General features: G+C 41.5%; 3 protein-coding genes across 11 annotated transcripts in view; 1 reads left to right on the plus strand and 2 right to left on the minus strand.

Moving 5' to 3' along the window:
- Positions 1-622: 622 nt before the first annotated feature.
- On the minus strand, positions 623-27,480 carry rhoh (ras homolog family member H). Of its 4 annotated transcripts, none has more exons than XM_078410676.1 (2): positions 27,364-27,480; positions 623-2,117 (listed from the first exon to the last, which is right to left on the minus strand). In XM_078410676.1, the coding sequence occupies exon 2, from the start codon at positions 1,973-1,975 to the stop codon at positions 1,409-1,411; it is 567 nt and encodes a 188-aa protein (XP_078266802.1). In that variant the 5' UTR covers positions 1,976-2,117; positions 27,364-27,480; the 3' UTR covers positions 623-1,408. The 4 variants fall into 4 exon arrangements, with proteins under 4 accessions (XP_078266802.1, XP_078266793.1, XP_078266811.1 ...); XM_078410667.1 differs by lacking the exon at positions 27,364-27,480 and adding an exon at positions 27,107-27,278; XM_078410685.1 differs by lacking the exon at positions 27,364-27,480 and adding an exon at positions 26,657-26,772.
- Positions 27,481-47,282: 19,802 nt separating this feature from the next.
- On the minus strand, positions 47,283-113,856 carry n4bp2 (NEDD4 binding protein 2). The gene is made up of 16 exons (XM_078399634.1): positions 113,499-113,856; positions 101,921-103,430; positions 89,247-89,371; positions 87,401-87,489; positions 81,592-81,668; positions 79,987-80,142; positions 75,748-78,026; positions 74,335-74,420; positions 72,866-72,911; positions 70,875-71,149; positions 69,709-69,830; positions 67,888-68,017; positions 66,290-66,478; positions 59,035-59,203; positions 55,902-56,025; positions 47,283-52,502 (listed from the first exon to the last, which is right to left on the minus strand). Exons 1-16 carry the CDS (start codon positions 113,776-113,778, stop codon positions 52,457-52,459), a joined length of 5,703 nt encoding a protein of 1,900 aa, XP_078255760.1. The 5' UTR covers positions 113,779-113,856; the 3' UTR covers positions 47,283-52,456.
- Positions 113,857-120,075: 6,219 nt separating this feature from the next.
- The window catches only part of pds5a (PDS5 cohesin associated factor A), a 163,786-nt gene continuing 139,682 nt past the window's right edge, over positions 120,076-144,179 (plus strand). For 3 of the 6 annotated variants that reach the window (XM_078399706.1, XM_078399733.1, XM_078399723.1), the window contains exons 1-2: positions 120,077-120,247; positions 120,942-121,090. In XM_078399706.1, coding sequence (XP_078255832.1) covers positions 120,980-121,090 — 111 coding nt within the window. In that variant the 5' untranslated portion in view covers positions 120,077-120,247; positions 120,942-120,979. Of the gene's footprint in view, positions 120,248-120,938; positions 121,091-144,179 lie in introns of all 6 variants that reach the window. The other 3 variants (XM_078399742.1, XM_078399715.1, XM_078399752.1) reach the window with 3 other exon arrangements.

The raw sequence follows: 144,179 nt of genomic DNA on the forward strand, positions 1-144,179 counted from the left end.
ATTTATATAGCGCTTTTCATACACTCAAAGATGCTTTACAGGGATTTAAAGAACATAGGGAAGTGAATAAATAGATAAATAAGTAAACGAACAGAGAAAGGAGACAGAAGGTGAGGTGACCTTCAGTGGTTGGCTGGTCTAAGTCTGTGACGCTGTTGAAAGCAAGATTTTCATTGTACCTGTACCCGTGCATACAAGAACATACTCTCTTGACTTGATCCCTGATGCCCACCCAAGATGGTTCTAAAGAAAACATCAATAACATTTGTTTGCCTTGTCGGACATGACAACCAAACAGGCCTCTGTCGTGACCTGAAACCTACACAGAAGCATTTATGGGCATGAGCCATTTAAAAACTGATCCAGAGTCAATTCCGGTCTAATTTTCCCAGATCTAATGGAACAGCTCCTAAAGGAAATCAACTCACTCATTACAACCATGGAATCCAAATTTCATCCTTCTTAGTTTGCATTACGCAGTATCATCTGTCACTAAATCAAACTTTCTAATATGGAAAACAGTGGAACAATCTGTTTGCCAAAATCAATTAGTTTATTCATGCTTGTTCTGTAAACCGATAGAATATTACAGAAATATATGTTAAATCAGTAAGTGTATGTTTTTCAAAGATCAGCGACATAAGATGAAAATAATTATAAACTTATTAAATATTACAGTCAATAACAAAAAAGTAGCTGTTAACAAGTATAGTAAATACAGAGTATAGTTTTATGTAAAATGATTTTTGTAGGTAATTGTTCACAAGTTGCGAATATCACTGACAGTTCTGACATGTATTGTCCATCCCGTATAGTCCTTGAACCAAAGCCACCACGTTGATAGGTCTGGATGGCAGATTCCCATCCCTGATAGGCATTAGTGAACCAGATGAGTTTTTAATGACAATCCAGTAATTTTACTGTCACCGTTATTAAGACTATTTCCAGAGTTTTACTTTGTAACTTGAATTTAAATTCTCCACGTGGCGTAGTGAAATTTGAGATCAATCCCTTGGATCAATGGTTCAGAAATTTGACTGCTGGCATGCAACTTAACAGTACACTCCTTTCAACCTTAACGGATGATGCGGTGTCCATTTAATTGATAGCACAAAACAAAATTGGCAGCCGCCTTTCCATAGTGATTAAACACAAAATTGTCAGTCAAACCTGAATTTAGTTCCTCTCAGATATGTTTTTGTTAGCGTTGCTAGTGGACTCCGTTACTCCAGTAGAAATGAACCAGAGGCACACTGATAAGGATCCAACAGCACTCGGTATACAAAGGTCCAGATGCCATGACCAACATAGTCATCTTCAATGTATTTAGATGATACCTTCTTTAGCAATTGTTGGAAGATTGCACAGTGAAATGATTTAAATTTTTGAACCAGTCAAACAGAAGACATCAAGTTATCACACAGTTATTAAGGTCTATGAGCTTCTTCCTGCTTTGTTTTTTTATGTATCTAACGGCAGTCCTCACTCCGCATTCAAACACTTCTTGCACCCCTCTATTCAAAATTGCAGAACACTCCAGGTAATGTTGTGCTCTAATCTCTTTTGCCAGTCTCTTCCCATCAACAGCTGTGATGGTGCGAAAAGTACCCGCGCTTCGTTGATCTATTTGCGTGGCAACCACCACAATCGGAGTCTTTGGCAAAAAGTTTCTGACTTCTGGCAGCCATTTATTCCTAACGTTTATGTATGACAACGGGTTTGCCACAGAATAGCAAATTAACACCACGTCAGCCTGCTGGTAAGAAAGAGGGCGAATCCCTTGAAACGAATCATTTCCTGAGGTGTCCCAGAGTCCCAGGCTGATCTGAGTACCATCCATAAACACATCTACTCCGGTGTTATCATAAACCGTGGGCTTGTACATGTCTGGATAAGTCTCTGAGGTAAACCTCACCAGCAATGATGTCTTTCCCACCTTTACATCGCCAACAAGAACGCATTTTATGGAGCTCATTGTGTCTTCAATGCAAAACAGATCATATGCAAAGTTGCACGAGTCTTCACAATCTTTCACTGAAAAACTATAGACTCTTCAAATATCTCCAATTCCGCAGCTAATGTTGGTATCCAAATGGAATGATCAAGCCTTCCTTCACCTGTGGAATAAGGAAGAACATAGTGATAAAACGTTCTGATAAATTATTATACTTTTTATAACTTAGAACATAATTATAATAGTTATAATTATAACTCCGCCGTTTATTTGCATCTTTTTCACTGTAGAAGTAGCAGATGACTGTTCCAAAAGTTTAGTATTAAACATCAGTTGGTGCAGGGGAAAGGAGGAAGATTTGAAAAAATAGTTCAGTGACGGAGAAATAGAACTTTTAACACAATGTGAAGATGGTGAAGTATTAAATCCAAATACTTCGTGAAAAATTTAATGTGAAAACTCGGTATAGAGAGGACAGTTTAAAATATAATTTGCCATAGAAGAAAGCTTCCCATTCAAAATGTTTTACAGCAATCTAAAATTTAGCTAAATATTTGATTATTTAACATGCATAAATTATGAATGTTCAACTTTACCTCTAATAAGTTACTCCACATGAATCTTCACTACAAGCTTCGCGATTAGAGGTACATGTAGCATGCTCCTCTGTCAACGTACTGAAGTTTTCACAATTTAATTATCCTGCTTGTCCCTTCTATATATACACTGCTCTTCCTTCCTGGTAACCTTAGTAACAGACTACCCAGAATATTATATTGACGCAACAGGGTCTGTGGAAACAGGCTTCCACGGTTACTTCTGTAGTCGGGTTATATTGCTCCATTTTGAAATTTTTACTTTTCACAGAAAGTCGCATCATGAGCAGGAGCTTCTGTTGATTTCTGAAAACTTAGCATAAGGAATTAAATCTTGGGTGAAGTCCTATTCCACTGGAAATGGTTTAGACCAAGGAGGTGGCACTAGAAATCGTGGACGCATTGGTGATCATTCTCCAATGTTCTATAGATTCAGGATCAGTTCATGTGCATTGGAGGGTCGCTAACGTTATCCCACTTTTCAAGAAAGGAGCGAGAGAGCAAACGGGGAATTATAGACCAGTTAGCCTGACATATAAAGCCCTAAATGGACATTCCCCACCCTACATCAAAAATCTTCTAACCCACCTCTCTAACTCCAGGTCCCTCAGGTCGGCCGACTTGGGGCTACTCACTATCCCGCGGTCTAGGCTTAAGCTCAGGGGTGACCGCGCTTTTGCGGTTGCAGCTCCTAGACTGTGGAACAGCATCCCTCTCCCCATCAGAACTGCCCCCTCCATCGACTCCTTTAAGTCCAGGCTCAAAACCTATTTCTACTCCCTAGCGTTTGAGGCTCATTGAGGAGGCGTTGTGAACTGTTTTGTATGTGCTGTTATGTTTGCGTGCTACTGTATGTTTCATTTTTTCCTTAGTACCTAATCAGATGTACAGCACTTTGGTCAACGTGGGTTGTTTTTAAATGTGCTATACAAATAAAATTGACTTGACTTGACTTGACTTGACATCGGTGATGGGGAAGATGCTGGAGTCAATTATTAAAGAAGTAATGCCGGCGCCTTTGGATAACAGTAAAAGGATTGGTCCAAGTCAGCATGTATTTATGAAGGGGAAATCCTGCATGACTAATCTTCTGCAATTTTTTGAGGATGAGTCAAGTAAAATGGATGAAGGAGATCCAGTGGATATAGTGTATCTGGACTTTCAGAAAGCCTTTGATAAGGTCTCACACAGGGAATTGGTGGGCAAAATTAGAACACATGGTATTGGGGGTAGGGTATTGACATGGATAGAGAATTGGTTGGCAGACAGGAAACAAAGAGTAGGAATAAACGGGTCCTTTTCAGAATGGCAGGCAGTGGCGAATGGAACGCCGCAAGGCTCGGTGCTGGGGCCGTAACTATTTAAAATATATATGTTAATGATTTGGATGATGGAATTAAAAGTAACACTAGCAAATTTGCAGATGACACAAAGCTGGGTGGCAGTGTGAACTGCGAAGAGGATGCTAGGAGGTTGCAGGTTGACTTGGACAGGTTGAGTGAGTGGGCAGATGCATGGCAGATGCAGTATAATGTTGATAAATGTAAGGTTATCCATGGCGGCAAGAACAAGGAGGCAGATTATTATCTCAATGGTGTCAGATTAGGAAAAAGGGAAGTCCTTGTACACCAGTCACTGAAAGTAAGCATGCAGGTACACAGGCAGTGAAGAAAGCTAATGGCATGTTGGCCATCATTACGTGAGAATAGGAGTAAAGAGGCCCTTCTGCAGTTGTACAGGGTCCTGGTGAGACCACATCTGGAGTATTGTGTGCAGTTTAGGTCTCCTAATTTGAGGAAGGACATCCTTGCTATTGAGGCAGTGCAGCGTAGGTTCACGAGGTTAATCCCCGGGATGGCGGGACTGTCATATGAGGAAAGATTGGAAAGACTGGGCTTGTATTCACTGGAATTTGGAAGGATGAGAGGGGATCTTATAGAAACATATGAAATTATAAAAGGACTGTACAAGCTAGATTTAGGAAAAATGTTCCAAATGTTGGGGGAGTTCAGAACCAGGGGCTATAGTCTAAGAATAAAGGGATGGCTATTTAAAACTGAGATGAGAAAAACTTTTTCACCCAGAGAGTTGTGATTTTGTGGAATTCTCTGCCCAGAAGGCAGTAGAGACCAATTCACTGGATGAATTTAAAAGAGAGTTAGATAGAGCTCTAGGGGCTAGTGGAATCAAAGGATATGGGGAGAAGGCAGGCATAGGTTACTGATTGTGGATGATCAGCCATGATCACAATGAATGGCAGTGCTGGCTCAAAGGGCCAAATGGCCTCCTCCTCCACCTATTTTCTATGTTTTCTAAATAAGTATAAAGAAGAACATTGCGATTATTTATCTAAAATAACCGCGATCAGGGACTCCTGGAAGAAGAAAATACAAGGGGTACACACACAAGATAAGCTGGGCAAAGGATGGTCTCTGCCCTTCCTTCCTCATATACCCTGACATTGAGGTCATGTGTTAGAGATGAAATATTTACTGAAGATAGACACAGAGTGTTGGAGTAACTCAGCAAGTCAGGCAGCATTTCTGGAGAAAAGGAATAAGGTGACATTTCGGTTCGGAACCCTTCTTCAGGCTGAAAGCCGTCTGTCTGTCTAACTGAAAGATTTACTGTTGATTAGAAGCAATCCAACAAGCTGCGTTTTCCATGGCATTCCGTGAAAAATATAGGTGATTAGTAATTCATATTTTCTGGCTGCTGCTACCAAGATGGTATAATTATTTCTGCAGACCCTAACAAACATAGTTGGCAAAAGACATAGAAACATAGAAAATGGGTGCAGGAGGAGGCCATTCGGCCCTTCGAGCCTGCACCGCCATTCAATATGATCATGGCTGATCATCCAGCTCAGTAACCTGTACCTGCCTTCTCTCCATACCCCCTGATCCCTTTAGCCACAAGGGCCACATCTAACTCCCTCTTAAATATAGCCAATGAACTGGCCTCAACTACCTTCTGTGGCAGAGAATTCCACAGACTCACCACTCTCTGTGTGAATTCCACAGACTCACCACTCTCTGTGTGAAAGACATAGGAACCTCTCCTATCTAAGCTAAATGAGAAACAGATTCAAAGTATTTTCTAACTCCATGTTGTAACATTAACCTTTTACATTTAACAACCCTTCATCTGATTTACTCAGTGTTCTCTTATCAAGAATCCTTAAATTAAGGTAAATAGCTGTTGGAAGTTACACTAACGTGTTGAAAATTGAATTAGATACAATTTACATACACCTCCCCCTAATAAATCTTTCAAGAGTAAGTTATAACAAAAGAAGAAAGTCTAAAAATCTTGCAAGTCTACTGAAATGTAATCTGTGGTTGCATTTTCCCCCGTGGATAGTTGTTTATTTTGCTGGGGTTCTCTAGAAAAAAAGGCAGCAGAGGAATTCCAGATTTATTTCTAAACTGCTACCAGGATTAATTTTGTGCATTAAAAAATCACCTATCATTATACATCACATATCCATGTTCTCCAGTAATGCTGCCTGACCCGTTGAGTTACTCCAGCACTTTTTGTCTTTTTTTTCTGATTTTGTGGAGTGTTTAAAATATGTTTTAGGATGATTTATTCACTTGTCAATCTCTGAGCATTCTAAACCAGCAAACATTCTAAAATTCTTTTTATTGTTCCAATAAATCTAATTTCTGTAAAGTGTATAAAATATATTAACAACTAGAAAAGTGCTACAAGTATCTGGCAAAAATATATAAAACACAAATGCAATATCATTATTGTTTAATGGTTGCATCGAGATCTGGTGAAAAACAGATTTTCATGCTATCCAGGTAAAACATCCATTCATGAATACAATCAAACTGCAATTAATATGGTACTGCTACACAGTAAATACAGATAAAAGGAAGATTGCCAGGGCTGCAATGAGATAGAATCGGGAATCAGAATTGCAAACACAGCTGTAATGGACACATTAGAGGCAGGAAACATGTTCCCAATGTTGGGGGAGCCCAGAATCAGGGGCCACAGTTTAAGAATAAGGGGTAGGCCATTTAGAACAGAGATGAGGAAAAACTTTTTCAGTCAGAGAGTTGTGAATCTGTGGAATTCTCTGCCTCAGAGGGCAATGGAGGCCAATTCTCTGAATACATTCAAGAGAGAGCTAGATAGAGCTCTTAAGGATAGCGGAGTCAGGGGGTATGGGGAGAAAGCAGGAACGGGGTACTGATTGAGAATGATCAGCCATGATCACATTGAATGGCGGTGCTGGCTCGAAGGGCCGAATGGCCTACTCCTGCACCTATTGTCTATTGTCTATTGTCTAATAGGTCCATTCAAGAGTCTAATAACAGCAGTGAAGAGGGTGTCTGTGAATCTGGTGGCATGTGGTTTCAAGGACACAGGACAATAACCGCATAAAGCAAGGCTCCTGCCATTTTAGAGAAGTGCAACAGTCATTGATTAGCTCTGAGCAGAAAGCAGTGTTGAACTACCATCTATCTCTTTGGAGACCCTCGGACAATCCTTGATCAGACTTTGCTGGCTTTACCTTGCACTAAACGTTATTCCCTTCTCATGTATCTATACATTGTAAATAGCTCGATTGTAATTATGTATTGTCTTTCTGCTGATTAGATAGTAGCTTTTCTCTGTACCTCGGTACACGTGACAATAAACTAAACTAAAATAAGCAGGGGATATGGGAACTGGATATGTCAGCCTGAATGAAGCTCAGGACCCGTTGTGAATTGATGCTCAGAAGGTGTCACTGACTTTATCTGCCTGAGCCACAGAGCAAGAAAAGGGGAAGTGCCTGTCAAGGCATGGATAGTAAAACAACCCAGGCCACCCTCGTTCAATGTGGGTGCAGCTCAAGATCTTTTTTGTAAAGGCAACCCTGACCAAATAGAAACAGGATGTTCACCCCACATCACCCCAAAGGAAGTAACCTCACAAAGGTGGCTATACTGCTCTAGCCCTGGAGAGCTGCTCGAATTTGTAATAGCAGTCTTCTGAACTGACTGATTCACAAAAGCAGAAGCAGCCACAGCAAGAAACGTGGATATAACAATATAATCTTCCTGCCTTCAGAATATGCGATCGTTGGAAAAATATCCAAATGAATGTCTTTGAGAAAAAAGGAAATATGTTACTCAAATCCAGGTTTGTTGAAAGTGGTTACATTTTCTGTAAAGTTGTGGTTTGCACTGCACGTCAGACCGCTGTTCATGAGAATCAAACGTCAGTGTGAGCCTTCAGAATAGAAATTAATTCCAATTTTCAGGCAGTAAAATGATATTCTGTATTTTACAGCCAGGAAAATAGGGAGAAAGTCTTTCCTACTCAAGGAGAAATAGCTAAAACTATCCATCACCCATGCTGCTTCGGCAGGCCTGTTGTGCATGACAAACACACAATCTGCACACAGACCGTGCCTACACATGATTAAGTGCTTTCCAATTATAATAAAAGGCTGAGCAGTGTGGCATGTCTGATCTGCAGCTGCCGTTACTGATACAAATATTTTCAGGAAACAGGTGATATCCGGTGATACAAGAACGGAGCCACCTTTATAATGCTCTCTCCTTTTTGAAGGAATAACCGGTGCAACTTAGTGTTTGTCCACTTTACACCATTCACCACGGCTCCAATTAATTCACCTTAAGTGAAGCACAATGAGACATTGGTGACATGTATGTGTTTGTCCAATCCACGTCTTTTAGGTTTTCTTTCAAGACAGTTAACCTATTGTTGAAATATTTTTCTGCAGCAACAACTTTTTCATATGTCCACTGTGTTGTGGAGGGGTTGCATTCTTAGAGCGAATTGTCTCCAGCACGATTTTCCATAACGTGAAACCCTTTGTTCCATTGACTCCCATGTTACTAGTGATGATCCCTCAGGATGTTTTCGTGTCAACCATAGCGACGAGTACTGCAGCTGCTGGTTTGTGGCGGTGGGAAGTGAGGGGAGGGGATTGCCTTGTCAGTTGCCAAAGAAAATCTCTTATGTAGCCAACAGCTGGGGTTGGGGCCACAAGGAACTGAAGATGTAATCTCATCGTCCAGCCTTCACTTTCCAGACAGCAAAATGAACCTACCCTGCTGGGAAAAAAAGCCATATTATCTGTGTGTGCGTCAAGAAATGAGTTAGAAAAATTAAAATGGGCAAAAATTGATACTTTTGCATTTTGTGTTTATTTAATTTTCCTCCCCAACATAAATTCTGTAAGAGCAAATCTTATTCTAAATCTTGGATTTTTGGGAAGTGATTTATGAATACCACAAGAGTGAATTTCTGTGACCCAAACGGCTGGAACGCAGAGATCCCTGGAGCTAATCTAACCCATGTATTTAATCAGTCCCCAACAAAACTTCAAAGATGCAACGTTATCAAACATAATTTGTCACTGTTATATTTCAGGAAATACCATGAAGTCCAAAGGAACAAATTTACAGGAATATATTGGGATGCATCACATCTTGGTTTGGCAATTGCTCTGCCCAAGAAACTACAAAGAGTTGTGGAAGGTATCACAAAATGCTGGAGTAACTCAGTGGGTCAGGCAGCATCTCAGGAGAGAAGGAATGGGTGACATTTCGGGTCGAGACCCTTCTTCAGACTGATTCAGTCTGTCTGAAGGGTCTCGACCCAAAACGTCACCCATTTCTTCTCTTCTGAGATGCTGCCTGACCCGCTGAGTTACTCCAGCATTTTGTGATACCTTCGATTTGTACCAGCATCTGCAGTTATTTTCCTACACAAAGAGTGGTGGATGTAATCTATCTAAATTTCATCATGGCTTGGGAAATAACATAATGAAGGATTCATTATATTCCTTCTTTCCCAGTGAGCAGAAGAAAAAGCTTGAAAGTATGCGGCAGCTTATTCAGGAACAACTTCTTCTCCACTGTTATCAGACGATTGAATGGTCGTCTCATAAACTATGGGTATAGTCCCAATCTCCAAAACTACATCGTTGCGGCCCTGGCAACTTTTTGTATCTGCATTTTCTCTGTATGTGTAATACTTTTCTTCACTCTAATTATTTTTCTCTTTGCATAATCCGTTATACTTCTGAATAGTTTGATTGTATTCATGTATGAAATGATTTAATGAATAGCATGAAAAACAATGTATTTCATTGAATCTCGGTGCATGTGACAATAATAAACCACTACCAATAGTTTACTTGGACTAAGGATCTCATCGGTGAATTGTATGATCCCAAGTTTGGAGAGGTAAAATGGCCAGTCAGGAAAGGGCTAATGTAGTTATGCTTTTCAGTTATCTACAACCAAAATGAATCAAAGCAGGCAGTTTGTTGGTGAAGTGGAAAGCTGACTTCAAAGGAGCCTAGGCTATGAATGGAATTTATGGACTTTGGCATCCTTAACGGTTTAATGAGCAAGAACATGTAGGTTAGCAAAGAAAAAATGATAAGGTTTGATCCTCATTTACAGTTGAATTATTTGATATTTTCCATGACAGCAATGCTATCAGGCAACTGAACTATCCTACCACAACTAGAGAGCAGTCCTGAACTAGTATCTACCTCATCGGGGACCCTCCGAATATCCTATGATCGGACTTTATTGGCTTTACCTTGCACTAAATGTGATTCCCTTATCATGTATCTGTACACTGTGAATGGCTCAATTGTAATCATGTATTGTCTTTCCACTGACTGGTTAGCAGGCAACAAAAGATTTTCACTTTACCTCGGTACATGACAATAAACTAAAACTAAACTCATCTATTCACCATTTTGGACGCAGCTCTTCTGAACTAGAGAAGAGAACAAGAGTTATCACCTACAAAATGGATTGCATGTATTTTTTGTTCATGGAAATGTATTAAATCAGGCTCCATATTTCACACAGGGTACTAATTTAAGTACATTCAATTAGACAAAACTAGTCAGTGAAACAGCATTAGGGTGTTTACACCAAGCAGTTACTATAACCAGCTTGCATGAGTCCCCACAGGATGTCACTCAATTAAATGCACCTCCCAACAGTTTGCAGCATAGCTCTTGAAAGCACACTCCCATTATAGCCACACAGCCGCAGTGCACATGGACTGCCATGGAGGAGAGAGTGGGTGACAGCTCTCTCACCCTCTAAAAGGATCACAATCAAAAGATGAATGCCAAAAGGAAGATCCCCCCCACGCTGGGGGAACAGCCCATACTAAAATAACTGCAGTGACTAACAATAATAGTGCCAGTGGTTGCAACAGAATGACATTTCATGATTCACACAGCCTGGTGAAACGGGATCCCCCAGGCAGTGCATCATTTGCAGAGGTCTGTCTTAATTAAGTGATGTTGGTCATCAGGAATTGGAGGTGGTGTTGTAGCAAACTATTTTAATTAAGGATTCATTTTGCCATGATAAGATTGGTCTGCTAAACCTGCATAAACATTGGGGACAATGATTTTGGCTTCTTAGTCAAAGCGTATCTCAACAGGCTACTTCGATCCTATTCTGCCCAGTGTATTTGAGGCGGAGAATGCAGACCAGGAATATACCCCAGCGGTCACCCTCTTCCTCATAGCCCTCTTGCTGTTCTTCAAGTGCCATTTCATGGCCATTGGTTTTAGCTGCTCTTCCTCCGCCACTAGCATGCAACCTTTGATATGCAAGATTGTCTTGAATACTGCACACAAATAAGAAGTCTTCACATTTGTTTGGTATGTACTGCTGTGTGGCTCCAGACTTATGCAAGTAATGGAATCTCATCTTCAATCATTTGCAGTTTCAACTACTGACCATTCTGGTACTGGAACAGCTCTTGTTATATTTATTTTCAGCTGTTATGTTTGGGGAGTAATGGTATGAATTGCCAGGGATATAGAAGGTGTTAAAGTTGGGTTCTTAAAACAGACAACAACACAAACAGTTAAAGGTAAACCAAGCAAAGCTTTAATTATCGTCAGATGGGTTTGGGGGGACCAGTGCTAAGGGTGTATGACCATACTCAGCACTCCCCTTGCTTCCACTCAAAGATACAGCATTTTTGCAACATTTTTATACAGAATTTGCAGCCAGGATATTTAACACAACATTTCCTTCCAATCAATCACATTGTATTGGAACACAATATACATGTCACCCGACAGTAATAGACTATTCCACACAATAAGTCATTAGTCGAAGGTAAGGATCCTTATCACACCACAGAAGGTCCTGTTTTACACACTCCCACAAATAATCAACAGTTAACCACATCCTAATCTTAACGAGAGTATTGTCCATCGTCTTTCCCAGACATCCTTCCCAGGAATTACAGGATATACCGCTCTACAGGCTTTAGGAATCACATAGTTGTATCCTGCCTGGTGCAATTTTGCAAACATTAGCTATTCAGAACCCAAAGTTCAGGCTCATCCTGTTAATTCATTCTACCATTTTACTATTTCTGTGGTTTCCAGGGATTGTAAGTTTCAGCTACCAGACACATCCTTATGAGCAATTAGCATTCCTCCACTTTCAACAGTATAGAAGCCCCAAAAGCATACAAGCAGGTTTGCAGACAATGGCCAAGTATCCCATCATGCAAAGTTAATAGCCATTAACTCTTTCAAAGGTAGCCCTTGTCAATATGGACTCCGACAGAATGAAGGTAGTGTGCTAAGTACGGCAGAACTCAAAAAAGATGAACCGAAAGATCTTCTTTAAACCCATTACTCAAAATAACAGAAAGTTCAAGTTTATTAGAAACCAAGAGGAAGCTTTCACATAGAAACAGTGGACAGAGCTGAGGCACCAAATGAGTGCTCTGTGCCCATCTATTCTAGAGGGGATGATATTGCTAACATAACTTTAAATTTGGAGGTAGATGTGATAAAGGATATTGTAAAAATAAAGACTGGTAGTCCTCAAGGTTAAAGAAATAAACAGGCTAGCTCAGACAACATGGAAATATTTCTTGCAGGTTTAGCAAATATTAACATGGCAAGATTAATCCTTTCTCCTGTTACTTGGAGAGGTTGCTACAACATCTTCTCCAATTCCTGTCGACGAACATCACTTAAATAAGACAGACTCGTGCAAAAGATGCACTATCTGGGGGAATCCCGTTTCACGAGGTTGTGTGAATCATGAAATGCCATTCTGTAGTAATCACTGGGTCCATTATTGACTAATATCAATTATTATAGATGAAAACTCTTTGGCCATAGCCTTCCAAATGTCCTTGGATATGCAAATGTTACAACCACATTGGAGATGGATAAATTTGGCAACCACAAGCCATTTAATTTGTTTTTACTAGTGATGATGAGATTTCTGGAGGCAACAATTTGGAGCTGGAAGCTATGGTGAATACTAAATGTTTTATGCACCAGGCCTTACCAAGGAAGACCATGCTGCTGGACTGTCAGCAAAAATATACAAGATATAATCCCGACCCGATACATCACTTATCCATGTCCTCCAGAGATCCTACCTGCCCCACTGAGTTACTCCTGCACTTTGTGTCTTTTAAAGATATAGCTGAAGTTTTGTTTAATCCAAAAAATATTCATGTGGGGTGGGACTGAAAAGACTAGCTGCACTCAAAGTGGATAAATGACCTGATGCAGGTCACTGTAAGAATGCAGTCTGAGAGAGGAGATTACAGTTTGGACATAATCTTCCAAACCTCTACAGATTCAGGATATATGGGTAAATACACTACCTATATATCATTCGGTGGTGGGGGAAAGTTCTAGAAACAATAATTAGTGACGGAATTGGCAATCATTTGCTCGGCCGAGGGGACTTCCATCTCCTTGCGGGGGCTGTGCGGGTTGGTCGCCTCGGTAGGGGTCGAGCTGTCTGTCCGTGGGCGTGGGGGAAGAGGGGGGAAGTTTTGTTGCCTCCATCACAGTGAGGGGGTGTTTGGAGTCACTGTGATGGATGTTTGTGTTGGGGTCGTGTGTCTTGTGTTCTTTTCTTTTTTTGTTGTGTTTTGTAACAGCTGGAAATGTAATTTCGTTCGGTATCTCGGTACCGAATGACAAATAAAGTTCTTTATAATGTAGATTAAATACAGAATACCAGGCCTGGATTTGATAAAATGCTCTGATGCAGCAGCAAAAGGTGACAAAGGAGGGAATGCAGTGGATATCATAAATACTAACTTTCAAAATGTTTGATAATATGATCAATTATTAAACTTTTCATCAAGATTTAAAGCTCATGAGGGGGGAGGGGGGAGAGAAAGAGTGGCCATGGGTGCATGGGTAGAAAATTAGTTCAGTAACAAGATACAAGTAATATTGAGATACTCATGTTTAGACCAGGGAAGCGAACAGTAATGTTTCCCACAGGGTAGTACTAGGATTGTCCTAACGCATCCAAATGAGTTGAACTTGGGTGCACAGGACAAAATTTCTAAATTTGCCGATGACACAAATTTGGTTGTATAATGAATGACGAGAAAGCCAGAGAAACGATATGGAAGCAGAAGATGCCCCGACCGTGGGAGAAAAGAATGAAAGAAGGTACAAGTTATTTGCCTTCCATCTCGTGGGGAATGTGAGGTCGCCGGAAAAACAAGATGGACGTGCTGCCTGCACTGGTGAGGACTCGGAGGGACTGTCGTGAGTGCAGTGATCTCGGTGCTTTGCAGGAACACCCAGTGCGAGTGTGGACAGAAGTGTTGCCTGCACTGGTGAGGACTCAGAGGGAGTGCCGTTAGTGCAGTGATCTTGGTGCTTTGCGGGAACATCCAGTGCGAGTGTGGACGGCTTTCTGACTGTTTGAACAGACAGGGACTGGAGAGAGTGACAGGGCTCGGTACAACTCTGGTCACATCACGGTGAAGGAGCCTGTGTGTGGCCCGGACATTGAACTGATGTATGTAGGTTAATTAGCTGGGTAAATGTTAAAATTGTCCCTAGTGGGTGTAGGATAGTGTTAATGTGCGGGGATCGCTGGGCGGCACGGACTTGGTGGGCCGAAAAGGCCTGTTTCCGGCTGTATATATATGATATGATATGATATGATGCTGTGGGTCTCTGCTTTTGCTGTGTGCCCTGGGGATTCTCACACGCCATTGTGGTGGCTGTTTAAATATATGTTTAATTTTTATGTGGTTATGTATCTTGTTGCTTTTTTATATGACTTGACAAATCAAATTCATTGTAAGTTTACATACTTGGCTAATAAATTAACTACAATTTAAATTAATTACAATTTAATGCTGACAATAATGAAATTTTACATTTTCGTGGGGTGAATAAGAAGAGGCAATATAAACAGAGTGAACAATACTAAAATGGGTACAAGAACAGAGAGGTAGGCACGCATGTATGGTTGATTGAACTTGGTTGGATAGGTTGAAAGCATATTTTAAAGGGTGGCACATTGACACAGCTAGTAGAGCTGCTACCTCTTGGTGCCAGGTGTGATCCTGACTTTGGGTGTGTCTATGTGATTATGTTCATTCTTCCTGTGGCCGCATGGGTTTCCTCCAGGTGCACCAGTTTCCTCCCACATTGCAAAGATGTGCGGGTTTGTAGGTTAATTGGTCACTGTAAGTTGCCAATTATGTGTGAAGAATGGATGCGAAAGTGTGATAACTGAACTAGTGTGAATGGGTGATCGATAGCTTGCATTGACTTGGTGAGATATAAGGCTGATTCCATGCTGTAAATTTCACTAAACTAAAAAGTATACAATATCCTGCATTTTATCAATAGAAGCAGAGAGTGGAGGGGTTATGGCAAATCATTATGAAACACTGGCTTGGATGTGACTAGAGTTTTCGGCAACAAACCAGTATCGAGAAAATACAGAAGAGATTTACATTAATGATCCTGGTTACTAGATAAACTGGAGAAGCTCAGTTTGTTCTCCTTGGAACAGGGGGAAGACAGAGAAATTTTAAATCACGGAGGGTATGGACAGAAATAGTTCACATTGCATGCATAACATTCTATATCTTGCTCAAAGAAATCAGACAGGGCAATCAAAAACAGTTTTTAAATTGAAAAATACTTTCAGGCAAATAAATGCCAAGAATAAGTAACAAGGTTCATTAAGCAATATGAAATGTCCATTTACTTTTCCAAAGCATTCTCACAATCCATATCCCAAAATGCACAATCTCCCAGAGTTGTATCCTTGCCTTACACTCCCAGGATGGATGTAGCACAATAATTGTTCGGATGAAATAAAATTTCAGTTCAATTTTATTGAATCATTCCCTGGCTAGAAGCAAAATTGGTATAAAGATTTACAATGTCAGGCTTATGCGGTTTTTAAAACAATTATATGAAATGCAAAATATTTCTAAATTTGAAAACAAGAAAAGAGTCAATGTATTTTTTTCAATATGCTCACATCTTTTGTGAAGCTGGTCTGAACTCAACTCTAACTTGTTTTTGTGTATGGAGACACAAGAAACTGCAAATGCTGGAATCTTGAGCAAAAAAAAATGAAGTGCTGGATTAACTCAGCAGGCTAGGCAGCATCTGGGGAGGAGAATGGACAGACAATATTTTGGGTCGAGAACCTTCGTCAGACTAATGTAAATGACAATTAAATCCGCCTCCATCTCAACATGTTTCAGAAACAGCATCTATTTAAATTCTGCTTTTCACTATTGGAGGTTTAGGTGGAGGCGGATTAAACTATATTTTTCATCAGAGATATTCACATATTCACACAATATGTGTGCAGAAGGGTCCTAACCCGAAACATCATCTGTCCAGTCCCTCCACAGATGTAGCCAGCTCTGCTGATTTCCTCCATCACTGTTTTTGTTTTTGATTACACTTTGTTCAAATGTATCATGAAGTGTTTTTGTGGTAATCGTCTCACTAATGTTGATTGTGGTTAACTCAGAAATAATCTTACATTATTCTAATGTTCATGGCCCTCAACATCTTTTCATTCGTCTCTTCCTACTTTCAACAAATAAAAGGCATAGCTATGGGCACTCACATGGGCCCAGTTGGACCAGCCTCTTCGTTGGTTATATGGAGCATTCTTTGTTCCTATTTTACTCTGTCACCGCTCTCCAATCTTTCTCCGCTACATCAACAACTGCACCGATGCTGCCTCTTACACTTGTGCAGAACTCATCAATTTCATCAACTTCACCAGTCCTGAGGCAGAGTCTTGACCCAAAACTTTGATTGTCCATTTCCCTCCACAGATGCTGCCTAACCCACTGACAAGGGTGTTGTGTTAGTTACACAAAACTTTGATGAAATCACACTTGGAGTACTGTCATTAAGCCGTACACCATAGAAATAGGCCCTGTGGACCACCAAGACCAAATTCACCATCAAACACTCATTTGTATCAGTTCCAGTCAACCCCTCCGGAAATGCTAGCACGCACCTACACAATGGGGGCAATTTACCGACTATTCTGCATGTTCTTGCTATGTGGCAAGAAGCCGGAGCACCCGTAGAATTGTAAAGAAGGCGTATGGAATGCTCGTCTTCATTGATCAGGATATTTGAGTACAACAGTCAGGAAATCATAACGCACTTTTGGTTAGGCCGCATTTATAGTATTGTGTGCAGTTCTGGTCGCCCCATTACAGGAAGGATGTGGAGGCTTTGGAGAGTGTGCAGAATAGGTTTAACGGAATGCTGCCTAGAATAGATGGTATTAGATAGACACAGAGGTTAGTCAAATGTAGATTGTTTTCTCTCGAATGCCAGAGGTTAGGGGGAGACCTGATAGAAACATAGAAAATAGGTGCAGGAATAGGCCATTCGGCCTTCGTGCTAGCTCCGCCATTCAATATGATCATGGCTGATCATCCAAAATCAGTACCTTTTTCCGGCTTTTTCCCCATGACCCTTGATTCCTTTAGCCCTAAGAGGTAAATCTAACTCTCTCTTGAAAACATCCAGTGAATTGGCCTCCACTGCCTTCTGTGGCAGAGAATTCCACAGATTCACAACTTTCTGGGCGAAAAAGTTTTTCCTCATCTCAGTCCTACATGGCCTACACCTTATAGTTAAACTGTAACCCCTGGTTCTGGACTCCCCAACATCGGGAACATTTTTCCTGCACCTACCCTGTCCAATCCTCTAAGATTTTTATATGTTTTTATAAGATCCCCTCTCATCCTTCTAAATTCCAGCAAATACTAGCCCAGTCGACCCATTCGTTCATCATACGTCAGTCCAGCCATCCCGGGAATTAACCTGGTGAAGAATCTATGCTGCACTCACTCAATAGTAATAATGTCCTTCCTCAAATTAGGAGACCAAAATTGCACACAATACTCCAGGTGTGGTCTCACCAGGGCCTGTCTAAAATGATGTACTAAACTACATAAAATTATGAGAGGCATAGATAAGGTATACAGTCAGAACCTTTTCCCCCCAAAATGGAAATATCAAAGACTAGTGGGCTTTAAGCTGAGAGGGACGTTTAAAGGAGATGTGCAGGCAGGTTTTTGGTGGTTTTTGATCACCAAGGATGGTGAGTACCTGTTACCGCTGCCAGGAGTGGTGATGGAGGCTGATACGATAGTAGAGTTTTTAGACAGGCACAAGGAAATGCAGGGAATGGAGGAATGTAGATCATGCGCAGCAGAACAGATTCTTTTTTTTTTGGCATCTGTTCAGTGCAGACATTGCAGGCCGAAGTACCTGTTCTTTTGCTATGTTCACCCATTGGAAACCCAGAGTCACAGCAAGAATGTGCAAACACACAGACAGCACAATAAGTCAGGATTGAACATGTGTGCCTGAAGCTGCAAGACAGCAGCTCTATAGGTGCACCACTATGTCACCCCTACTATGTGCAGTTATAGTTCCTTACCCAAAGATATAGCTAACATCGGGTAAGTGCAGCGTACAGTCACAAGACTAATTCTACAGTGACAGGATCATCATGAGATGAGAATTGGGTCAATTCGGCCTGCATTCACTGGGGTTCTGATGAATGAATAGGATTTTTCATTGAAATGAGTAAAATTCTGCCAAGACTCGACTGGCTGGATGCAGGGAGGATGCTTCTCACACTTTAAACAAGAGTCGCAGTCTCTCTATATGTGAAAGACATTGGGACTGAGATGAAGAGAAATTTCTTCACTCAGGGGTTGGCGAAACTGTGGAATTCCCTAACACAGATCACAGTGGATGCCAAGTTTATTTTAGACTTGAGATAGAGCGGAAACAGGCCCACCAAATCCGCGCCAACCGACAATCAGTGCACACTTGCACTATCCTACACTCTAGGGACAATTTACAATTTTACTGAAGCCAATTTATCTACAAATCTGTATGTCTTTGGAGTGTTGGGGGAAACCGGAGCACCTGGAGAAAGCCCACACGGTCACAGCGAGAACGTAGAAACTCCGTACTGACAGCCCTGTAGTCAGGATGGAACCCGGGTCTCTGGTGCTGTAAGGAGGCAACGCTATTGTTGTACCATAGTTGCACCTCCTGTTATTGAATGTATTTAAAGGGTAGATAGATATCAAGAAACTAAATGTTGTAAGTGGCATGGAGAGAGAACAGAACTATGGTTTGGAGATAAAGCATATCCGTGATCTTACTGAATGGCAGCGCAGAGCAAAGAGTGAAATGTCCACTCCTCTGATGTGTTTCATGTTTTTACGTACAGATAGAAAGTTGAACGTATATGTGTCAACCAGTTGTTTGGATAGGAGGATTAACTCATTATTTTTGTGCATTTTATATTTTCTGATCACTGGTAGGGTAATTGGCTGCTATAAATGTCCCTAGTAGAGGTTTAGTTCAGTTTAGAGATACAGTGCTGAAACAGGCCCTTCGGCCCACAGAGCCCACGCCAACAGGCGATCCCCGCACATTAACACCATCCTACACATTTGGTGTTGTGTCCATGTCACCTCTCAGCAATCCCATCCGTCCTATACCAATTATTTCCTAATACCTACTCTTTTTTACATGCCCTTCAATCCACTCCTATTCGCTGACCACCCGCCTACACCAGGGGAATTTATAGTAGCCAATTACCCTCCCAACGATCTCATCTTCTAGAAGTGGGAGGAAACTGGAGCATCTGGAGGAAATGTTTTTAAGATGTGATGATATGTGAACATAAAAAGCACAATCTTAAAATTTGCTCATTACAAAATAATAAGACTCGGCAAACGATAAGGATTATGAAAATTTTCAGGAAAGCATAAATCCCTTAACAGATCGTGCAATTTATTTGATGGAGTGAGCAATTTAACATGTGATACATATTCTGATTGAAGCAAAGAATGGATTATATACTAAATAGAAACATTGCGGATTATGGATCAATCGATGTAGTATGTCAAATATTACAGTTTACCTTTCGTTGAACACTTGTACTCGCCCGCCAAGGCTTCTCTCGGATCTCTTGGTTGCTAACCATTTTAACTCCCCTTCCCATTCCCACACTGAGCTTTCTGTCCTGGGCCTCCTCCATTGTCATAATGAGGCCACATGTAAACAGGAGGAACAGCACATCATATTCCACTTGGTAGCTTACAATTCAACCGTATGAAAGATGAATCTCAAAATTCCGATAATCTCTCACTAACTCTCCTTGCACCTTTCTCTCCCACACCTCCTCTTCTCTTTCCCCCCACCCATTCCTCCCCTGGGCCCCACCTATTTCTCCCCTGCATCCCAACCATTGCTACTTTCCTCCCCAAGGCTTCACAACCTGCAACTCTTCAAACCTGTCGCACACCTATTGTTTGTATCTCTGGCCTTTGCTTCAACTATCTGCCCGTCAAATAATCACCCTTGCCTGTCAACCTATTACCTGCCATGTTTTTGACCTGCATCGCCCTTTTTCTAGTTTTCTTCTCTCTCTCCCCCCCAATCCCCTCCACACAATCAGTCTGAAGAAGGGTCTCTAACCGTAACATCACCCATCCATGTTCTCCAGAGATGCTGCCTGACCTGCTGAGTTACTCCAGCACTTTATGTCCTTTTGTGTATTAACCAGCAAGTGCAGTTCTTTGTTTCTATATTACAACACTACAAAAAGCTTTAGAAAGACTATAGAGTAATGGTTCATAGTGGTTATCTCGTACAAACGTACAACAGGAGCACATGGGCACAGCAAGTAGAGTTGCTGTTCAAGATTCCATCATCTGCATTTCCTTGTGTTTCTATATTGTTATATCAGGTCTGGATTTAAACACTGGTACGGCACAATTCAGCATTAATACTGAGCTAAATGAACATAACAGCCGAAAGAAATAACAGATTTTGTTCCTTTGAAATTACAATCCGAAGTGAATTTCCAAGTACGTGGACTGCAATGAGAATGGGCTAATATGGGACAGTCACTATGGTTTTGCACACGGTAAGGTCACACCTTACTTCTTCTTAGGCCCCCTCGGTCATGGCTGACCATGGGTGATGCATCCTAGTTGGCTGCTTGCTTCACACCTTGGCTAGAGCAGCGTTGCTTGTGGCTGAAGAGACCAATGCGGGAGTGACAGTCTCTGTCGCAAAGGTCACATTTGTGTGTTGGTCTATGGTCTGTTGAAGTTGCTGCGCTCCTTTCTGTGTGCCCGCTTGTCTGCCGCTGCATTTATCAGTTTCTCTTCCCCGTTTTGAGATGTTGGTTCAGGGTACCTCTCCACCTTGTACGATCAGCTGCAAGGCTCTCCCAGGACTCCACATCGATGTCGAGCGCCTTCAAATCTCTCTTGCAGACATCCTTGTAACGTAGCTGGGGGCGGCCGATGGTTCTCCTCCCAGATGTTAGCTCTCCATAGAGGATGTATTTTGGAATACAGCCATCCTCCATGCGGTGGACATGGCCCAGCCACAGCAACCTGCGCTGCCTGAGTAGAGTGTACATACTCGGAAGGCCAGCACGAGACAGAATCTCGGCGTTGGACACTCTGTCTTGCCAGGATATACCCAGGATACGGCGGATGCTTCTAATGAGAGAAGACTCAACACCTTCCACCTAAGAAGCATCTGCCGTATCCTGGGTATTTCCTGGCAAGACAGAGGAGCAGAGCAACTTCAACAGACCAGAGGCCACACACAAATGTGACCTTTGCGACAGAGACTGTCATTCCCACATTGATCTCTTCAGACACCTTACTAACTTTAAATTTTGTTTAGTTTAAAGATACAGCACCGAAACAGGCCCTTTGGCCCACCGAGTCAGCACCGACCAGCGATCCCCACACATTAACACTATCCTACACACACGAGGAACAGTTTTTACATTTAGACCAAGCTAATTAATTTACAAACATGTACGTCTTTGGAGTGTGGGAGGAAACCGAAAATCTCAGAGAAAACTCACGCAGGTCACGGGGAGAACGTACAAACTCCGTACAGACAAGCTCCCATAGTGTGGATCGAACCCGGGTCTCAGGCGCTGTAAGGCAGTGGCTCTACCGCTATGCCACCGTGTCGCCCATGTTGATCAAATGTTTTGAGATTACCGATGAGGGTAAGACAGTGAATGTTGCCTGCATGGATTTCATTAAGGCACTTGATAAAGTTCCCGCACGGTAGGCTGATCCAGAAGGTCAAGATGCACTGGATTAATTGTGACTTGGCTGGATGGATTCAGCACTGGCTCACTCATAGGAGAGAGGGGGTTGTGGTGGAAGGGCGTTATTCTGACGGGAGGCCTGTGATCACTGGAGTTCCGCAGGGATCTGTGCTGGGACATCTCTTGTTTGTGATATACAGATTTAAAAAGCATAAACACCATAGCAGGGTGAATAACATTTGCTGGAGTGAGAAATTTAATGTGTGATAGTGTCACGCAATACACATTCAGATTAACGCGAAGAATGAATTATATACTCAATAGAAATACAAGCAGATTGTGGTTGCACAACGTGATATTGAAGGACACAGAGTGCTGGAGCAACTCAGCAGGTCAGGCAGCATCTTTTGAGAACATGAACTAGATGGTTTTGGCTCAGTACCCTTGTCAACTATTCATGTAAGGGTCCCGACCCAAAATATCACCTATTCATGCTCTCCTGAGATGCTGCATGAGTTACTTCAGCACTTGTGTCCTTTTGTGTAAACTAGCATCTGTCGTTCTTTGTTTCTACAGCATGATGTCGATCTACAGAAATGGATGGAAAATTGGCAGATGGAGTTTAATCCAAGCAAGTGTGAGGTGCTGCACTTTGGGAGGTTGGATATAAGGGGACAGTATTCCCGTCCAAGTCCACAGCTCCTTGAAAGTGATAAACAGAAGTAGATAGAATGGTAAAGGCAGCTTATGGTACAATTGCCTTCATTGGTTCGGGAATTGAGTATTAGGGTCACAAATTCATGTTGCATCTTTATCGGGCTTTAGTTAGCCCACATTTGGATGACTATGTGCAGATCTGGTTGCCCCATTATGGAAAGATTGTGGAGTTTTCTTTTTACACACACGAGTGGTGGATACCTGGAATTCTCCTTCAGGGGTGGAGGTGAAAGCACATGGATATGCAGGGAATGGAGGAATATGGATCATGAGCAGGCAGATGTGATTAGTTTATTTCGGCATTATGTTTGGCACAGACATTGTGGGCCGAAGTGCCTGTTCCTGTGCTATACTGTTCTATGTTTTATGTCAACTTCCATGGATAAGAACCTTGGTATATTGATGGCTATTGCCTGCTGTATAGGTGGCTCACATCTCCGGTTATCTGGGTTTGATCCTGACTTACAGTGCTGGCTTTGTAGAATTAGCTCATTCTCCCTGCGGGTTTCCTTCAGTTTCCTCCCTCATCACAAAGATATGTCGGTTTGGAAGTTAAATGGCCGCTGTAAATGTTTCTTGGTGTGTAAATGAGTGCTAGAATCTAGGAGTGTTGATGGGAATGTGGGGAGAATAAAATGGGATTAATGTACAGGAGGTGCTTGATCGTCAGTATGGTCTTGGTGGATCAAATAGCCTGGTTGCATGCTATATCACTGGCTCAATAAAAAGCAAACTAGTATTTATGTACAGGTTTGTCAACATGCAGTAGAGTTTTGTAAGAACATAAACTCCCCGAGAGTAGCCCAAAGACCATGAGAACGGTTGTGTATAGTGACAACAAAAGTGCAGATTGAGTTACAGAATTCCATTTACATCTCGACTTCAGGTGGTAAATATAAATGATCAAATAATAAAGCAATATGTCAATATCTTTTCTAATTAATCTTGATTGCTTTTCATATGTCATTATAATCAGCGTGGAAACAGTCCCTTCGGCCCAACTTGCCCACACCGGCCAACATATCCCAGATTTACTCATTCCCACCTGCCTGCGTTTGGTCAATATCCCTCCAAACCTGTCCTATCCATGTACCTGACTGACTGTCTCTTAAACGTTGAGATAGTTCCGGCCTCAGCTACCTCCTCTGGCAGTTTGCTTCATACACCCAACATCCTTTTTTTGAAAATGTTGCTCCTCAGATTCCTATTAAATCTTTTCCCCTTCACCTTAAACCAATGTCCTCTGGTCCTCGATTCACCTACTCTGGGCAAGAGACTCTGTGCATCTAATGCTGGTGCATTATATTATCATAGTCCGTAAATAAAAAATATGTTGCGGTGTGAGACTTTGCTGTAGAATTTCTGATTGCGTACTTATAAGCCCAAGATCTTTGTCCGTCAATTGATGGGATCTGGGTCTGATCTAAGTGCATAATGATCACAAGATCTGAGTGCTTAATGAAAATTGATTTTCTTTACATTGGAGATTACTATAATTCAAATAGTATGATTAATTATATTGTGCTAAATAATAAGATGTGATAGTGGGACACAAATGAATCACTGGTCAGTAGCATGAAATGTGTGATGTGACATTAATACTCCTTTCCAGATAGGGTCATACAGAGTGGAAACAGGCCCTTCGGCCCAACTTGCCTAAGCCGACCAATACAGATTGGCCTCCTTTATACTATATACAGATACCCTGTATTAATTCATTCAAATCATTTACCAAAAAGATAGCTGATACTACAATATATTTATACTCCAATTCATTTTAAGACTTAAATAATGGGCATGTAATAAAATCATGATCTACAAACATTTACTTTAAATATATCGTAAATAGTTCCATTAACTGGAAATGCAGTTGAGGGCAGTGAAGCTCTTCAAATCATTCTCTGCATGAAGTAACTCAGAATTTTTTTAACATTCAATCCTACATTAGACCAAATGATACTGTCATTTGACACGATATACAATCAATAGAAAGCAATTTTTGCAAGCCCAGATCAGAAGCCATTCAATTTGCTTCAGGCAATAATAGTTCTACGCTGAAGAAACATACTACACTAGAACTAAGTTTTCACAGACACATTTTTTAAACACAGCTGGAGGCCTCTAACAAGATAGTTTTTCGAATGGATGTCTGCTCCATCAGTTACTACCAAAAAAAATGAATGTCCTGTCATGTATCAATGCATCCACAACTAAATTTCTTTATCCTTTGTGTAAACCAAAATATCAATCCCATTTTATACATGTTCACCCATTTTTTTCTTCTTGCTGCATGGAAAATGCATTTATGTAAGACAACAGAATATTGCGAGCCACCTACGTCTTTGCATCTGTGGTGACCATGGAATATTATACGCGTCAAACCTCCGCCATTACTGTCAAGTTAACAACAAATGAGACAAACATTTCAAATTTCCTTGCACCACCCAATTCATTCTCCAATGTATGATCTTTAAGTGATGCAAGCAAGACAAAATTAATTAAAATGATTCGGTAAAATAGCAATTCCACAAAATATATATATTTGAAAGCTTTAATTCCTCTTCTCTGCTCTTAATTTCTTTACGTTATTTTCTTTTTGGTCTCACAAGGTCTTAAATTCAGTTTATGTTATCAATATTCTTGATAAATTATTGAAAATAATTTCTTTCAGAATAAATTCCAAAATGTAAGATAGATCAATTTATATTGTTCATTACCACAAAAACTATGCTTACAAGATATTATTTTACATACATTTACTAAAGTGAGGTTTATCCATGTGCGTCAAGGCCGACCAGCACCAAATCTATGTTGCTACGCCGTATGCATAAGATTGCCCAGGCATTAAACCAACATTAGTACATAAAAGTCCAAATAAGATAAACAAGGCAAAGATCCTGCCTTATCTCCACAAAGGAGGATTGGCACCCATTTATTTAACAGTACATCGACATTGCTGGCAAGGTCAGCATTCGTTGCCATATCTAATTGCCCTTCAGAAGGTGGTTGCTTGTCATCTTTTTAAATGCTCAAGACCTTCTGAAGGTGCACTTACATTGCTGTTGGGTAAGGAGTTGCAGAATCTACACCCAGGAATGGTGAAACAGCAGCACTATCTTTCCAGGTCAGGATAATATGTGACAGAGAGGAAGGTGGTGGTGTACCTTTGACCTTCTTGGTGTTAGTGTTTTTTTGAGTGATTGTTGGAGTAACCTGGATCAGCATCTACAATATTTTATCAATGGTGTACATGCTACATGTGTGGCGAAGAGTATGAATATTTAGGGTGTTGGGATTAATGAACATATATTTTTCTGACTAAGTTGGACTATTTTGTCACAGTATTGGTGAACAGCACCATTGGAAAGCTTTACCCAATATTCACAGGCCTCTTCACAATTATGAAGAGATGTTAGTGGAAACTACAAGCTTAATGGATATTATAGAAACCATGAAAATGATATACAATATGAATGGGCTTATTGGTGTTACTATTGCGAAATATCCCATCTGTGATGGTTGTGACCACATTCATCTTACCTGGCGGTCATTTTTGCAGAACTTGCTTTGGTCAGTTTTTGAACACACGTCGGCTCTATCTGACATTTTGGAAGTGTTAAAACTGCCCTGGGCATCGTCTTCCCTCCAACTTGAAGGGAGGCGCTACCTTCTTCAACAGGAGATTATGACTACTTGCCCCTGGAGGCAGGCGACGCTCGGTCCCCTCCAGAACCTGACCGGCTGCCTCCCGATGTGACTTGTCATTGAGACAAAACGAGGTAAAAGAGCGGCAGAATCTTCCCAACCAAACCACCCGCTGGCACGACACATCGTGTAGCAAATGCACCCCTCCAACCACGGCTAAATCTGTAGTTTCCACTCGGATCTTTTTTTAATCCAATAATTCAGAGAAGTAATTTACTTTCAGCCACTCATCTTCAATGCGCGTGTCTCACCCGTTCCTTCTCTCCTGAGATGCTGCCTGACCTGCTGAGTTAGACAATAGACAATAGGTGCAGGAGGAGGCTATTCGGTCCTTCGAGCCAGCACCGCCATTCAATGTGATCATGGCTGATCATTCTCAATCAGTACCCCGTGCATACCCCCTGACTCCGCTATCCTTAAGAGCTCTATCTAGCTCTCTCTTGAATGCATTCAGAGAATTGGCCTCCACTGCCTTCTGAGGCAGAGAATTCCACAGATTCACAACTCTCTGACTGAAACATTTTTTCCTCATCTCTGTTCTCCAGCATTTTGTGAATAAATACCTTCGATTTGTACCAGCATCTGCAGTTATTTTCTCATTAACGTGGGTGTCGGTTCCCGCTAAAAAAATCACTGGAGCCCGGGTATGGGCTCGGTTATTTATAAACTCTCCCCCTCTGTCTCACTTGCCGCCGACTTACCCCGGCCTCCGCTCTCCGAACAGCCAAATCCCCACTCGCAGGCGCCAAATCAAGGCACCTCAATCCTCTCCAGCCGGCCAAACTAGCCTCAGTTTGCAACTTCTCGTTCAGATGGGAAGTTGGTCCATCCTTCGCGCGGGACAACACCTGTGCTCGCTCTCACAGACCACCTCGCATCTCAGCAGCCAACACGTCTGGGGCGTCCGAGGGGCAACTGGAGTCTGGGCTGTGCGGCGGGGTGGGAACCAGAGACTCACCGGCTCTTCTGCAAGACTCCTCCACTCTAGCTCAGCAGCACATCCTGTGTTGCAAGCGGCAGAGCTGCAGGCAGAGGCCTCGCATAACCTTTTGTGGTTTTGTTCTTCGCAGCAAAGCTAAAGGACAACACAGCTGGAAAGTGGGTGTCAGTTCGCAGCCAACTCGCCTTGGCGCCAGCGTGTGTCAAATGCTGACACCAAAGTGTTCTGTCGGTCCTCGCAATAAGGGAACTCGTAAATCTCAACACTTCTTCATCATTCAATTGGGACCCAGGCAGGAAGCTCACAATGGAAAACATCTTCAATGAAAATGCGGGAAGTACTCGACGGGACCCGACCACACTCCACAAATAAGGTAACTGTGGACAGGCATTCAAATAAACAAAAACAGAAAATGCTGGAAACACTCAGGTGGCATCTGTGGATCGGGAAACAACTTTAACATTTCAAGTCAAAAACTTCGTCAGAAATTAGTTTTGACCCGAAACATTGTAGAATGCACTTGCTAAATGATATCATTCATACTCCATAAGTGTCGAGCAACCAGCACCCCAATAAAGGGAAAACACAACCGTTTCCTCTTGACCTACAATAACATAATCGTCGCGATCAGTATCTTGGGGATCACCACTGACCACAAGCAGATCTCGACCATCCCTAATGTGATGCTAAATGCTAGGTATTTCCGGTTGAATGTTTCACACCCTGACCCCTTCAATCCTCGTTGCCATCTCCAACGGGGGTTGTAAAAGTTGCACTATAAAGCAGCTTTAAAGTGGTGAAACATCCCAAAGTGCATCTTTGGAGGGTGGTCAAATAAAATCGTGAAGGCTCAATGCATGAGGACACAACCACATTTACCATTCATTTGGATAGTTGCAGCTATAATGGCAGACAACATCAACGCATTTACACCAGACTAGTTCATTATGATTTCCAGCTCTGTCTCCAACCTCAATATCTGCCTCCTCACTCACAAGAATAATTTAATGCATTTGCACCCATGTTCACAACATGCCCAATTAAAATGAAAAAGTATGGCAGAAAGGACCCGGTATGATTTATGGCCTATTTCGAATTCTGAGCCTGGGAAACCAACAAAGCAATCATTAATATATTTGCTTTCTGGCAATTGTTCTGTTTTGTCCTCCAGTGTCATTTCAATGACAGCTTTAAGATAGGAGTTTTGGAACAGTTATTTGTCTACCCCTGTTAATAAAAAAGCTAAGAACTTTAAATGTAAAATGAATAATTTACCTTGCATTCAATCCTGTACCTATTGTGACATGTATGATTCTCAACTGAAAGTTTCTTCCTGGACTATGCCAAAGTTACATGATATGACAAAAACCAGAAATATACCAGCCCAAACATTGAAACACCAATCTTTATTATAACTGCCCCCCCCTTTAGTCTTGAATTTCAACCGTATAATATTTACATGAATAAATAAATTACCAAAAGTAATACTCTGAATCTAATGTCAGCGGTAGGGAAGTCATTCGATGGACAAGCTTAATCTGCACTTGAAAAGACAAAAAATAGTCAAAGATAGTAAGCATAGTTTTGTGAAGGGGAGATGCCATCCAACTAATTTGATTGAACTTTTCAAAGAGATCACAAAATGCATTGCATACTCAATGTAAACGGTATGAATTTCAGTCAGGCCATTGATAGGTTCCACATGGGAGACCGTCCATGATTTTAGAGCCAACGAGATGCAGGGCAAGTTGGGAAATTGGCTTGGTTAGAGGAGGCAGAGGCTGATGGTTGAGGGTTGATTTTATGATTGGAACCCTGTGGTGGGTCCCTTTCTGTTTGCATAAAAATGTAGGAGGTATGATTCATAAGTTTAGATTTGAAATGAAAATTGATGGTATAATGATGGTGTCCTCACATATATGACTCAGGATATAACGATCATCACAGTCACAGGATATTATGACTATCCTCACACAGGATAGTCATAGTCAAGATAGTCATGAGCTACTCAGTGGTGTTGATCAATTAGTAAGATGGGCAGAGCAACAGCAGATGGATTTTAATCCTGATAAATGTGAGATGATGCACTATGGGAGGGCTAATGAGGATAAGACATACACAATGAATGGTAGGACCGTACGGAGCATTGATATACAGGAGAACCTTGGTTTATCAGTGCAAGGATCACTGAATGTGGCAACACAGGTAAATAAAGTGACGATGAAGGCCTACATAATATTTGCCTTCATTAACTAAGATATATAATATAAGAGGGAGGAATTGTGGTACATTTCATTAAAAAATGATTAGATCATGATTGGAATACAGTGTGTAGTTCTTGTCACCACACTATTGGAAGGGTGTGATTATGGTGGAAAGGGTGCAGAGAAGGTTCACTAGAATGGTGCCCATGAAGGAGAATTTCAGATACAAACAAATATTGGATAGGTTGGCTTTGTTTTCCTTGGAGTGTAAGAGAATGAGAATGACCTGATAAAAGCATAGGGGAGATAATAGTAAACATTTCCCCATAACAGAGTGTTTATAATAAGAAGACAGAGGAAATTTTCACCCTGTTGGACAATGGAATCTGAAATGCACTGCCTAAGTGGAGAATATTTAAGAAGTATTCAGATGAAAACTTGAATTCCCAATACACAGGTTACAGACCAAGTGTTGGTAAATGAGATGAATGTAGATAGGCTCTTTGTGGTTGTCAGTAACAGGGTGGTTCAAGGCCCCTGTTTCTCAGCTGCCTGGCTCAATGACTCAATAGATAAACCTTTGCTTACACCTATTCAGCATAAGGATTTGCATTTACCTGCAACATTAACAGCACAATTAAAACGTGACTCATTTTAATTAAGCAGGGAAACATTTTGCTTTTTATAGTCCCAGCAACCTTAACGCACATGGATAATTTCAAACATTGACACCTATTTGGCCTTACAGATAGACAATAGACAATAGGTGCAGGAGTAGGCCATTCAGCCCTTCATGGCTGATCACTCTCAATCAGTACCCCGTTCCTGCCTTCTCCCCATACCCCCTCACTCCGCTATCCTTAAGAGCTCTATCCAGCTCTCTCTTGAAAGCATCCAACGAACTGGCCTCCACTGCCTTCTGAGGCAGAGAATTCCACACCTTCACCACTCTCTGACTGAAAAAGTTCTTCCTCATCTCCGTTCTAAATAGCCTACCCCTTATTCTTAAACTGTGGCCCCTTGTTCTGGACTCCCCCAACATTGGGAACATGTTTCCTGCCTCTAATGTGTCCAATCCCCTAATTATCTTATATGTTTCAATAAGATCCCCCCTCATCCTTCTAAATTCCAGTGTATACAAGCCTAATTGCTCCAGCCTTTCAACATACGACAGTCCCGCCGTTCCGGGAATTAACCTAGTGAACCTACGCTGCACGCCCTCAATAGCATGCATTGCTGAGAATTGCATTGCTGAGAATTAAAATATTTCTGAATGTTTTGGGAAACTGTCTAGCCTTTATGCTTGTTTTATCCTGATCAGCAAACAGTGTGCCTCAAGAGTAACGACATTACTTTATTCACAAAATGCTGGAGTAACGTTTCGGGTCGAGACCCTTCTTCAGACTGATGTCAAGGGGGCGGGACAAAGGAAGGATATAGGTGGAGACAGGAAGATAGAGGGAGATCTGGGAAGGAGGAGGGGAAGGGAGGGACAGAGAAACTATCTAAAGTTGGAGAAGTCGATGTCACATCTGCTAACGACATTACTTTGCTGGCATTGCAGTTGAGATTTTCTTTTATTGCTCAATGCTTCCAGAATTGTTTTCTCTGGAACTGGTGACTGAAAAAAGTTTCACCGACCACTACTTGAACTGTTTCTTACATTGTTTTTAGCCTTATATTTTCTTATCTGGTTTCCATAAGATTGCAATGAGAAAACAAGCCTTGCTATCAAGTTTTGTCATCGTTGCCAGAATTGTATACATCAGAGATTGAAACCACATACTTCAGGCAGCTGACCATATCTAAATTAAACCTTTTACATTCTGTTCAGTTCAGGAAATTGATTCATTATCATTGACCATGGAAATTGCTTGATACCTTTAATACTGATTCTCCAAGGGTGCATACAGTTTACATGTCACTAAAGAAATCAGTTGTTCATAGAATTTGCAATATCAATCTGCACCTTGAAAGTCTTGTTTTAACACATAACTTTACATAAAGCTTAGCCTGCATAAATCACCACGTATTAACAATGCTGACTCCGCACACAATCCACACCTGGCTGTTGCAGCTGCTTTTCAGTGGACGGGTTTAGACTACAGATGTCATGCTCGGAGGCGGCCTTGACATGTGAAAAGGGCTGGCCAGACCTTGCTGTCCTCATGGTCAGGTGTGCATTTCCCCAACAAACAACACAGCAGTAAAACTCAGTATATCTTTTTAGTAGTGTCTGTCTATGTGTGAGCTTTGGCTTTTAATAAACATCGTGAAATGCCTGTGTCTGTGTTTGCCTCATTGATCTAAATGAATGAATGAAAAGAGTTCTCATAGCGCAGCGTGTGTGTCAGCGTTTGATTTTAATGGTCAAAATGAATGCTAATAGAATCTATGAATGACATGTCATGAAAAAGTACAGGTGACAACCTTGCATACCTGGGGACAGCATGGGACAATGCCCGCAATAAGCTATGGCACCGGGCGACAAGCCAGCTGTCGCCGAGAAATTTCAAACCGGTTGAAATCTTCGCGACGCGCCGAGATCCACTACGATTCTTTGAAGACTCCCCACGATCATGCCAGCAACACCCCGGCGAACTGTGGGGACAGCCTAGTCGCCTAAGTGGGACAGGCCCTTGAGTCGCCGGTTTTCGGCAGCTTGCCGTCGCCTATGTGGTAGGTTGTCTTAGCTTGTCGCGGGCATTATCGTGGACATTGTTGTACGGATATTTTTTTCGGCGATCTGCTTCGACTTTGACAGTCGCCGGCAGTCGCCTAAAAAATCGCCAAAGTGGGACAGGCCCTTTACAGTGAAGCTTGGTTTTTAAGTAACCCATACAAGATGTCATAGTTCAAAACTCTCAAGTACTTACCGATTTGTCAGTGATTTCAGCGAACATTAGGACGCCGGAGAAGCATTGACAGCATGGGAATTTTGCGATGTTTCCGAAGACGGTGTAATCTTGACCTGACTTGGCATTGTCATGGTCATTGTCATCAGGTAAAAGAAAATTTTGGCGATCTGCTACGACTTTGACAGTCGCCAGCAGTCATCAAAAAAATTGCCTAAGTGGGACAGGCCCTTAAGTATAGATGGTTGAAGGCTTCCAGTTCCTACGAATAATATCATCGCTAATTTGTCCTGGACCAGCCACATTGAAGCTGGGGCCAAGAAAGCACACCGATGCCTGTACTTCCTAGAAGGCTTCAGAAGTTTGGCGTGTCTCCAACAACCCTCACCAACTTCTACAGATGTGCCATAGAATGCATCTTATCAGGATACATTACAGCCTAGTTTGTGAACAGCTCCATCCAAAACCGCAGTAAATTGCAGAATTTATTGCAGAATAAAAGTCTGAAGAAGGGTCTCGACCCGAAATGTCACCCATTCCTGTGGACAGAATATCACACAAACCAACCTCACTTCCATTGACCATCTAGACTCGAGGCTGCCTCAGCAAGGCCATCAGCATACAAAGATACAAAGAATTGAAAGCATGTACCACCACATTCAAGAACCACTTCTTCCCCCATTGATATTAAACTCGTAAATGGACCTCTCATATGCCAACGTTGTTTGTCCAATCTTCTCAACTACTCAGTACTGAGATTAGGGGTAATTTGCTGGGACAAATTGATTGATGGACAGAAAAAAATAATAGGAATAAACTAGTCATTTTCAATTTGGGAAACTATAGGTCGTGTTAGTGCTTCTGGAATTAGTGCCAGAGGCCCAGATGTTCACAATCTTTAGCCAAGTATGATAGATTCAAGTCTGCTAATGATACAGTGCATTCAGAAAGTATTCAGACCCCTTCACTTTTTTGACATTTTGTGACATTACAGCCTTATTTTAAAATGGATTAAATTCTTTTTTTTTATCATCAAACTACACACAATACCCCATAATAAAAAAGCAAAAACAGGTGTTTAGAAATTTTTGCAAAGTAATTACAAATAAATCAGGCATGTGAATTTTCTGCGTTTCCGTGGATTTCCGCGTTTTTTAAATAAATGTTCCGCGCTTTTTGCATGATTTCTGCGTTTTTCACTTTGCCAAAATCGCGTTTACCTACGGAGAAATCGGATCAAAAAAAAGAAAGAAAAAAGAAGAAAATAAACGATGTACAGCAGCGTTTCTCAACCGGGGTTCCCCGGAGGGTTCCGCTAGGCGTGATCGTGATGGAGGCGCAGGCAAGTCCCGACAAAACAGACTCAGTAACAGGGTTTCACTCGAGGTCGCTAAGGGTCCTTGAGAAATAGCCGCTAATCATTGAAATCTGGACAAAATTACGAGAGCCCACTTGAAATCTCCCCGCCCTGGAAGTCTCCATGAAAATGTGGCACCTAGGCTGGGCAAGGCAGCCAATCTCTACCTCATTGGGACTTCCACGGCCGATCGTTGGGTTGAATTTGCAATCTGCGGCCGGGGCTCTGGAACTCCAGCCCAGCTGGAGCCAGCACATCTATCCCCGTAGCCGATTTCCTTGGCCGGTTGGATAAACCTAGCAAAGCTCTGGAACCAAGAGTGCCAGAAAATCAGTTGTGGAACTGTAATGAGTAAATATTAAATTTAAGTGCAAAATTATATAACTAAATTAATTAAAATAATAAAAATGTTATTAGTATACAGTGACATATTGACATTATTTTGTAATGTCCGTTTTTACTATGAAATGCACTAAAAGAGGCTTGAAATTGGTAATTTTGTGTATAAGATGCACCACCATCTCCCAGGACCACCAGGACCTCTCCTGGACTGCAAATACTACAGCGGTAGTTAAAAAGTCACAGCAGATACTGCCCTTTTAAGACTGCTCTGGAAAAACAAATTGAAGGAGAATCTGCTGGTGACCTTCTACCACTCCACCATTGAGAGCGTACTGGCACACTGCACCATAGTGTGGTATGCTGGCTGCTCAGTTGCAGACCAGAAAGACCTCCAGAAGGTTATTAAGACAGCAGGGGAAATTATCGGCTGTCCACTACCTTCTCTGAAGGACATCTCCAGCTCGCGTTGTCTAAACAGGGCCAGAAATATAATTAAGGACAGCTCACACCCAGGATATGAACTGTTTGCTCTCCTGCCCTCTGGGAGGCGCTACAGGAGCCTAAGGGCCAGAACAAACCGACTTAAAAACAGTTTATTTCCCTGGGCCATAAGAACTGTGAATGGAAATACTTGACTTGATGTGACTCTCACTTTCGTTGCACTTTTTAAAATATTTTCAGCATTTTAGGTGTAAAACTCATTTATTATTTATTAGGTTTTTTATTGGTTTTTATTGATATTGGTATTTGTTGTGTTGGTTCCTATGTTTGTGCGATTGTCTTTGAAAGATTTGCACTGTCGCACTGTTTCAGATGCAGCACTTCTAATTTTGTTGTACTGTTCGTACAATGACAATAAAGGCATATTATTATTATTATTATTATTATTATTATTATTATTATTATTATTATTATTATTATTATTATTATTATTATTATTATTATTATTATTATTATTATTATTATTATTATTATTATTATTATTACATTTTCAAAAAAAATCCGATTTTTTGACCCCCACTGTATGCCTCGTGCAAGCACTTGGCTCTTTTCCTTTTTTTACCTCACTCATATGCCTGAGAAATAACTGAAATATCACATTTACATAAGTACTTAGACCCTTTACTCAATACTTTGTTGAGGCACCTTTGGCAGCGATTACAGCATCAAATCTTCTGGGGTCTGATGCTACAAGCTTGGCACACCTGTATTTCGGTAATTTCTCCCATTCTCTGCAGATCCTCCAAGCCCTGTCAGGTTGGATGGGGAGCTTCGATGTACAGCTATTTTCAGGTCCCTCCAGAGATGTTCGATCGGGTTCAAGTCCAGGCTCTGGCTGGGCCACTCAAGGACATTCATAGACTTGTCACAAAGCCACTTCTGCATTGTCTTGGCTGTGTGCTTTGGATCGTTGTCCTGTTGGAACAATATAAATGATTTGGATGATGGAATTAGAAGTAACACTAGCAAGTTTGCAGATGACACAAAGCTGGGTGTCAACGTGAACTGCGAAGAGAATGGTAGGAGATTGCAGGGTGACTTGGACAGGTTGAGTGAGTGGGCAGATGCATGGCAGATGCAGTATAATGTAGATAAATGTGAGGGTATCCTCTTTGGCGGCAAAAACAAGGAGGCAGATTATTATCTCAATGGTGTCAGATTAGGTAAAGGGGAAGTGCAATGAAACCTCGGTGTCGTTGTACTCCAGTCACTGAAAGTAAGAGTGCAGGTACAGGAGGCAGTGAAGGAAGCTAATGGCATGTTGCCCTTCATAACGAGAGGATTTGAGTATAGGAGCAAAGAGGTCCTTCTGCAGTTGTATAAGGCCCTGGTGAGACCACATCTGGAGTATTGTGTGCAGTTTTGGTCTCCTAATTTGAGGAAGGACGTCCTTGCTATTGAGGCAGTGCAGCGTAGGTTCATGAGGTTAATCCCTGGGATGGCAGGACTCTCATATAAGGAAAGATTGCAAAGAGCTTGTATTCACTGGAGTTTAGAAGGATGAGAGGGGATCTTATAGAGACGTATACAATTATAAAAGGACTGGACAAGCTAGATGCAGGAAAAATGTTCCCTATGTTGGGGGAGTCCAGAACCAGGGGCTACAGTCTAAGAATAAAGGGGAGGCCATTTAAAACTGAGGTGAGAAGAAACTTTTTCACCCAGAGAGTTGTGAATTTGTGGAATTCTCTGCCACAGAAGGCAATGGAGGCCAATTCACTGGATGATTTAAAAAGAGAGTTAGATGGAGCTCATGGGGCTAGTGAAATCAAGGGATATGGGGAGATGGCAGGCACAGGTTACTGATTGTGGATGATCAGACCTGATCACAATGAATGGCAGTGCTGGCTCGAAGGGCCAAATGGTCTCCTCCTGCACCTATTTTCTATGTTTCTATGTCCAGAACGCTCTGGAGCAGGTTTTCATCAAGGATCTCTCTGTACTTTGCTCCGTTCATCTTTCCTTCGATCCTGACTAGTCTCCCATTTCCTGCTGCTGAAAAACATCCTCACAGCATGATGCTGCCACCACCATGCTTCACTATAGGTATGGCATTGGCCAGGTGATGAGCAGTGCCTGGTTTCCTCCAGACGTGACACTTGGCATTCAGGCCAAAGAGTTCAATCTTGGTTTCATCAGACCAGAGAATCTTGTTTCTGTCATGTGCCTTTTACTGAGAAGTGGCTTCCGTCTGGCCACTCTACCATAAAGGCCTGATTGGTGGACTGCTGCAGATATAGTTGTCCTTCTGGAAGGTTCTCCCATCTTCACAGAAGAACTCTGGAGCTCTGTCAGAGTGACCATCAGGTTCTTGGTCACTTCCTTGATTAAGACCCTTCTCCCCCGATTGCTCAGTTTGGCTGGGCGGCCTGTTCTATGAAGAGTCCTGGTGGTTCCAAAGTTCTTCCATTTAAGAATGACAGATGCCACTGTGCTCTTTGGGACCTGCAATGCTGCAGAATTTGTTTTATACCCTTCCCCTGATCTGTGTCTCGACATAATCCTGTCTCGGAGGTCTACGGACAATTCCTTCGTCTTCATGGCTTGGTTTTTGCTCTGTCATGCACTGTCAACTGTGGGACCTTATATAGACAAGTGTGTGCCTTTCCAAATCATGTCCAATCAATTTAATTTACCACTGGTGGACTCCAATCAAGTTGCAGAAACATCTCAAGGATAATCAATGGAAACAGGATGAACCTAAGCTCAATTTTGAGTTTCATAGCAAAAGGTCTGAATGTATGTAAATGTGATATTTCAGTTATTTCTTTTTAATTACTTTGCAAAAACACCTGTTTCCGCTTCTTCATTCTGGGTTATTATGTGTAGATTGATGATAAAAAAATGAATTTAATCTATTTTAAAATAAGGCTGTAACGTAACAAAATATGGAAAAAGTGAAGGGGTCTGAATACTTTCTGAATGCACTGTATGATGTTGAAAGCATGTATCACCAGATTCAAGAACAGCTTCTTCGGTATTATTAGACTACAGAACGGTCCTTTCATAAGCTACTTATGTAGTCCCGCTGCCCCAACCTACTTTGTGGCTCTTACACTTTTCTTTTAATCTGCATTTTCTCTTTAGTTGAAACGTCATAAAACATGGAACAATATATTTTGTACCATGGTATTTTTCTCTTTGCACTGCCTGTTGTACTCGTATATGGCTTGATTGTTTTTCACTGTATCTGGGCACATGTGACACTGATAAACCAATATCAAGCTGGATAACAGTGTCCATCATGAGGAGTAGCAAGGCATATTAAGACAGGCCAGGTGGATGTTAGATTGAATAAAATGTCAGAAAATGTGAATTCATCCACTTTGACAGAAAATTTTAAAGTGAACTTTTTTTTTAATAAGAGTGATTGCAGGGTACTGTTGTTCTGAGGGACATGGCATGTTTGTACACAAATCAATAAACATAAAATGCAGGGACAGATAACAATTAGGAAGGTACATTTGCCTTTATTGCAAGAGGATTTCTGTTCAAGAGAAAATATTTCTTACTGAGATTATATCAGGTCCTGGTGATAGTAAACTTGGAATAGCATGAACAGGTCTGGTTTTCATACTTTGGGGAAGTTATACTTATGTTAGAAGTACAATGATGATTCACCAAATTGGTTCCTGGGAGTTGAGGATTGTCCTACAGTATAAGGTACATATGGAATAGGCAGACTGGTCCTGCATTCATGAGTTTAGGCAAATGAGAGGTGCTCATTCATGGAAGCTCTCAACAGCACAGGCACAGTCCTCTTAATCTTATAGTGTTTGATAGAGTAGAGCAGGAATGATGTAACCCCTGATCTGGAGTATTTAGAAACAAAGACCGAAGTATTGATCTAAGGTGTCAGCCATTCAGGATTGAGCTGAAAAGGGTGGCACAATGGTACAGTAATTAGTATGGCTACTGCTGCACAACTCCAGTAAACCACATTTGATTCTGATCTCAAGTGCCGTCTGTGTGAAGTTCAAATGCTCTACATGTGACCTCATGGGTTTCCTCCAGTGCTTCAGTTTCCTCCCACGTGCTCATGGTGTGCTGGTAGGTTAATTGATTACTGTAAATTGTTCATAGTGCAGGTGGGTAGCAGGAGAGACAGAGGGCAGTTGGCAGGTATGCGAGAGAGAAAGTCTGACAAGGAAATATGTGGGAATGGGATTGATCTGAGAGCTAGCAGAGACTGGATGGGCTTCTATGTCATGAAAATCTGAAAAAGTACCTTTGCTCAAAGACTAGCAAATCTTTTAATTCAAGGTTCAATGTTTTTTATTGTCACGTGTACCAATTAAAGTACAGTGATATTCGATTTACCATACAGACATACTAAGAAAAGCAACAAGACACACAACTACATAAAAGTTAACATAAATATCCACCACAGCAGATTCCCCACATTCCTCACTGTAATGGAAGGCAATAAAATCCAATCTCCTTCCTTCTTTATTCTCCCGCAGTCAGGGCGATCGAAGCCCCCGCGTCAGGGCGATTGAGGCTCCTGCGTCAGGGCAGTCTAAGCTCCTGCGGTCTGGAGCCCCTGAAGTCAGTCTCTCACCGGGAACTGTGAGCTCCACGATGTTAAAGCCCGCAGGCTCCTGCGGTTGGAGCTCTGAGTCCACAGGCTCTCGCGGCTGGAACTCCCGAAGTCGGTCTCCGCAGTGCGGACGTACAATATGTAAAAATTTCTCATCTCCGTCAAGGTAAGAGATTTAAAAAAGTTTCCCCCAACCCCCCCCCCCCGAGTCTGATTAAAGATAGTCCGAAGCTTTCAGTATACCTCGATTTACATGACAATAAACTAAACTAAATTGATAGGTTGAATGTCCTACTTCTGGATCTAAACCCTAATGGTCTTGTTTCTGGTTTGACTCGGTGTGCAAAGGGAAGCAGTGAAACAGCAGAAAGGATAGTCCAATTTTTTTGCTGAAGAAAGCATGAGGTTATTGAATTTGTTGTTATGATTATGGATGGAATGGAATACTTTGTCACATGTGACAAGGCACAGTGAAATTCTTTGCTTACATACCCGAGGTACGCAGTGGTCGCCACATAAACAGCGCTGAAAAAGTTACAAAGGTCCTCGATTGTTCTTCCTCCCCCTCCCTCTCCTCCTCCTCCTCCCGGCGGTCACCCCATGCTGGGCCCTCCATTGTTCATTGTTCCTCCCCCTCCCTCATGGTGGTCCCCCACTTCGGGTCCTCCATTGTTCATTGTTCTGCCCCTTCCTTTACGATGGTCCCCCCACACTGGGTCATCCCTTGCTCTTCTCCCTCCCCCCTCACAGTGGTTCTCCCACACCCTCGTCGATCGCTGACCGTGAGTCGACCCGCGAGGCTCCCACCGATGAGATGTTTATGGATGTAGCTAATGGTGTAGAAAAGAATCCTTGGTTATTAACATCTCCCACAATGATCAGACAGAAATGAATGGTCTGGCAAAAGAAAAAGGGGTCTGTGGTGAGTAACCCCTAAACATTCCTGCACAAAGAAAGATGGTTGTGGTCAATAGTCCTTGCCCTGAAATAGCACTTTGGTTTCCCAGGACAATGTCCTCGGCCCAACCATCTTCAGGTAAGTTATCAAAAACAATCCTTCCTGCATTAGGTCAGAAGTTGGGAAGTTTGTAGATGGTTGCACAATGTTCAATTCCATTCACAGCTTTTCAACCAAAGAAATCAGTCCATGCCAACACAAGGAAAATCCTAGACAACATTTTGACATGACATAAAGTTCTGGAGTCGCTTAGAAGGCCATGCAGTGAGTAGAGATTCAGGCAGCATCTCTGGAGAACATGGATAGGTGGTGTTTTGGGTCAGAACCCTTCTTCAAATCTGACCTGAAACCTTGCCAATCCATGTTCTCTGGAGATGTTGCCTGACCTGCTGAGTTACTCCAGCACCCTCTGTCTTTTTTTTGTAAACCAGCATCTGCAGGTCCTTGTGTCAATGTTTTGGCATTTACTGGAATGTGGCAAGTAATATATACACAACAAAAGTGCCAGGCAAAGACCATTTCCATCAGCAGAGAATAGAACTACCTATCCTTGATAGTCAGTTGGATTAGCATTAGTGATTTCCCCATCATCAACATTCTATTGGGCACTATCACCACATGATCTCTATGGTTATGAGAGCAGGTGAGAGACTGGGATGCATGACATCTCACCCTTCTAAAGGTAAAACAATTCTGATTTGGAAATATTCATTCATTCTGAGTCTAACTGCTTCCAAACAGCATTTTGGCAGAAGCTCGACTAGCTGCACAACTGTACCAAACTTGAGTCGGTGACATCAAAGGCAATGCTATAGGCCAGGCTGCAGCCCCAAACAACAGATAGGTTGACTGCCTACAACTGAAGCATTGCAGATGTTCAAGGTGCTTAACGACCAGCTTCTCAAGGCCAATTAATGCTTGCCCATGCCTTGTATGTTTGTGTTTGAGCTCTTTGGAAGAGAAGGTTATGAAAACCAAAGGCAAGGCAATGATTGAGGAAATTAACAGCAACAGATGTAATGTGCTGAATGCGAGATCAAGAGTATTGTATGTTTGTAACTGAAACTGTTTGAGGAAAAATACTGAGAGTAACGACATTTAATGGGAACCTGAAGGGCAATTTGGTCACTCAAGAGGGTGGTGTGTATACGGAACAGGTTGCCAGAGGAGGTAGATGAGGCAGGTACAATGAGAGCATTTAAAAGACACCTGGACAGGTACATGGACAGTAAGGATTTAGAGGGATATTGGTCAAACATAGGTAGAAACGTAGCTTAGATAGGACATCTTGGTCGGCATGAGTTGAGCCAAAGGGTCCGTTTCCTTGTTGTGATGGTTCTATCTCTATAACATGTATTCAGATATTTAGGGTAGAGAAGAAGGCTTTTAGAACATTGACATTCATCAATCAAGGAATTGAATATAAAAGTTGCACATTACAGTTGTCCAATGTGCTGGTGAGTTTGCACTTGGAGTATTGTGTTTAGTTTTGGTCACCTTGCTCTTGAAAAGGTACCATTAAGTTGGAAAAAGTACAAAGAAAATTTACGAGGATGTTCCCAGGACTCAAGTGCCTGAGTTACAGGGAGAGGTTGGGCAGGCCATGACTTTATTCCTTGGAACATAGGAGGGTGAGGGGTGATATTATGGAAATGTATAAAATCATATGGGGAATAGATAGGGTGAATGCACAATCTTTTTTGAGAGTAGGGAATCAAGAAGTCAAGGGCATAGATTTAAGGTGAGATGGGAAAGATTTATTAGGAACCTGAGGGGCAGCTTTTTCCTCACAGAGATTAGTGGGCATATGGCCAGAGGATGTTGCAGAATTAGTTGCCAGAGGAAGTAGTTGAGGCAGGTACAATAACAACATCTATATACTAAAACTCTTGTTTGTTTGTTTGTTCCTGAACTACGGCCAAAACGGTACATGGTAGCGCGACAATTTTAGGCCCACCTTATTCACCGTCATCCCTTTGGTGCTAATGGAAGATGTTTAATTGAAATCGGTGTTATATTTTTAAAGTTATTCACATTTTAAAGTTTAAATCTATCTCCTAGGGAGGGAGGGGTGGAGGGAGGATAAGGGGGTTGAGGGGGATGGAGTGGGGGGGAGGGGAAGGGGGAGGGAAGGAGGAGGGGAGGAGAGGGTGCTGCACCAATGCAGGAGAGGTTTGGGCCCAACGGGTCCATTTGGTCTAGTTTAAAATATATTTGGACAGGTACATGGATAGGAAAGGTTTATAGGAATATGGGCCAAAAGAAGGCAACTGGGAGTACCGTAGATGGGGCATCTTTGTCAGCATGGATGAGTAGTGTGAAAGGGGCTATTTCTGTGCTCTATGACTCTATTTATACGATTTTTGCACGTACATAGATAGGAAAGGGTTATGGGCCAAATGTGGACAAATGGGACTAGCTTAGAAGGGGCATCTTGGTTGTGCTATATTACTCTATGACTCAATGATTAAATGGAGTTGAGAAAGATAGATAGAAGATGTAAGTGAAGTTGCCAGCCCCAGTTATTCATAACACATTACAGCCAAAATATTTGTCTTGACTACAGATCCTTCCATGACCTTGTTCATCCATCACATCCTATTTTGATTTAAATTCTCTGTTCATCTCTCCTCCCATCTCAGGTAACTAAGCACACAACCACATTAGTCATAGTGAGCATAATCTTCATATGTGAAGATTAATGAAATTGTTACTAATGGTGTTCACTATACTGACAGGGGAAAAGAACAATAAAATCAATTAGATTTACCAGGTGTTTTCCATCAATAACCATAAACTTGCTATTCAGTTTCAGTACATATCCACTTAATGTTGGAATTATATTGTTAAAGAGAATTTTGCTCCATTGTCTGGCAAAATATGGACAAAAAAACATTAGTTATATTTTGGCATATAGTGTAGCACCATCTGGTGTACAAACAAACATAAGGTTCATTGTGAGATTGTTTTTTTTAAAATTTAACAATTTGTACAAATGGTTCAGAATCCCCACTTTTAAAACACTGGTACCATAATAGATCTGAAGAAGGGTCTCAATGCAAAACGTCACTAATTCCTGCTCTCCAGAGATGCTGCCTGTCCCGCTGAGTTACTCCAGCATTTTGTGTCTACCATAATAGACCGTTACTAATAAGGGATTACCAAATATAGCTTCCATATCATATTGTAATCTAATGCGTTTTGGTAGAGTGGAAATGCACCTGCAATCTACCGTTTCTAATAGTTTAATTCAGTGCCTCTTGAGTGCTCATATTTTATAACCTCTTCTAAACCGTTATTGTGCAAGAAGCAGGTGCTATTATTGACAAGAATCAGCATGCTTAGCAGCTTGAGGTTTGGCATAAATGGAAAAATGTACATAAAATAGTCTCCTATAAATTATGTTATTGTAAGTAGATTCTCTGCTTAATGAGCAAACCAATCTGTTCACCTTTGCTTGTTCAGATACTTTTACACTCAAGTTTGCACATCATTTTCCATATTTGTTGAACTGCAGGCATAATATTGAACTGTAACCAGTTTAAAATACAGTGACCCCCCCCCCCCCCCTCGCTCAAGATCCCCACGATTCACAAAACAGAGGAAATAAAGGGGTATTGGTTCTCTGAGGGCTGACCAACGCTGCTGTATGCATTTTGGGGTTTTTTCTCATCAGAAATTCTGAGAGTGAATTATTATTCTAGATATCAGCTTTATTGGTAGTGATTTGTGGATTCTGCAAAGGATATTTCTGTTACCCAAACTGCCGGGAAGCTAAACTATAAGCTGAACTATAAGCTGAACTGCCGGAACATTGAACTACAAGCTAATATGATTTACATTCAGAAAGATTATTTCGGTACATTCTCCAGAACTATTAACAATGCTTATACTATAACGTTCATTATATGAAAGTATGTGATTTAAAAAAAACGGAATAATTATTCCATGCACATAGATGAACGGTTATTCATTCATATTTTCTTGTGATAAATGAATGCCAAGATCACAACAAAATTGATGCAAAAATAACATGAACATTCTGAATTGCACCAGTACAATGAAACGTTAAGGTATTTTAAGTAAGCAAGTCAGGCAACATCTGTGGAAGGATGGACAGAATTAATATTTTGGGTCCAAGGTCCTTTGTCGGACCTGATGTGTAAACACTGTCGTATGTTCCACAGATGGCTAAATTGCTGAATGTTTTCTGCATTAAGATTTTATTTCAGATTTCTGGTATTTACAGTTTTCCTTTTGTAAAGAGCTGAGGAGTTGGTCTAATTGGATGGCTCTTCCAGAAAGAGAGAATCCACAGTCTGGTCCATGGTCGACTGGTCCATGCAAACTTTAGGTGTAGAGGGAAGTATGCCAGACTGAAGGCCTATGTTTATTCATTTTGTAAAAATTGTGATTTCTATTTGGCATTGGAGGATGCCAACCTATACACCTGAACCTCAACAAGTGACAAACCTGAAGGTAGGAAAGCAAGGAAAGACACAACATTTTGCAGTTATGTAGCAGGTCAGGCAGCATCCCTGGAGAATATGGATAGGTGATGTTTCAGGTAGAGTATTATCTGAATGGTGTCAAGTTAGGAACAGGGGACGTACAACGAGATCTGGGTGTCCGAGTGCATCAGTCACTGAAAGGAAGCATGCAGGTACAGCAGGCAGTGAAGAAAGCCAATGGAATGTTGGCCTTCATAACAAGAGGAGTTGAGTATAGGAGCAAAGAGGTCCTTCTGCAGTTGTACAGGGCCCTAGTGAGACCGCACCTGGAGTACTGTGTGCAGTTTTGGTCTCCAAATTTGAGGAAGGATATTCTTGCTATTGAGGGCGTGCAGCGTAGGTTTACTAGGTTAATTCCCGGAATGGCGGTACTATCATATGTTGAAAGACTGGAGCGACTAGGCTTGTATACACTGGAATTTAGAAGGATGAGGGGAGATCTTATCGAAACGTGTAAGATTATTAAGGGGTTGGACACGTTAGAGGCAGGAAACATGTTCCCAATGTTGGGGGAGTCCAGAACAAGGGGCTAGTTTAAGAATAAGGGGTAGGCCATTTGGAACTGAGATGAGGAAAAACTTTTGCTCTGCCTCAGAAGGCAGTGGAGGCCAATTCTCTGAATGCATTCAAGAGAGAACTGGATAGAGCTCTTAAGGATAGCGGAGTCGGGGGGAAGGCAGGAACGGGGTACTGATTGAGAACGATCAGCCATGATGACATTGAATGGCGGTGCTGGCTCGAAGGGCCGAATGGCCTCCTCCTGCACCTATTGTCTATTGTTGAGACCCTTCTTCAGACTCTTCACGAAAGCAAACTGGAAAAAGTTATGATTCTTTATTCAAAATGAGACAAAGTCATGAAAAGTTCTTTACTCATGTTAATGATCAAGTTCATGGATCATAAGGCGCAGAATTAGGCCATTCGGCCCATCAGGTCTACTCCGCCATTCAATCATGGCTGATCTATCTCTCTCTCTTAACCCCGTTCTCGTGCCTTCTCCCCATAACCTCTGACACCTGTACTAATCAGGAATCCTCTGACTAAGGAAATTACTCCTCATCTCCTTCCCAAAGAAACATCCTTTAATTCTGAGGCTATTACCTCTGATCCTAGACTGTCCAACTAGTGGAAACATCCTCTACACATCCACTCGATCCAGGCCATTCACTATTCGGCAAGTTTCAATGAGGTCCCCCCTCATCCTTCTAAACTCCAGTGAGTAGAGGCCCAGTGCCTTCAAACACATATGTTAACCCACGCATTCCTGGGATCATTCTCTTAAATCTCCTCTGGACCCTCTCCAGCGCCAGCACATCCTTCCTCAGATAAGGGGCCCAAAAATGCTCACAATACTCCAAATGCGGTCTGACCAGCGTCTTATAGAACCTGAGCATTACATTCCTGTTTTTGTACTCTTGAAATAAATGCTCGCATTGCATTTGCTTTCCTTACTACTGATTCGACTTGCAAATTAACTTTTAGGGAATCCTGCACCAGGACTCTGATTTCTGCACTTCTGATTTCAGAATTCTCTCCCCATTTAGAAAATAGTCTGCAGGCAATGTTCCGGACCAATGGTCTATAGACGTGAGTTTGAAACCCACCTATAAATTTTAAATGCAAGTAATTAAGGGGTTAAAACAAAACCTAGGCTCAAAAATGTTAACCATGAAACTACCAAATTGCCAAAACAAAATTGATTCACTAATTGCCCTTCAGAAGAAGAATCCTGACATGCTTAGCCTAGCCTACATGCAACACAAGGGGCACTTAGGCAGTTGACCTTTAACTACCTCCTCAGTTCAGGACAATTGTGTGTAGAGAGTAATATCATAATGGACAATGTGCCGGCAATGGCCACATTCTATGAACAAATAAAGAGTAATCAATAGAGCAAAAACCTTCAGATTCTGGAAATGCAAATTAAACAGAACATGCTGGAAGTAGATGAGGGAGTATGCATAAAAAGAGAGACAAAATTAAAGTCCCCAAGACAGAATTAGTTTCAGATCATTGACATTTAATCAGGAATAAAAAGCAACCAGTTTTTCTTCTCGTACTTCATCAAATGCTTTTAGAAAATTAAGATATACCACATCCATCGGTTCCCCTTTATACATCCCATGTTACATTCTCAAAAAGGCATTTAGATTTAACAGGATTGTCCCTCATAAAACCATATTGATTCTATTCAATCTTATGATTTTTAAGTGCCTTGCTACCATAGTTCAACATTATCCTGACAAATAATTTCTCTTATTCCATTTTCTCACTCCTTTCTTTATTGAGTAACATGTTATATTTGCATGTTACACCGATTAACCTTTTGATAGTTTCAAAATTTTGTTATGAAAATTTTGTTTCAATCATGCATAAACTATTGCCAAAATTATCATAAAACTTTTTTTGAGTGTGGTGACAAAGTGAGAATCAAACCTTAAATGTTAAAAGATTGTTCCAGGATCCACCATTTGCAATTTGTTGAAATAATTCAGTGGGTCAGGCTGCATCTGTGAAGGGAAATGAATAATTTACGCTCCAGTCCAGATAAAGGGCCCTGACATGGAATGTTGACTGCCATTTCCTCCAGGTGCTGCCTGACTTGCCACGTTTCTCTAGCAGATTGTTTAATTAACTGGTATTGTATGCAACCTTACAGGTAAGCTAAAGTATTTAATGCCAAGTATTAAAAACTCAAACATTAAATGTAACAATTTTATTTGAAAAAATCTTGTAAAATACAACTTACTGAAAAAATAAAATACAATTGTTTGATTGATCCAACCACAAAATTTCAAATCATTCAAAATCATAAAACATTTACATTTACAAACTTTCAGTATTTATTACATCTCTTTGAAAAATAGATATAAATGTGTAAATACTGAATATTTTGGTCCTTATGGCTGATGCGAAGGGCGAAAGTAGCATGAAGATTGCAACCTGTGTTTCTAGTTAGGAAAAATAATGCAATTTTCAAACTCAAATAAATTGAAAATAAACCTTTCAATGGCAAACAGCACATAACATTAATTTCAAAAGTACCTTACCCATCAGTTTCAATTTACAATTGATTAATAATTGACAAAATTTGAACCTCTGAAGTCAGCAACTATGTTGATTTATTTACTATCGCGGAAACAATGAATAATTGTGTTTGTATTACAGTATCACATTTCAAATGCAACAGTATTATTTGCTTTTAAAAAAAATACTATTAGAATTAAATTCAATATGTTTCAGGATATAAAGGTATTATCACTTTTGCTAGTACATAAATCTGTCTGCAGCCACAGCAAGGCAATGATACAGTAAGAGTTGCATTGCAGATCCTGCTGATTCTTGAACATTAAAGTATAGCTATCTGACCAAACTATTACATCTGAATGTGCATTGGGTGTGGTATTATTTATTCCAAGTGCAAGCCATGTTTTATTAGAGCTTTGGCCACTTCAAAAGTATCTTTTTAATGTTTTTTATCTTTCACTAGTTTTAATGTTAGATAATCTTTCCATGGTAGAAAAACCAGCCTCACAAGTAGATCACCATTCCAGAATCCATGTTCCCTTGTTGCTGATCTCTGCAATGCACAAATACTAGCAGTTATAACATAGGTGCACTTTTACTAATCTGTATGGTTGTCTTCTCTGGTTAACCCGCCAAAAATGAACCAAAACTAAATTCTACAATTAGATGGGGCAGGACGTGGCAAAATTAAATTTTGAAGTTAAACTCAGAACTACATTTACAGTTTACAAAGGCAACTAAACAAAAATCACAAGCAACTTGTTTTACATATTTATCTTTAAAGAAAATGTAAAAATGGAGAAAAAGTATCGAGTTGAAATAAAGATGTAACTGCAGGTTTATCAGCAATCATTCTTAGTTACAGTAATAAGACTTTGAAAATTATTAATCCATTAAGTCAGATTCAGAAAACATTTTAAACAAAAATAAATTGCTATTATCAAAAGAATAAAACTCTGCATTCTTTTCTCCGCTGATGATGCTCGAGTGTTTCTTGCTTTTTTCTTTTCTATGTTAGTAAAATAGTCAATTTAAGAAATACAATTTATAATTAAAGGAGAAAATACCTCTGAAAGAAAATAAACCAATGGCTAATACACCATTCCTTTAAAGTTAATTCTCTTCCCCATGAGCACACAGACATGGAAAAAGTGCTTTACAATAAATACGCAGAGGGTTTCTTCCAACATACTCCATACAGCGATGAAGAAAATGAATACTTAATTGAACACCATTTATGTAGACCAGGAGACAAATGCATGTGTAAATGAACAAATATAAGAACTCTAAAAATATATATTCTTGTGTCTGTATTTAGTTCTGTCATGGGATTTTAAAAACTGTGGCGACGTATTATTTTTTCAGATGCTAGAAGCATAAACACACACGCACAATAACATTCTACTACTATAAACAGATTCTGGTACTTTAGTGCTCTGCTAAATAATATATATTTTTTAGCGTTTAAAATACCAAATTGGGAAAATGCCAACATCCACACTTCCCATAATCATCCATGTGCCTCTCTAATTAACCATCTCGGATAAAATAATCCTTTCAATGCTATCTAGTTTTACTACCAAACAACCAAGTATTTTAAAGTGCTGAAAATTTAGTATGTGATTTTTTTTGTACAAATTGTTAATTGCACAAATCCAATACTCTTCTAAGGCCCATTCTTGAAATTTTGGTTAAAAGAGAAGGGGGGATAAGTGTTTGCAACCTCATTTTCATGTCTTCAATGTGGAGAACATGGCATTGGATCACAGAGATGTTGTTTTTGTAACCATCTTCAATAAGGGAAATAGGCCAGATTTCAGTTACAACAGATGTCTGCCAAAGGAAAGTAATCAACAGGGTCCCCTTCAGCCATTTCCTCTCTGGGCCTGAAGAACTGTTGCATCTACCACAGTTGGATTCCACCCATCTAGAAGGTACAATGGACATGATCTTCAACTCCAAGAGAAATGAATGGAGCAGTATCATTCACTAAAAAAATGGTCTTCTTTTAACTTCACACAGGCTTCAACACCATCAATCTAGTGGGATTAAGGGGCATTCTTTACAAATGTGGCTGCCTATAGAAATTTGGCTGCTTATATTTACTTTATAATGGCAAACAAATGTGACCTGAACAAACAGTACCACACAGAACCAATTGCCATGCAGATTTGTATCAAGCAAGGCCGCACCATTGTACCAACACTTCTCTCAATCTTTTAAACCTCAAGGCTGTACCTCATTCCAACCAGCAAGTGAGAAACTCTTCAACATACAGTATGACCTCTCCAAAATCAAGGTCACCCAATTTCAGCCATCAACCTGTAGTCTGGAGATCAAGTTCCAAATTATCCATTTATTCACCAAAGCTTGCAAAAGAATGATTCTTGCCTTTCCTATCTGCAAAATAGGAATTCCTCTGTCAGATCCATCCCCACTGTATAAATCATTCTTCAACAACGAAAGTCCACAATGAGACCCTAGGAAATGTGGACCATTTCTTATAACTTGGGAACTCCCTTTCAATTACGGCAAAATGATGAAATCCACCATCGCCACCAGTGCACCAACACAGACTTTAAAGAAAGCACATTTAAAAATCAATTCCTCAACACCAGCACAAAGTTCTTCGTTTAATTTGCAGCAGTAACCCCTGCCCTTTGGCAAAATTAATTACCTACAGCATCACCTCAAAGCACTGGAGAAAAATCATCATCTCTGTAAAATCCTCTAAATTAAGTGTCAGTGTGGGCAAACCAATATCAGTGAATTCTGCCACCATTTCCAGCATTGAGGCTGTAATTATTCCAATGGATAAGCCACATTATTCACAAGCACAACATCATAATCACAAACAGACACCTAATTACACACTCTGTCATGGTACGGGGTCACCGAGTGAACAGTGGAAAGACTCAAAGGATGTTATCAAAGTCTCTCTGAAAAAGTGAACATTTCAGTGATTCATCAAAATCATAATGATCATGATCACTCAAAATGAAGGAGTGATATTAAGAACACAGAACTGAAATGGAAGCAATTCATTCCTGAAATCAAAGGACTGCTTGTGAAAATATTATATTGCAACTTCAATGTGCTGAAATGTGGAATTTGCGTCTGTGCTCAATTTCCCAAATGATTCCTTTATTTGCTCTGTAGGAGGTTGAAATAAAAGAGAAAATGGAACAGGTTACTCCTATGCAAAATATAAAAATGTACTGTATTTAATATATAATTTGAGAAATAGAGGATAATGTGTACCTTGGAAAGAAGCAAATTTGATTTTAAAATGTTATTTATTTCAAATGGGCATATGCACATTCTGGTTCTAGACTGCTGAACAGTGAATGTTATGTATTCCACCAGTTTTCATTTAATCACTTTGAGGTTATGTAATTCTGGAAAAAACTTTCCTTTGTATTAAAAAAATATTGAATGAAGCAAATCAATGGTCTATTTGAGCTGGTGAGCATCCGATTATGACACATTGTATAAGAGATAATATTAATTGCACAATTCTTCTCATTCATAAATTGTGGGGATATGAAGAAAGGAATCACGGCTGGAAACAAAGACACATTTCGCACGTATTTGTGAGCTTCTTAAAATGTGCAAAAACAGGATGAACCTAATTTCCTTGTTACATTATCTGAATCTAGTTATTGAGCAGCTTTGTAGCTTTAAATTAAGTAGCCATTGTGGTGTAAACCTACAAAATATCCACGCTAAAACAATTGCAACCGCAACCCATTATTACAGCACAAGACTTCAGTACACTAGCCAAATTAAAAATCAATCTTTAATTAGCTTATTTAATGGCTAAAATGAAAGGTTTTCATAAATACTGCCATTAACAGGTATTTTGTAGTTTACAATAATAATTCATAGATATGTACTGCTGACCCCAGTAGCGCTCGTCCCAGAGGTATTTAAAAAAAAACTGTTTTGGAACTTTATAGCCTCCAAAACTAAATAATGAAAACAAGTCCAAGCAAATTCCTTTTCTTGACTAAACAGTTTATCATAAATCGACCCCTCCCCCACCTTTGCTAATACTGCATCAGACATAAAACTAAACATGTTTTTTTATTGCTTTAAAACAGTAATAAATAGCAAATATCAGCAAAGTGAAGAATTTTCCAGTTAAATCTTGGGAGTCACATTTACAAATTTACTCTTTGTTCAAAGTCTATGAAAGATTAAAACTTAGGTTTTTGATTCTTTTTAAAAAATGCTCTAAATTTGCGCACAATCAGACACATTTTTGATCCAAACCAGCAAAAGATATTTTGCAATTGGCTAATTTCACAAATGGTAGGGGAGGCTCAAGGGCCAGAAGCCTATTCCTGCTCGTATTCCTTACACAATTCATTTCTAATTATGGCATGCAAATTAAAGCAATTAACAGTAGGGTAAATTGCCCTCAGTTTTACAACCTCAAAATATTTCAGAATGGGTAGCTCCTATCCTTGTATGCGGACATTTTAAAGCACCACAAACAGAAATTGAAATTAAAACTTTTGAAAAAATTGTATTGAATATGATCAGTACATTTATCAGAACTTCAGTGTAAACGCTTCATTACTCCAGGAGTCAGATTGATATGCTTAAGAAGAATGCAATAATTACAAAGATTTTGCTGTGTTGATTTAAAAAGTCTTCCATCTTCAGTCTTCTATGACCTCCCTGAGTGACGCCATGTTTTTAAAAAAACACTATATCGTTAAATGTTAGAAACACTCTCACCAGTGCTGCAAGATTAAGTGAGACAGTTGCATACTCTCAGAATTAGAAAATAATCTTCTTGTCAAATCCTTCACTTCAACTTGATTTTCACAACACCTGGCTGTGGTTCTGTAAACCTAAAATAAACCAAGCATGGAATTAAAAAGTAAATAGTTACCAACTGTATACTGTTGCATTTATTATGTAAAATCAGTTAAATTCTAACAAGAAAATTTGTGAACAGGATCAAATAATCGATGTATATTAACACAAATAATAAAAAAGGACAATATTTTGGAATTACTTAATTTTGTTGAATGCTCAGTTTCCTTTTGTAATTGGTATGGTTATCTAGAAATATTAACACCCATACCCCTGAGATCTGACTCATGTACCAACAAATTTTACTGTGAGGCAAAAATCGATCAATAAGAATGGTGTTGAAGCACTTTCAGGGTTTGCAACAAGCATTTACAAGGAGACTAATGTCAAAGCTCCAAAACACACATCAAGTGGAAAAGTTTGGTAATAGTCACTGAGTGAAAGAACAAGATTAGAATGACTAGTTTTGGTAAGGCAAACCTGGGCAGGATTTATGCAGTAAATGGTAGGGAGCGGGGAGTGTTGGAGAAGAGAGAGATCTTGTGGTGCAGATACATAGTTCCATAAAAGTGGCAACACAAGTAGACAGTGTGGTGAAGGCGCTGTTTGACACACATGTTTGACAGGATTTGGGACATCATGTGACAGCTGTCCAAGACATTGATATGGCCTCATTTAGAGTAATGTGTACAGTTCTGGTTGCCCTGCTGTTGGAAGGGGTACAAAAAAAGAGTTACAAGGTTCTTACTCTGGAAGGTTTGAATTATAAAGAGAGGATGGATCTTTTTTCCCTTGAGCATAGCAGGCTGAGGCAAGACCTTATAGTGGTTTATTAAATCATGAGAGCATAGACAAAGTGAATAACCACAGTCTATTCCCCCAGGCAGGGGGGTCTAAAACAAGGTTCAAAGTGAAAAGGGAAAGATGTAAAAGGGACCTGATGGGAACTATTTCCACATAAAGAGTGATGAATGAATGAATGAACTGCCAGAGGAAATGGTAGAGGCAGGTATAATGAAGACATTTAAAAAATCACTTGGAAGGAACACGAATAGGAGCAGTTTGCAGGCATATGGGCCAGGTGCATACAGGTGGGACTAGCTCCATCAGGCAACTTGATTGACATGTTGGGCCAAAAGGCCAGGCTGTATAAGCTCTGCGATTCTAAAAGTTTGGATTTTGAATTCCAAAGTGTAAGAATGAGCACTGGTATGTTACCATTAGACTCACTGTACAACCCCAACCATAACCCCACCTTCACAACAAACTATTATGGACTTTTGGTAGGTTGCACAATACAATACAATACAATATATCTTTATTGTCATTGTACCCAGGGGTACAACGAGATTGGGAATGCGCCTCCCATACGATGCAATAATTTAAGTAATTAACAGCAACCCAACGAAACGAAACAATTGTAACAGTTTTTAGACAGGGTAAAGTGCAAGTTGATCTATGCGTTGTGGCCATCCGGCTCAGCAGGACCGGTTCATAGCAGCTATGGCCCTGGGGATGAAGCTGTTCCTGAGTCTGGAGGTGCGGGCGTAGAAGGCCTTGTATCGTCTGCCCGATGGAAGGAGTTCGAACAGACTGTTGCAGGGGTGTGAAGAGTCTTTGTGGATGCTGGTGGCTTTTCTGAGGCATCGTGTGTTGTAGATGCCCTCCAAGTCTGGTAGCTGTGTTCCGATGGCCCTCTGAGCTCTATGGACTACCCGCTGTAGAGCTTTCCTTTCTGCCTCCGTGCAGCTGAGGTACCACACAGGGATGCCATGCGTTAGGATGCTCTCTATGGTGCAGCGGTAGAAGGTCGTCAGCAGCTGTTGGGGTAGACCAGACTTTTTCAGTGTTCTTAAGTAGAACAGTCTTTGTTGTGCCTTCTTGACCAGCGCAGCAGTGTTATTGGACCATGTTAGGTCCTCCGAAATGTGAGTGCCCAGAAACTTGAAGCTGGACACTCTCTCCACACTGTCCCCGTTGATAGAGATCGGGGCATATTCCCCGTTATGTGACCTACGGAAGTTGATGATCAGCTCCTTGGTCTTGGTGGTATTTAGGGACAGGTTGTTATCCGAGCACCAGTCCGCCAGGTTCTGCACCTCCGCTCTATAGTTTGTTTCATCCCCGTTGGTGATAAGCCCGATCGCCGTTGTGTCGTCTGCAAACTTGACAATGGTGTTGGTGTCGAATGCAGGAACACAGTCGTGTGTGAAGAGGGAGTAGAGCATGGGGCTCAGAACACAGCCCTGTGGTGTGCCGGTACTCAGGGTGATAGTGGAGGACAGGTGCGGGCCCATTCTCACTGCCTGCGGTCGTTCCAGCAGGAAGTCCAGGATCCAATCACATAATGATGAGCTGAGGCCTAGCTGGTGGAGTTTGGTGATGAGCTTGGTGGGGATGACCGTGTTGAAGGCGGAGCTATAGTCTATGAATAGCATCCTCACGTACGTGCCCTGTCTCTCTAGGTGAGTCAGGACAGTGTGAAGAGCCAGAGAGATGGTGTCCTCTGTGGATCTATTTGCCCTGTATGCAAATTGATGTGGGTCCAGTGAGTCAGGGATGCTGGATTTGATGTGTGAGAGGACCAGCCTCTCAAAGCACTTCATGACTATCGGCGTTAGGGCAACCGGGCGGTAGTCGTTCAGGTTGGAGATCTTTGCTTTTTTCGGCACCGGAACTATGATAGCTGACTTCAGGCACTTGGGGACCGTAGCTAGAGATAATGACAGGTTAAAGATCCTGGTGAATACCTCAGCCAGCTGTTCAGCACAGTCCTTCAGTACCCTTCCTTGAACTCCATCCGACCCTTTGCAGAGCGCGTTGTACCTCCTGTGTGTTCAGTTGCAAGACCTGTCCCACCGCCTCGGCTGGGGTTCTTTCACTCAAGGTGGTTTTGCCAGTTTCAAAGCGGGCAAAGAAGGTGTTAAGCTCGTTGGTCAGTGCCATATCGCTGTGCATCAGTTTGTATTATTCTGCACCCAGATAGCTGGATCTCTCTGGATTCCATGCAATTTAACCTTCCAGAATAGCCTGTCATGCAGAACCTTACAAAAGCCCTTGTTGAAGTCCATATAGACAATGTCTACGGCCTTGCACTCTTCAACCTTGTACTTTAGACAAATATATTCAGATTTAATCCATGTTGGGTTGGCATTTGATGTTTTACTTTTAAACAAGCAAAAAGCATGTTTGAGATTGTAATATCTACAGCGATGGGTGGGTTTGGTATGGGGAAAAAAATATTCAGGCCACAGTCGGTTCAAAGTGGTCATGGTCAGATCAGGTTTTAATTTGATATCTTAGAAGACTATATGGATCTCCTATTCTTATCATCATGACAAATTGCAGGAAATAAAGATTTAAAAGTGAATTAACTAAAACAATACTTTTGATTGCCAAGAAAAATGTTGGAAATGTATGCACAGTTCCCGTACCTGAAATTCTGGCGTTTGAGGTAGTCAATAACAACTGGTTTTATACGTGCTATTCCTCCTTGGCTGTGCCGTCCCCTCCCAGTTATGACAGACAGGTAAGATTTACCACCTTTTTGCTGGTGTTCTGAAAATAAAATTTTAATGGTTAAAGGAAATTCTTCAATTAGCAGGAACTAAAAGTCCAGTCAAAAAGTGAACAAACAGTTTTAATGGTCCACTAATTGTTTAAAATGTTATTATAAGAAAGCAATTATTTCTTTAAATTCCTAATTTGATAAATTCAACAGTCATTTAATATCAACTGTTAAAAACTTCAGCTTATGTAGCATTATGTAGGGGTCACCAAGGGCAGCACGATGGCGCAGCAGTTGAGTTGCTGCCTTACAAAGCTAACAGTGCCACAGACCCGGGTTCGAACCTGGCCACGGGTTCTTGTCTCTACGGAATTTGTACGTTCTCCCCATGCCCAACATGGGTTTTCTCAGATAACTTTTTTTTCCTCCCACATTAATTGGCTTGGTATAAATGTAAAAATTGTTCCTGGTGTAGGATAGCTGGGATTGCTGGTCAGTGCAGACTCGGTGGGCCAAAGGGCCTGATTCCGCACTGTATCTCTAAACTAAACTTCAATAGAAATCATAATGAAAATACAAAAATGAGGAAATTCTAACTTTTCACAGAGGTGATAATGCTTAAACGTTATCATTTTTTTTTTCTCTCATTGCAGCCCTGTCCAAACTGTTGCACTCGTCTTACAGCCAACATTATAACACAACGTAACCCCTTCCTATACTGGCATATTCAACTCCTGTAAGACTCTTGGTTGGTTTATTTCAAATCCTAGTTTTCTATCGCAAAACGATTGGCTAAAAATCTTCACACATGTACCTTCATTGCACTGAACAACTCTGCACAGTCAGCAATTTCAGCATTGATACTAATTCACCATTTCTTTCTTCCATGTTCATTGGCCTCCTTTCCTGCTTTAAATTTCTCTTTCCAAATATAAACCCACTCATCCACCTTCACAAATGATTTTTTTTGTCCTTGTCATCTCACATAGCCTTGAACTTTCACTATCTTACTTACAGACAAGGCTAGTTCTGTTCACTTCCTATTCGTATATGCTTTCATTGGTGACACTGGTACTGAGGTCGTGAAAAACACAATAAACTACAAATCATCTCTACCAATTTCTTCCACAATGAGACGGAGACGGAGTTTCTTCCCACAGGCCATCAGGACTGTTAACTATTATAACTCCAGCGACTAAATTTTCTTTTCTGTATTAATTTTAATTTATATGCTGTAATCGTAATTTTTTTTGTTGCACAATCCACATTCATTGCCACTTTCATTTCACTGCACATCGTGTATGTGTATGTGACAAATAAACTTGACTTGACTTGATCTGGCTCTGGAGAAAAACTCAGTCCAATTTCACTTACAACAAAATTACACTTGACCAGCTTTTGCCCCCACCCTTTCTACCCCCCATGCACAACTTCTGCATTAACTGATTTGCTCAACTCCATCCAGAATTCCACTTTAGAAGAAGGGTCCTGAGCCAAAACGTCACCTATCCATGATCTCCAGAAATGATGCCTGACCCACTGAGACACATGAACACTGTGTTCTTTTGTGTGAACCAACATCCGCAGTTTCTTGTTCCTCCACTTTTTATTGCCTAGATCACATTAAAGCTTTACACTCTTTCATTCTGGAAACTTTTCCTGTATGGCCCTATGCTCTGCTCTTAACTCCTGTGGACAGATATGGGATAAAATCAGTTTTAGCCTTTCAACACCTGATTCAACTGGACCACATGAAACAAAATTGGGCTCTATCCTCATCAATTTCTTATTTTTCCAGCATCACCCTAGAATGCAAATATAATTATTATCTTATCTCAAATGCAAGCCTCTCCTCTGCAAATTCATAGTCATAGAGACTTATAGAAATACAGCACTAAAACAGACCCTTCTGTCAACAGATTTCCCACTGACCATCAACCATTTGCACTAATCCTACATTAACCCTATTTTTACTTTCCTCACCTTCTCATAATCTAAACAAGACTTTACCTACATACATAGTGGAATCTACGGTGATCAATTAATCTACCAGCCTGCACATCTTTGGGATATGCAAGGAATCCAAATCTCTCAAAAGAAACCAAAGTGTACAAAGGGCGAACGTGCGAACACCACGGAGATGGTACCCAAGGTCAGGATTGAACTCGGGTCTCTAGCAACGTGAGGTTGTGGCTCGACTATTTACAGCACTGTGCCAGATTCAGTTTCATCTAATTCCTCATGTGATAATGTTGAAGTTTAATCAGTTCAACCTCCAAATTCAATTTGTATTCATTTATTCACTTTTCAGATTGTAGGTTTCAGGGTCAAAGTAATTGGGCTTGAAAAGGTAGTAGGACTGTGGAGAATCCTTCTCAAGTTTGGCTACAAACTTCAGTATTGGACAAGGGAATATTTACAAATGGTAGATTTCCCCAAAGACATTTTGACCTCAGAAAACTCAAGTAACAAATCTTAAAAGCTGGCAGGGGGTATGGAAAATTAGCATTTTTTCAAATGAGCAATTGTGTTTGCGAGTGGTGTCTCTCCGAGATCTGGTTTTCAGGTTTCAACTAATCATTGTATTTATACATACCCAGGTTTGTCACTAGAATGAAGAAATCTATCATAGGAACCAATATTGATCGATACATTAACCTGAAAATGATTTATTAAGAAAATGGATAAAACTGGATTTAAATGCAGCCACATATGAGATAATCCTCTTTGGCTATAAGCATGACAGTAGTTCTCATGGCTTTGTTCTATTTATATAAAGCTTTTAACAAAGCAAAAACATTCCAAAATGGTTTTGAACAATTTGTTTTCTAATCTGTCCACCACAGGCCTGTGAACAACCTTAAATGAGGTGGACACACGAGTAAACGTTGTTGTTTGTGGGTATACCTATGTTTACTGTTTACACCTGGAAGCTTTATATGACAACGGCAAAGATAAATGAAGCAAAGAAAAGAGAGGGAGAAGTTCAGAGTTTTGTTCTGTCATTTCAAGTTGATTAACAGTTATACTGCTAACCATACATGTTACGAGTAACCTACCGTTAATCTTCTGGAATAGCACTTCCTCCAGGCAATGCAGGGCTTCATCCACATGAAGGCCATGAAGATCTAAGACATTTTGCGGAAGTAAGGACGTGTTCACTTGTTTAAAAATTTTTATAGCAGCCCTGTGGTTGGCTTCTTTCATCTTTTCACCATGAAGATGACCCTTAAAATATTGGATAAAACTCAGTCAAAACACTACAAATCCAGTTCCTGATCAAGTAAAATGATATTTTCAATATAAAATGCCAGGTGTAATTGCAGTAAATGCAACTTGGTTTCTCAAAGCAAGCATACGTTCAGTACAAAACTTTGATACTCACCAAAATTATGTATTTAGCACACCTAGTGTGAACATTAATTTCAATTCCAAGCAAATTGATCCTGATAAATTTATACTCAGATACATTTCATCCAACAAATGCATGGATTATTTTGCGATGGCTCAGTGGTTAAATGCACTTGGTAAGTGCACTAAGGATTTTGACCAGGAATACCCCTTGCTTCATGTTTTAGTCTCTACTGAGATAGCTGATTCAGCCATAACTGGTAGAGGGATTGGGGAAGTATACCTGACATGTATACAATGAATGATGTTGACATTGCCAAGGGAAAAATTGAAAGTGGTCAACCAAAGCAAGAGCAATTAATCTGGGTGTTTTAAACAGATTTGAATGGAAATCAGAGGACATCGCACATTTCTATCCTGAATCTAGAATACCATGTGTCATTCTGCTTGGCAAGAAACAAAGAAACATTAATGTTCTAGAGGCAGTCTAGAAAGACCCCAAAATGTGATCCCCAATGTAAAAGGAAATGAGAGAATCTGACTATTGAGCCCAAACAGCTGGTAGCTCAGGAGTTACCTTATAGAAGTATACTAGAGTAAATGTACAGGAAAGGAAATCCAGAATATTACAATTTAAATTGAACGAGGCAAGATAAGCTCCACTAAAATAAGGTATGACTCAAAGTCACTAAGCTCAAGTCCACTTTAGCCACTCAAGCACATTATATTTCAAACACAAGAATGCCAATTTGTCTAAAAACACAAGAATGGCTATTTGTCTAAAAACAATTACGGAAAAAGTTTCTGCTGCAAGGAAAGGCATGCAAGATTTTGAGTTGAGTAGAGATGGATCTAATAGATATTGCAAATTTTCTTGTGACTTAACTATTGCCGGTGGGTGGCATGGTGGTGAAGCGGTTAGTACTGCTGCTTAGGGGTATTCCTGGTCTGTACCCATTCTCAGATGCTACTTTGCAAATGTTTATTTGTTCTCTGTGTAACCGCATGAATTTCGTCTGGTGCACCGATTTCCACTGATGTTCCAAAGATGCATTGGCATGTAATTTGGCTACTGTAATTTAGCTCTTTGTGTAGGAAAACGGCATAAAGAACAAATGGGAGTCGATGGGCATATCCAAGAGATAATAAGTTGCAGGGGTACCAGGAAATATGTAGAAGGGAAATGGGAGGATTGGGATTACCCTTCTGGGAACTGGCAGGTACCTGATGGGTCATTGGCCTCGGTCAATGTTTAACATAACTTGAATGACAAAATATAAAATGAGAACTTGATCAAGTTCAGAAACATTGGCAAGTCTGCAATCTCAGAACATAGAACTTGCACATGTTTTCCTCTACAGAATAAGAAAGGGAAAGCATCCTACTTCATTTCAGAAAATTTAATGCGGTTTCAGGACATAAATATTTAAGAGTAATATTTTTCAAATGTTAGCATGTTTTGTTAACATACTCCCAATGTTCTATGGAAAAGATCCAGTTCATCTGGTTATTATCATGTTCAAATTTTTTTAAAGAATGTTTGAAGTTAAAGAAAATACTTTTTATAAATTACAACTAATGTCCTTGATATTGAGGGCAAATGACATGTTAATTTCACTGCTTGAAATTGCTGTTGTTGCAACAGTGAAAAGTTTTCAAAATCACTGCATTTTACATGCATAAGACTAGTGATGCAGGAAAATCTTGAACTAAACTTCCAAAATGAAATTAACCCTTTTTTTTAGTTCTGCTCAGTTTGCTCAAAAGATCCAGTTCCAATTTCACCTGTAATCATCTTACTGGATCTCCATTTTCTTTTCAAACAGATCCACTATATCAGGTAGACACAAAATGCTGGAGTAACTCAGCAGGACAGGCAGCCTCTCAGGAGAGAAGCAAAGGTTGACTTTTCGGGTCGAGACCCTTCTTCAGACTGATGTCAGGGGAGGGGGCGGGACAGAGATAGAATGTAGTCGGAGACAGTAAGACTGGTGGAAGAACTGGGAAGGGGGGGGGAATGGAGAGAGAGCGAAAGCAAGGGCTATTTGAAGTTAGAGAAGTCAATGTTCATACCGCTGGGGTGTAAGCTAACCAAGCGAAATATGAGGTGCTGCTCCTCCAATTTGACCTGGACCTCCCTCTGACAATGGAGGAGGCCCTGGACAGAAAGGTCAGATTAGGAATGGGAGGGGGAGTTAAAGTGCTGAGCAACTGGGAGATCAGGTAGGTTAAGGCGGACTGAGCGGAGGTTTTCGCCGAGCCTGCGCTTGGTCTCGCCGATGTACAGAAGTTGACACCTGGAACAGCAGATACAGTAGATGAGGTTGGAGGAGGTGCAAGTGAATCTCTACCTCACCTGGAAAGACTGTTGGGGTCCTTGGATTGAGTTGAGGGGGGTGGTAAAGGGGCAGATGTTGCATCTCTTGCGGTTGCAGGGGAAAGTACCTGGGGAGGGGGTGGTTTGGGTGGGAAGGGTTGACCATGGAGTTGACCATGGAGTTGCGGAGGGAACGGTCTCTGCGGAAAGCAGAAAGGGGTGGAGATGGGAAGATGTGGCCAGAAGTGGGATCCCGTTGGAAGTGGCGAAAATGTTTGAGGATTATATGCACATTGTCTGCTGTATCAGGTTACTCTCACCCCAAAGGTTCTCCAATAGGATGGCACTTGTTGTGATATTGTAGGGACTACTTTGTTGTATCCCAAGGACTACTTTGTTTGCCTGTGTAGTAATGTGTATATAAGGTAATGATGTGATTAGGTGGCCACTCTGGTTCCAGGTGGGCACGGAATAAACAGCTTGGAGTTGAGCTCCAGCAATGTAACCTTTTACACACGTGTACTTGTGGTCCGTCCAGAGTCACTAAAGGTACCACAGGTACCGGACCACGAAGTACACCTACGGAGGTGTGCGTCGACCGGAGGAGACCCGGAGGAGACCGACACCCACGGAGGTGTGCGGCGACCGGGGGAGACCGACACCCACGGAGGTGTGCGGTGACCGGGAGAGACCGACACCCGCGGAGGTGTGCGGCGACCAGGGGAGACCGACACCCGCGGAGGTGTGCGGCGACCGGGGGAGACCGACACCCACGGAGGTGTGCGGCGACCGGCGGCGACCGGAGGGACCGACCACCCGCGGTGGTGCGGCGGCGAGTAAGGCCGAGGCACTGCATACTCACCCAGGCGCAGCGACCGGAGAGTCGGGACGGCCCTGGGCCCGAGGCAGCGGCAGCGCGTTCGAATGTGAGCGGCAGCAGCCGGGAGCACCTGTGGGCGGGGCCAGCACGCACCGCAGCCAAGGCCCGATCGCACTGCGATTACAGCAGTGGGAGCCCAGCAGTGGGAGCTGCATAGTGAGCCCAGCAGCGGGAGCTTTATAGTGAGAGCCCAGCAGTGAGAGCTCAGCAGTGGGAGTCCAGCAGTGCCAGCCCAGCAGTGGGAGCTGCATAGTGAGAGCCCAGCAGTGGGAGCCCAGCAGTGCCAGCCCAGCAGTGGGGGCCAGCAGTAGGAGGCCAGCAGTGGGAGGCCAGCAGTGCCAGCCAAATCATGGTGGTGGAGCATCTAGAGCCTACACTACGTTTGATCTCCACAGCAAGTCTTCTGGAGGGGAAGATATGGAACAAAATGAATATTTTGTGTTAATGATCTGTGTAATGATCTGTGTACTGAAAACTTAATGTATTATATTTGATGCTCTGGTATATATATGTATATATCTGTGGAGTGACCACCCGGAGATGAGTGACCACCCGGAGATGAGTGACCACCCGGAGATGAATGACCACCCGGAGATGAGTGGATAGAAATGAGAAATTGTACGGGTAAAAAGACCCTAATGGGAGTTATCTATAGGCCCCCAAACAGTAGCCTCGACATAGGGTGCAAGTTGAATCAGGAGATAAAATTGGCGTGTCAAAAATGTAATGCTACGGTGGTTATGGGAGATTTCAACATGCAGGTAGACTGGGAAAATCAGGTTGGAAATGGACCCCAGGAAAGAGAGTTTGTAGAGTGCCTTCGAGATGGATTCTTAGAACAGCTTGTACTGGAGCCTACCAGGGAGAAGGCAATTCTGGATTTAGTGTTGTGTAATGATCCTGATCTGATAAGGGGACTAGAGGTAAAAGAGCCATTAGGAGGCAGTGATCACAACATGATAAGTTTTACTCTGCAAATGGAAAGGCAGAAGGGAAAATCGGAAGTGTCGGTATTACAGTATAGCAAAGGGGATTACAGAGGCATGAGGCGGGAGCTGGCCAAAATTGATTGGAAGGAGGCCCTAGCAGGGAAGACGGTAGAACAGCAATGGCAGGTATTCCTGGGAATAATGCAGAGGTTGCAGGATCAATTTATTCCAAAGAGGTGGAAAGACTCTAAGGGGAGTAAGAGACACCTGTGGCTGACAAGGGAAGTCAGGGACAGCATAAAAATTAAGGAGAGGAAGTATAACATAGCAAAGAAGAGTGGGAAGACAGAGGATTGGGACTCTTTTAAAGAGCAACAAAAGTTAACTAAAAAGGCAATACGGGGAGAAAAGATGAGGTACGAGGGTAAACTAGCCAATAATATAAAGGAGGATAGCAAAAGTTTTTTTAGGTACGTGAAGAGGAAAAAAATAGTCAAGGCAAATGTGGGTCCCTTGAAGACAGAAGCAGGGGAATTTATTATGGGGAACAAAGAAATGGCAGACGAGTTAAACCGTTACTTTGGATCTGTCTTCACTGAGGAAGATACACACAATCTCCCAAATGTTCTAGGGGCCGGAGAACCTAGGGTGATGGAGGAACTGAAGGAAATCCACATTAGGCAGGAAATGGTTTTGGGTAGACTGATGGGACTGAAGGCTGATAAATCCCCAGGGCCTGATGGTCTGCATCCCAGAGTACTGAAGGAGGTGGCTCTAGAAATAGTGGAAGCATTGGAGATCATTTTTCAATGTTCTATAGATTCAGGATCAGTTCCTGTGGATTGGAGGATAGCAAATGTTATCCCACTTTTTAAGAAAGGAGGGAGAGAGAAAACGGGTAATTATAGACCAGTTAGTCTGACATCAGTGGTGGGGAAGATGCTGGAGTCAATTATAAAAGACGAAATTGCTGAGCATTTGGATAGCAGTAACGGGATCATTCCGAGTCAGCATGGATTTACGAAGGGGAAATCATGCTTGACAAATCTACTGGAATTTTTTGAGGATGTAACTAGGAAAATTGACAAGGGAGAGTCAGTGGATGTGGTGTACCTCGACTTTCAGAAAGCCTTCGACAAGGTCCCACATAGGAGATTAGTGGGCAAAATTAGGGCACATGGTATTGGGGGTAGGGTACTGACATGGATAGAAAATTGGTTGACAGACAGAAAGCAAAGAGTGGGGATAAATGGGTCCCTTTCGGAATGGCAGGCAGTGACCAGTGGGGTACCGCAAGGTTCGGTGCTGGGACCCCAGCTATTTACGATATACATTAATGACTTAGACGAAGGGATTAAAAGTACCATTAGCAAATTTGCAGATGATACTAAGTTGGGGGGTAGTGTGAATTGTGAGGAAGATGCAATAAGGCTGCAGGGTGACTTGGACAGGTTGTGTGAGTGGGCGGATACATGGCAGATGCAGTTTAATGTAGATAAGTGTGAGGTTATTCACTTTGGAAGTAAGAATAGAAAGGCAGATTATTATCTGAATGGTGTCAAGTTAGGAGGAGGGGGAGTTCAACGAGATCTGGGTGTCCTAGTGCATCAGTCAATGAAAGGAAGCATGCAGGTTCAGCAGGCAGTGAAGAAAGCCAATGGAATGTTGGCCTTCGTAACAAGAGGAGTTGAGTATAGGAGCAAAGAGGTCCTTCTACAGTTGTACCGGGCCCTGGTGAGACCGCACCTGGAGTACTGTGTGCAGTTTTGGTCTCCAAATTTGAGGAAGGATGTTCTTGCTATGGAGGGCGTGCAGCGTAGGTTCACTAGGTTAATTCCCGGAATGGCGGGACTGTCGTATGTTGAAAGGCTGGAGCGATTGGGCTTGTATACACTGGAATTTAGAAGGATGAGGGGGGATCTTATTGAAACATATAAGATAATTAGGGGATTGGACACATTAGAGGCAGATAACATGTTCCCAATGTTGGGGGAGTCCAGAACAAGGGGCCACAGTTTGAGAATAAGGGGTAGGCCATTTAGAACGGAGATGAGGAAGAACTTTTTCAGTCAGAGGGTGGTGAAGGTGTGGAATTCTCTGCCTCAGAAGGCAGTGGAGGCCAGTTCGTTGGATGCTTTCAAGAGAGAGCTGGATAGAGCTCTTAAGGATAGCGGAGTGAGGGGGTATGGGGAGAAGGCAGGAACGGGGTACTGATTGAGAGTGATCAGCCATGATCGCATTGAATGGCGGTGCTGGCTCGAAGGGCTGAATGGCCTCCTCCTGCACCTATTGTCTATTGTCTATTGTCTATTGACCACCCGGAGATGAGTGAACTCCCACAGAGGAGTGACCACCATGATGGCGAAAAAAGCAATTGTGTTTTTGTTGTGTTTAATAAATGTATTTTAGCCCTAGAAAGATAAAGGAAAAGCCCAAGCAAACAAAAGTAGAACAAAGATTTTATATAAGACAAGGAGGATGTTGTGATATTGTAGGGACTACTTTGTTGTATCCCAAGGACTACTTTGTTTGCCTGTGTAGTAATGTGTATATAAGATAATGATGTGATTAGGTGGCCACTCTGGTTCCAGGTGGCCACGGAATAAACAGCTTGGAGTTGAGCTCCAGCAATGTAACCTTTTACACACGTGTACTTGTGGTCCGTCCAGAGTCACTAAAGGTACAACAGGTACCGGACCACGAAGTACAACAGCACTTGGCTCAAACAGTTCAATTTATTTGCACAGAAGTTGCACTTTCAGTTTGGTTAATTTTTAGGAGCCCATACCAGAATAAGTCAACTATTTGACCTTCATTCCCTTTAAGTGCGTACTCACCTGTTGTGCATAATATGTGGCAACTGTTTTCATATCCCTTCTATGAGCTTCTGCAGCTTTACTGAAGCAATCTTGCTGCTTGCAACGATGCAGTGCTGCTTCAACCCGATAATCTTCATAATCAGGGTATTCTACATCCTGGAAAACGCGCTCACTTCGAAATTCTTTTATGTCTTTGGTCATAATTGCCTAAAGCAAACAAAAGCACAAGATTTTATTGGACCCGAGGTAAATTTGACAGAACCCAATGCTAACCCAATGTATTGCTATACATTCTTAGCGAGATGTACAGATCATGATAATAAAACTTAGCAATGATCACTAATAGAACCAATCCTGGTCCCAAACCAAGAACTTGTCAATTTTGATATTGACCTATAACCCGGGATATACATTTGGGTTTATTAATCAAGACCGACTGGTAAGAGGTGTTATTTCAATACAGGGCTCAAACAGACCTGCAGCTTTCAATGGACTTTGTTGTGGGAATAAAAATGTCTTCACTCAGATGGTGAGGAACCAGTGGAATTCTTTGCTACCGAAGGTTATGGAGGACAAACTGCTAAATGAATTTCAGGAGGTAGATTTATTTCTAGCTGCAAAAGGCAAGAAGGAATATGGGAGAGATTTGGAACATGGTACTGACATTGAGGATATGCCATGATCATATTAAATGAAGAATTAAAGGACCTACTGCTTCCCCTAGTTTTCTGCTTTTAATGCCTTCAGTTTGCTCCAGCACTGGGTTGGAATGGTAACCCACTGTCTACTGGGCTCAAGGCCACAATTAAGCTTTAGTTCGATGTGCTCCCTCACAGCTCACCAGTGCAAGGGCCACCTTAAACATTGAATATGCCATAAATATCTCTACCCAGCAATAAAACTGAAGAGCACTGATTATTTGTATTTATTTAAAAAGTTCCAGTCCTGCCTGATCAAAGTTGAGCTTAGAAAAATAGAGATGTAAACATCATCATAAACTCAACTCAGTATTTGAAATAAAGCATTTGACATAAACACTAATTTTGTGTCAGAATTGATTAGTTCTGTGCAAGATCATCTGTAACATTAACTCCGTTTTTTTGTCTCTGCATAGATGCTGCCTAATCTGCAGGGTGTTTTAAAACTTTTTTTAAATTTTAGATTTCCAGCAGCTGCTGTGTTCTGCATCTCAAGGTTCCAACATTTTATTTTTCTACTGACTACTTTCATTTCCTTCAGTTTACACTCTTCCACAAAGATCAGCAGTGATTAATTAAGTATTCACTGCCTCTCTTGGATGGTATTTTGTGTCACCCGGGAACATTTTAATCTCCACCATACTGTATCACAGACATTTTCTCTGCCCTCCCTTCTTCTACCCCACACTGTGACTTAAAACATCCAAAACACAAACTGTTTCTCGATCCACAGATGCTGCTTGATCTGATCAAGTATTCCACTATTTTATTCGTGAAGATTTACAGCATCTGAAGGTATTTTGTTTTTTGTAATGATTCCAAGCCCTTTTATTTCTCTGAAGGCACCAAACAAATAAATTACAGGGATTACATACACTGGGCACTTCAAATTCTAAACAATTTTAATCCACAATATACCTTATCTTTATGCTGGCTCACAGTCAATTCAGTTGGATGAGTACCATCATGAACTGTTATGCCTTTTGTTGTCTCTAGATCACAGTCGAATACTGACTTCAAAAACTGTTCTGTCTGTTCAAAGGAATAGCTAAAGTAAAACAAAATTAATTGAAGCAAATCATGAAAGAATCATGAGCAATAATCAATTCATGAAAATGCATTTATCCTGCACCTTTAATACTGACATGCATCCCAATAATCATCACAGAGGCAAAACGGACAATTAAAACTGGCTGCATGATCATCAAGACATGTGAACAGGACATGGTGTTGGTCAGTAAGAGGTCAATTTTGTATAATGATAGAAAATTCAAATAATTGACCATGGAGGCAAAAACACCAAACAAAGACAATGGAAATGAATAACGTTAAAGATAGAATTACACAGACGTTTTGCAGGATAAAGACAAGGACAAACTCAGCTCACAATCAAAATACAATGGAGAGTATTCTGAATATTGTGTTGGGGGAAATATCCCTTCTCCAGGATGGAATATTGAACAAGTTTCCCAGAATACAGAGGCAGTGACGAATTGAAATAGAACAGGGCATGATCAGTCCACAAATGATTCCATTCTTGCAAGTGATGCTGCCATTGGTGACCTGTTTAATGGAAATGGTGTCAATAAGAACCACATGTGCATAAGTTGAGGCTATGCAGGGTATTAAGGGAGAGAAGCAATGGCGGTAGCAGAGAATGAACAAATGTGTGAAGTGATTCAACAACACCAGAAGTACCACAACAAACAGAGAGCCAACTGCAAGAATGTCAGGACTGAAGAATACAGTAGATAGTAACTTGGAGATGATTTTCTTCCTCCTCAGTGACAAAAGGAGAGGAAATGATTTTCAGGTTGTAGCTACTCAACAACTCCAGAATCATGTATATGTATGATCAGAATCAGAGGCAAGCTGGAAATGGTGAGAAGATTAGGAAGGGGTGTGATGGCTGGAGAAGGCTTTATTCAATAGGCAATAATCAATAGACAATAGGTGCAGGATTAGGCCATTTGGCCCTTCGAGCCAGCACCACCATTCAATGTGATCATGGCTGATCATTCTCAATCGGTACCCCATTCCTGCCTTCTCCCCATACCCCCTGACTCCGCTATCCTTAAGAGCTCTATCTAGCTCTCTCTTGAAAGCTCTCTCTTCAAGGGAAACAGAGCATTGCAATGGGGGAGGCGAGGGTTGGTTCTCAAAATCACACTGTTCAAACTATGATCATTATTATTGTTTCATATATGATAAAATTCAGATGAAGTATTTTTCTGTTGAAAAGTATAGAAAAGTAAGCTACAATTTATACAGTAAAAAAAAGTAACAGATTACTGGAAAAAAGAGGCAATTAAAGAGCTTTGCGCTCTATTTCAGTTATTGTCTAAAATGACCCTTATGAGTACTTTTAAGCTGAATTATATAATATATGCAAAAAATCATGCTTCATAAGGATTTTTGTTTAAATGAGAACTGTGAATTCTAATTGTTCTATTTAGAGTGCTCCATAAGATATGTGAGTAAATTCTTATAATAGATTTGACATTTGCAACAATTAGGCATCAAACATTAGGCTTCAAAGTTCTAGGTTATTTATGCTTTTGGCAAAGAAAGCAGCTGAAATAACAGAAGGTCGAAACAAGAATGAAGAACAAATCACTGAAGATTTGAATGGTTACGAGTCAAGATTGAGCATATCCTGAATATATGATTTAAGACTGTGGGAACACATTATATCAAAAATAACAATTACAGTAGCATTAAATTTCAATTGAAGCTCACTTGTTGTCTTTATACATATCCATAATGAAGTGCTTATCAATGCCTGGGAACATCTCCAGGAGGCGTTTCTCCTTTAGTTTAGTTGCACAATCCTTTGTTGACAAGACTGAATTCATAAAGCACTACATAAGATAAAGAAAATCAGATGTGAAAGTTAATTATTAAATAATTTAAGATTCATTTGATAAATGATGCAAGTACTGCAACTTTAGTGAAGCATGTTAATTCCATTATATTGAATATGTTGTCAGTACAATTTGCGATCAATAGCAATTCTTCTTACACCACAATATGAGTCTCAATTCCATTCTCTTCCCTCTTAAAAATGTAGACAAGAAAGGTTACTGAGAATAAAGTCTCTTTGAACCTTTGACTATATTGACCAGAGTAGCTCAAATGACCTCACATGAAATAATCTACAGTAATATTTAAATAACTCAAAATATGTTTAAATATATTCTCTCAGCAACAGAAAATAAACCACCACTATCATTTGAGAGGTCCATCAACGGCATGGAATTCTAACCCACAACTGTAATATTCATTATGATAAAGTGGCAGTTACCATTTCCATCACTTGCAGCTGACTTAACACATCTCTACAGTTTTCTAAGCAAGCATATACATGTGATACCCTTATTACTGAAGGCTGAAAAAGCTGTTCTGACAATATCATATCATATCATATCATATATATACAGCCGGAAACAGGCCTTTTCGGCCCTCCAAGTCCATGCCGCCCAGTGATCCCCGTACATTAACACTATCCTACACCCACTAGGGACAATTTTTACATTTACCCAGCCAATTAACCTACATACCTGTACGTCTTTGGAGTGTGGGAGGAAACCGAAGATCTCGGAGAAAACCCACGCAGGTCACGGGGAGAACGTACAAACTCCTTACAGTGCAGCACCCGTAGTCAGGATCGAACCTGAGTCTCCGGCGCTGCATTCGCTGTAAAGCAGCAACTCTACCGCTGCGCTACCGTGCCGCCCTACTCAATCTAAAAGTGTAGATAATGACAATCCTGGGTATTGTTTTGTTTCATATTCCCAAACAAATATAATGAATGAAAATTACAAATATCTACCACCTCTTCTATTTGACATCTGCAGTTTCAGATTTGGATAGTGAGGGCAATAAATCTGGAGCCGTATGCATACCTGATGTTGTTTTATCTGAAAATCCATTTCCTCAGTCATGATATCTCGTAATGACACACTAGGAACCCGAGCACTCCAATGATCCATGAATGGAAAGCATTCCGTCCCATCAGTCGCAGTAGCCGAGGAAAGGGATAAAGGGACAACCTTCCTTCCAGTCTTTCTCTTTGGCTGTTTGTTATCATATGTTTGAATCGTAGAAGGAACAGGAGTCTCTTCTTCCAGTTCAGCCTCAGGATCAGGATCCCATGTTAAATTTTCAGATAAACTGCCACCTAAAAAAGAAACATTATAAGTTTTTAGCAGCTACTTTATCTATGACCCCAAATGACAGCACAATCCAATGAAATTCAAATGTATATATTACATGATTGAAAGTGAATGCAGTCCATAGCAAACGTTTATTAAGTTTGGGTAACACAACAAATTCACGCCCATGATAAACCAAAACAAGTTCCTGACCTTTATATGTTATTTTAAGAACAGCAAATTTGAGTTCAAGCTCTCATATCACGAAGGAATATAAACCAGTTTCACTTCTATCCATTGTTGGATTTATATTTCCTTTAAATCACTTTCACAGCAAAGGCACAGCAATAGTTTCTCCTCAAATCACTGGTGGAGGAATACTCGAGAATAAAATATAATATCTTAATAAAAAAATTATTAGCTGCAGTCTTACTTAGGGTTAAATATTCTGGAAACAGCAGCAAATCTCACCCTCAACTTTTTGATGCAAGAATTATAATTCAAGAAACAACTAAAGATAGTTGGGCCACAGTTCGTTTCTTGTCAAGTGCCTTCAGTGATATTGCAGAGTTGGTCTCAAACACATCGTCATTGCAGAAATTTCTCTTCGACTCCCACTGCACACGGTTTTCGACAGGACTACTTGATACTGACACATAAAAATACCATTCTCATCTTTCATTCACAATCAAAACCTGTATCCATACATGTAATCAAATAATTTATAAGTACCTGGAGTAACTAGTTTAGGACTGAGATGAGGAAAAACTTTTTCAGCTCGAGAGTTGTGAATCTGTGGAATTCTCTGCCACAGAAGGCAGTGGAGGGCAATTCACTGGATGCTTTCAAGAGAGAGTTAGATTTAGCTCTTAGGGCTAACAGAATCAAGGGATATGGGGAAAAAGCAAGAATAGGGTACTGATTTTGGATGAGCAGCCATGATCATATTGAATGGCGGTACGGGCTCGAAGGGCCGAATAGCCTACTCCTGCAATTATTTTCTATGTTTCCTGTTTTCTAGTTGAACAAGTTTAATAATGTTCTGAAACTTCTATTTGCCAGATGATCCAGTGTTGAGAGCAGTGAGTTTGAGACATATGCTATACATGTCACAAATATATGCATAGTTCTGCACCATATGATTTAAGGTAACTGAGTGTTCAATGCTTTAATTGTGTTTTGGGTAATTAGATTATCCTTCATGTCTGCTAAGTGGAAAAGGCACTCTGTGCCACCGTACAGATTTCACACATAATGTCTGTAGTGTGTTTTTCTCTCCCTAATTTACATAATGGAAGAGTCAAGAGGATAGTTACTGTGTAAAACGTGTGCAGTCTTGAGCTAGTGTTAAGGGGTCCCAGGACATTCTTGTTTGACTGTAAACCTTGCAACTCCATATGTGGTGGATATGTATTCCTAATGGTGCAGGCATAAACCTTGACAACATAAGTCAGGAGTTGAAGACTCCCTTTCATGAAGGAATTAACAAATTACGTTTTGCACTAATTCTGCATTATATTTCTTCTGTTATCAGAAACATTATCAATTTGCTGAATTAAACATTACAAGTTGTAATGACAAGATTGAAAGCTTCTGCCTGCATTTCCATTACAACACTATAACCTCAAGGTAACTCTTTCTCCTTTTCTTCAATTTTATTTGTGTACACTTCCCTTTCATGATATCATAAGAAAGACAATCACTTCTACATAATTAGTGAAGTAATAAATAATATTTATTACCTTCCGACAGGAGTTGATAAGACAGAGATTCTTGTTTTTGTCGCTTCTAGTAAAGAGAATAAGTGGCATCCAAATAAGATACACCAATCAAACAATTTAACTACATACGAAGTAAATTCATAGTTGTTAAATTCAACAAACATAAAGCCACATATGGGACCGGAAGTTTCAGTGGAAAAAGTTACAAGATCACAGCTTGGCATTGCAGTTGTATAAACTGACAGAATAGACATGCTTTATTAAATATGGAAATCTGGAAGTTCTGGTCAGTGAAACCCAGCTCCACTAGAGGCTTCACTGCTACTGCCTTTAACAGAATTCACATACAAATCAAGTTAAAATGTGGAGTTAGTAGCTGACTATTAATGGGCAAAAACTGCTGAAAATTATAAACAGTTAAGAATAACTGAACTTCAACTTCACAACTCAACAACTTCCATTTATACAAAATCATTAACAAGGTAGAACTTCCCACCACTAAAGTACTGTGGATCAAGAAATACTGATGGAAAACTTCAATGGGAGACACTGCGCCAGATGACCAAATGCTTTAAAGAGGCCAGTAGTAGTGCCCTATTGGAAGGGAAAAGACAGTAGAGAAATAGTGGGACATTTCAACATTTAGGTCTTTGGCAGATGAAGAAACAGCCTTCAATGGCGGGGACTAAAACAGAAAATGCTGGAAATACTCAGCAATAGACAGTAGACAATAGGTGCAGGAGTAGGCCATTTGACCCTTCGAGCCAGCACCACCATCAAATGTGATCATGGCTGATCATTCTCAATCAATACCCCGTTCCTGCCTTCTCCCCCATACACCCATATCGGCAGGCAGACAGCGCCTGAGGATGGAGAAGCAAAGTTAACATTTCCATTCAATTACCTCTCATCAGAGCACGACCTGAAACATTGGCTCTTTAAGAAAGATTTAGACACGTACATGGACGATTAGAGGGATATGGGCCAAAGGCAGGCTGGTGGGACTAGTGTAGATGTAGCATGTTGGTCGGCGTGGGCAAGATGGGACAGAGGGCCTTTTTCCACACTGTATGATTCTATGACTAACTCCCCACAAATGCTGCTAGGCCCGCTGAGTGAACATTTTCTGGTTTTACTTGAGATTTTCAGTTTTTAGTTTTTCAATCTTTATGGAATAATTACATTTTGGGGATAAGGGAGAGGCCTTACAAAGATAAATAAAAGTACCTTGAGGTTCATTTGGCCAGACATGATTGAAGCATGATATAGATAGGCGAGGCCACAGAAGATTTGAAAAGATGAAAATCTTAAAATTGAATTGCTGCTTAACTGTAGCCAACATTAGCAAACAAAGAACATATCTTGCTGAACATTAGAATCTTTGCAACACAGCTCTGAATAACCTTGTATAAAATGAGTAGAATTGAGATGAGCCAGCATAAGGTCTGAAGCCCAGATAAGAATATAAACCGAATAAAAGTTCTACTAACCAATACGGTCTCCTTCCATTTCTGATGAATAATTTTTGCCAAATTCAGATCTATTTGTACAACACATTCTTCTGGAGTCAAAGAATCTAAGAAGCAATAATGGTCATAGTTGAAAAAAAGTCATAATTTAACAAGTGCACATTATTACAAATGGTGGATAAAATAAATGTAACTTTAAAACAGGAAAGTAACTGCATTATTTGTTTAAAAAAAAAAAAGCATTTTAAAGATTTTAATCTATCTTTAAATAACTTCCTTGAATTCAGGGAATCTTTCCATGAAGTGTGCCCATGAACCAATTATTTATTCAATGTTCAGTGACTACTAATGTGCAGGCTGAAACCTGATACCCAGACTTAAAATTTATCGAGACTATTTGTTTAAATGTCAATGACAAAATTATTTATATAAATGATTTAAGTAGTGTTCAAGGAGGAGCAAAATGGTAAAAATAAATGCTACAGAATTCAGTTACATCCTGAAGTGCAAAAAACCTTATCCATAAGCCAGGGAAAATAATACCATCTCAATGTGGGAGATCAACAGATAGACTTTTGGGCACAGATTGGAGGGATAAGGAGAGTTAAAATGGAAATCCATGACAGAACAACCAGAAATGAATTTACTGTAATGAGATTTATGGGCCAAATTATATTAACATAAACAGGAACAGGGCCTTTGGACTGCAATGTAAATACTGAACAGGATGCTACGTTAAACTAATCTCATCTGCCTGCACGTAATCCATATCCCTCCATGTGCCTATCTAAAAGCCTTCCCACCATCATCCCTGGCAGTGCATTTCAAGCACCCACTGCTCTGTGTAAAAATTTGCTTGTTTAGACTTTGCCCATCTTACGTTAAAGATATGCCCTCCAGTCTTTGCCATTTCCACCCCGGGAAAAAGGTTCTCACTGTTTACACTATCTGTTTCTTATAATTTTATACACTTTCATCAGGTCTCCCTCAACCTCTGACGTTCAGAGAAACATACCAAGTTTGTCCAACCTCTCCATGCACCCAACAGCCTCTAATTTATTCTTACATTACCAAAATATATTTATGGTATGAAGCATCTTGGAAATATCAGAATTCTCTTTACTTGGAAATTATATTTATATACAAAAAAATGGCCAGAAATACTATCATTTCAGAGCATTGACAAAATGGACTAGAAATGAGCTTTACATAACTCATAAAACAGAGCATAATGCTGCCCATCAATATTGCGTCTCACTAGAAAATATTGATATTATTAAAATTAATTTCAAGGAAATATTTTTAAGTATGGTTCTGAAATGTTAAAAACTGGTACTTTGTGCAATATATTGTCATTTTTAATTTGTTTTAAAATACGAACAAAATAAATCGATCACAGATTCAATGTAGAATAAACATCTGTATGGATCCTACCTGGATCAAGACCTACTGATCCGAACAGGTCATTGAGTTGAATTGCCAGTTCTGGTGGCAAACATAATTCTAAAGACTGAATCTGTATTGAATCAGAGTACAACCCTAAACCATCCCAATTCGGGCTTCCATCTTTGATAGTCATCATTTCATTTCCATTTTCCTCTTGCACAGAGTTATTTACAACATCAGAGCTGGGTTGATTTTCTGCCACACTATCTACGTAGGTATTCAGTTCCTTTGTCAACATTGAAGTTGTCTCATTTATATCTGCACATTCAGGCAAGTTGTTTGTTTCTTTTTTATTGTTTCCATTTGAAGTTTCAGATTCATCATCCTTCATGCACACAACTTCATTATTGACCAAATTCTTCTTGAACAATAATTCACTCTGTTCCTCTCCTTCATGATATTCCTTAGGAGAATTGGTAAACTGGTCATACTCAATGTTAAATGTCAGGCCAGCATTACTCAATACAAGACTTTTACTTTTCAACTCCTCAGGTACATTTATAGGTTCTCTAGTATTGTCAGGTAATGGGTTTATGGTTTCAATATCAAGACAAGATTCTACACATTCCACAGAGTCATTTTCTGTATTAGTCTCTGATGATTGATCAGATAGGTCCACAACCTTTGTATTACCAACGGGCAACTGATTTACTTCACACCCAGATCTGTCACGTGCCTCTTCACTCAAATCTATTTCCTCTGTTTGCGGTACTTGGTTCTTTTCTTCAACATTGCTGCTGGAAAGGTCATGGTCTGAACCTGACTGATCATTTGTTGGGCTTTCATTTGAAAGCTTCATACCAGAGTCGAGCAATAAATTGGTTGTCCATTCTACATCTCTGTTGCATTTCTCATATAAATCATTCAGATCTTCAAAGGGAATAGATTTAAAACAATCACTAAGTATCTGCAGGTTCTCTTCACTATTCATAAAGTCGTTTTCATCTACATACGTGCTTTTATCATGCATTACTCTGTAGGGCACTGATACATTAGGATTTATGGATTTAGCTGTTGCATCCAAGTTGATTGGTTTAATTCCATTTGAAATTCCTATCAATATTTTATACTCAGCAGAACTGGTGTTTTCTTTCTCAATTCTCCACAGGACAGCAAAATCATCAGGTGTTGTTTGAGATGAGTTGGCCTGTCTTGACCTCTCTGCATTTACAATCGAGTTTTCCACTTGATCTAAAGTTAATGGCGCAGGCTCTGGAAATTCTTCAGAGATTGGGCTGTTACTAGTGAATGTTAGTGCCAGTTTACATGCTTTTCCCACCTTTTTGTTCTGCCAAGATTTTTTATTTATATGGTTTTCAGACAAGGCCTCTGAAATTTGCTCTTCAGAAATTTCTGGATTTTTTGGATCCTCACCATTTTCATAACTGCTTTCCGAAGTAGAGTTTTCAGCAACTGAAGACAGTATATCATCATCAAAACCATCCTCGGAAACCTGACAACTGTTTGATTCATTTGAGGTTTTATCTACATTATCCTGCTCCATCAAACTAAGAGTAGCGTACTTTAATGAATCACTTGTAATGACAGACTCAAAATTACTAGATTGATTTACATTATGCATATTTGTGGCAGTTAGTTCTGATGCCTTCCTGAGTCGTCTTTTTCTCTGATCTTGAGGTTTTGGTGTTTCTACAACAGGCCAATCTCCAACAAAATTTAAAGATATGGTTTCACTATTGCTAGATTGTTCCAAAACCATTGATTCCATCTTAGTTGAAGTGCTTTTCCCTGAGGACTCCCCTTCATCTAGCAGTATTGGTGTTCCTTCTCTTTCATTATTTGCACTATCGACACTTTGCCATTTTCCCTTTCTGATTTCTTGACCAGATATACTACATGTAGCTGGTGAATTATCATGTGTTGAATCCCCAAAGCACCGGGGGTTGGTACTTTCTGTTGCTTCAGTCTCAGATACAATTGTTAATCTTCTTTTCTCATCTTCTGTTTCAGAAAAATTATAATTGCTCACATCTAATCCGGCAGTCTGGTCTGCTTTGCGTACCTTCTCTCCACTTAAACATTCTGAATATTTTGTACTATTATCAGTGTCATGTCCAGTCTCACATTTTCTACTTTGACTGGGAACATCTGCAGATGAACATAAACGTTGTACCAAGTTATCAGATGATACTATATTTGTTTTAATAGCTGACAGATCTTCTGCACAACTTAAATCTGGTATCAGGGTGCAAGGTGAATCTTGGCGGTCTGGAGATGTGGCTGGTCCTGTTGGTCCATTTATTGCTCTACATGAAGCAAATAAAAATAGTAATGAACCTATTCTCAAATAAAGATGGAACTGGATTGCTCGAAGCCCATTAAAAATTGTGATAAATAAAGCAATTATAATAATAAATTTAAAACGAAGATAGAAAGAAAATGCTGGAACTTATTTAATCATTGGTGCTTAATCAAAATTTTAGAAAATCTTATTGTCCTTATTGAACACTACCTGTTTTATCAGTGAGCAGAGCAGAACATTCTCCCTCCCCCCCCTTAAATATGGTACATTAACATTTAACTTGTTTTTAAAACATCTCTTGAATTTTCCATTTTGCAGAAAGGTGGGTAGAAAATACACTCAACTCCTATTTGCCATTCTACAACACCGAAAATATCTAAATTCATTTTTTGAATGAGCAAGTAAATACCATGTTGATTAACAGCAAGCACACAAAAGGGTAAATACTATCACCAGGATGCGAGAGTGAATGCGTGAGAAAGCAAATTCAGACGTCTATCTCCAAAAGGTTATTGACAGCAATTTTCATTACTGAAGGAATGTACAAAGTTAGGTACTATGACTGCAATCAACACAGTTTGGATGATTACGGGTGGCACGGTGGCTGCTGCCTCACAGTGCCAGAGACCTGGGTTCAATCCAGACCTCGGGTGCTGTCTGTCCATTTACAGTTTGCACATTCTCCCGGTGACCTCGGGTGCTGTCTGTCCATTTGCAGTTTGCACATTCTCCCGGTGACCGCGTCGGCTTTCTCTGGGTGCTCTAGGTTTGTAGGTTAATTGGCTTCTGTAAAATTGCCCTTAGGATGCTATATGTTTCAATAAGATCACCCCTCATTGTTTTGAACTACAAATAATGCAGATCAAATTACTTTAGCCAGTTGTGATAGGACAGTCTCTCATTTCAGAATTAGCCAAGTGGATCTCTTTTGGAATGCCAATTCACCCTTCTTAAATAAAGGGATCGTAACCAGGGCCGTCTTAACGCATGGGCCTGATGGGCACTTGCCCGGGGGACCTCGAGCATAGGGGCCCCATGCTGATCTGTGTATGTTAAGTGATTTGCAATAAATAAATACTACTTTAAAAATGTAGGTTCAATAAGTGTTTTTTTCGCAACATTTTCGGTCACTAAGTGCTTCTCACAGCGATCTGTAAGTGCTTTTCGCAACAATGTAGCACCCTAAATCCATCGCTAAGTGCTTTTCGCCGGCACGACAGGGGGGGACTGGTAGGGAAAGGGGGATGGGGGAGAGTAATAGGGGCCCCAGTACACTGCTTTGCCCGGGGGCCCATAATGCTGTAAAAACGGCCCTGATCGTAACTATGCACAGTACTGAAAAAAACCCAAGATTAAAAACAAAATAGATGTAAAAAACAAACAAAACACAAATAAATTTCAAAAAATACAATTTACCTTAACCATCTTCCCATTCCTACAATCTCTATTCAAATAAATAGGCAGCGGATGGCAGATTCCAAATGCAAATTCCCTTGTTTTGATGCATGGTCGAGACCTGAAATGTCAACAATTCCTTCTCTTCCGCTCTCCCACCCCCCCCCCCCCCAACTCCCCCACTTCATAGATGCTGCTTTACCCACTGAGTTTCTCCAGCAGTTTGTTTTTTTGCTCCAGATTCCAGTATCTGCAGTCTCTTGTGTCTCTCCAATATAATTGTTGGGGAATGTTAGTCAAGATCCTGCTCTGACACTGGACTCTGTGGGAAGACCTCCTATGGAATGCTGCATCTGAGAAATTGCTGCTAAAGCTTGGCAAATGAAATCAGGATATGAGCTTGAAACTTAACAGCATTTATACCAAGGATTGTTGTCAGTTCCATGCAGAAGTATAGACAAAATCCAGATCAATGTTTTCAGCCTCCAATTCAGAATTCTGTGGAAAATTAAAATTGAAATCGTTTTGGTATTTCTTGATAATCAGTTTTTGCACAATACATCACTCACCCAGGTTCAGTTTTTTCAGCAGGATATAGCTCTATAGCTTTTTTTTCAGGGAAGGTAGGTTGTGATGAAGCCATTACAGTGCTGATCGTTACATGACGCTCATAATGGGCTAAAATTATTTTAATTTTCTCTTTTGACACACCATGTACATTCCGTCTATGAAGAAAACAGACAATTTCAAATGCACACATTTGATAACCAAATACAAGAGAAAATTGGTTCCAATAAATTTATTAAGTAAAAAAATTAATAAAGTGCAAAATTGGCTTTAGTCATTTAATCGGAGCAGTTACTAGAAGCTCAGTTCTTTCGAGTTAGCAGTTTCTTTCTGTTCATATAGAGGTAGCTTGACATGCTGAGCATTTTTATCATTTTCTGTTTTATTTCATATTTTCAGTGTCCAATGCAGTATGCTTTTGCACAGTGCTTCTTCCCAATACTTTATACTGCTGCCAAAATTAGGGATATATACAGGGCGATACCAAAAGGCATAATAAATTACAAGTGACACATTCCAAACTGATTAAATACATCACCATCAACATAAGATATGACATTCTATACCGTATTTTGGAACAGAAAGGTGGAAGAGCCAGAACTACTACATTTTCTGAACAATATTTTTAATGTCAAATATCAGCGTTCAGCATTGTGCACAAAATTATGTTTGACCAATTAATTGTATCTTTAAATATTTTAAGATATTATATTTACCGTGAGTAAAAGGGAACTGCGGGACACACTATACTTAAGATTTAAGGCATTTGATAATGTCGCACAACAAAAGTTATTGTGAAAAACTGTTCAGGAGTGGGTAGATTGTTTTAGGAGGAAAGAGTGTACAGAGTAGGTTTGATTGAAAAGTAGGTACTGCAGGTATAATGAAATGCAAAGTTGAGATTACTATCAGATCAGCCGTGTCCTATTGAATGGCGAGCAGACTTAGGTCAATGAGGCCGACTCTTGTTTCTAATTTGAGGAAGGATCTTCTTGCTATTGAGGGCGTGCAGCGTAGGTTTACTAGGTAAATTCCCGGAATGGCGGGAGTGTCATATGTTGAAAGACTGGAGCGACTAGGCTTGTATACACTGGAATTTAGAAGGATGAGAGTGCATCTTATCGAAACGTATAAGATTATTAAGCGGTTGGACACGTTAGAGGCAGGAAACATGTTCCCAATGTTGGGGGAGTCCAGAACAAGGGGCCACAGCTTAAGAATAAGGGGAATGCCATTTAGAACGGAGATGAGGAAAAACTTTTTCAGTCAGAGTTGTGAATCTGTGGAATTCTCTGCCTCAGAAGGCAGTGGAGGCCAATTCTCTGAATGCATTCAAGAGAGAGCTAGATAGAGCTCTTAAGGATAGCGGAGTCAGGGGGTATGGGGAGAAGGCAGCAACGGGATACTGATTGAGAATGATCAGCCATGATCACATTGCTGGCTCGAAGGGCCGAATGGCATACTCCTGCACCTATTGTCTATTGTCTAATTTGAATATTCATGAAGTAATTTACTTTCATTCATGTAAATGAATCATGAGTAAATTAAACAGTGTTGTTACATGACAAACTTTACAGGACAATGACGGAGGAAATAAGTAAGCTTACCTTTCAAGCTCCCGTGGCTTAAATTTCCACCAAGTATTTGGTTCACGAAATGCCACTTTATAATTGTGTTTAAAAGCCTTTACAAAACAAATACAATTATCAAAAAGACAGAACAAATTCATTGGAGGCAGGTAAGTGTATTTTTCAAACAGAAACCAGAGCATCAAACTACCTTAAAAATCAGTTCTCAAAAATTATATATTGGCATCTTAACACATTAACATTATACATAATAGATATGCAAGATGACACATTAATGACTATTCTAAGATTTATTCTAGAAAATATGTTATACTCTAAACTTTTAAATAAAATCATACTTCTAGCAATTTGAAGACGCTCTGCCCTATAAACACTAGGACTACATACATTTCTTCTTGAATTTGAACATGATTTATAACGTTCCAATATTTTGTTCTGTTTTTTCAGACAAATTCAGTACCTCTATTCAATAATCACAAGAACAACTGATCTAGAATGATTTTTGTCCATCTCAATTGTTGTATTTGATTTTTAATTTCAACTTAATTTGCATAACCTTGATATTTCTTTTCCAAACAGATTTTAAAATCAGATGCGATGTAAATGTATCTTTATTTAATATAAATGTATTTAATTTTTTATTTTATTTAAATTTATTTTAAATACTTTTATTTATAATGGATGAATAACTACACATTCGTTTTAAGTTTAAAATGACAGATGTTGAATATTCAAAATAATCATAGCTTACAATCATAATATTCGGAAAGGTTATTGAAATTAAAGCAATATAAAAAGAGACAAAGTATTTGTAAACCAGTAACTGTTGAAAACACGTAAGATAAGGCAAAGGAGATTGCGATCAAATTCAGGAAGTGAAGTACATTGATGGCACTGAACTATAGATGGTTGATAGCTTCGTTTTTAGGAATAAATATCACCAGCAATTTGTCCTGGACCAGATACATCGAAGCAATAGCCAAGGAAACACACCATGCCTCTACTTCCTTAAAAGGCTTAGGAAATTTGGCATGTCCCCAACAATCCTCACCAACGTCTACATATGCGCTGCAGAAAGCATTTTATCGGGATGCATCGCACCATGGTTTGGGAAAAGCTCCATCCAAGACCACAAGTAATTGTACAGAGTTGTGGACACAGCTAAATCCATCACGCAAACCAATCTCCCTTCCACTGACTCCATCTGCACTTCACGCTGCCTCAGCAAAGTCACCAGCATAATCAAGGACCAGTCTCACCCTCTTCTCCCCTTTCCCATCAGGCAAGTTACAGAAGTGTGAAAACGCATACCTCCAGATTCAGCGACCGTTTATTCCCAGCTGTTATCAGGCAACTGAACCATCTTCTCACCAACCAGAGAGCGGTCAAAACCTCCCATCTACCTCACCGGAGACCTTCGAACTATCTTTAATCAGACTTTATGGAACCTTTTTCGTGCATTAAATGTTATACCCATTATCCTTGATTGTAATTATGAAGAAACAAAGAACTGCAGATGCTGGTTTATACCATAGACACAACATTCTGGAATAACTCAGCAGGTCAGGGAGCCTGTCTGGAGAAAAAGGATAGGTGACGTTTCAGGTCAGGACCCTTCTTCAGATTAAAAAATCTTTTCTTTGTCAGTTTGATTGTAATCATGCTTAGTTTTAAAGCTGACTGGATAGCTCTCCACGAAAAAAAAACTTTTCACTGTACCTCAGTACATGTGCAAATAATAAACTAAACTAAGCTAAACACTTGCTTCAATGGAATCAAACAACAGTGAAACAATTTCCCATGTTTTGTGCTTGTACCAAAATAAGGTGGTCTCCGAGGATAATAGATATGAGAATGCTTTACACGATTGGCTGAATGGATAGTTAAAGTCCTTTAACCGGCAATAAATCTTTTCAGCTCCTTGTTCAATGATGTGACAAAGAGAGTATCTTATACAGGTTGATCACCGATTTTCTGGCAACTAATTCCCACCCGTATAATCCGGACAAAATTATGAGAGCTCAGTTGAAATTCCCTGAGTGGCCACAGATGGCATAGTTGATGGCGAGCGCTCATTCCGTTTGTGTACCTCTGTCGTGAAAGAGTTATTTGTTTACATCAGGAGTGGGGTCAGAATCCAGGGCTCTAAATGGCCGGGGAGACGGGATGGGTCGGCAGGTCATTCCATTCACATTCAGTTTCCATTTTATATTTGTTTTATTTAAGTTTCTGGCACTCCATGGTGCTTTAGACACGGGAGGAGTGTCATTAGCGTGCCTGGGATGTATTGTCATTTCATTATCACGTAACCTCTGTTGGTCCAGAAAAACAGATAATCTAGAAAGACCTGGAAACACGTGCCGGAAAATCGGTGTTCAACCTACGCTTTGAAAATAGACTAAGTGCTCGTAAATGTGATATTAATTTTCATTTAAGTATCCTTTGATAATTAATCATTAAATAAACTTTAATCAACTTTCTCAAGTGCACCTTTCCTATGTTCAAATCCTAGCAACAATGTGTTTATAGAATGATTTTAAAATAGAATTGTTTCAACATCTAATGTGGACATGCGCCTATTTTAGATTTGAAGGATAATATTTCCTTTTAAAATAGAGATAAACATATCCCCGAGCATTTAGCCTCAAATATTTGGTCTTAACTACTCATGCACAACAAGACCAATGAAGTTCTGATTATCTGAGGCATATCTATTCTATCATATTTCAAAACTACTGACTACTTCATACAAACATAGAAAGGGAAACCAGGCATGAAAATTAATGGCTGACTTTGGGAATGCACAATCTCCTAAATTGCAGAATGCAGGAGACATTATTTTTGCATTGTATTATATAATCTTATTATATAATCTAAGTTAGTAACTATGTTTAAGGGTCATAAATGACTGTACTTAAAACACGGAGTAAACAGCACAGTGCTTGTTAAATCCGTATAGAAGTGTTTATGATACCATAATCTCAGGTTGAGCAACTCCCTGTAAATTCAGCTTGAATGTGCATTTATTTTCACATTACACTGCATATGTAACTGTCATATTTTCAACTAAATTACATTTCAAAAACACCACTGCAAAAAGTTACCAAGTGGAAGGACTGTCCAAACCAAATCACTGAACAACAACTTCAATTTGTTTTGGTTGCAACTAAAATTTAACAACTCTTGTACAGATTGACAACCTAACCTGAGCTTGAAAGGACCCTGCTACATCAGTCTGTGATGGAACCATTTCATTTATACATTTGCATTAGGATGGGTTGTACCATGTCAGTTCAGTACTTAGAGGAGCTTGCTCCAAGTTATAATCCACCACATACATTTAACTAAAACTGGTAACTGGCTTATGTTCACAAAATTATAACTTACAAATATAAATAGAAGGATGATAAGTATTTATTAAATAAACAGTAAATTAACAGGTAGACCATGGGATACGAGGTCTTGCAGCTGCAGCATGTGGGAGCTCATAGACATTTTGAGATCCACAGCTGCCATACTTGCAACAAATGATTAATTGCAACAACAACAAAAAAATCACCTGCTGCTCTCTGAGATTTGGACAGTGCAACACAGGGGTGAAAGTTACTGGATGCTTTGTTCCAATAAGCTTATCATGTTAGGATAACTCTTCAACAATAGACTTTGTATGATATTATAAACTCACCCTTTCTCATTGCGCAACACCCTGTCTAAGACAGCTTGTTCATTAATTGACTGCTCAACATATTTGAAGAACTAAATGGCCTACTCTTGCTCCAATTTCTATATATAGTTTGTGCAGGAAAGAACTGCAGATGCTGGTTTAAATCAAAGGTAGACACAAAATGCTGGAGTAACTCAGTGGGACAGGCACCATCTCTGGAGAGAAGGAATGGGCGACGTTTTGGGTCGAGACCCTTCTTCAGTCTGAAGAAGGGTCTCGACTCGAAAAGTCGCCCATTCCTTCTATATACAGTTGGTCAGTTAAAGGAGGCAGAAGGGTGTGACTATTAATGAGGTAGTTTTGTGCTAGATGAACCTCAGAAATTGTACTTGGTGGACGACAGCTCTGATTACAGCGAGGTTGAGCAAAATGGCCATTACAGCACAATCCAGTGGGCCACTCCAACCAAGGGAGAGAAAGGGATGTAGTCTGCAGTCTGAAGGTGGGCCCCAATCCAAAACATCAGTTGTCCATTCCATTTCCAGATGCTGTTTGACCCACTGAGTTCCTCCAGCAGTTTGGGTTTTGAAAGGAATGTGGCATTGATTATGTGGTTTTATTGTCACTGGATTAGATACTGTTCTTTGCACAGAGGTGGTAGAAGTATCTATTTTTTGGGTACCAATGGGCATGGAGAAGTCTAACCTGGAAATTCAATCAAAAGAGTACAAGTAGCTAGTGCTCAAATTAAAAATCAGGAATAAAGGCAAAAACTCTCTATTACACATGTTACATGCAAATTGGATGAAGGTCAATGAAATGGTGCTGAATGCATGACTTGAAAACTGTGTGGCACACAGCATAAAACTATAAAGTTAAAGTCACAGTAGGAACAATGATTACAACATCCCTAATGAGTTTAAACAGTTCAAAGAAAATAACTATTTCAATATTTTCGCTCACATTCTGTCGAAGATTTGTCGTTTATTAAAAATTAATATCCTTTAGAGTCAGAGTTGTACAGCACAGAAATGGATGCTTTAGATCTCCTTGTCCAAATTGGCCTTTTTGCCTACCTACATTGGTCCTATTTGCCTGTATTAGGTCCACATCTTTCCAAGCCTTATAAACATGCCTTAAACATAGTGATTTTATGTGAAGGAACACAAAGTGCTGGAGTAACTTGGCGGGTCAGGCAGCACCTCTGGAGAACATGTTCAGTGAGATGTCAAGTTAGGGCCCTTCTTCAGACTGATTGTGTGTGTGTGTGTGTGTGGGGGGGGGGTTGACTTTCCCCTCAAATCTCCATTAAAACTATTTCCTCTCACCTAAAGCCCATATACTCTTGTTTATGATACCCCTACTATGGGAAAAATATTGCCTATCTATTCTATACTTGCCTTTTATAATTTTATATACCTTTATTAGGTCAAGACCTTTGCAGCCTTCACTGCAGGAAAAACACTCATCTCTCACCAACCCAGGCAACATCCTGATGAATCTCCCTCTTCACCACAACCATATCCTTCCTATAATGTGGCGAGCAGAACTGCATACAATACTCCAAGTGCAGTCTAACCAGTGCTTTCTAAGTTTCCTGCCGCATCTAGTCTCCTCCAATTCTCTGTTGGAAATATTGCTAACAAATGGTCCTATTGTTACATAGAAATTGGGAACAGTTAGACAGTTTGATTACCTGCAATATTGAGATTAATGCTGTAAACTGCAGGTGCAATAAAATAAATGATTAAAAATAAATTAAATGATTCTGCTTGAAAACTTCAGATTTTTGCTCCAACATAATGCACATTGATAACCTACAGATTCCCTGTTCTTCTTTTAGGACAGAATTCGAGTTTGCACATCTGGTCTTGATTGTATTTGTCAAATTCTAACACCTGCCAGAACAATTTCCCCTTCAAAACTTTACCGAGTGAATACATTAGACAATGAAAAAGTCAACCACTCAGTAAGTATATTTCTGCAACTCAACTTAAAAAGCATTATTTAATTATTTCCACACCATATGATAATTACAAATATGTGGCCATAAAGGTAGAGGGAAAATATCAAGCAATATTAGATACTTCAAATAAACTTGACATTATACGAGATCTTGTATGCTTACAAAAACATCTCGACCATGCAAGTCCATTTACTAACCATGGTAATATAAGGTTTCATCTCCCAAGACTGCGTATTCGTGTTATCTATTATAACAGGAGAAAGCCCCTTCTCCATGGCTTCTTTGGCTGAAACAAATGAGTAGAATTTAGTACTACTCAACAAGTTCATAATCAATGATCATGACAACACTGCACATTAATTAGGACGTAAGTTCAATATTCAAAAATAAAAACGTAATTGAAATTCAACCCAGATTTCAACTGAATTTCAAGAGAGAGTTAAATTTAGCTCTTAGGGCGAAGGGAATCAAGGGATATGGGGAAAAAGCCGGAACGGGGTACTGATTTTGGGTGATCAGCCATGATCATATTGAATGGTGGTGCTGGCTCAAAGGACCGAATGGCCTACTCTTGCACCTATTTTCGATGTTTCGATGAATTCTCATTGGTACATGCTTGAATGTGTGTATATTCCTTAAAACTAGAGTCACAGACTTTCTGACATACTTTCTTATATCTGGAAATTTGTATTTTTACTAGTTTTCACTTCCATCTCATAATGACACCTTCTGAGTTAATAACCAGAAATGCTCCTCTCTACACAACCCAAAATTCTTAAATTTTCAATTCAAGAAAGTTTCATTGGGGTCTTTTTCTTAAATTTAAACTTGGGTGTACGAACTATCATTTCTGCCGTTGCCCTACTTCTCTGTTAAAGCAAGTGGATCCTTCAATTCAACAGCTTCCTCCAAGTAAGCATTTCTTGCGTGAATCAAAACATGTGTCACTTGCTGTCATTTAATCTATGCCAAGCATCATAGAAATGTCAAAGCTATACTTACCTAACATCTGCATTCTGATAGTTTTTGATTTGCAAAGAGACACGAGCCCTTCACAATTTCCCTAGTGCTGTGCTCAAATCTACCCTCACTACCTCACCACATACCAACAATGGATTTTGAGAACTGCCTGGTTTCTATAGTTCAACTATTCCATGGTTTCACTGGGTGGGTTTTCAGGAACCCAACATTGTCTCCAGAATAACTTTCTTAGTAATCACAAAAAAGATGCCCAAATGCACTTCATAGAATAGTTAAAAAACTCCAGACTGATCCAAGAAAGTAAATATTTGGAGACCATGATTAATTGTTTTAATAAGAGTTTTAAAGGATGAGAGAAGGATGGTGAAAATCAGAAGTAATCCTAATATTGCTTAGGACCTAGATGCATCCAGATTTTGCAGGTTTCTGCAAATGAAAATTGTGGTTAGCAAACAGTAATAAGGAGTAAAAATATAGTGCCATCTACAAGTCCAGAGAGGATTTAAACCTGGATCGAATAGGCACAAAAAAAATAATCTTGTGAAAAATTGGGGCAAGAAAATATCATTTGCACGGTATACAAGCTTAAAGACATTGGTGCTCCAGAACTTTTCAGTTTTATTTTACTGGGTACAAGAAAATGAGAACGGTCAACCTGTACTTCTATACTTTTAGAACACAAAGACTAACTGCCTCTTAATAACACTGTTAAACTTTCCCATTTTGGTTAATCACATCTATGAGAGCAAGTCTGAAATTGTTTGAATTGCTAAGATGATGTCAACAATGGTTTCCATTAACTATCAGTGTTAAGTATATATTATAATAAATGTTATATGTGTAGGAAGGAACTGCAGATGCTGGTTTATACCGAAGATAGACACAAAATGCTGGTTAACTGAGGAATTTGAAGAAGGGTCTCGATCCGAAGCGTCACCTATTCCTTTCCTCCAGAGATGCTGCCAGACCCACTGAGTTACTCCAGCATGTTGTATCTATTTTCAGTAATAAATATCATCTAAAATATTGAAATAATGCCAATAAAAACCAAGAATTACTCACCTCTCTTTTGGTTCCACTGATGAGCTTGTCCAATTAGATTGGGATTAAACTGGTAGTTCCCATTTTGATAAAAATATTCATCTGTGCTTAAAATTATTCCATTAGGGCCCTGTTGAACAAGCAATCTGTCCCAATGCAATAGAAACATATTAGTTTTATGCAACATTACTTCAAGGTCTATAATTAAATTCTTATATGGTTGCTTTAGAAGAAAAAGGTGTTTTTATGAAGTTGCACGATTTTTTATTTACTTCTGAAGCTACGTAAATTTTAACATAGGCGAAGCCAGAGTCCTTCATTGAGTTGAAAATAATGAGTTCAGTCTAACCTATTGTCTTTCTGTGTTGTTCACATATATTAAGTCCAAACTGCTCAAGTAGCTGTTTAATCGCAGAACACCTCCAAAATCTCTTTCCCCTCCCCTCTGAAATGCACTGCTTTAGATCCTAGAACAGTACAGGACAAGAAAAGGCCCTCCGGCCCAAAATGTCCAGCTGGATTTGATGTTTACTTAATCTCCTCTGCCTGCACGATCCATATCCCTCCATTCCCTGCACATCCATGTTTGCCCAACCTCTCCTGATAGCGAATACCCTCTAAGAAAGGCATCATTCTGGCAAGTGTATTCTGCACCATCTCCAAAGCTTCCACAGCCTTTCTGTAACGGGACTACCAAAACTACACACAGTACTCCAAATGTATTATGTTGGAATGCGCATTCCAAAGAGGAAGAAAGATTCTAGGGGGAGAAAGAGGTGACTGTGGCTGACAAAAAAGTCAAGGACAGTGTAAAACTAAAAGAGAAGGCATAAAACATTGCAATGATTAGTGGGAAGCCAGAGGACTGGGAAGCTTTTAAACAACAGCAGAGGGTAACTAAAAAGGCAATACAGGAAGAAAAGATGAAATACGATGGTAAGCTAGCTAATAATATAAAAGAGGATAGCAAAAGTTTCTTCAGTTATATAAAGAGTACGAAAGAGGCAGGGATGGATGTTGGACCACTGGAAAATAATGCAGGAGAAGTGATAATGGGGAATAAAGAAATGGCAGAGGAGTTGAATAACTTTTTTGCATCAGTCTTCACAGTGGAATACACCAGCAACGTGCCTGAAATTCAAGAGAATCAGGGGGTAGAAGTTAGTGGAGTGGATATTACTAGGGAGAAGGTGCTTGGGAAGCTGAAAGGGCTGAAGGTGAATACGTCACCTGGCCCAGATGGACTTCTCCCTAGGGTTCAGAAAGAGGTGGCCTTAGAGATTGTGGAGGCATTGACAGTGATATTTCAAGAATCACAAGAGTCAGGAGTGGTTCCAGATGATTGGAAAATTGCCAATATTACCCCGCTGCACAAGAAGGGAGCAAAGCAGAATAGCAGGAACTATAGGTCGGTTAGTCTGACTTTGGTGGTTGGTAAGACTTCAGAGTTCATTATAAAGGATGAGGTTACGGAGTACTTAGAAGATCACGATAAAATAAGCCAAAGTCAGCATGGCTTTGTGAAGGGGAGGTCTTGCCTGACAAACTTTCTGGAATTCTTTCAAGAAGCAAATAGCAGGACAGACAAAGGAGAATCAGTAGATGTTGTATACCTAGATTTTCAGAAAGCCTTTGAAAAGGTGCCACATGGGAGGCTGCTAAGGAAGATGAATGCCCATGGCATCAAAGGGCAGATACTAGCATGGATATCAGGTTGGCTGGATGGCAGAGGACAAAGAGTGGCCATAAAGGGGGCTTTTACTGGTTGGCTGCCCGTGACTAGCGGAGTTCCGCAGGGCTCGGTGCTGGGGCCGCTGCTCTTCACGTTTTATATTAATGATTTGGATGAGGGGATTGAAGGCTTTGTGACCAAGTTTGCGGATGATACAAAAATAGGTGGAGGGGCAGGTAGTGTAGAGAAAGCAGGGACTCTGCAGAAGGACTTGGACAGGCTGGGAGAGTGGGCAGAGAAGTGGCAGATGGAATATAGTGGAGCAAAGTGAGGAGTCATGCATTTTGGTAATAGGAATAAAGGCGTAGATTATTTTCTAAATGGGGAGAGAATCCAGAAATCGGAGGTGCAAAGGGACTTGGGAGTGCTGGTGCAGGATTCACAAAAAGTTAATCTGCAAGTCGAAGCAGTAGTAAAGAAAGCAAACGCAATGCTAGCATTTATTTCAAGAAGACTTATATACAAAAACAGGGACGTAATGCTGAGGCTCTATAAGGCGCTGGTCAGGCTGCATTTGGAATATTGTGAGCTATTTGAGGCATCATTTCTGAGGAAAGATGTGCTGGCTCTGGAATACAAGAATAATCCTAGGAATTAGTAGTGTAGGAAAATAACTGCAGATGCTGGTACAAATGGAAGGTATCACAAAATGCTGGAGTAACTCAGCAGGCCAGGCAGCATCTAGGAGAGAGAGAATGGGTGACGTTTTGGGTCGAGACCCTTCTTCAGACTGATGTCTGAATTAGTAGGCTAACACATGATGTAGGAATTAGTAGGTTAACACATGATGAGCATTTGACGGCACTGGGCCTATATTTGCTGGAGTTTAGAAGAATGATGGGGACCTCATTGACACATTCAGAATAGTAAAAGGCTTGGATAGAGTGAATGTGGAGATGATGTGCCACTAGCGGGAGAGTCTAGGACTAGAGGTCATAGCCTCAGAATTAAAGGATGTTCTTTTAGGAAGGAAATGAGAAAAAATTTCTTTAGTCAGAGGGTGGTGAATCTGACTAATTCTTTGCCACAGAAGGCTGTGGAGGCAAAGTCAGTGGATATATTTAAGGCAGAGATAGATAGATTCTTGATTAGTACAGGTGCCAGAGGTTATGGGGAGAAGGCAGGAGAATGGGGTTAGGAGGGAGATAGATCAGCCATGATTGAATGGCGGAGTAGACTTGATGGGCCGAATGGCCTAATTCTACTCCTATCACATGATCTTAACTAAAATTTTATAATGCTACAACATGACTTCCTGACTCTTATACACAAAGGCTTGACTAATGAAGGCAAGCATACCATTAGCTGTCTTTACCACGCTATCTAGCTCTGTTGCCATTTTCAGGGAGTTATAGATTTGGACCCCATGATCCCTTTGCTGTTAATTGTATATTTTCCCCTTACATTCAACTTCTGAAAGTGCAGTAACTCACACCTGCTCAGATTAAACTCCACCTGTAATTTATTTGTTTATTTTTGTAGTTGATCTATACCCTGCTGCATCCTTTCACAGCCTTCCTCACTGTCCACAACTCCACCAATCTAGGTGTTGTCTGCAAACACACTAACCAAGCTATCAATATTTATGTACATCAATTACATCACAAATACGAGGCCCTAACACATATTCTTGCAGAACACCAACGCTAACAGACATCCAGTCAGAACAACACCCTTCCACAACTACCCTCCATCTTTTATGAGTGTGCCAGTTCTGAATCCAAACAACCAAGTCTCCATTGGTCTCATGCATCTTAATTTTCTGGATCAGCCAAAAGACTGTCTCCAATTAACCCATTCGCCTCCTCGAGTAAATCCTCTCCAATGGCTTTTTGGCACAAATGTGAGGTTCATCTGATTCTAATTTCCTGGATTTTCTGTACTTTCCTTCTTAAACAAAGGAACAACATTGGGTACTCTCCAGTCCTCTGGGACCTCGCCTGTTGCTAGAGAGGATACAAAGTTCCATAGGTTCATAACTTCATAAATCATAGGAGCAGAATTGGGTCATTTGGTCCATCGAGTCTACTCCTCCATTAAATTATGGCTAACCTATCTCCCTCTCAACCCTATTCTCCTGCTTTCTCCCCATAACCTTTGCCACCCCTACTAATCAAGAATCGGTCAATCTCTGGTTTAAAACTCCCCAATTACTTGGTCACCACAGCCGTCTGTGGCAATAAATTCCACAGATTCACCACCCTGTGACTAAAGAAATTCCTCCTCATCTCTTTTCTAAAGGTACATCATTTTTTTCCTGAAATTGTGCTCTCTGGTCCTTGACTCTCCCATTAATGGAAACATCCTCCCCCATCCAATCTATCCAGGCCATTCATTATTTGGTAAATTTCAATGAGGTCCCCTCTCATCTTTGGGAGTACAGGCCCAATGCCATCAAATGTTCATCATATGATAACCCAATCATCCCTGGAATCATTCTCGTAAACCTCCTCTGGACCCTCTCAATGCCAGCACATCCCTTCTCAGATATGGGGCCCAAAACTGCTCGCAGCTCATCGTAAAGACCCCTTCAATCTCCTCTCTTACCTCTCTCAATACCTGGGATAAATCCCATAGGGTCCTTGGAATTTATCCACTTTAATGCTCTTCAAGAGCACCACCTCGATTTCAAATTGGCCTAGCTTACTGGTATGCCCTTCACTGAGCTCACTATCTTCCATGCTGGAGCTGGATGATTAGCCATGATCATATTGAATGGCGGTGCAGGCTCGAAGGGCCGAATGGCCTACTCCTGCACCTATTTTCTATGTTTCTATGTTTCTATGTTTCTATGTACTTCGCCTTGGTGAATATAGATGCAAAGTACTAATTTAGTACCTCACCCACATCCTCGGACTCAAAACAAAATTCCCTGCTTTATCATTCCTTCTCTCCAGAGATGCTGCCTGTCCCACTGAGTTCCTCCAGCATTTTGTCTGTCCGTGCTACATCAGACTGGTTCTACTTTCTCCTTGGTTACTCTCATGTTTTTAATGTACGTATATAAAGCCTTGGGATTTTCTCAAATCTGATTTGCCATTTTGACATTTCATGGTCCCTTTTGGCCCTTCTGATTGCCTGCTTGAATTAATTACTGCTTGCTTTATATTCATCAAATGTTCAGGCTGATTCAGCTTCCTAACCTGTACATATGCGTCCTTTTTCATTTGGACAAAATTTAGAATTTCTCTGGTCACCCAAGGTTCACTTACTATGCTATATTTATCTCTCCTCATTATTGCAAAATGCCAATCCCGAACTCTGATCAGCTGGTATGTCTGAAGTGGACATACCCAATAAGAGCTGTTCCCAATTTATGCTCCTGCCTAATAATGTTGCATTCTGTCTTACCCCAATTTAGTAATTTCTGAAGGTCCAGACTGATTCTCATTCTTAAAACATATCATTGTAATAATTATTCCCAAAATGCTTTTCCATTGAAACACCGGCCACCTGGCCGGGCTAGTTTCCCAACACGAGGTCCAGTATGGCCTTTCCCCAAGGTGAACTACTTACATACTTTTTAAGAAACCCTCATGAATACACCTGACAAATTCTGCCCCATCTCTAAGCCTTTTGCACTAAGGGGATCCCAGTTAATATTATGGAAGTTAAACTCACTCACTATAACAACCCTGTTACTTTTACATCTGTCCATAATCTGCCAACATATGTTCCTCTGTTTCTTGCTGCCTATTGAGAACCCTATTAAGAGTCCCATTAGAGTGATTACACTTTTCTTATTTTTGAGCTCCAGAATTGTCTCCAGCATTTTCTCCAGAATTAGTAAATGGCCTCAATTGGAAAATTCTGAGCAGTGTTCTACATAATGCAATCATCTTGAAAGACAATTAATTTTAGTATTCAGTATTGGAAAAATATTTGATGAAATGGATGAAGGGCTTTTAATGAAGTCAATGGCCAAAAAAATCCAACATAGTAAAAGTTTTGCTGTCCATATATTTTCCTCCATTAACTTCAACGATTTTGTAAATTTAATTTTTATAATAACTCTTATGTTATGGGAGTAGTTGGTATGTTATGGGAGTAGTTGGCAAGAACATTGTTTAAGTTCCAGACACAAAAGCGCTCAAGAAAGCAAACTGCCCTCTAGCACCACTCTATCCCATGGCCATGGCCAATTTTAATGCTGAAAAACAGCACTATGGAAATGAAATGTTTTTAACCTGCAATACAACAGAACTCAAATAATTTTGGTTCTCCTATCCCCCAACTTTTTCAATAGCACCAGAACTACACCTCTGGCATGAAACTCACCCCAATGATGGCAGAATTGGTACATTGCCTGCTTTTAACCTTCCAGCATGTTTTTCAATTTCACCTTATCTGCAAAATAGTAATCATTACCGCTTTTGCTTGTTTTCCCTGAAACCATGCCATTGAAAATATATTTTTTGTCAGGCTAGTCCCGCGGTACTCTGCAGTCTCACTGCTTACCCCATTAATTTAACTGCTCACATTTAACACTGAACTTGCACCTTCAACTACATAGAAATATGGCAATTGCTTAGTTCATGTCAAAGCTGAAACAGAAGGCCTTACACCTGGGAATATAAAAATGCTTTTTAATAAGGATTGCATACCAAGATCATGATCATCAGAACACGTTTAAAAACAGCATCTTGCTACTACCTCCAGGTTGTACATTGTGGACTTTGAAGGTGCTATCAAATATGTGAGTTGCTTCATTTTATTTTGTAGTTGGTGCATACTGCAATCATAGTTTACCAGTCTTACATGATTCGGCACCACATATTTCACTTGGGCAGCTTACAGCCCAGCGGTATGAACATTAACTTCTCTAACTTTAGATAGCTCCTTAGTCCCTCTCTTCCCCTTCCCAGTTCTCCCACTGTCTTCCTGTCTCCACCTATATCCTTTCTTTGTCCCGCCCTCCTGACATCAGTCTGAGGAAGGGTTTCGACCCAAAACGTCACCCATTCCTTCTCTTCTGAGATGCTGCCTGACCCGCTGAGTTACTCCAGCATTTTGTGATATCTTCGAGTCTTACATGATTGTTTACTTAGGATGGAGAATTGATCAAACAGATTGCGTCTGACCTGAATAAAATCAAGTTTCTTGAGTGTTGGAGATGCACATCCAGATCTGTGAAGAATACTTCATTAAATGTATGACATGCCGTTCAGATGATAGAAAGGTTTTGGAGACTCAGAAAATAAATACATTGTCAAATATCCACTTTCTAGCCTCATCATAAAACTCCTTTACTTTCATAACTCTACTGTTAAATTTCAGGTCAATGATGGCGGCAGGATATTGACTGTGGAAATTTAGCAATGGAAACGTAAAAAATCCGTACAGACAGCACCCGTAGTCGGGATCAAACCGAGGTCCTTGGCGTAGTAAGCGCTGTATGAGCAGCAACTCTACCTTTGCGCCACCATGTCGGGTCCAAATCCATTACTCCCTGAAGGTGGCAACACGAGTAGATAGAGTGGTAAAGTGGTATAGTATTTTTTGCTTCCATAGGTCAGGTTATTAAGTACAAGAGTCAGGAAGTCATGATGCAGCTTTTTGGTCTTTGGTTGGCTGTGTGGAGTAATGCATGCAGTTCTGGTCGTCTCATTACAGGAAGTATGTGGAGGCTTTGGAAAGGAGGTTTACCATAATGATGCCTTGATTAGGAGGTATTAGCTACAGGGAGAGGTAGGACAGACTTAGATTGTTTTCTTTGGAATTCCAGAGGGTGTGAGGAGACCTGATAGAAGTATAAGAGGCATCAAAGGATAGTCAGTCAGAACCTTTTTCCCAGGATAGGAAAATAGGTGAGGGGATAGGAGATGAGCAGAGCAAGTATTTTAATATGCACAGAAGGCAGCATGTGCCTGGAACACATTGCTGGAGATGGGGGGTGAGGGAGATAAGATAGTGGCAGTTAAGACACTTTTAGATAGGCATATGGATATGCAGGAAATGAAGGGATACGGACTATAAGTAGGCAAAGAGGAGTTTGTCCTGGCCTCATGTTCGGCACAAACATTGTTCTTGTGCCATACTGCTCCATGTTCTATTATCTTGCTGACTCTTTTTTTAAAATAAATAGTGCTTTTGGAAATTACGAAGGGATTAAAAGTACCATTAGTACGAAGGGATTAAAAGTACCATTAGTACGAAGGGATTAAAAGTACCATTAGCAAATTTGCAGATGATACTAAACTGGGGGGTAGTGTGAATTGTGAGGAAGATGCAATAAGGCTGCAGGGTGACTTGGACAGGTTGTGTGAGTGGGCGGATACATGGCAGATGCAGTTTAATGTAGATAAGTGTGAGGTTATTCACTTTGGAAGTAAGAATAGAAAGGCAGATTATTATCTGAATGGTGTCAAGTTAGGAGGAGGGGGAGTTCAACGAGATCTGGGTGTCCTAGTGCATCAGTCAATGAAAGGAAGCATGCAGGTACAGCAGGCAGTGAAGAAAGCCAATGGAATGTTGGCCTTCATAACAAGAGGAGTTGAGTATAGGAGCAAAGAGGTCCTTCTACAGTTGTACCGGGCCCTGGTGAGACCGCACCTGGAGTACTGTGTGCAGTTTTGGTCTCCAAATTTGAGGAAGGATATTCTTGCTATGGAGGGCGTGCAGCGTAGGTTCACTAGGTTAATTCCCGGAATGGCGGGACTGTCGTATGTTGAAAGGCTGGAGCGATTGGGCTTGTATACACTGGAATTTAGAAGGATGAGGGGGATCTTATTGAAACATATAAGATAATTAGGGGATTGGACACATTAGAGGCAGGAAACATGTTCCCAATGTTGGGGGAGTCCAGAACAAGGGGCCACAGTTTAAGAATAAGGGGTAGGCCATTTAGAACGGAGATGAGGAAGAACTTTTTCAGTCAGAGAGTGGTGAAGGTGTGGAATTCTCTGCCTCAGAAGGCAGTGGAGGCCAGTTCGTTGGATGCTTTCAAGAGAGAGCTGGATAGAGCTCTTAAGGATAGCGGAGTGAGGGGGTATGGGGAGAAGGCAGGAACGGGGTACTGATTGAGAGTGATCAGCCATGATCGCATTGAATGGCGGTGCTGGCTCGAAGGGCTGAATGGCCTACTCCTGCACCTATTGTCTATTGACATGGTTTCTTATTGGTCATTCTTCACTCTAGAAATATCACGCTTGAATCCTCAAAATTATTTTTGCACAAAGTGCAAGGGATAATGTCACTCCCATCACTCCCCGCCCCCCTCCCTCCACCCCCCCTCCACCCCCAATACCACCGCGAGGACCAAGGTTTCACAGAGCATCAACTGTTGGGCACCCTCACGACAATGCGATCCTCCCAGGATTGTGCTAATCTAATTCAGCAGTCAAGCAATAACTGAAACATCATCCCTCAGGAGGCCGCCTCAACTATCACATTATATAGAGTGAAGATAGACACAAAAACTGGAATAACTCAGCGGGTCAGACAGCACCTCTGGAGAAAAGGAATTGGCGATGTTTCAGGTTGGGTCTGAAGAAGGCCCTTAATGGTTTAAACCAACATCTGCATTTCCTTCCTACACATTATATAGAGTCTTTGCATTCACCACCACGAGCATTTTGTCCAAGCCCTTATCTCCAGACCCAGCAAACTCAATGATCCTCTCAGATCCAGGTTTTAACATTCCAATCTACTGAAACCCCAAATCTGCGACCTCCTGAAGCACAGGTCCTAATCTTCTGATGGATATAGTGTGTGGTGTGGTCTGTCCATCCCCTGGACTGCAGTGCATCATCCAGAAGGCTCAAACTCTGGGAAGAGAGACTAGAGAAATCTCCGGAAGACATGGAAGACATGAAAGTCGTATGGAAGGTGATGAAAACAAGTTCAGTGGGCAGGATAGGGAGGAAGAGGGAAAGGACTGTTAGATTAAATTGCATTTACTTTAATGCATTGACATGACGGGCAAGGCGGATTAACTCAGGGCGTGGCGAGATACATGCTACCAGGACATTGTAGCCATTACGGAAACTTGGCTAAGAGAGGAACATGACTGACAGCTTAATGCTCCAGTGTACAGGTGCTACAGGTGAGATAGAGGCAGGAGTAAAACAAGAGGGAGTATTGCTTTACTGATTAAGAAGAACATCATGGAAGTAGTAGCCACATCACTGATGGTTCATCCAGTGAGGCTCGATGGGTGGAGCGGAGAGAAGTAAAGGGGATGATCACCTACTATAGGCCCGCAAATAGTTAACAGGAATTAGAAGAGCAAATATACCAGGAGATTGCAGGCAGCTGCAAGACTAATAGTGTTATCATAGTTGGGGATTGTAACATTCCCAATATAGACTGGGACCTCCACCGTGTCCAGGGCTGAGACGGGGAGGAATTTTTCAAATGTGTTCAGAAAAGTTTGCACAGGCAACATGTAGAAGGGAGAGAGCAAATCTTGATACTCTTATGAAATTTAGAAGGGCAAGTGACTGAAGTATCAGTGCACGGCCTTTTGGGATCACCTTGGTGAAGGTGTGGAATTCTCTGCTTCAGAAGGCAGTGGAGGCCAGTTCGTTGGATGCTTTCAAGAGAGAGCTGGATAGAGCTCTTAAGGATAGCGGAGTGAGGGGGTATGGGGAGAAGGCAGGAATGGGGTACTGATTGAGAGTGATCAGCCATGATCGCATTGAATGGCGGTGCTGGCTCGAAGGGCTGAATGGCCTACTCCTGCACCTATTGTTTATTGTCTATTGTCTATTGACCATATTTCTATTAGTTTTTAAATAATTAGGGATAATGACAGGGCAGGCCCCCAAGTTAAAATAAAAATTGGGGCAATGCCTACTTTAATGGTATTAGACAGGAATTTGCTAAAGTTGATTGGAGTAGGTTGTTTGTGGGCAAAGCGACATCAGAAAAGTGGAATGCATTTTAAAATGTGATGACGACAGTTCAAGGCATGCATGTTCCTGAACGAGTGAAAGGCAAGGCAGATGGGCATAAGGAAGCCTGGATGACAAGAGAAATCGAGGCTCTAGTCAGGAAAAAGGAGAGTACCTGGGCCAGGTATTGGCAGTTGGGATCAAGTGTATTCCTGGAATGGCTTTGGGGTCTGAGAAACATACTAAAGAATGAAATAAGGAGGCAACAAGAGGGCAGGACATATATTTGGCAGATAATATCAAGGAGAATCCAAAGAGATTTTATGTATATTAAGGGAAATAGGGTAACTAGAGAGAACAGCCTGTGTTACAGTCAAGGAGGTGCTGGATGTCTTAAGTATATTAAAGGAAATAAATCTCCCAGGCCTGATCAGTTACAACACTTTTAAAGGGCTGCAAGAAAATGTCTGGGACTGTTGACCAGTGTGCCTAACATCATAAGTTACTGGAGAGGATTCTGAGGGGTAAGATATATATGCATTTGGTTAGGCAGGGGGTGATTAGGGATCGTCAGCATGGTTTTGAACATGGGAGATTGTGTCTTATGAATTGGATTGAGATTTTTGAAGATGTAACTGAAAAGGTTGACGAGAAAAAAGCTGTTTACATTGCCCACATGGATTTCAACAAGGCCTTTTTGAAGGTCCTGCATGGTAGACTGCTCTGTTAGGTTAGATGCATGGGATCCAGGGAGAGCTAGCTAACTGGATAGAGAATTGACTTCATGGAAGGAAGCAGAGGGTGATGGTGGAGGTTTGTTTTTCGTGGAGGCTTGTGACTAAAGTTCTCCAATCTAGGCAATAGCTTAATAAATTCCCACTGCATTCTCACCAGCAGAGCCATATCTTTCTTAAAGAGTGGCGATAAGAACTGAACAGTCTTTTCAGGTGAGGCAGACGTTCACCTGCACCTCCTCCAACCTCACCCATTGTATCCGCTGTTCCAGATGTCAACTTCTCTACATTGGTGAAACCATCGCAGTCTCGGCGATCGTTTCGCTCAACACCTTCGCTCAGTCCGCCTTAAACAACCTGATCTCCCGGTGGCTCAGCACTTCAACTCCTCCTCCCACTCCAAGTCTGACCTTTCTGCAATGGGCCTCCTCCATTGTCATAGTGAGGCCCACCGCAAATTGGAGGAACAGCGTCTCATATTTCGCTTGGGCAGCTTACACCCCAGCGGTATGAACATTGATTTCTCTAACTTCAGATAGTTCCTCTGCCTTCTCTTTCCCCTCACCCTTCCCAGTTCTCCCACTGTCTTCCTGTCCCCTACATCCTATCTTTGTCCCGCCCCCTCCCCTGACATCAGTCTGAAAAAGGGTCTCGACCCAAAATGTCACCCATTCCTTCTCTCCTGAGATGCCTGACCCGCTGAGTTACTCCAGCATTTTGTGATACAGTGTTCCAATTGGAGTCTAAGCAACATTTTGTAAAGTTGAAACATAGATTCCAACGTTTATACTCTATGCCTTAAGGCAAGCATGTCAAATGCCGTTTTCACCACCTTATCTACCCATATTACCACTTTCAGGGAACTATCGACTTAAGTCCCAAGGTCCCTCTGTTCATCGACATTCTTTAGTGCCTTACCATTTATTGTATATGTCCTAGTCCTTCCCCTATTTCACTTCTAAAATGCATCATTTTGCACTCGGGATTAATTCCATCTTCCAAAAGTCCAAATATCCCTATGATTCATACCATTCGGTAGACCATGAGAAAAGTAACTATTAATCTGTTGTAATAGATAAATGATGGTCAGGATACCAAAATATCTGATTTTTCTAATGATGCCATGTGATCCATGGACGCAAGAAATCAGTTTATTTTGTCATCTGAAAGACAACATTTCTGATTGTTCTGCATTTGCTGAAAACCACACAAAAGAATCATCCTAGATTATATGCGAGCATCTGGAATTGGACTGGACCAGTTACTTAACTCCAAATTTAGTGTTCTATGATTGAACCAAGGCTGACATCCAGGGATCTAAGAATGATGCTGTAATAAATAAAAGCCAAACTTCTTCATTTGGTCTCCTAATTATATACAAAAAAAATGTCATACCTTGCTAGCGTGCTCTTTCCTGATCCAGGCAGACCCCTCATCAAAAACAACAGCTTAGGCGTAACCAATGACTTTCTGTGTGCAAGCTGTGGAAACTGATGCTCATAAGTCTGCAGCTGTGGTACGCCATATGGATTTAAACACGGTTTTGACGGCAAAGTATTGGAACAAGGACTTGTAACTGAATGAAGTGGATCAGTACTGGATAAAGCTCCAGCACGTCTCCATGTTGAAGCATCAGCAGGTCTTGGTTTCACAGGACTCATTGCCACAGGTGTGATAAAGGTTTTTGCCATGTTCATCGGCTGGAACTCAGGAGCCCACGGATTCCATGAGACTGAAGACATGGTTGGAGTATTTGTAAAATGTACACTGCTTGAATACTGAGGATAACTTGTTTCCTTACTGTTCGTTAATTTTGGGAGCTTTTCACCACTGCAGTCTTTCCCGACATCAAACCAATAAGGAAAACATGTTGTATTTTGTTGCATATTTTTTGAAACATTCTCTTTATTTTCTAAGGACTTCTTTGCGAGAGAACTGTTTTTTCGTAGCAATTCATTTGTTCCTTTAAATACTTGACATTCTCCAAATAATTTGTAGTTTTCTGAAGGTGATTTCTCTTTTTTTGATCCAAACCATATTTCATTTGCATCAGCACCAGAAAATCTCCTTACTGCTTCATCAGAAATATCACTGTTTTTCAAATATTCAGCTTGGTGGTTCACTGCATTTGGAAGCTCATCATACGTTGGATCAAAATGCTCTGATCCACTATACTTCTTTGAGCCAATTGCACCAAGATTCATAGAAATGGCTCCTGACAGACTATGACTTTCACTTTGGCTTGTCCATACATCTGTGGCCTCTGTGCTTATATTAGTTGGAAATGCAACCATCGCAGTTGCATGCTCAATGGGGGTATTCTTGCTGCTGGCCCTTTCAATAGCTTCAGAAGAGAACTTGCTAAGTTCCGATTGAACTTCTAACCTTTTCTCTATGTTGGTTTCACTATTAAAATGATGGCTCAAATGTTCTTCACAATCTTTTGAATTCAATGTACATGACAAGTGCCCAAGTGATTCGCCATCATTTGGATCTGTTTGCTGCTGATGGGACACATTGTTCAAAGTAGAGTTCAAATTTGCTTGTGTTAGCTGAGGTAATTGGTTACCAACATAGAGACTGGGAAACTGGTTAATAGGAGAGTTATATTGGTTCATAAATGGCTGATACTGTGGAAATGACATGCTTTGTTCATAATATGTATTCATACTGTATTTCTCCAGTTCTTTTTCGATTGAGGAATCCAATCGTTCATCCCATCCAGATACTTCAATACTTTCAGATGCAGCAATTGAATTACGTCCATAGTCTTCTGTGACTACCTCATCGCCATTATCTTGATCACTTAGGGGAGCTGCCACACATTCAAACCCAGAAGAGCTAGATGATGACACTCCTTTAGCAGCATCAGATAGTACCAGCAAAGAATCCATTGCATCATCAGCTGGACAAAGAGAGAACAAATATTCGTGTTGAGGACAATCATATCAGGAAATTTTCTGCAACTACTTTATGAGATAACATAAACATTTATACCACCAGGTTGGTCTGTTGACGTTGGCCCAGATTTTATTGAGTGGGACCAATTGCAGCATGCATTGCAGACTAACTTATTAACAAGTGAGAGTGAGGCCCAGCGCAAATTGGAGGAATAGCATCTCATATTTCGCTTGGGCAGTTTAAACCCCAGCGGTATGAACATTGACTTCTCTAACTTCAGACTGTTCCTCTTTCCCTCTTTATCCCCTTCCCAGTTCTCCCACTAGTCTTCCTGTCTCCTACCACATCCTTTCTTTGTACCGCCCCCTCCCCTGACATCAGTTTGAAGAAGGGTCTCGACCGAAACATCACCCATTCCTTCTCGCTGAGTTACTCGAGCATTTTTTGTCTACCTTCAACTTATCAACAGATATCTTACAAGTACATTAAGGGGGTAACTAGAGAGATAATAGGGGCCCCTGAGAAATCGAAGTAGCCTTCAATGCAAGGTGCCGCACGGGATGAGCAAGGTCTCCAGGGAATATTTGTCCTGTTATTAATGTGGAGAAAGGCACATATACTGGGGAACTTGGGAAAGGAAAAGGAAATATCTTGAGAATGGTCCATATTATGTCTGAGGAGATGCTGGATGTACTAAGGTGTATGAAGATAGATTTTTTTTTAAATATCAAAAAATACTTTATTCAAGTAATAAATATTAACAAAACATCGTCTTTTCAAAAACCCCATCCGACATTTCCGGAGGTTACACATTCAATGCAGATATTCATTTCCAAATTTACACAGAAATTTACACAGAATCCCTTATTTGGAGGGTCTCCACCACACCCTGCCCCCCATGTCCAGCAGCGGGAGGACCCTAGACCCTAGAGCTTCAGTGCGTCCCTCAGCACATACACCTGCAGTCTGCAGCGGGCCAGTCGGCAACATTCCCCGACGAACAGCTCTTTCCGCTGGGAGGTCAACAAAGATCGGGCAGACCAAAGAGCGTCTTTCACCGAGTTGATGACCTTCCAGCAGCACTCGATGTCAGTCTCCGAATGCGCCCCTGGGAACAGTCCTTAGATCAGAGTCCTCTGTGACGGAGCTGCTCGGAATAAATCGTGACAGGGACCCCTGCAAACCTCTCCAGACCCTCTTTGCAAATCCACACTCTGTAAAGAGGTGGGCCACCGTCTCCTCTCCATAGCAGCCGTCCCGAGGGCAGCGTGTGCTGGTAGTGAGGTTCCGGCGGTGCAGGAAGGATCTGACTGGGATGGCTCTCCTCACCGCCAGCCAAGCCAGGTCTTGGTGCTTGTTGGTGAGTTATGTCGATGAGGCATTTTGCCAGACAAGCTGGGCAGTCTGCTCTGAGAACCACACCACAGGATCCATGGAGTCATTGCCCTGCAGTGCCCGCAGGATGTTCCGTGCTGACCACTGCCCGATGGACTTGTGGTCAAAGGTGTTGGTCCGGAAGAACCTTTCCACGAGCGACAGATGGTGTGACAATGTCCAGCTGACTGGCACATTGCATGGCATCTATGCCAGGCCCATCCTTCGCAACACCGGGGACAGGTAGAACCTCAGCAGGTAGTGGCCCTTGGTGCCCATGTGCACCAAGGGCCACTACCTGCTGAGGTTCTGATGCAGCCACACACGAAGGTGGCCATCAGGATGAGGGCGACGTTGGGCACACTTTTACCCCCTTTGTCTGCCGACTTGTGCATTGTGGCTCGTTGCACCCGGTCCATCGTCGACCCCCAGATGAAGCGGAAGATGGCCCGGGTGATCCCCGTGGCGCAGGAGTTAGGGACGGGCCACACTTGTGCCAAGTACAGCAGCCCTGAGAGCACCTCGCACCTGATGACCAGATTTTTCCCTGTGAAGGAGAGGGAGCGCTGCTTCCACAGCTCCAGCTTCCTCCGCTTGTACCCGTTCCAGCCAATTCTCATCACTTGCCTCAGCCTTCACGAACCAGATGCCCAGCACCTTCAAGAAGTCAGGCTTGATGGTGAAGGGGTGGAAGATCGGTCGGGTCAGTTGCCAAAGAGCATGGCCTCGCTCTTCCTGCGGTTTACCCTGGCCCCCGTGGCCGACTCAAACTGGTCGCAGACGCTGATCAGTCTGCGGACCGACCCTGGATCCGAGCAGAAGACGGCGACATCGTCCATGTACAGGGATAGGGCCTGTACAGGGTCTTGTCCTGAATGCCCCCACTGCCTGGCAATGTCACTCCTCTTATGCTCGCATCCTTCCTGATGGATTCGGCAAAGGGCTCAATACAACAGATGAACAAGACAGGGGAGAGAGGGCAACCCTGCCTGACTCCAGACCTGACGGGGAAGCTGTCTGATTCCCACCCATTGATGTGGACTGCACTACAGATATCGGTGTAGAGCAGTTGGATCCACTTCTTGATTCCCTCCCCAAAGCCCACTTTGGAGAGCACGTCCCTCATGTACGTGTGCGATATCCTGTCGAAGGCCTTCTCCTGGTCCAAGCTGACCAGTCAGGCATTGATCCGTCTGTCCTGCACGTAGGCAATGGTATCTCTCAGCAGCACCAGGCTGTCTGAGATTTTCCTGCCAGGTACAGCACAGGTTTGGTCCGGGTGGATCACCTGTCCCAGAGCAGACTTGACCCGGTTGGCCATGGCCTTAGACAGGATCTTGTAGTCTACATTCAACAATGTGATGGGTCTCCAATTCCTTATATCATTCATCTCCCCCTTCTGCTTGTAGATGAGGGTGATGCTGCCCTTCCTCATAGAGTCTGACATGCTGCCGGCTAGAAGTATGTGGTTGTACACTTCCAGCAGGTCCGGGCCCACCCAGTCCCACAGAGCCCAATACAATTCTGCCAGTAAGCCGTCGCTTCCGGTAGTTTTACTCGAGTCAAAGGAACGGATGGAGCCAGTCAGCTCCTCCAGGGTCAGTGGTTGGTCCAGACTCTCCCACTTGCTGTCATCCAAGACTTCCGTGATGGAAGACAGGAAGTTCTGGGAGGCGGTGCTGTCTGTGGTCTTTATGTCGTACAAATCCTTATAAAAGGATCTGCAGATCCTCAACATGTCAGTCTGCAAGGATGTTACCGAGCCGTCCTCCTCCCTAAGGCTTTCGATCACAGAGCTCCCCCTGTGAACCTTATGGAAGAAGAAACGTGAGCACGTCTCATCCTGCTCAACATGGCGGACCCTGGACCGGAAGATGATCTTGGAGGATTCAGAGGTAAAGAGCCGAGCTTGCCGGCCCTTCAACTCTCTCAGTTCCTCCCTCACATCCACCCCTCTCTTCTGCAGGAGCAGTTGCTGCAAATCTGTCTGGAGTTGACACAATTCCCTCTTACCCTGTCTTGCTCTCTGAACACCTTTGGAGACGAAGAACTTCTTGATGTTCTCCTTTGTTGCCTCCCACCAGAGTGTCGGGGAGTCAAAGAGGGGCCTCAGTTCTCCAACATGCGTAGTCCCTCTTTAGCTCCTCAACGTTCTCCGGGGTCAACAGCTCCACATTTAACTTCCACGTCCCTCTGCCCGCCTTCCGGTCCTCCTGTAGGTGACAGGTGGCCTGAAGGAGGCAGTGGTCAGAGAAGAACACCGGCGCGAGGTCGGTGTGTCTGACCGTGACGGCCCTCGATGTGAAGAGGAAGTCTATCCGGGACTGGGCTGAACCGTTCGGTCCTGACCAGGTGAACCGTGGCTGGGCTCCGCCTGCAGGGTCGCTGAAGGCGTCGCGCAGCTTTGCATCTTTGACCGTCTCCACCAGTCTGTGGTTGGCACTGCCGGATCGTCCAGCCGCATCGATGATGCAGTTGAAGTCACCGGCCAGAACGAGCGGTCTAGACGTGGCCAGCAGCGGTGGGAGCTGCTGGAGGACGGCCAACTGCTCGCTCCGCATGGGTGAGGCATACACATTAATCAGCCGGAGCGGAGAACCACGGTACATTACATCCACCACCAGCTTAAGGTATGAAGATAGATAAATCTCCTGGGCCTGATCAGACACTGTGGGAGCTAGTGAAAAAACTGGAGGAACCCTGACTGTGAATTCTGAATCATCGTTAGACATAGATGAGGTGTCAGACGACTGGAGGGTGGGGCTAATGTTGTGCCTCTGTTTAAGGAGGACTGCTGGGAAAAGCCAGGGAATTATAGACCAGTGAGCCTAAAATATGCATAGGTAAGATACTGGAGAGGATTCTGAGGGACAAACATACATAGAAACAAGATATATAAACATTTGGATAGAGGGAGGCTGATGAGGAATAGTCAACACTAGACCAGGTGTTGGGCCCAAACCTCTCCTGCATTGGTGCAGCACCCTCTCTTCCCCCCCTCCCCTCTCCCCCTGTCCCCCTCCTCCCCTCTCCACACCTCCCCCCTCCCTCCCCTACCCCCACTCCATCCCCCTCAACCCCCCCTTATCCTCCCCCCTCCCTCCCTAGGAGGTAGATTTAAACTTTAAAATGTGAATAACCCCCTGTCATACTATCCATTGAGCTGGGCAGGGAATCCTTCTTTAAGTACTGGAGACTTAATGTGTCAATCCTATCAGATGAAAAGGTTGTCAAAGAACTAAAACTAAACTTAAAGGAATATTTTCAAATAAATGACAATGGCGAGGTCTCACCATCGACATTATGGGAGGGAGGAAAAGCAGTCATGAGAGGGAAAATAATAGAGATAACTTCCAGATTGAAAAAAACCCGAATGGAAAGGCAAGGAAAGCTAGAAAGTAAAATCAGAGAGTTGGAGTTAGAACATAAAAGAACAAGAAACAACTCTATTCTCGTCGAATTAAAAAAAATGAGACAAGAGTTAGACGAACTTTTAACATATAAAGCAGAAGGAGCTCTTCGTTTTATAAATCAAAGATATTATGAGATGGGTAACAGAGCAAGCCGGTTACTGGCATTCCAACTGCGAAAAGCTCAAACAAATAGAATAGTTACAAAAATAAGACATCCCACTTCCAATTTTATTATGGCTAAGCCAAAAGAGATAGCAAAGGCCTTTGCAGAATATTATAAAAACTTATACAGTGACTCAGAATCTAATCTCACTGAGACCAAAACACAAGAATTTTTCAAAAAACTACATTTACCAGCATTAAAGGTAGAAGAAGCATCTGAAATGATAAAACCAATTTCGTCACAAGAAATAGCCGATACTATAAAAACCCTTAAAAGTAACAAATCCCCAGGTACAGATGGCTTCTCAGGGGAGTATTATAAATGTTTTGCAGAAGACATAACACCAGAATTATGTAAAGTTTTTAATTATGCGCTATCAACAGGAAACCGCCCAGATACTTGGTCAGAAGCCATAATTTCCGTATTACATAAGGAGGGCAAAGATCCGACTTCATGTGAGGGATATAGACCGGTCAGCTTGCTCTGTAATGATTTAAAAATATTAACAAGCATACTAGCACAGAGAATGCAACAACATATAACTAAATTAATCAAGCCAGATCAAACGGGGTTTATCCCGGGGAGACAGGGGGCTAACAATATCAGGAGAACACTAAATCTTATATCATGTGCTAAAAATAATCCCAGACCTACCATGCTGCTTAGCCTAGATGCACAAAAAGCGTTTGACCGTGTGAAATGGAACTTTTTATATCAAACATTGAAGGTTTTTGGGTTTCACTCAACGTTTATAGACTGGGTAAGAATTGTTTATAAAAATCCCAAATCACGGATCAGAATTAATGGCTGCTGCTCAGACTTCTTCTACCTCAAAAGAGGAGTCAGGCAAGGAGATTGCCTGAGCCCGCTACTGTTTGCTGCAAGTATTGAACCGTTAGCAGAGTCAATAAGACAAAATAAAAATATTAAAGGAATAAAAGATGAAGGGGGCATAGAACACAAGACGTCATTATTTGCGGACGATTTATTAACATACATAGTGGAGCCCTCCACGTCTATACCAGCTCTACTAGATAACCTAAAAGAATATGGTGAAATATCAGGATATTTGACAAATGAAGCCAAATCAATAGCAATGATGCTCTCAGGAGATTGTCCAGTGGAACTTAAAGAAAAAGTCCATTTTAAATGGACCAAAAAAGGGTTTAGATACCTTGGTATAATTATCACTTCGAATACAGCACAGCTATTTGAAGCTAATTATGGGAAACTGATATCGGAGATAAAGGATGATTTGGCTGGATGGGAGATTTTACCGTTGACTCTGGTGGGAAGAGTAGAAACAGTCAGAATGAATATATTGCCAAGACTGTTGTTTTTGTTCCAATCGTTGCCTATTATGATCTTGGGAGCTTTTCTAAAAAAACTGGATAAAATTATATCGAAATTCTTATGGCAAAGTAAAAAAGCAAGAATTAAATACAAGACGCTTCTTAGCAAAAAAGAAAAGGGGGGGTTGAACTTGCCGAATTTAAGAAATTATTATTGGGCAACGCAACTCAGAGCCTTAATCATGTGGACTACTAAAGAGAAAGATTCAATGTGGGTGGAGATGGAGCAAAACGCTTGTAAAAATCTGCCTTTAGAATCACTCCCATTTTTAAACGAGAAGGCCCTGAAGAGGCTCAGGATGGGCAACGAGTGGTAAGAAAGAAGCTGAAGCTGTCAAATTCGGTAAGCAGGGCTACTAGAATAGCAAAAAACCCAGACTTTGTACCATCTACCATGGACTCAGGATTTGACAGATGGGCTGACAAAGGGCTAATATACATAGATCAAATGTTTCAGGGACAAACAATGAAAATATTCACACAACTTCAAAAAGAATTCAATTTACCTGCTCATGACTTTTACAAATTCTTACAGCTAAGAGATTACCTACAGAAACATCAGGAATGGGAGAACATCTGCAAGACTCCATCTAAATTAGAGGAAGTGTTGTGGGGGTTCTCGGAAGACAAGTCAAAAAAAGGGATTATATCAAAAATTTATGAAGCACTACAACATGAATCCAAAGAGAACAACTTACATATCAAAGAAAAATGGGAACTGGAAGCGAATATCATAATATCAGAAGAAGGGTGGGAGGAATCATTTAAAGAGGGACATAAACTAACTAAGAGCCCAACATGGAGGGAATTTGACTGGAAAGTTAAAATGCGTTACTTTTATACTCCATTCATTACATCGAAATATAGTAATACAACTGATTTATGTTGGAGGGAGTGTGGAGAAGTTGGGGACTCCACTCATATATTCTGGGATTGCCCAAAAATACAGGATTTCTGGAAGAATATTCAAAAGGAAATTAAACAGATTATGGGCATTAACTTCCCTCTGGAACCAGCACTTTACATTTTGGGTATAATTCCTGACAGTATGACAGATAAGAGTTCGAAACATTTACTGACAATCCTGCTGCTGATAGCAAAGAAGACGATAACAACTTCGTGGTTGAAACCACAGCCTCCAAGCATAATGCAATGGAGAGATAGGGTAAAAAATGTGTATATAATGGAAAAAATCACAGCAAGGTTACAGTTGACAACAGACATGTTTGATAAAAGATGGTCATTATTAATACAGGCAATGCCGGGACTCGAGTCTCTTCCGTTTTTGGGAACTTAAAGTAAGGGTATTTACATTCAATATGCATCTCCTATGTTTGTTTAGTTTGTGTTTGTATGTATGTAAAAAAAAAAATAATAAAAATAAAGTAAAAAAAATAAAAAAATGTGAATAACTTTTAAAATATAACACCGATTTCAATGAAACTTCTTCCATTAGCACCAAAGGGACGACGGTGAGTAAGGTGAGCCTAAAATTGTTGCGCTATCGTGTACCGTTTTGGCTGTAGTTCAGGAACAAACAAACGTTTTAGTATATAGATGGTTTTGTATGGAAATTCTGTCACAATTTTGATTGAGTTTTTTGATGAAGTGACCAAGAAGGTTGACAAAGGCAAGACCTTAGATGCTGTTTATATGGACTTCAGCAAGGCATTTGATAAGGTTCTGCATGGTAGGGTCCTTTGGAAGGTTAGATTACAGGGGATGTGGAGGCTCTGGTGAAGGTGCAGATGAGGTTTGCTACCTAGAATTAGCTAAAGTGCAGGTGTAAGCCATTCGGCCCGTCGAGCCAGAACTGCCATTCAAATTGATCATGGCTGATCATCTAAACTCAGTACTCCATTCCTGCTGTTTCCAAATATCCCTTGATTCCTTTAGCCCTAAGAGTTAAATCTAACTCTCTCTTGAAAACATCCAGTTAATTGGCTTCCATTGCCTTCTGTGGCAAAGAGTTCCACAGATTCACAACACTCTGGGTGGAAAAGTTTTTACTTATCTCGGTCCTAAATGGCCTAACCCTTATTCTTAAACTGTGACCCCTGGTTCTGGACTCCTCCAACATCAGCAACATTTTTCCTGCATCTAGCCTGTCCAATCCTTTAAGAATTTTATATGTTTCAACAAGATCCCCTCTCATCCTTCTAAATTCCAGTGAATACAAGCCCAGTCGACCCATTCTTTCATCATATGTCAGTCCCGCCATGCCGGGAATTAACCTGGTGAACCTATGCTGCACTCCCTCAATAGCAATAATGTCCTTCCTCAAATTAGGAGACCAAAATTGCACACAATACTCCAAGTACGGTCTCACAACTGCAGTAGGACCTCCTTGCTCCTAAACTCAAATCCTCTCGCAATGAAAGCCAACATGCCATTAGCTTTCTTCACTGCTTGCTATACCTGCATGCTTACTTTCAGTGACTGATGTACAAGCACATCCAGGTCTCGTTGCACCTCCCCTTTTCCTAATCTGACACCATTCAGATAATAATCTACCTTCCTGTTCTTGCCAGCAAAGTGGAGAACCTCACATTTATCCATGTCAGATTGCATCTGCCATGCAAATGCCTACTCACCCAACCTATCCAAATCACCCTGCAGCCTCACAGCATCCTCGTCGCAGGTCACACTGTCACCCAGCTTTGTGTCAGCTGCAAACTTGGAGATGTCACATTCAATTTCCTCGTCTAAATCGTTAATATATATTGTAAATAACTGGGGTCCCAGCACCGAGCCTTCTGGCACCCCACTAGTCACTGCCTGCCATTCTGAAAAGGATCTGTGAATTCCTACTCTTTTGCTTCCTGTCTGCCAACCAGTTCGCTATGTCAATACCCTACCCCCAATACCCATGTGCTCTAATTTTGCACACTAATCTCTTGTGTGGGACCTTGTCAAAGGCTTTTTGAAAGACCAGATGCACCACATCCCACTGGCTCTCCCCTATCCATTCTACTTGTTACATCCTCAAAAATTCCAGAAGATTAGTCAAGCATGAATTTCCCTTCATAAATCCATGATGACTTTGACCAATCCTGTCACTGCTTTCCAAATGCGCTGCTATAACAACTTTAACAATCGACTCAAGCATCTTCCCCACTACTGATGTAAGGCTAACTGGTCTATAATTCCCCGTTTTCTCTCTCCCTCCTTTCTTAAAAAGTGGGGTTACATTGGCTACCCTCCATCCACATGAACTGATCCAGTCGAGAGAACATTGGAAAATGATCACCAATGCATCCATGATTTCTAGGGCGACATCCTTGAGTACTCTGAGATGCAGACCATCAGGCCCTGGAGATTTATCTGCCTTCAGTCCCAACAGTTTACCTAACACAATTTCCTGACTAATGTGGATTCCCTTCATTTTCTCCCTCTCACTAGATCCTCGGTCCCCTAATATTTACGGGTTTTTCAACTTTTAAAATTAGAACGTGTACATCACATCATGTCCATTAAAAAATCTTACTATTAACTTTCCTATGCATGTTTCATAGAAAATACTCAGCCACTGTGTTCGCCATTGCTTTCAGAATGATCTAGATTACCGAGATTTGCTTTCGAAAGATGTTGTCAATAAATACTATTAACGTTCCAAAAGAGAAAAACAGAACAGGGAGCTGGCATAGGGAAACCAATGCAATGTCAATGACCCAGTGGCAATTTGTGACAGGCAGTGGCCGATTGTGGGGGATCCAAGTCAGGACCAAGAGCGAAGGCCAGGCCTGCATCCGCGCTCACCCCTCCATTACCTTTAAAGTCACACTCGGACAGCATCACATACACCACGCTCGGGTCCAGATGAGAAAACATCTCCATCAGCCGGTCCAGCAGCTCTTCCTTGTTCATCCCCGGTCCCACGGCACCGGCAGCGACGGCCAGCGAACTCGAGGCCGAGGCCCAAGAAGGAACCGGGCCCCGATCAGCCGGATCCATCTCCGAGGTGCTGGTGGCGGTGGCGGTGGCGGGCGGGGGAGCACATCCAGGTGGTCGAGCAGTGGACGCGGCGCTGCTCTTTTTCTTTTTCGGCATTGTTGTTGTTGATGTTACTATATCCAATGGCACTATTGGCTCTCCCTCAGCCGAGCCCCGGTCCAGGGAACGGCATCAGCTCGAGGCCGAGGCAGGGGGCGGGGTCAGTGACGTCGCGTGGAAACCGCAGAGGGTGGGGCCAGGGCGGGTCACGTGCCCGGGTTGGCGGTTGGCCAAACTCAGCTCACGCCCCGCGGTAATATTGACTTCTCTAATTTCACATCACCCGGCTTTGCTTTCCCTCTCTCTCCGTCCCTCTCCCACCCTAGTTCTCCGACTAGTTTCACTGTCCTCCTTATTAACTTTACTGATTGTATTCCTTGTCACCTTCCCCTCAGCTAACAATGATCCATTCTACATTTCCTTTGCAGCGTCTGCTTTGATTTGTCGTTTTCACACCTTGCCCTTCTTTATCTCTAGACTCCCTCTTCCCTGACTCTCAGTCTGAAGAAGGGTCTTGACCCGAAACATCACCCATCCCTGCTCTCCACAGATGCTGCCTGTCCCGCTGAATTACCCCAGCATTTTGTGACTATCTTTGGTTGGCCAAACGCAGTTGCTGAGTGGGCGTGGGCATGGGCATGCCCAGCACCGGGCAACCACAGCAGATGACCGATCTGGGCTCCCTCAAACTAACCAGGTGGATGGAGGCAACGATTCAGAGCCTCATTGAAAAACAAATGAAACAGCCCCCCAACCATTTGTGGGAATCCCCAGCTCATGATGGTTCATAACAAGAGGAGGGGGTTTTGGGGATGGCACAGAGCACCTGCGGGCCTGTCATCAGGACTATACACACAAGCCCAGCGTCCACCTCCCAACCGACCCACCCACCAGTCCTGTCAAGCATCTCCTGCCCCTCCTGTGGCTGGCCAAGTTAACAGCTTCAGATCTGGAGTGAAGTACGCCTTCCTCCGTCTGATGGATTGCCTGTGAAGAAGTGACTCTTAATCAGTAAAGTGGATATTTGAGATGCTTCATTTTGCAGAGAGCTATCAATTTCCCAACACGATTATTATTTAGTTTAGCTTCAGAACATTTACTGACATTTTATGATTTCTTGACTAGAAAATTGTTTTAAATGTCTACTTTCCCTAATGATATAAATAAATAAATAATATAATTCTTTTAATCAATTTCAAATTTAACCATTACATCATAGATTGGGTTCTAAAAGATCCCAGCCCCTATTACCCCATCCACAAAATGTCCTACTGTCTTCCTTAATATTTCCCAATCCTTTCCCCTTTAAATCAACTACCACACCTCACTTAGCCTATCCCTGTCATAATATTACCTGCAAGAGCTATGAAAAGGATGTCACCGGCTATAAGAGAATATAATTTGACGGCATGTTTGACACAATAGTTTGCACCATTATGGTCTGGTTATCTGCTATTACTGATAATTTATTGTATTATTGATTGTTGTATGTTTATTTGTTGTAGTGTGCCATTAATGTGCCTGTCAAGCTTGACTCTTGGTCCTTCAGGCTATGATAGAAACAAATTTTGATTGTTCTTATTTTGCAGATTATCCTGTCAGCTTCTTTCCCCATCAAATATTACACATGATACGACATCATGGAGCTGTATTACTCTTGTCGATTTCTTCCTCCATTACATCAGCCTGGATTGTACTGAACCACCGCCAGGCATTAATAGAGAACTGCTGGCCAACAGCTTGACAAGGGTCAATATGTTCCTGCCTTCTACACCAAAGCAGTGCCATGCTGAAATCAGGAATGATGAGATCAGGAGGCCAAATGCACATTTTTCTCACCTTCCATTCCACTGCTGGATCCAACACTGAGTCCAGGGGTTCAATCATTCAGCTAGTGCATGAATGGAGAGGACTTCAAAGCTGGTAAAGTTTTGCTATTTTTTTTTCTTTATTTTATTTCAAATCAATGTTTAATCAATTGATATTGGTTAAAGGCATTGTAATTTTAATATTTTTTGGATATTTTGATCCTTTTGAATTGTTTCTAAATGTCTCCAATCATCACCACTATTTAAAAGCTGTTCTGTGGACTGACAGCAGAGGCTGGGCCTCAGGATCTGTCATCTATGGTCTTGCTTGCTCATGATATGCTCCACTTTTGGGATGACTTCAGCAGTGAGACCTGGAGCTTTATTGAAATCATAGTGCAATGGCAAATGTAAATCTGCAGATAGTGGAGGAATGAGCACAAGACAGATATAACAAGATCAATTTATCATCCTGCATTTAACTCAGTAAACAATTAGGAACACAAAATGGGGCAGGGCAGGATGGGACTGGCCTGTTGGGAAATTGAAAGGACCCAATATACTGACTTTGCATTCAGCTGTCTAGATGATAGGTTCCTCTGCGGATCTTTCAGTCTTTCCTTAAAGCTACTGCAGCAATCCAGCTTTTGATTGTGGGACTTCAGAACTAAGGTCTCTGGTCTTATGTAACTAAGCTCTTATCGGTGTAGTGAGAGATGGCCAACAGTTTTGACAAAGAAATAGGGTTTATGAAGATCCTAAAATAAGTGATAAGGTTACTGAAAGAAAATGCAGAGTTAACTTAGATTTCTGAAGACATGTCTGGGACAGGGTGGGAAACAAAGCTAGATTGAAGAAATGTGGCTCTTGGAGAGATTATAAGGTCCTAAGTGATAGAGGCAGAATTAGGCCATTCGACCCATCAAGTCCACTCCACCATTCAATCATGGCTGATCGATCTCTCCCTCCTAACCCCATTCTCCTGCCTTCTACCCATAACCTGACACCCATACGAATCAAGAAACTATCCATCTCTGTCTTAAATATATCCACTGACTTTGCCTCCACAGCCATCTGTGGCAAATAATTCCACAGTTTCATCACCCTCTGACTAAAGAAATTCTTCCTCATCTCTTTCCTAAAAGAACATCCTTTAATTCTGAGGTTATGACCTCTAATCCTAGACTCTCCCATTAGTGGAAACATCCTCTCCACCTCCACTCTATCTAAGAGATATAAAACTATATGAGATTGCAGAGGTAGACAGATAATAAGATAGGGTGAGATGGTTTACACCTATCCCATATAAAATAGAATTAGCATAGTGTCTTTTAGTCCTGATGGAAAGATGGCTCATCATCATCTTCCCAAAAGCTATTATCCATGTGCTACAAATGCTGGCCTTGTCAGTGATACTCAAATATGCTTGAGTTATCTTATTTCTTATCTCTTTTTCCATTATAATAATCAGCTTAACATTCGGTTTTCTTTCTTTCATGGTGCCTTCTTCCGTCTCCATTTTTGTTTTAACCATCAGCTGACTTAGATTTAGACACTGTTATCATGGCCAACATTTGCCTTTTCCCTTTACATGAGTAACAAGAGAAACTGGTCCACGAGGTGTGATGAAGATGATTTTCTGGTGTAGAATAAAGTGGTTGACAATATCAACAGCAACAATAAATTAACTATGAGATCGTTTTGTGAGTGCATTTAAGGAGCTTTATTGAGGCATGGAATCAGTAACACTGGGAACTGGATTGTCCCATGCTGTCCAAGAATAGCACTAGAATAGAGAGTAAATTTTAACTGTAAGGCTAATGATTCAGTCTGTCCCTGGATCAATTCTCATGTTTATATTCTTCCTTACTACCACTGAATCAAGGTTCATTATGATTGGTCTTTCGTTAGAAATGTTTATTTCCCAAAGTCCATCAATGATGGACTTAATGAGTTATAGCAGATTGTTTATATAAAAGGCAGTACATTTTCCCAGTGTGATTCCCTGGTGATTAATCTTCAATTCCCTTGGTTCATCAACAGAAGATAGAATGCTTACTCATCAAAACTTGTTCACTGATGTTCTTCCTGGCTTCATACTACTTCACAGTCTTACTCCACACATGCACAAAAGACAACTGATACTAGAAGATGACATTATGGCAATATTTGTCTAAATTTGCCCCAAAAAATCACTAGTAAAATTAAAGATACTAGAGACTAGGGGAAATATCTTTAAAGGCTGAAATTATATTCAGTTCAAAAGAATATAGCTGTCGTTGAAGGCATAACCAAAAAACTTCCATCCATCATAAATTCAATAATGTGGCAATTCACTGATGATGGTGGTGTTCCGATTCATTCATAAATCCTCAAATAATGAAGAAACATACATGTACATTGAGCGAGACCTAAATTACTTAGAGGCATCGGTTTACAAGTGCAAAAAAATACCTAGATCATATAGCTATCCAGCTATATCTATCTTTAACAAAAAGTTTAATCACCATCCTTTAATTCAATGGCATAATCATCCTTGAAATCTTTTCTATTAGTTAAGTTTAGTTTACTATTGTCACGTGTATCGAGGTACAGTGAAAAGCTTTTGTTTATGTGCTATCTGGTCAAAGAAAAGACTAGTGGGAATTCATATGACCAGTAATTCAACTAACCAGCCAAATGAATATGACAGCTAAACTTCACATCAAAGGTTGGAGAAATTGTGATGAATGACTCAAACCCTAATTCCCAATACATTTCACGGCCAACAAAAGATACTGTGAGTGTGATGGAATACTCTCCTCTTTCACCAATCAAACCCACTCTTGCAGCACTCAGGAAATACATCGTCATCCAGAAAAACCATTCCACTTGATTGTTATCACCATTCAAGTTAAAGCCCCCCCCCCACCCCATCATCAATGCAGTTTTCTTTGAAAAGCATACCTCCCCTCCCCTCCCCTCCCCTCCCCTCCCCTCCCCTCCCCTCCCCTCCCCTCCCCTCCCCTCCCCTCCCCTCCCCTCCCCTCCCCTCCCCTCCCCTCCCCTCCCCTCCCCTCCCCTCCCCTCCCCTCCCCTCCCCTCCCCTCCCCTCCCCTCCCCTCCCCTCCCTCCCTCCCTCAAAGGACAAATGCATTTGGTATGAGGAAACACTAAAAGTTCCTTTCTGGGTCACATACTAACTTCACCTGAAAACATACTCTTCCCTTGCCAAGGGTAAGTAAAAATCCTGGTGGTTCCTTCTGTACAGCACAGTGGGAAAGCCCTTCACTCTATGGGCTGCAGAAAGTTAAGAAGGTTCTTATTGTCTTCTCAAGAAAAATGAAAGGTGATCAATAACTACTGATATTGTCACCATGAATGAGGAATATGCCCCGATCTCTATCAACGGGGACAGTGTGGAGAGAGTGTCCAGCTTCAAGTTTCTGGGCACTCACATTTCGGAGGACCTAACATGGTCCAATAACACTGCTGCGCTGGTCAAGAAGGCACAACAAAGACTGTTCTGCTTAAGAACACTGGAAAAAGTCTGGTCTACCCCAACAGCTGCTGACGACCTTCTACCGCTGCACCATAGAGAGCATCCTAACGCATGGCATCCCTGTGTGGTACCTCAGCTGCACGGAGGCAGAAAGGAAAGCTCTACAGCGGGTAGTCCATAGAGCTCAGAGGGCCATCGGAACACAGCTACCAGACTTGGAGGGCATCTACAACACACGATGCCTCGGAAAATCCACCAGCATCCACAAAGACTCTTCACACCCCTGCAACAGTCTGTTCGAACTCCTTCCATCGGGCAGACGATACAAGGCCTTCTTCGCCCGCACCTCCAGACTCAGGAACAGCTTCATCCCCAGGGCCATAGCTGCTATGAACCGGTCCTGCTGAGCCGGATGGCCACAACGCATAGATCAACTTGCACTTTACCCTGTCTTAAAAACTGTTACAATTGTTTCGTTTCGTTGGGTTGCTGTTAATTACTTAAATTATTGCATCGTATGGGAGGCGCATTCCCAATCTCGTTGTACCCCTGGGTACAATGACAATAAAGATATATTGTATTGTATTAATGTTTCTATACTGGCATAAGCATTAGCTTGTTCTGGGTTCTCTTCCTAAAGGGAATCATGTTTCCTACATTGGAGGTATATGCATATCCAAAGCAATACTTTATCATTCATTACGAAAAGAATATATGTCAGGGGGTAATTATATGCTTATTTCCCCGTTTATGTTATGGGATAAATTTCTGGGTGGAAAGAAATTGCATTCTGCAAAAGAAAAACGCAAGAATTTTCACTGGACCAGTAATTCTTAGTTGTAAGACTATATTGAACTTGCAAGGATTTGATTTCAAAATGACAAAGACATTTTCCTTATCTCACATCTGACGAAAAGGCATTGATGTCTCTCGGCAGATTCAGCTTGAGTTGGTGAATATTCGCGGCATTTTCTGACCCAGAGACGTCGTTGGCAGCGCCTGTACATCCGGCTGCCTTCGCTAGGCGTCGCTATCGCTGCCTTTGGCCTGAGCCGCTGCTCGGGTGCGGCGATGGCTGCTCCTCCGGGGCAGGTGGCGCTCTCCCGCTCGGGTCCGTGTGGCGCGTTGCGGCCGCTCTGTCCGTTGTTCCCCGGCGCTGTCCTGCTGCCGCCGCTCGGTGCGACTGTGCGAAACTACTGCTCCCTGGATAGCTGAGAGGTCTGGCGTGATCCATGAGGTGAGTGCAGCGGCCAGCGCCGGGAATAGACCCGCTGCGAGGCTCCCGCTCCCCTCCCCCAGATTAATTCAGAGCTCGAGAGGGCCGTATGGTGCGGGGAGTGAAGGCCAGGCCGAGCCGAACGGCCGTCGCTCCTATTAAGAAAAATCACAATCTACCGCAGAGTAGCAAAGTTCTGAAGACAAAACAAGTTGGCGAATCGATCAGAAGTGCGCCTCGACCTGCTCCCCATTTCTTACAATTTGTGGCGGGATATTTGCAAGTATTTTCCGAATTCCTCCCACCCCCCCTCCTCCGCGCCGCCATGAAGTTGTAAATAAATGAAGGGCGGACGGAACGGGGCTTTGCTGTAGCCGCCCTGAAGACGCCGTATTGTCGCTGGAGCCCCGGCGTCGAGGCCTAGCTTCCTAGGCCCGAAAAGCAGGCGGGTGGCGGGCGCGAGAACTTTTTTTTGTAGCTGCGGGTTGGGCGCATGTTGTGGTTGGTGTTTGTTTCTTCCTGTAGGAACTCAAATAAGCTTTTAACCAATAATCTTGTTCCCCTCGCCGACACGGGGTATCGTTTTGTACGGGAAAGAAGTCGCGGGTCGGCTGTATAATTGTTTTTTTCTGAATTATTATTTGATTCTAGAAAAGAGTGCAGAGAGGGTAAAAAAGCTTCTGAGTAACATTTTAAACTTGTGTGTGACCAGCAGAGGCCGGTAGTGATCTACCGAAAGGGAAAAATCGAAGGATGGCTTTCCCGCAGCCAAAACCTGCCGATGGAAAAATTATAATATACCCTCCCGGTGTTAAGGAAATTACTGACAAGATATCCAACGATGAATTGGTCAAAAGGCTAAAGGTATGGTCGGATGTTTATGTATCCATTTGAAAAAAGATGTTTGTGTACTATGCTTGTCAAGGGAAGCTTCAGTCACTGAACACGGGAAATGTTGAAAAACTTGGCCAGGCTGTTCAACAAATCTATGAAGAACTTGAAATCGGTGCTACTTTCCCGATTTGCTGAAACAAGGTTTCAAACTGAAACAAGGTCCTGACCCAAAGCATCATCTACCCATTATTTTCTAGATATACTGTCTGGCCCACTGAGTTACTCCAGCATTTTGTCTCTTGGCATTATTCCTGTTATTAACCCCTTTCTGGAATATATTGAAATGTTTTATAGATATGTGAAGAGAAAAAGACTAGTTAAGACAAATGTAGGTCCCTTGCAGTCGGAAACAGGTGAATTGATCATAGGGAACAAGGAGATGGCAGACCAATTGAACAACTACTTTGGTTCTGTCTTCACTAGGGAAGACATAAACAATCTGCCGGAAATAGCAGGGGACCGGGGGTCTAACGAGATGGAGGAACTGAGGGTAATCCAGGTTAGTCGGGAAGTGGTGTTGGGTAAATTAAATGGACTAAAGACCGATAAATCCCCAGGGCCAGATAGGCTGCATCCCAGAGTGCTTAAGGAAGTAGCCTCAGAAATAGTGGATGCATTAGTGATAATTTTTCAAAACTCTTTAGATTCTGGAGTAGTTCCTGAGGATTGGAGGGTAGCTAATGTAACCCCACTTTTTAAAAAGGGAGGGAGAGAGAAAACGGGGAATTATAGACCAGTTAGCCTAACATCGGTAGTGGGGAAAATGCTAGAGTCAGTTATTAAAGATGTGATAGCATCACATTTGGAAAGTGGTGAAATCATCGGACAAAGTCAGCATGGATTTATGAAAGGCAAATCATGCCTGACGAATCTTATAGAATTTTTCGAGGATGTAACTAGTAGAGTGGATGAGGGAGAACCAGTCGATGTGTTATATCTGGACTTTCAGAAGGCCTTCGACAAGGTCCCACATAGGAGATTGGGGTACAAACTTAAAGCACACGGTATTGGGGGTTCAGTGTTGAGGTGGATAGAGAATTGGTTGGCGGACAGGACGCAAAGAGTAGGAATAAACGGGTCCTTTTCGGAATGGCAGGCAGTGACTAGTGGGGTACCGCAAGGCTCAGTGCTGGGACCCCAGTTATTTACCATATATATTAATGATTTGGACGAGGGAATTGAATGCAACATCTAAGTTTGCGGATGACACGAAGCTGGGTGGCAGTGTTAGCTGCGAGGAGGATGCTAGGAGGCTGCAGAGTGACTTGGATAGATTAGGAGAGTGGGCAAATGCATGGCAGATGCAATATAATGTGGATAAATGTGAGGTTATCCACTTTGGCGGCAAGAACAGGAAAGCAGAGTATTACCTGAATGGTGGCCAATTAGGAAAAGGGGAGATGCAACGTGACCTGGGTGTCATGGTGCACCAGTCATTGAAAGCAAGCGTGCAGGTGCAGCAGGCAGTGAAGAAAGCGAATGGTATGTTAGCATTCATAGCAAGAGGATTTGAGTATAGGAGCAGGAAGGTTCTGCTGCAGTTGTACAGGGCCTTGGTGAGACCGCACCTGGAGTATTGTGTACAGTTTTGGTCTCCTAATCTGAGGAAAGACATTCTAGCCTTAGAGGGAGTACAGAGAAGGTTCACCAGATTGATCCCTGGGATGGCAGGACTTTCATATGAAGAAAGACTGGGCTTATACTCGCTGGAATTTAGAAGACTGAGGGGGGATCTTATTGAAACATAAAATTCTTAAGGGGTTGGAGAGGCTAGATGCGGGAAGATTGTTGGGGAAGTCCAGAACCAGGGGTCACAGCTTAAGGATAAGGGGGAAGTCTTTTAGGACCAAGATGAGAAAACATTTCTTCACACAGAGAGTGGTGAATCTGTGGAATTCTCTGCCGCAAAAGGTAGTTGAGGCCAGTTCATTGGCTATATTTAAGAGGGAGTTAGATGTGGCCCTTATGGCTAAAGGGATCAGGGGGTATGGAGAGAAGGCAGGTACAGGTTACTGAGCTGGATGATCAGCCATGATCATATTGAATGGCGGTGCAGGCTCGAAGGGCCGAATGGCCTAATCTTGCACCTATTTTCTATGTTACAAACTACTTCATGAACAATATGGGCAAAATGCCATGCAGAATTACTGTTATTTGACAGATGTTTAAAGATTTACATTTTACGAAATTTCATACATGAGGCAAGAGAAGTGGGAGTGTTTACGGAGGTTATTCCAGAGTTTGTCAACTTAATGTACAGCCATGAACGATGAAGATATTAAAATCAGAGTTCATTGGTACTAATTTGGAGTCATATTTTGTGGAGAGTAGGGTGCATTGTATTGTAGCAGTGGTTTACGAAAAGATTGAGGAAATCTGAAGTAGATCTGCCTGTTTCTTTTCAAATGCTATTTTACCTACTTAATATTTCCATAATTTTGTTTTTATCACAGTAATTAGAACAACGGAAAAGAAGAGTGACATGCGTTTTGGGGGGGGGGGGGGGGGGGAGTAGCTTCTCTGGAGGTGCTTTAAAGCAAGGATTTGCATTTTAAAATGGAGGCATTGCTCAGCAAGAGACAATATTGATCAATGAGCTTCGGGGAGGTGGGACTTAGTATAGATTGTACATGGGCACCAAAGATCTGGATGCCCTCAAGATTATGGTTGGATGGGATGCGGGTGGCAAGCTCAGTATGCATTACTATAATGCAAATCTAGAGATTAAGAATGCATTGGATAATGTTAATATTGCTTTATAGTTGTTGAAATATGGGAGTAAATAAATTCATAAAGATGTGTTTTATGTGCTTCTACAATTCTCTTTTGCCATTAACCTATTACTTTTGTTGAAGTTAAATGTTTTTGATGGATAACTCATTTTTCCCTCCCCGCATTTCAAAGATGTAACCGTGTATGGATAGTTGCAGTAATTCTTGATTTATTTTTCAAAAAGAATAGTGAAATGCAGAATTGAGAAAATAGATATTTTTAATAATATTAGAATTGAAAACATTGGATATTTCTTGCTATTATAGAGAATTGTTGCCACTGGTTAACTTTAATATCAGAATCCCAGTATTGTGACATTTATGTCTAAATTTTATCCAATGCATCAGAGTAAAGGTGATATCATGGCATTCTATTAACTAGAATTTTTATTTCTACGGACATTTGCCCAGTTTTATTTATTTCCACTACTGTTGCTGTATAATCTGCGTTGCTGCTGTATTGGTATGGGCTAGCCAAGCCAACCAACAACTGGAAAGAGTGCAGAGAAGATTTTATGAGTATGTTGCCAGGACCTGAGGGGCTGAGCTACAGGGAGAAGTTGGGCAGGCAAGGACTATATTTCTTGGAGTGCAGAAGGCTAAGGGGTAATCTTAACGAGATGTATAAAATCACAAGGGAAATAGATAGGGTGGATGCAGTCTTTTACCCAGGCTAATGGAATAAAAAAACAGGACATGGGTTCAAGGTGAGAGGGGCAAGGTTTAATAGGGACCTGAGGGGAACCATTTTTCACTGAGAGTGTGTTGGGTATGTAGAACAATCTACCAGACAGATACTGTAACAACTTTTAAAAGATACTTGGCAGGTACATGAATAGGATATACACTGGAATTTAGGATGAGAGGGGATCTTATCGAAACGTATAAGATTATTAAAGGGTTGGACACGTTAGAGGCAGGAAACATGTTCCCAATGTTGGGGGAGTCCAGAACCAGGGGCCACAGTTTAAGAGTAAGGGGTAGGCCATTTAGAACGGAGATGAGGAAAAACTTTTTCAGTCAGAGAGTTGTAAATCTGTGGAATTCTCTGGCTTAGAAGGCAGTGGAGGCCAATTCTCTGAATGCATTCAAGAGAGAGCTTGATATAGCTCTTAAGGATAGCGGAGTCTGGGGGTATGGGGAGAAGGCAGGAACGGGGTACTGATTGAGAATGATCAGCCATGATCACATTGAATGGTGGTGCTAGCTCGAAAGGCCGAATGGCCTCCTCCTGCACCTATTGTCTATTGAAAGGTTTAGAGGGATATGGATCAAATGCAGGCACATGGGACTAGTTTAGATAGGGAATCTTGGTTGGCATGGAGAAGTTGGGCAGAATGGCTTTTTTTTCCATGCTCTATGACTAACTCTATAACTGACCTCCAGTGCTGTTCGTGTGGAATTTGCATTTTCTCCCTGTGACCATGCTTGTTTTGTCGCATCAAAAGATATGTTGGTTGGTTGGATAATTGGCCACTGTAAATTGTGTGGAGATAAATTATGGAATCTAGAGAGGAATTAATGGGAAAATTAGGGTAGCATTAATGTGCATATGGTTCCTTGATGTTCAGTGCAGACTCGGTTCTTTGACTTTGATTTCCTGCTCAATTTACTAAAATTAAATTACTCTGGTGTGTGTGTAGTGAACAAATGCAAAATATTGTTTTATGGTATTGATTGGCTCTTACATTGGAAAATATTGTGCAGAGATGTAATTGACTTGATAGCAGGAAGCAGAAGGTGATGGTGGAAAGTTGTTTTTCAGACTAGAGGCTTCTAGTTAGTGGTGTCTCTCAGGAGTCACCGCTAGTCCCATTGTTATTTGTTATCTATATCAATGATTTGAGTGAGAATGTGTAAAGATGGTTAGTAAATTTGCAGATGTCACTAAAACTGATGTTGACAGTGAAGAAGGTTATTGACAAAGTTAATTCAGATAAGTGCGAGGCGTGGCATTTTGAACCGTCAGGCCAGTTTAGGAATTTCACAGTAAACGATAGGTCTGGGGGTGTTGTAGAACAAGGGAACCTTGGAAAAGAAGTACATATAGTTCTCTGAAAGTGACATCACAGGTGGATGGAGTGTTGAGGAAGGCACTTGGCATGCTGGAATTCATCATTAAGGGCACTAACCAAGGACATTGGGACAAAACACAAGTTTCGAGCATCTTCAGTTTCCTGTTTCTCCATAGACGTTGGAACGTTATGTTGCAGTTAAATAAGACATTGGTGAGACTGCACTTGTATTATGTTCAATTTTGGTCACCCTGCTATAGGAAAGATGCTGGAAGGAATGCAGAAAATATTTGAGGATATTGCCAGGACTCGAAGGACTGACTTATTGGGAAACTTTGGGAAAGGTGAGGTAGGCTTGGAATTTAAGAGACTGAAGGATGATCTTCTACAGATGTATAAAATTTTGAGGGGCATAGACAGGCTGAATGCATACAGCCTTTTCCCCGGGGTTTTGGGATAAAGAACTAGCTAGCATAGGTTTACGGTGAGAAGGGAAAGGTTTAACAGGAACCTGAAGGGCAGCTTTTTCACACACAGAATGACCTGCCAGAGGAAGTGGTTGAGACAAGTACGATAACACGTAAAAGACAATCAGACAGATATGTGAATGGGTAAAGTTAGGAGGGATATGGGTCAAATGCAGGCAAATGGGACTAGAATAAACAGGCATCTTGGTTGGTATGGAATAGTTGGGGTGAAAGGCCTGTTGTATGACTGACTTAATTTATGTTACAAATAATAATCATATCGCCTTGTGGCTACATGTCAGAAATGGCTGCAAATATTCTTGGCTATCAGTTATCATTCTTCCGCAAGGACCAGAGTGTGACCCAAGTATCACTTGGCACTGGTTGTTCCACCCTGGGGTGGGGATTTTTCATTCTCCCCCCCTCACAAGCCATGCCAGACCCAGCACTAATATTTAGCCTGATCTAATCCTGGAGCTGGTCCTACTGGCAGAGCAAGCAGACCAATTCACACTTTTTCTCACCATCTTGTTTGCCGTTTTACTGTTCGTGATCGTTCCAAATGCTGCTCTTTGCACTATCACAGCAGCTCTGTTGGTTCTTCATTTCACTGTGTTTTCTGTAGATTTAAATAACACCAAAACACTTATAAATTTACTAAAACTGGCATTTTTGTTAGGATTTATTAATTTACAATACAGTCCTTGAGCTTGCTGTGGGTATTTTGAAGATCTTCAGGGTCTAATGCACTATGTCTGATCAAAACTACTATGGTATCACAAAATGCTGGAGTAACTAAGCGGGTCAGGCAGCATCTCTGGAGAGAAGGAATGGGTGACGTTTCGGGTCGAGACCCTTCTTCAGACTGATGTCGCAGGACAAAGAAAGGATATAGGTGGAGACAGGAAGACAGTGGGAGAACTGGGAGGGGGGGGGGGAGAAGGACAGAGGAGCTATCTAAAGTTAGAGAAGTCAATTTTCATACCGTTGCGTAAGCTGCCCAAGCAAAATATGAGGTGCTGTTCCTCCAATTTGCGGTGGGCCTCACTATGACACTGGAGGAGGCCCATGACAGAAAGGTCAGACTGGGAGTGGGTGGGGGAGTTGAAGTGCTCAGCCACCGGCAGATCAGGTTGGTTAAGGCGGTCTTAGCGAAGGTGTTGAGCGAAACGATCACTGAGCCTGCGTTTGGTCTCACCGATGTAGAGAGGTTGACATCTGGAACAGCGGATACAATAGATGAGGTGCAGGTGAACCTCTGCCTCACCTGGAAAGACTGTTTGGGTCCTTGGATGTAGTCAAGGGGGGAGGTAAAGGGACAGGTGTTGCATCTCCTGCGGTTGCAGGGAAAGTGCTTGGGGAGGGGGTGGTTTGGGTAGGAAGGGATGAGTGGACCAGGGAGTTATAGACAATAGGTGCAGGAGTAGGCCATTCAGCCCTTGAAGCCAGCACCGCCATTCACCGTGATCATGCACAATCAGTACCCCGTTCTTGCCTTCTCCCCATATCCCCTGACTCCGCTATCATTAAGAGCTCTGTCTAGATCTCTCTTGAAAGCATCCAGATAATCGGCCTCCACTGCCTTCTGAGGCAGATAATTTCATAGCTTCACAACTCTGAGTGAAAAAGGTCTTCCTCATCTCGCTTCTAAATGGCCTACCGCATATTCTTAAACTGTGGCCCCTGGTTCGGGACTCCCCCAACATCGGGAACATGTTTCCTGCCTCTAATGTGTCCAATCCCTTAATAATCTTATATGTTTCAATAAGATCCCCTCTCATCCGTATAAATTCCAGAGTATACAAGCCCAGTCGCTCCAGTCTTTCAACATATGACAGTCCCGCCATTCCGGGAATTAACCTCGTGAACTGACGCTGCAATAGCAAGAATGTCCTTCCTCAAGTTTGGAGACCAAAACTGCACACAATACTCCAGGTGTGGTCTCACTAGGGCCCTGTACAACTGCAGAAGGACCTCTTTGCTCCTATACTCTTATACTTGTTATGAAGACCAACATTCCATTGGCTTTCTTCACTGCCTGCTGTACCTGCATGCTTCCTTTCAGTGAATGATGCACTAGGACACCCAGATCTCGTTGTACGTCCCCTTTTCCTAACTTGACACCATTCAGATAATAATCTGCCTTCCGATTCTTACCACCAAAGTGGATAACCTCATTAAACTGCATCTGCCATGCATCCGCCCACTCACACAACCTCTCCAAGTCACCCTGCAACCTCATAGCATCTTCCTCACAGTTCACACTACCACCCAGCTTTGTATCATCTGCAAATTTGCTAATGGTACTTTTAATCCCTTCATCCAAGTCATTAATGTATATTGTAAATAGCTGAGGTCCCAGCACCGAGCCTTACGGTACCCCACTAGTCACTGCCTGCCATTCTGAAACGGACCCATTTATCCCCACTCTTTGCTTTCTGTCTGCCAACCAATTTTCTATCCATGTCAGTACCCTACCCCCAAAACCATGTGCTCTAATTTTGCCCACTAATCTCCTATGTGGGACCTTGTCGAAGGCTTTCTGAAAGTCAAAGTACATTATATCCACTGGCTCTCCCCTGTCCATTTTCCTAGTTACATCCTCAAAAAATTCCAGAAGATTAGTCAAGCATGATTTCCCCTTCGTTACGGAGGGAATGGTCTCTGTGGAAAGCAGAAAGGGTAGGAGGTGGGAAGATGTGGTCAGTAGTGGGATCCCGTTAGAGGTGACAGAAATTATCTTAATTGTAAGTGTTGGATGTGATGTAGTCTTTTTGTGATTGTATACTATGTGTGGGGGGAGGGGGAAACTATAAAAATTATCTCTTCCGAACGGAGACGTGACCTTTTTTCTAGGTCGTGTCTCCGTTCACGCTGCGGCCTGCCATCGGCCAAACACCTGGAGCTGGCGGCCTCCAGCTGGGACCACCTGGGGCTCTGGTTTGCAGAGCCCGCTAACTGTACTCACAACCTGCGGAGCTGGCTGTCTTCGGAGGCTGTGGTGGCGCTGCGAGTGCGGCTGTGACTTGTCTTCGGAGGCTGGGGCCGCTGGCCCTGTGGATGTCTGAAGCTCGCAGGTCCCTGGGTGGGGGCCGACTTTGGGACCTCCGGCAGCGGCAGTGTCTTCGTCCGCCCTGAATCGCGAGGCTTAGGTCGACCGCTGCGGACCTTTCACCGTCCGGCGTGGCCTGGAATAGGCAGCGGGATTTTCCACCGCCCGGCGGGGGCTTCAATGTCGGGAGCCCCGACCGCCCTGACGTGGCAATTTCGACTGGCTGACCGCGGGAGAAGACAGGGAAGGGAGAAGACATTCTGGCCTTCCATCACAATGAGAAGGTGACTGGAGGAGACACACTGATGGATGTTTTTTGTTTTATGTTGGTTTTTGTGATTGTGTGTTTTATTGCTTTCTTTTTATTGCCTCTCATTGTTGACTGTGGGTAACGTAATTTCGTCCAAAAACATGTTTTTGGATGACAATAAAGGTACTTTATATTATACTTTATAATTTATAAATGTTGGAGGATAAGTTGTTGTATACGTTGGCTGATGGGGTGGAAGGTGAGGACAAGGGGGCTCTATCCTTGTTACGAATGAAACAATGAATGAAAACTACTATGGTGGTTACCTGATTTCCTCTAAACATCTGGAGTTTTTGTTTCATCTCCCAAGTCACTGTGAAAGTGAAGTCTCTGTCCCATCTGCACTTTTTCCTGTGGTTTTAAAAGTATCAATGGTCTCTTCTTGACGTCGCTGCTGTTCGGCTCTGGTTAACAACCAGCATTGTACTGTGTACAGGAGTTTTCACAAAGTTACTTGATTAACGTGTTTTATTAAATTTAAGCATAATACATGGCTTATGGCATAAAAATTGTATGAAGTAACTGGCCCTGATCGTTATCAAACGTGGGCCCTGGTTACCTTGAACTTCCTTGTCTTTGGGCCAAGATTCTCACTTTATGAAGTAATTTGTATCTTCTATGCAATGCCCATGCCACATTAAAAGAATTCACACAGACACCTACTCCATAAATTGAATGGAAGGAAGTGCTCAAACCCCATTAACTGCCTGAGGGAGAAAGATTTAATTGTGCACTTAATGTGGAGAATCTGTACCTGATTATATCTTTGAAAAAGTAAGCAAAATAAAAGTGCTTTTTTGTTTACTTTTCTGCTGATTCTTGGTACAACTTGTGGTGACTAAATGAGCCTTTCTGTATGCCTGTGTAGCTTGAATCTACACAGCACTTAGGTTCCTATGGTTCAGAATGATCAGCCATGATCACATTGAATGGCTCGAAGGGCCGAATGGCCTCCTCCTGCACCTATTGTCTATTTGACATTACTTCACTTGCATTTTATTTACTGCAATTGGTCTAGTTTGTGAACACTCCAGGAGCAATAGCAGAGTCAGTTTGGACTTCATATTGTCCTAAATAGTGGTGCAAAACATATGGATTGCCACTCCCCAACTACATTTACTTGCAATAGCAACTTTATTCCTGAAGATGACCCTAATTGGTGAGCGGCATAGTGCAGGTTCTTCTTGTTGACAAAACCGTGTCCTCAAGCACTTTTGCTGCCAGCTGTGTTGCACACTTGCATTTTTCAACTGCCAAAATGCTTTGTGCATTTGTGAATGTCATTGACATCAATCAACATCGCAAAACATTCCAAAGCGTTTGATAAACAATGTTCTAATTTTAAAGCTAATTATTTTGGGTGAGCTGTGGATGTGACCTTTACTGTTTTCTGGGTAGCATAAGTGATTTCAAGGAAAAACACTTTATATAAGTCTGGACACTTAAAATATGAACAGATCTGAAAATGGCCTCCCGTGAAGATTAACAAATTGTCTAATTGTAAATTAACTGCAGTTCCACCATTGATTAGGTCATGGCTTTTGTGAACTTTGAACTCCATTTTCCTGCCAGTTCTCCATGACCCTTGGTTACCCTACTGACCAATAAATCTGTCTTCGCCTTCATTCCATTAATTGACTGGTCTCAACAATTTTCTTTCGATTTAGAGATACAGCGCGGAAACGCCCTTTGGCCCACCGGGTCCGCACCGCACAGCGATCCCCGCACATTAACACTATCCTATACCCACTAGGGACAATTTTTACATTTGCCCAGCCAATTAACCTACATTTCGATTTATTCACAAAATGCTGGAGTAACTCAGCAGGTCAGGCAGCATCTCGGGAGAGAAGGAATGGGTGACGTTTCGGGTCGAGACCCTTCTTCAGACTGATGTCGGGGGTGGGACAAAGGAAGGATATAGGTGGAGACAGGAAGATAGAGGGAGATCTGGGAAGGAGGAGGGGAAGGGAGGGACAGAGGAGCTATCTGAAGTTGGAGAAGTCGACGTTCATACCACCGGGCTTCAAACTGCCCAGGCGAAATATGAGGTGCTGTTCCTCCAATTTCCGGCGGGCCTCACTATGGCACTGGAGGAGGCCCATGACAGAGAGGTCAGACTGGGAATGGGAGGGGGAGTTAAAGTGCTGGGCCACCGGGAGATCAGTTGCGTTAATGCGGACCGAGCGCAGGTGTTCAGCGAAACGATCGCCGAGCCTGCGCTTGGTTTCGCTGATATAAATAAGTTGACATCTAGAGCAGCGGATGCAATAGATGAGGTTGGAGGAGGTGCAGGTGAACCTCTGTCTCACCTGGAAAGACTGTTTGGGTCCTTTGATGGAGTTGAGGGGGGAGGTAAAGGGACAGGTGTTGCATCTCGTGCGGTTGCAAGTGAAAGTGCCCGGGGTTGGGGTGGTTTGGGTAGGAAGGGACGAGTGGACCAGGGAGTTACGGAGGGAACGGTCTCTGCGGAACGCAGAGAGGGGAGGGGATGGGAAGATATGGCCAGTGGTGGGGTCCCGTTGTAGGTGACGGAAATGTTGGTGGATGATATGTTGTAACCTACATACCTGTACGTCTTTGGAGTCTGAGAGGAAACCGAAGATTTCGGAGAAAACCCACGCAGGTCACGGGGAGAACGTACAAACGCCGTACAGACAGCGCCCGTAGTCAGGATCAAACCTGAATCTCCGGCGCTACATTCGCTGTAAGGCAGCAACTCTAATGCTGCGCCGCCCTTTTTCTGGGCTAGGGAATTCCAAAGTTTGGGGATCTGCCAGGAGAAGAAATTCTTTTTTGTGTATAAAATGAGCAATCCCTTATCTTGAATCTAAGCTCTTTAGCTTTAGGTTCCCTCGCAATTGGAGGCATCCTCCTTATCATTTATCTTAGAAACACAGAAAAATAAGTGCAGAAGTAGGCCATTCAGTCCTTCGAGTCAGCACCACCATTCAATATGATCATGGCTGATCATCTAAAATCAGTACTCTGTTCCTTCTTTTTCCAAATATCCCTTGATTCCTTTAGCCCTAAGAGCTAAATCTAATTCTCTTGAAAAAATCCAGTGAATTGGCCTCCACTGCCTTCTGTGGCAGAGAATTCCACAGATTCACAACTCTCTGGGTGAACAAGCTTTTCCTCTTCTCAGTCCTAAATGGCCTACCCCTTATTCTTAAACTATGACCCCTGGTTCTGGACTCCCCCAACATCGAGAACATTTTTCCTGCATCTAGCCTGTCCAATCCTTTGAGAATTTTATATGTTTCTATAAGATCCCCTCTCATCCTTCTAAATTCCAGTGAATACAAGCCCAGCCGGCCCATTCTTTCATCACATGTCAGTCCCGTCATCCTGGGAATTAACCTCGTGAACCTACGCGGCACTCCCTCAATAGCAATAATGTCCTTCCTCAAATTAGGAGACCAAAATTGCACATAATACTCCAGGTGCGGTCTCACCAGGGCCCTGTACAACTGCAGTAGTACCTCTTTGTTCCTAAACTAAAATCCTCTCGCAATGAAGGCCAACATGCCATTAGCTTTCTTCACTGCCTGCTGTACCTGCATGCTTCCCATCAGTGACTGATGTACAAGCACACCCAGGTCTCGTTGCATCTCCCCTTTTCCTAATCTGACACCATTCAAGAGAGAGTTAGATAGAGCTCTTAATGATAGTGGAGTCAGGAGGTGTGGGGATAAGGCAGGAATGGGGTACTGATTGTGAATGATCAGCCATGATCACATTGAATGGTGGTGTTGGCTCGAAGGGCCGAACGGCCTACTCTTGCACCTATTGTCTATTAATAAACTGCCTTCTTGTTCTTACCACCAAAGTGGATAACCTTACATTTATCCACATTATACTGCATCTGCCGTGCATTTGCCCACTCACCCAACGTATCCAAGTCACCCTGCAGCCTCACAGCATCCTCCTCGCAGCTCACACTGCCACCCAGCTTTGTGTCATCAGCAAACTTGGATATGTCACATTTAATTCCCTCGTCTAAATCGTTATATATTCTAAATAACTGGGGTCTCAGCACCGGGCCTTGTGGTACCCCACTAGTCACTGCCTGCCATTCAGAAAATAATCTGTTAATTCCTACTCTTTGCTTCCTGTCTGCCAATCAGTTCTCTATCCATGTCAATATCCTACCCCCAATGCCATGTGCTCTAATTTCGCACACTAATCTCTTGTGTGGGATCTTGCCAAAGGCTTTTTGAAAGTCTAGATATACCACATCCACTGGCTCTCCCATATCCATTCTACTGTTATATCCTCAAAGATTTCCAGAAGATTATTCAGTTCCCGAAGAACTGAAGGAAATTCACATAAATCCCCCAGGGCCTGATGGTCTGCATCCCAAGGTACTTAAGGAAGTGCTCTAGAAATCGTGGGCGCATTGATGATCATTTTCCAATGTTCTATAGATTCAGGATCAGTTCCTGTGGGTTGGAGGGTAGCTAATGTTATCCCACTTTTTAAGAAAGGAGGGAGAGAGAAAACGGGAAATTATAGACCAGTTCGCCTGACATCAGTGGTGGGGAAGATGCAGGAGTCAATTATAAAAGATGAAATTGCGGAACATTTGGATAGCGGTAACAGGATCGTTACGAGTCAGCATGGATTTACGAAGGGGAAATCATGCTTGACTAATCTTCTGGAATTTTTTGAAGATGTAACTAGGAAAATGGACAAGGGAGAGCCAGTGGATGTAGTGTACCTGGACTTTCAGAAAGCCTTTGATAAGGTCCCACGTAGAAGATTAGTGGGCAAGATTAGAGCACATGGTATTGGGGGTAGGGTGCTGACATGGATAGAAAATTGGTTGGCAGACGGGAAACAAAGAGTAGGGATTAACGGATCCCTTTCAGAATGGCAGGCAGTGACTAGTGGGGTACCACAAGGCTCGGTGCTGGGACCGCAGCTAATTACAATATACGTTAATGACAGATGAAGGGATTAAAAGTAACATTGGCAAATTTGCGGATGACACAAAGCTGGGTGGCAGTGTGAACTGTGAGGAGGATACTATGAGGATGCAGGGTGACTTGGACAGGTTGTGTGAGTGGGCAGATGCAGTTTAATGTGGAGAACAGGAAAGCAGATTTATTATCTGAATGGTGTCAAGTTAAGAAATGGGGGAAGTACATAGCGATCTGGGTGTCCTTCATCAGTCACTTAAGGTTAGCATGCAGGTACAGCCGGCAGTGAAGAAAGCTAATAATGGCATGTTGGCCTTTATGACAAGAGGAGTTGAGTATAGGAGCAAAGAGGTCCTTCTGCAGTTGTACAGGGCCTAGTGAGACTGCACCTGGAGTACTGTGTGCAGTTTTGGTCTCCAAATTTGAGGAAGGATATTCTTGCTATTGAGGGCGTGCAGCGTAGGTTCACTGGGTTAATTCCCGGGATGGCAGGACTGTCGTATTGTGAAAGACTGGAGTGAGTAGGCTTGTATACGCTGGAATTTAGAAGGATGAGAGGGGGTCTTATTGAAACATAAACATAGCACAAAAAGTAAGGAAATTTGTGTTTGGTAGATTATTTCCCACATACTCAGCTCTGCTGCTCATCCCACAAATGCATGTTCCTTACAAATGTGGCACCATTTAAAAGGGAAATAAACAGGCTTTCCAACGGTATAAGATTTATTGCCAAGAAGCATTGTTACAACAAAGAAATAATCTACCAAACACAAATGTCCTTACTTTTTGTGCTATGTTTATAAGATTATTAAGGGATTGGACACATTAGAGGCAGGAAACATGTTCCCAATGTTGGGGGAAGTCCAGAACCAGGGGCCACAGTTTAAGAATAAGGGGTAGACCATTTAGAACGGAGATGAGGAAAAACCTTTTCAGTCAGAGAGTTGTAAATCTGGGAATTCTCTGCCTCAGAAGGCAGTGGAGGCTAATTCTCTGGATGCTTTCAAGAGAGAGCTAGATAGAGCTCTTAAAGATAGCTGATTCAGGAGGTATGGGGAGAAGGCAGGAACGGGGTACTGATTGTGAATGATCAGCCATGATCACATTGAATGGTGGTGCTGACTCGAAGGGCCGAATGGCCTACTCCTGCACATATTGTCTATTGTCAAACATGAATTTTCCTTCATAAATGCATGTTGACTTTGACTGATCCTGTCACTGCTTTCCAAATGTTCTGCTATAACATCTTTAAGAATCAACTCAAGCAGCTTCCCCACTACCGATGTAAGACTAACTGGTCTATAATTCCCATTTTTTCTCTCTCCCTCCTTTCTTAAAAAGTGGGGTTACATTGGCTACCCTCCAGTCCACAGGAACTGATCCAGAATCGAGAGAACATTGGGAAATGATTACCAATGCATCTACGATTTCTAGGGCAACTTCCTTGAGTACTCTGGTATCCAGACCATCAAGCCCCGGGGATTTATCTGTCTTCAGTCCCAACAGTTTACCTAACACCATTTCCTGACTAATGTGGATTCCAGTTCCTTCCAACCACTAGATCCTTGGTCCCCAAGTATTTCTGGGTTTTTTAACTTTTAAAATAAGAGTATGTACATCATGCCTTTGGGTCATTTGACTATAAATGTGTCCATTAAAAAGTCTTATTAACTTTCCTGTACATTTTTCATAGAAAATACTCAGCCACTCTGTTAATCTTTGCTTTCAGAATGATCTAGATTACCGAGATTTGTTTTCGAAAGATGTTGTCAATAAATACTATCAATGTACAGGCCAAGTTCCAAAAGAGAAAAACAGAACAGGGAGCTGGCATAGAGAAAACAATGTCAATGATCCAGTGGCAATTTCTGACAGGCAGTGGCCGATTGTCAGGGATCCAGGTCAGGACCAAGAGCGAAGGCCAGCCCTGCATCCGCGCTCACCCCTCCATTATCTTTAACGTCGCACTCGGACAGCATCACATACACCACGCTCGGGTCCAGATGAGAACAGATCTCCATCAGCCGGTCAAGCAGCTCTTCCTTGTTCATCCCAGGTCCCGCAGCAGCGGCCAGCCAACTCGAAGCCGAGGCCTGAGAAGGAACCGGCCCCGATCAGCTGGAGCCGGTGTTGGTGCCGGGCGGTGGAGCACATCCAGGCGGTCGACCAGTGGACATGGTGCTGCTCTTCTTCTTTTTCGGCATTGTTGTTATTGTTGTTGTTGTTGATAATCATTTATAATGCCTGCCTTTGTAGACTTGGTGTCCTCTTTACAACTTTTATGGTAAAGGCGGCATATAGTATACTGGCCTTTATTAGTCCGGGCATTTAGTATTTAGAGTCACAAAGTCACAGTGCAGTTTTATGGGACTTTGATTAGGCTGCGTTTTTGGGTATTGCGTGCAGTTCTGGGTGCCCCATTACAGGAAAGATATGGAGGCTTTGTAAAGGGTGCAGAGGAGATTTATCGGAATGATGCCGGGATTAGAGAGAATTAGCGATAGAGAGAGTTTGGACAGACTCCGATTGTTTTCTGTGTAACGTCGGAGGTTGTGAGGAAACATGATTGAAGTATATAAAATTATGAGAGTCATAGATAGGCTATTCAGACAAAACCTATTTCCTTAGGATGGTAGTATCAAGTACTGGAGCGCATAGCTTTAAGCCAGATGAGCGAACTTTTAAGGTGACATGTAGGGCAAGGTTTCTACATAGGGTAGGAAAAGGGGTCTCGACCCGAAACGTCACCCATTCCTTCTATTCAGAGATGCTGCCTGACCCGCTGAGTTACTCCTGCATTTTGTGTCTACCTTTCTACATAGGGTGGTGAGTGTCTGGAGCACGTTGCCGGGGTTGTGGTGGAGGCAAATACAATAATGGCATTTAAGAGACTTTTGGGAAACTTTTGGATATGCAGGGGATGGAGAGATATGTTTTACTGTTCTATTTAACCTTGTACATATGAACAAGTATGACTACAGTGTAATTGATTGCTTCACCTAAGTCGATAATAGAGTTGACGCCCTAGCGTGGATGGATGAAGTAAAATGAAAAATCATAAAATCACAACATTATTAATGCATTATATTTATATAGCTTCATTTTAATACAAATTCATATGTCCTTTACTGCAGTTGGTTGTACAGATGGGTCTGAAAGCATACATACATGTACAAGTAACATTTGTTGTGACTTGCACTAGATACAGAGGGTATTCTTTATGTGGGAGATGTGTTGAAGATCAGTTTATCTTTGAATGAACATCTATAGAATCATAGAAAAATACAGCGCAGTCATGGCCTTGCAGCTCTCCTTGAACATGCCGACTTCGACTTCAATGTCTGTCTATGTTAACCCTGTTTGTTTGGATTAGGCCTATATTGTTCTGCTCCTTTCCTATCTGAGTACCTTTCCAAATGCCCTATAAATATTTTAATAGTTTTTGCCTCCATGAGCACTGGCAGTTCATTTTAAAATACTCACCACCCTCTGTGTGGTGAAACTTCCCTTTAAGATCTCCTTTAGATTTCTCCTCTCACCTTAAACCCATGCCTCTAGTTCCCCTACTCTGGGGAGAGAAAAAAAAATCATATCAATGCTCCTCAGAACCTTGCGTCTCTTTAAGGTCAACCCTTAGACTTGAGTATTTAATTGACAACTGAATAATGAAATTCTTACTTGCTGCAGCTTAACAGGCCAGTAAACATAAACGCACAATATATAGTAAACTAAAATACAATAAATTAATAACCACTCACACATTCCATTTAGAATAAACCCAGCCTTTCAAATCTCTTTATAAACTTGCTGCTTCCTTTTTATAGTGTGGAGAACAAAACTACACAATACTCGAGTACAGTCTAACCAATGTTTTGTTAAGGTGTCTCAACCCTTATATTCATTGCCTTGGCCTTTGAAGACAAGCATACCAAATTATTTTTTTTCACTACCCTCTCCACTTATATTGCCATTTTCAGGAAGCTATGACTTTGAAAAAGACCAGTTTCTGCATTGTTCCATGCTTATGAGACCAAATCCTACTGCAAGTCAAATTTGTACTAATTCAGAGCTCACGTCAAGGGATTTTATCTGTACATACAAACATTTATTTTGAGCATTTCCAAATTTTGAATGAGAGAGTAAAGTTTTATTTAAACTCCCTATTTAAAAACTTGTGTTTGCATAACACCCTTTGCATTTTTTTGGGAATGTCTCTAAATAGTCCTCTACAACTTATAATGCACAATCATTATACACTAGGAAATGGGGCAATCAATGTTCTGATGAAAGGAATGTTTAATGTGAGATGAATATTGATCGCTAGATAAGTCCCCTGCTATTCTTCAAATAGCAAAATGGGTTCTTTAATATCCAGCTGAGAAAAAGCAGAGGACCCTCAAGAATAAAATCTTGTATCAAAGGTGGAGCCTCTGTTTGTGGATTACTGCCTCTGCTGTACTGGAGTATTGACCTAAAATTTTATATTGCATCTCTAGAGAGGGAGACAATATAACCAAGAAGCTCAAAACGTTCTGATTTGGAGTTGTAAGTACTGAACTGAACTGCAGCCAATACTGTTGTTCCACATGAAGAAACCTATGAAAATAAAACAATTTATGAACTTGATTTTGATGTAGATCTGTGCTTAGAGGTTGTTGTGGGGTTGTTAGTACGGCAGATCAATTCACTGCCTCACACTTTCTGCCACTGGCCCTTATAAATTGAAATGTACATATTCCCTTATGTGTTACAGACATGAGTGCGTGGTGTGGGAACTTGGTGTTTTAGCATCTGGGTCATGAAAGAAATTGGTACCTTCTATTTTCTGTTTATGGTTTTGAAAGGTATTGGACTCTATGTTGTGCCTATTTGCAATGGTCTGAAACATTGTAAATGAAGTAATGTATATGATAATGAGGTGGATCTTTTTTGAAGAACTCCAGATTGAAATATATTGTATTGAGATTTAGGTTTATTATCACATGTACCAAGGTACAATGAAAAGCTTTGTTTTGCATGCTGTCTAATCATATCCGACAATACCATACATAAATACAATTAAGTCAAACTCCAGTAAAATAGATAGAGAAAAGGGGAAGATGCAGTGAACAATCTAGTTCTCGGCATTGTAGTGCACCGGTTCCTTAGACAGTCCAATATTCGCAATGGGGTAGAGTGAATTGGACAGTACCCTAGCGTATGTATGACCAGAGGGGATCTTATTGAAACATATAAGATTATTAAGGGGTTGGACGCGTTAGAGGCAGGAAACATGTTCCCAATGTTGGGGGAGTCCAGAACCAGGGGCCACAGTTTAAAAATAAGGGGTAGGCCATTTAGAACGGAGATGAGGAAAAACATTTTCAGTCAGAGAGTTGTAAATCTGTGGAATTCTCTGCCTCAGAAGGCAGTGGAGGCCAATTCTCTGAATGCATTCAAGAGAGAGCTAGATAGAGCTCTTAAGGATAGCGGAGTCAGGGGGTATGGGGAGAAGGCAGGAACGGGGTTCTGATTGATCACGTGATCACATTGAATGGTGGTGCTGGCTCAAAGGGCCAAATGGCCTACTCCTGCACCTATTGTCTATTGTCATTCAGAGGATTGATAAATGAGGGGTAGAAACTGTTTCTGAGTGGTGGTGTGGCCTTTCAAGCTTCTGTATCATCTGTCTGGGAATGGGGAGAAGGAATGACTGGGATGGGATAAGTCTTTGACTTTTCTGAGGCATCATGAAGTGTAGATGGAGTCAATGGTGGAGTGTCTGGTCTGTGGTGGAGTGTCTGGTCTGTGATGGACTGGGCTGCAACCTCAGCTCTGCAATTTCTTGTGGTTTTGGGCAGAGCTGTTCCAAAACCAAGCTGTGATGCAATCAAACAGTATGCTTTCTATAGTGCATCTGCAGAAGATATAAGGGCAGTGGAAACATGACAAATTTCCTCAGTCTCCGTCAGAAGTAAAGGTATTATTGCGTCGTCCATCACGTCAATGTGGTTGATAATATTAATACCAAGTTTAATAATGAAGCACTCAACCATTACAGGTTTTGAAAATCAAGGCAACTTTCAACAAAATCTAGTTTAATATATTTTCTATTAAATTTGTTTATTTTATTTATATTGACCTTAATTTGTGATTAGATTTTTCAATATCTTTTGACCATTATAAGCTGGGACAGGGATGGTTTCCCGTTCAGTCTCTCTCTTGAAATTATTTTTCTCACTGTTAAAAAGACATTAACTGTAATGAATTGAACTAGGTTAGCTAATTAGCTCTTGTTGCAGTAAACTGCCTTTAAGTGTTTAAAAGTACATTAAATTATTGTATTTTACGTAACATTAGTGCAGCTATTGGTTCCTTAGACAGTCCAATATTCGCAATGGGGTAGAGTGAATTGGACAGTACCCTAGCGTATGTATGACCAGAGGGTGAATTGAAAGCAGTGCCAATAACGGAATCAAGTTATTGTATTCCTAATGTTTTTCATCTAAAGAATAGGTGAAATATGTGCAAAGATACGAAGATTTAATTTTGTTTAAGATATGTATTCCAGGAAATACGCAGCAGCTCTATCATGGAACTAATGGAATGCATGTTTTCAAATAGAGCGTCATATGGAGCCGGAAGCACATGCTTATAATAAATCATTGTAAACTCTTTTTTAGTTGCTGAAAATCTAAGGGCTATATTTCCTCTCTTTTATGAATCTAATAGGCAGATAAAGTGCCTAAACATAAAGTATAGATTGAATTTTGGTTAAAACGTATTGAATCATATTCCATGATTTTAGTAGAGGGCCCATGAAAGCAACCTTGAGTTGCTTTTCTTGCTCTGCTGAGAAGACAACATTAAAATTTATGACACCATGGTGCAAATCCGGGCAAACTTCAAAGGTGTAATGTAAAATAAGTTCTTGAGTTTGGGTGACCTAACATTCGATTGAATCTATAAAAATGTTGCTTGATTGTGCAGATCTTTATGTGTTAACTTGAAGAGGAGTTTAAGAATTTGTGTTGACAAGGTTTTTTTTGTGCAGTTTTGCCTGAATCTTAACATGCCACTCCAAAGGAGGTTAAACTTAAATTCTTGGTCAATGTCCCTGGTAATAAGGCATTTAATGGCCATCACCATCAGTGAGACCTGCTCAACCATGCTTGCGTTTTCGTGTTGTTTATGTGAAATGTTAGTAAAAATGTGAATTAATAGTGTTACCACAGGATTAAGGCAGACATCTATGTTGTTCCTTAATGAATCAGATATAAATATTCAGAACAAAATACACAGTTGCTGCTATTCAAGCTAAAGTCAACACTGCATTTGTCTCTGTCCTGGGAGTTACCGTAAAATAAGACCCAGTGTATTTGACCATATTGGTCCCTCATCAACACATACAAAATAATTTATTCCATGTCTGTTTACATTTGTCAAAATGTTACTAATGCACCAATTGCTATGGATGAGACTTGCCATTCCAGTGCCTTATTGTGAGCAATTTTAGGCACCATATCTGAGGATGTGCTGGCTCTGAGGAGGGTCCAGAGGAAGTTTACAAGAATGATCCCAGGAATGAGTGGGTTTAACATATGAGTGTTTGACGGCATTGGGCCTGTACTTGCTGAAGTTTAGAAGGATGAGAGGGGACCTCATTGAAACCTACCGAATAGTGAAAGGCTTGGATAAGTGGACATGGAGAGGATGCTTCCACTAGTGGGAGAGTCTAAGACTGGAGGTCATAGCCTCAGAATTAAAGGGCATTATTTTAGGAAGGAGATGAGAAGGAATTTTAGTCAGAAGGTGGTGAACCTGTGGAATTCTTTGGCACAGAAGGCTGTGGAGGCAAAATCAGTGGATATATTTAAGGCAGAGATAGATAGATAAATAGATAGATTCTTGATTGGTACAGGTGTCAGGGGTTATGGGGAGAAGGCAGGAGAATGGGGTTAGGAGGGAGAGATAGATCACCTATGATTGAATGGCTAAGTAGACTTGATTGGCCGAATGACCTAAATCTGGGCCTATCATTTATGACCTTAAGATGTCCTTTTACCCTAACCATGATTTTCCCTGTTCAATAGTTAACAGAGCTCTCAGCCACGTCCCCTTGGTTGCCTACTATTCTACTCTCATACCCTTTTCCCTAGCTGGAGCAAGGATAGAATGCCCCTTTTCATATCTGCTACCCCTTCAGCCTCCACATTCAAGAAGCCATCCTCAATAATTTCCATCATCCAAATCACTGCATCATCATCCCCTCCTTGGTCCACTCTTCAGCTCCCTATCACTACCTTTATCATGGCAGCACCTACCATTTTATTCTTACCCTTCCTTGCATTTCTTTCAATTTAACATTTTGCATTCAGTCTTCAGTATTCTCAGTGGAAAAAACAAACAGATTGGATGGCCATTTTGCGGAAGACCTCACTCATTCAGTCCACAAAGGTGTTCCTGAGACTTTCAGTCTCCTTTCAGTTTAATACTTGGTGCCAATCACATGCCGATACCTTGTCTTTGGCCTCATTGCTTTAATAATGACAGAGCTTCATCTTTCATCTTAACGTATTGGAATCGTGCATAACTTTTCTTCCTCTCACTTCAGACTTCTCAGTTTACAAGTTCTGATTAAGGGTCCTTGACCCGAATTGTTAATGCTGGTTGTTTTTGCCTCTGAAACTAATTGGCTGAATATTTGTAGCATTTTTGTTTTTTGAACTTAGATTTCCACAGTTTTTGCTCCAATTAGGATAGCTGTAGTCTGTGGTCCAAGTTATCTTGCTCACCAATTGTACTTTCTACAGTTACACATTTTGTTTGGATCATGTTCTATTTATGCAGTACTAACCAATTGATGTAAAGATGTAAGTAACCAGGTGTAAGTAACCATGTTTCAATTGTGTCTGTATAAAGTGCAGCACATCTTGACTGCAGGTATTGGTTACAAAGTGTCTTACAAAGTATCCAGCATCAGAATGTTGTGAATTTGAAGTTCTGTTCTGGAAGTCCAGAACAAGGGGCCACAGTTTTAAGAATAAGGGGTAGGCCATTTAGAACGGAGATGAGGAAGAACTTTTTCAGTCAGAGAGTGGTGAAGGTGTGGAATTCTCTGCCTCAGAAGGCAGTGGAGGCCAAGTTCGTTGGATGCTTTCAAGAGAGAGCTGGATAGAGCTCTTAAGGATAGCGGAGTGAGGGGGTATGGGGAGAAGGCAGGAACGGGATACTGATTAAGAGTGATCAACCATGATCACATTGAATGGCGGTGCTGGCTCGAAGGGCTGAATGGCCTACTCCTGCACCTATTGTCTATTGTCTATTGAACCCGGGAGCACAATGAAAGCTGAAATCCCACTTTTATGAAATTATTGTAACATTGAGAAACACTGTCTTTTGGATCAAATGTTAAACAGAGACCCTGTTTGGTGAATGTGAAAGATTGTATGACACATACTTGAATCGAGACACTTCTGTTGTCTTGGCCAGATTTCATTGCTTTTCCATACCACTGTAACTTATTAACTAATTGTTTAC

The sequence above is a fragment of the Rhinoraja longicauda genome, chromosome 1 (assembly GCF_053455715.1).
Source record: "Rhinoraja longicauda isolate Sanriku21f chromosome 1, sRhiLon1.1, whole genome shotgun sequence".
NCBI lineage: Eukaryota > Metazoa > Chordata > Chondrichthyes > Rajiformes > Arhynchobatidae > Rhinoraja > Rhinoraja longicauda.

Excerpts from the sequence above, each read along its gene's own strand:
- rhoh (XM_078410676.1), bottom strand. The coding sequence starts at position 1,975 with ATGAGCTCCATAAAATGCGTTCTTGTTGGCGATGTAAAGGTGGGAAAG.
- n4bp2 (XM_078399634.1), bottom strand. The coding sequence starts at position 113,778 with ATGCCGAAAAAGAAAAAGAGCAGCGCCGCGTCCACTGCTCGACCACCT. Across the intron at positions 56,026-59,034 it reads GCTATTCCAGAAGATTAACG|AACACCAGCAAAAAGGTGGT; the intron begins GTAGGTTACTCG and ends TTTTATTTTCAG. Across the intron at positions 52,503-55,901 it reads CTCAAACGCCAGAATTTCAG|GTTTACAGAACCACAGCCAG; the intron begins GTACGGGAACTG and ends GGTTTATTTTAG.